General features: G+C 40.3%; 8 protein-coding genes across 11 annotated transcripts; 3 read left to right on the top strand and 5 right to left on the bottom strand.

Annotated features, from left to right (window-relative positions):
* Window positions 1-5,823: 5,823 nt before the first annotated feature.
* Window positions 5,824-7,891, top strand: rps25 (ribosomal protein S25). The gene is made up of 5 exons (XM_053646136.1): window positions 5,824-5,927; window positions 6,636-6,728; window positions 6,991-7,174; window positions 7,603-7,701; window positions 7,835-7,891. Exons 1-4 carry the CDS (start codon window positions 5,925-5,927, stop codon window positions 7,695-7,697), a joined length of 375 nt encoding a protein of 124 aa, XP_053502111.1. The 5' UTR covers window positions 5,824-5,924; the 3' UTR covers window positions 7,698-7,701; window positions 7,835-7,891.
* Window positions 7,892-16,997: 9,106 nt separating this feature from the next.
* On the bottom strand, window positions 16,998-20,172 carry si:ch73-1a9.3 (non-histone chromosomal protein HMG-like). Its single transcript, XM_053646084.1, has 6 exons — window positions 19,899-20,172; window positions 18,576-18,602; window positions 18,437-18,466; window positions 18,272-18,313; window positions 18,052-18,165; window positions 16,998-17,940 (listed from the first exon to the last, which is right to left on the bottom strand). Exons 1-6 carry the CDS (start codon window positions 19,914-19,916, stop codon window positions 17,893-17,895), a joined length of 279 nt encoding a protein of 92 aa, XP_053502059.1. The 5' UTR covers window positions 19,917-20,172; the 3' UTR covers window positions 16,998-17,892.
* Window positions 20,173-27,146: 6,974 nt separating this feature from the next.
* On the top strand, window positions 27,147-41,406 carry igsf5a (immunoglobulin superfamily, member 5a). Of its 4 annotated transcripts, none has more exons than XM_053645992.1 (9): window positions 27,147-27,533; window positions 28,921-29,001; window positions 32,053-32,364; window positions 36,366-36,656; window positions 37,422-37,553; window positions 38,692-38,716; window positions 38,893-38,975; window positions 40,198-40,265; window positions 40,369-41,406. In XM_053645992.1, exons 2-9 carry the CDS (start codon window positions 28,956-28,958, stop codon window positions 40,471-40,473), a joined length of 1,062 nt encoding a protein of 353 aa, XP_053501967.1. In that variant the 5' UTR covers window positions 27,147-27,533; window positions 28,921-28,955; the 3' UTR covers window positions 40,474-41,406. The 4 variants fall into 4 exon arrangements, with proteins under 4 accessions (XP_053501967.1, XP_053501971.1, XP_053501970.1 ...); XM_053645996.1 differs by lacking the exon at window positions 27,147-27,533 and adding an exon at window positions 28,444-28,818; XM_053645995.1 differs by lacking the exon at window positions 27,147-27,533 and adding an exon at window positions 28,444-28,823.
* A 12,259-nt stretch (window positions 41,407-53,665) lies between these two features.
* On the top strand, window positions 53,666-73,904 carry pcp4a (Purkinje cell protein 4a). Its single transcript, XM_053645730.1, has 3 exons — window positions 53,666-54,703; window positions 72,279-72,330; window positions 73,009-73,904. The coding sequence occupies exons 1-3, from the start codon at window positions 54,527-54,529 to the stop codon at window positions 73,140-73,142; spliced, it is 363 nt and encodes a 120-aa protein (XP_053501705.1). The 5' UTR covers window positions 53,666-54,526; the 3' UTR covers window positions 73,143-73,904.
* Window positions 73,905-80,703: 6,799 nt separating this feature from the next.
* LOC128620640 (cell adhesion molecule DSCAM-like) lies at window positions 80,704-89,390 on the bottom strand. The gene is made up of 12 exons (XM_053645853.1): window positions 89,170-89,390; window positions 88,868-89,028; window positions 88,692-88,781; window positions 88,169-88,357; window positions 87,773-88,063; window positions 86,580-86,756; window positions 86,426-86,456; window positions 85,838-85,953; window positions 85,583-85,750; window positions 85,291-85,488; window positions 83,258-83,560; window positions 80,704-82,351 (listed from the first exon to the last, which is right to left on the bottom strand). The coding sequence occupies exons 1-12, from the start codon at window positions 89,388-89,390 to the stop codon at window positions 82,035-82,037; spliced, it is 2,262 nt and encodes a 753-aa protein (XP_053501828.1). The 3' UTR covers window positions 80,704-82,034.
* On the bottom strand, window positions 89,003-98,033 carry LOC128620285 (cell adhesion molecule DSCAM-like). The gene is made up of 11 exons (XM_053645149.1): window positions 97,427-98,033; window positions 97,041-97,137; window positions 95,937-96,065; window positions 95,671-95,838; window positions 94,589-94,659; window positions 94,271-94,511; window positions 93,486-93,632; window positions 91,050-91,205; window positions 90,224-90,357; window positions 89,170-89,743; window positions 89,003-89,028 (listed from the first exon to the last, which is right to left on the bottom strand). The coding sequence occupies exons 1-10, from the start codon at window positions 97,631-97,633 to the stop codon at window positions 89,507-89,509; spliced, it is 1,587 nt and encodes a 528-aa protein (XP_053501124.1). The 5' UTR covers window positions 97,634-98,033; the 3' UTR covers window positions 89,003-89,028; window positions 89,170-89,506.
* Window positions 98,034-105,683: 7,650 nt separating this feature from the next.
* LOC128620286 (cell adhesion molecule DSCAM-like) lies at window positions 105,684-109,052 on the bottom strand. The gene is made up of 4 exons (XM_053645151.1): window positions 108,560-109,052; window positions 107,481-107,759; window positions 107,221-107,340; window positions 105,684-105,945 (listed from the first exon to the last, which is right to left on the bottom strand). Exons 1-4 carry the CDS (start codon window positions 108,960-108,962, stop codon window positions 105,752-105,754), a joined length of 996 nt encoding a protein of 331 aa, XP_053501126.1. The 5' UTR covers window positions 108,963-109,052; the 3' UTR covers window positions 105,684-105,751.
* Window positions 109,053-109,625: 573 nt separating this feature from the next.
* LOC128620639 (cell adhesion molecule DSCAM-like) lies at window positions 109,626-111,183 on the bottom strand. Its single transcript, XM_053645852.1, has 3 exons — window positions 110,859-111,183; window positions 109,739-110,104; window positions 109,626-109,633 (listed from the first exon to the last, which is right to left on the bottom strand). The coding sequence occupies exons 1-3, from the start codon at window positions 110,983-110,985 to the stop codon at window positions 109,626-109,628; spliced, it is 501 nt and encodes a 166-aa protein (XP_053501827.1). The 5' UTR covers window positions 110,986-111,183.
* Between the last annotated feature and the right edge of the window lie 12,025 nt (window positions 111,184-123,208).

Raw genomic sequence — 123,208 nt, 5'->3', positions numbered from 1 at the left:
TGTGTGTGTGTGGGTGGGTGGGTTCTCAGACACATGCAATGCCATCATGAAATGAGATTTCATAAAATTAAAAAAATAAAAAAGTATTTTTCGTATAAACTTAAACGTAAACCTTTTAAATGCAATTGAAAAAAAATTGCGTACTGTATACCAAATGAATTCCCATTTCTTTCTTTGATGGGTGCACTGAAACTAATTCATGTCTTGACTTGATTTTTTGATTTTTTTTTTTTTTATAATAATAATTCTGCCCAAATCAAATAAGAAAATTTCAAATATGGCTGTTCAACGCAAGAGGAGGTTTTTTTTTTTTTTTTTGCCTTATTAACGTCCAAAAAAGAGGGGAAAAAGAGAGACTGGTGAGGGAGTGACAGTTTAAAGCTGCTTTAACAAAAGTGAGAACAAGAACGAACTTGTCTCACTGCATTAGGAGGAAGAATAAGCAGATTTTTAAAAAAGTATTACGTGTCATTCATTAATAGATAGGCTAAAAAAAATGTAATTGTTCACAAACTGCTGTGGTGTGAAATGAATAAAACATGGGCTGTGATGGTATAGGTAAATAAGCCAGTTCAGGGTGTGAACAGTAACCGTCTTCAAACCTGTAAATGTCTAAACTGTCATGGATTAACAGCGCACCCTTGGGTGTTTTATTCCATACTAACTGCATTCTTAAGATTTCCATTGCTGCCTCAACAAACAGCTCGCCAGTTCAGGTATTTCAGGTGTCCAAGCTCAAGCGCAACTTGAGACCTAATGCAACTTGAGACCAAATATGCAAAAACACCTGTTTTTGCATATCTGTGCTGTTGTGAGGGATTCTTTTCAAGAACAACCCAAAAATATTACTGAACTGAAGTCCATTGCTCATGAGGAGTGGGCTAAGAGTCCTCAGGATGCTGGTGTCTGGCTATGCATCTCATATGCAGCAGGTCATAACAGCAAAAACGAGCTCTACTAAGTACTAAAGATGCTTGCCATGAAGGGGTTGAATAATTTTGAGACTGGAGAAGTCATTATAAGTTGCATTTTCCAGTTGAATTTGGGGAAACCACTTGAAGCATTCGTTGTGTTGAACTATTTCAATCGCTTTTGTTTGATTTGTTCATCGCAAACAGCTGAAAGTCTGTACATTTTGACAATAAACCTGATTTGCACGTGTTCCTGTCTTTTTGAAGCGATGTGAATATATTTAAATTTGTCATTCCAATTCTGTGTCTAAAGTGTCCGTAGTGTATGAATGGGTGTTTGATTGTGTATGTGATTGTGCCCTGCGATGGACTGGCACCCTGTCCAGGGTGTACGCTGCCTTGTGCCCGATGCTGCCTGGGATAGGCTCCAGGTTCCCTGTGACCCTGAAAAGGAGTAAGCATGAAAGTAGAAGATGGACAGATGGATGGATTCCAATTCTGCTTGACTCTCTCTTAAATTAAATCTGACTCCAATTATGAAAACCTCAATGTTGTATTTATTTCTTCGTTATTTATATTATGACACTTTTGATCTTCTATACTTGATTAATTCTGATTTATTCTATACTTTAAATTGTGCTCGTTCATTCGGATTCCGTGTCGAGTCTCGCGCCGGCCGTGTGCGTGGATCTAATGGTCACAAACTTGCCAGTCTTGGTCATTAACCAGAGGTAATTGACTAATACTATTTAGACGACCACCCCGTGCTTACCGTTTCCTAAATAGTACTTTATTAATCCCTTTAGATAGTAATACTTAGTTATAGTAACGTTATCTCTAGTCAGAGGTCATGAGCACTAAAATCTACAGAGATAGACCAATAATATCTAAGTAAAATTAGCTTTATATAATCATGCCATAGTTTCCAATGTACACGTTAACTAGAGTAAGATTACAATAACCAGAGGTTTAGACTTCCCCCTATTTAGACTTGGTCCATCAACTTTATGTTGTCCTAAACGGGTATTTCATATCGAGCCTGTACACTCTAAGTACACTTAACTAGAGCCAAGTCATTAACCTGGTCTCTTAGTTCCCTTAGTTAGTAAGACTTAATTACAATAACGTTATTTCTATCCAGAGGTCATGACCACTAAAATCTACAAAGATAGACCAATAATATCTGAGTAAAATTAGCTTTATATAATCATGCCATCGTTTCCAATGTACATGTTAGCTAGAAGAATATTACAGTAATCAGAGGTTTAGACTTCATCCTATTTAGACTTGGTCGATCAACTTTATGTTGTATTAAACAGATATTTCCTAGTGAGCCTGTACACTCTAAGTACGCTTAACTTAATGCCAAACTGTTAGCCTGTACTAACCTGGTCGCAGATTTGCTGTAACAAGGACTTACCGTCATTTACTAGAGACAATAATTTCAGAATAATTCAGAATATAATCAAGTCTAATAATTTATTTAACTAGGTATGAACACATCCAAGTCCAATACTACTATTGATAATAATAAGAAAGAATTACATGCAACATTACATTCCAATCAAATCCAAAACATAATAATACAACATGCGAGACAACACTTACATACCTGGTAGAGAAAAAACTGCACACAGTGATCGTGTGGGAGATCTGTCTATAGATTCCTGACTCTTTGGCCAGCTCTCCCCTAAATACCCAGATGACCTGTGTTCCACCGAAAGGTGCTGTTTGTGATTATAATTTGATGTCTGTGAAAGGATGTATCTTATTTACATACAGGAGGTAATCTGAGTGAGGGACCTTGGGAGGGTATGCCTTTAACAGTATGTACTATTTTATTTAAACTTCTTTTGAGGGAATGAGACCATATTTTCCAGTCGCACTGAGACCCTTTGTATAATACAGCAAACATGTGTAGTTGACATCTTATTCGCATTAAAACATGTTATGCAATGTATATAGATTCGGGTGTGTTTAGGGTGATCTTGACACAGAGAGAGAAGGGTGTGAGGAGATGAAGGAGGAAACAGTGTAGTGACGATTTCCTAGTCTCTACTCAGCATGATGTGTTAATTCAAATGGAGATGCTAATTCTGAGAGAGAGAGAGAGGTCCAGTGTTCGTTCCCGTCCTCAGAGAGTGGTTCTCTCTCGGGTCAGACATTTCCTAGTCTCCACTGAGCCTGATGTGCTAATTCAGATGGAGATGCTAATTTTGTGTGAGAGAGAGAGGTTGAGTATTTGTTCTCGTAGCAGTTCTTTGTTCTCAGAGAGTAGTTCTCTCTGGGTTCAGACATCTTCTCACCAGCCTTACACTGCCTACAGAGTCCTCGCTATGTATGGTGTAGTCTTCAGACTCTGTGGAGGTGAACAGATGAAGTTTACCAAGTGCACAACGCGTAACAGGGCTTCCCTAAACCGTGCAATTACTCATGCACCATTGATAACCAATACTTGCATAAAAATGTTGTGAAATAAACTCCACAAAACAAAGGTTTCAGCAGTTAGATCGAAACACAATCCCTGCTCACCTGCTTTTACAACATTCTATATTTAAAGACTGCAGGTATTTGCTTTGCCCTTAAAGCAATCTTAATATGAATAGATTATATGGATACTCCCTTTAGGAAGGTAACTAAGGAATCATGTAAATATCACTATAGATGTGTCACAACTTGTCAGTGGGGTTTATTTCAATTTCTCTTTGCAAATTAGCAAAAAATTGCTGGTGAACCAATTTAGTGGAAAGGAGCACACTGAAATATTTATTTCCAAAAATACTGTTTCATTTTTTTTGTTGTTGTAATTTCAGGAACAGAGAATCTTATAAGGACACAAAGTTCAGGAGATAAAAATGGGAAGAACTGACGAACATAATGTGTATCATCCAGTTTGTGTATCAATGTTTTTCAGGTCATTACATGAATAATCCTTTTTTTGGGTGTTAAGATGTGAACTTTGCCTTGCCTTCATAACTGTCAAGTCTCACGGTTTAGCCAGATTTGTGCTGTTGCAGTTTTGTTTTTTTTATACTCCGAGCATACTGACAAATATTTGGCTCAGAAACCTATTCCATCCAATCTGCCATCCAGTCTGACTAAAACATGAATGCCCAGAGCCAGGTCGTATAGCTAGTCTCTGAATGTGAATGTGATATATATACTGTATGAAGAGTATATACATCGAAACGACGTATCAGATAATTCAACTGACTTGCTCATAAAAATATTTTAAAAATCATCTGTCACAATGGTCTTATCGTATTAGTAAAATTGGGCAGAAATTTATGGAATTATGTTACAAAAAAACATCTAAAAAACACCTTTTCACAACAGAGAAGCTACATATGTAAAATCAAGTTTAATCCAGTAGAAAATGATGCAACAGGAAATCTTTTGACTGTGTGCCGCCATATTGTTGGTCAAGATGGATGTTCCTGAGTTCCCTACTTGGAATTCCGAGTTCCATGTTCTTTCCCACTTTGTAGTTCGAAGTCACTGAGCAACCTGCGGCTAAAGGGCCTAGATACACGAAATCATTTCTTGCTGAATGGATTGCAATGGAGTTTGGCTGTATAGAGACGTCAAAATTAGAGGAACACTATACATTTTGTAAAGCGTGTATGTGTGATGTAAAGATGGGGGACTAAACTCCTTTTACTAAACTCCTTATTTCCTTTACAATTACGTTCCAGGTATATTGCTGGATTGAAAATTTCCCCCCTTAAAATTAAACCCAGCTTAATTTCTTCCCATAATAGTAATTATATGAGCATGCCTAACATTTAGAATGAAGCTCTTTTTCACGTCTTTAAGAGGGAAAGTGGAGAAGACTGAGAGCGACACCAAGTGTTCAAATAATGAACTGCAGTCGTTAATAAAGCGAGACTATAATTTTGATCAATGGTTTTTCAGATTTTTGGGTGAATCTGTGCCTAGTGTAGCCTCAGATTCCTGTTCTTGGTTGATAGGAATGGAACTCGATATGATCTTCTGCTGTTATAGCCTATCAACCTCATGTTCTGACATGTTGCGCATTCTGGAGATGCTTTTCTGCTCACCACAGTTGTTAAAAGTGATAGTTTCCGTAATCTTCCTGTCAGCTCCAACCTGCCTTGAGATTCTTCACTGAGACTTCTCATCAACGAGGCATTTCTGCCAACAGAACTATACTGTATAAGACCATTTATATGTCATTATGACATACATGTAAATTTCTTTTATAAATCTTATAAACCGCACTACAATTTTCCTTAATTTTTTTAAAATATATATTCAGAATAAGAAATCTCAGTTTCTGTTCAATCCTGCCAATAATTAGAACATTAACAGAGAGGAATTTCACCAAAATGTTGAATATTATTGGATTTACATTAATTTTTTTTTTTAATGTTTTATGGTTTCACAATTTCTGCCAGGGGGAAAACTTGCAAAACATATAGTATTTTTCATACTGTCATTTTATTTTATTTCCGACTTCTTATCTCAGACAAATGACCTCTAAATTTTGCCATGTTATCTCAAAATTCTGACTTATTACCTTAAAATTGTAACTTGACTACAACTTGAAAAAAAATGGCCTCAAATAATTATTTATAACCATATAACAAAAGGATATTCCAACAGACTTTTCTGTAAAAGTCTTTCTCTTCATTACAGTGAAGCAAATATTTAAATCCTAACATTATCAAAAGAATATGGTTTTTTTTGTTTAGTTTATTTTGTTAAGTATACAAATTTATGCAAGTTTAATTAGACAGTGCTTCGTTTGCATAAATACATATATTTGTTTCAATAAAATTTACAATACTTGTAAGACTATCAGCAATCCATTTTTTTAATGACCCTTTTCACCTGTAGTGTCTTGCTTTACGAAATCCAGAAGGTGGCGATAATGAGTTAGAACACCATAACTCCTTAGCATTCACCGAAAGCCGAAGAAGCGCGTGGACAAAGCGGACGTGGATTTTTTTCAGCTTCCTTTCTCTCGCGCAGCTCGCCGAAAGCTTCATCATGGTGTGTACCTGAGCTGAAACGACCCAAAAAATAATGTATTTAAGTAGCAAGTCAAAGCGTGTAGCCAAAGATGAGTGATCGATGAGGATGAAAATAGTCGCGAAGAACAGTAAAAGAAGTGTCGCGTTCAAATTGTAACGCTTTTAATCGAATATTTCGTCCGTGCGAGGTGCGGTTAGCATTTAAGCTAGCGAGTTGGGGCTCGCGAAGCGTGCACGCGGCCCGTGCTGGAAAACCAGTGCGCGCGTGGAAAAACATATTTAATGACTGATATTCTATTCATAATGTGTGTGGTTTATTTTATTTTAGGGTTGTGTTACATAACCCTGGCCCTTTAGTGTCTTTACAATGTACACACGGTAGAGTTTGGTGCTTTAACACACTCGTTAGAAGTGTGTTTCTAATATAGTGTTATTAGGGAACACAATAAGTTTTCTATTTTTTGTTGCTATTTATTTTAGACGATAATTCTTTCATTTACATTTCTTTCATCTTGTATTTAACATTAACTAAGGCTACCAAGCAGTAGATGTCTGGGAAAACATCTGAAAGTTGTTAATTGATGTGTGTTTTTCAGCACCATGTTTTCCATTTTAGGATTTTTAGACATTTGACTTCAGGTGTACTTGCTTTTAGTGAAGCCCAATTTTATTTTGCTTTATTTTGGACTATAAGTCATTAAATGACGTTTCTTTGATCTGTGTCTAGCCACCCAAGGACAGCAAGCAGAAGAAGGATACGTCCAAGGCCAAAAAGGACAAGGATCCCGTCAATAAATCCGGAGGCAAAGCAAAAAAGAAGGTAATATTACCTTTCTTAGTGTTTATTCTAACTCTAATTTTGCTCCGGATGAATTTCTGAAGTTCGATTCCACGGTGTAAAGATGTGCACACGGTCTTCTAGATGTATGATTACTGCTGTTGTAATCATAAAAACTGTCCCGGCCTCTTATTGCTCACACCGAACATCTCTTCGATCCGCTTAATGGTTCTTCCTCACTTCTGGCTTGTTTGTATCTCCGTAAAGCCGCTTTGTGTTTCTCTCTCCCCTTTGTCTGGAGCAGAAGTGGTCCAAAGGAAAGGTGAGGGACAAGCTCAACAACCTGGTCCTCTTCGACAAGGCGACTTACGACAAGCTGTACAAAGAGGTCCCTAACTACAAGCTCATCACCCCGGCCGTGGTGTCCGAGAGACTGAAGATCAGGGGCTCCCTGGCCAGGGCGGCCCTTCTCGAACTTCTCAGCAAAGGTACAGCGGGGTAGAACGCGATACGAGAGAGAGGGAGATGGTGTTAAACCGTTTGTTCGTGCAGAACAGGTTTCGTTTAAAAAAAACAACAAACCAGGCAGTATTCCTTCACATGTACAAACGTTTCTTTTCTGAAAATAAGTCGTTAAACCACGTTAATGCTGAGCAGACATTTAGACACGCCGCTCCGATGAAGCAGGTTTATTTATTTATCCAAAATACGGATTCTCAATATGACGAACACTATGGATGCGCTCAATCGTAAGTGGACATCACCTTTTAGCAAAAACAATCCAGTTGAAAGCTTTGTAGCTAGACAACTAGGTACCTTCTCCTGCTGTTGGTATAACGACCGACGTCAATATCCAACCAAATCTTGGTCCGTAAATTTGAAAACAACTTACCTCCCCCTCTTCCTCTATCTTTAGGTATGATCAAGCTTGTGTCAAAGCACAGGGCTCAGGTGATCTACACACGCAACACCAAGGGCACTGATGAGGGAGCACCAGAGAAAGAAGCGTAAAGAGGTGAACGTTTTAAAGATTCATGTCGTTTGGTGTGTGTTTTATTTATATATAACACACATTTTCGCATTATAATGTGCAGCTTGTTCTCCAGTTGTACTAATCCAGGTTTTTTTTGTTCTCCTTTCTTTTTCAGGTTGCTCTCTGGCTCATCCATGTGTTTTGTATAGTTAAATAAACAACAAAAAATTGATTTTTGGTCTTGTTTGAGTTTGTCAAGTTGTGTGTGAGTGTAAAAACTTTTGGCATGACCTTCGCCTTCATGTGAATGCGTGATAATCCGATTGGTTATCATTTTTAATCCTGTTGGGTTTAATTGTGTTGGTTGTAGAGAAAACCTCACTTACCACCTACCAGTCTGATTACAAGGTCCGAATCTGAGCACAATTTATTTTATATACCTCTGGTTCGGCTTGCTTGTGTGTGTTGGGTTGTTTTTTTTCCTCACTGCGTATAATTAAAATAAACCAAGAGGCAAAACAAATTGTTTGAGGTGCATGTAGAATTGAAGACACACATGTAAAACACTTATTGCTCAGAAATACTGGTAGTTAAAACTTGTCTTAAAAATCAGCTGAGCACATACAACGCAGAGGCAGCACTAAATAGTTATATTAACAGTAGGGGATGTAAACATCCAATCATTACACACCTAATTAAAAAAATAGTTTCAAGCTGCATAAAATGTTTTTAGTGTTTTTTTTTCTCCTTCGTCTGTCGTTTTGACTTAGTTTAGCAGCTCACATCTACAATAAAGTGCTATGGCCCTTGTATCGATTCAGAATTTAAAAAAAAAAAAAACAGCGCTAGAGTCTGATTGAGTGCTCTTAAGTGGTCTCGGACCTGCCTGAAGAACATCATGGAGATTAGACTAACCCTTGCACCATTGGAGGTGTTTCGGACACTTAAATTTGCAAGAAAAAGTTTGTGTACCCTTTGGTGTTACCTGAGTGTTTGCACTGATGACTTGTAAAATGTGCTCTGATCTTCTCCATGTCACAATTACAGACCAAGACAGTGTGACTAAACTAATAAAACATATGTACAGTAGTAGTATTCGGGTTTCTACTGAGCATATTGAATAATCATTCACAGTGCCGGATGGGAAAAGTAAGTGATCTGTGTTAACAGCTTCTTTTCTCAAGAACTTCTCAGAGTTCTTACTTTGAAGCAAGAAGATGAGTTTCCCTTTAAATTAAGACAGTCTGGACAAGTCTGCTCTCAAAAGCAGCTAATTAGTGTGAAAAAGCTTCAAAGGAATTTCTAAAGCTAAGTCGATTAGCTATAAGACAAATTGTGTACAAATGGAGGAAGTTCAGGACGGTTTCTTCTCTCAGTCGGAGCGGGTGTCCTGCAGGGTTCACTTACTTTATCCAGGCTGTGTTGTGAATAATTACTCTGTGCTCAATAAAGATTTGAGAAGTACTACTGTTTGTGTGTTATTTGTGTGTTTGTATGTGGTGATGCAGTCTTTTGAGCTTGTTGATAAAGTGAAGTGCTGATTTAATTGCTGTAATATTTCACCAGTTCTAATAAGACTGGTTTGTAGATAAATCTAATATATTTTTAAATATACCTTTTTTCATCTGGAAACGATAAACAGTAGCAACTTTTGGACAGCCATGAAAGTGTTGCAGTGATGGAGGGCACTTGACCCTACAGCTGTGTCCATTTCGATACGGACTCCATTTCCCAGAGTGCTTTGCACAATCCGGAAGCCACATGGAGTTCAAGCAAGCCCTGCACCTCCAAACAGCTTCTGCAGATAAAGACATGTCATAATCACAACGTTACGTCTTAATATTCCGTAGTAAATAAATGAAATAGTATGTTCTGTTCTGAAAGACGAAATAAACACAGTTAACGCGTTATTTTCTTGCAAACAGCCGTGTCGTTTCTTTGGCGCATGCGCAGTGAACGCTGCCTTGCCACGACAGGACACAATGCAGTGACTTGTTCTAATTTTGTTCTTCATGGATGTTTAAACGCCTTACTGAAACATAATTTTAAAATATATATATATATATATAGTTTGCAATATCCAGCTAGATAGCATAAATGGCGAATGAAAATGTTAAGCTGCCAAGACATATTAGGCATGCTAACGCTAGGTGGCGAAATCGCTTCCGGTAAAGTTTTTATTTTATTTTATTTTATTTTATTTTATCCTACATCATGAGTGCAGTACATAGGAAAATATAAAAAGAACAGAATATACATATATGAATTTTTTTCTTTTCAAGCAAGATTGATTTTTTAGTGTGTTTACAATAAGTACTTCCTGGTTCCAAGTATAACAAAAATAGGGTACGATTCATTACAGCACTTTCTCCAAAATGAGAAGGAAAAAAAGCAGTAGCTGTAAGCCAGAATGTGGACAAATTAAAATGTTATCGATTTAACTATTATACAGTTCTCGTTTACATGTTATTATGATTCGAGAAAACAGTGGAAACATCTCTGAACGGTTGAAGAAAGTTTGCACTGTTTAACAGGTCGTAATGGAGGTTTTCAATAACTACACTAAAATGCTTCAAGACTCGTATTATTTTTTTTGCATTAATATGTAAATCCATGTAACATCTTATTCTCCACATCATTTTCCATGAATCATCATTTTTAGGTTATTAAAATGTCCATTTTAGTGTCACACAACATTCACTCAACCCTGTGGCATGAACACATTCAACCTGATGGAATATTTTACACCGATCAGCCATAACATTAAAACCACTGAAAGGTGCAGAGAATAAAGTTGATTCTCTCGTTACAGTGGCACCTGTCAAGGTGGTGGGATATATTAGGCAGCAAGAGAACAGTCAGGTCTTGAAGTTGATGTGTCGGAAGCAGGAAAAATGGGCAAGCGTAAGGATCTGAGTGACTTTGATAAGGGCCAAATTGTGATGGTTAGATGACCGGGTCAGAGCATTTCCAAAATGGCAGGTCTCGTAGGGTGTTCCCAGTATGCAGTGGTTAGTACCTACCAAAAGTGGTGAACCGGCGACAGGGGGGGCCCTGTCCACCATCGAAAGCACCTACAGTGGACAAGTGAGCATCGGAACGTGAAGAAGGTGGCCGGGTCCATGTGCGTCGCTTACCTGGGGAGAAGATGGCACCAGGATTCAATATGGGAAGAAGGCAAGCTGGCGGAGGAAGTGTGATACACTGGGCAATGTTCTGCTGGGAAACCTTGGGTTCTGCCATTCATGTGGATGTTACTTTGACAAGTACCACCTACCTCAACAATTTGGTGTGCCCATCCCTCCCACTAGTATGTTTTCTCTTTATCACTCTCAGACAACCACACACACACACACAATCAATTCCTAATGTAATGTAATGTAAAGATATAAGATGTAATTATTAATATAAAAAAAAGGGGGGCTAAATTCAGAAGTCTGTATTTTTAATGTGTTTTAAAGACATCTTGCAAAAGGGGGGCCTCAGTCAAATGTTAATGCCATTTGGGGGGACCTTGCCCTGGAAAAGTTTGGGAACCCCTGTTCTAACCTATGCAGGTAGTTGTCGAGCTTTATGTTTTATGTATACATGGGTGTGTTTGTGTCATTACTAGGCCTTTCATTTTGTATGGGACAGTCTTGGGTGGAAAAAGGTAAATACACGTATAGGGTGTTAAAACTTGGTGAACCAGTTATTTTCAGTCCTGATGTTAAAGTAAAGAAAGAAATAAACAACAGTTCATAAGTATATTTATGAAGGGATTACACTGATGGACACTGAACTGATATTCACTCCACAGGTGTCACATCACTACACTACACTAAACCAGCTGTTTCAGTGAACCTCATTTCATTAACCGGTAAACTAAATCATTATTATTAGTAGTATTAATATTGATCTAGAAGTAATTGTATGAGGAAAGCAACTATGACATAGAACATTAGTTTAAATATCTCAGGTAGTGTTTCCAATATTACATATCTGTGAGTTTGCTTTCAGTATGTGGTGTGACCTCCTTGTGCAACAATAACTGCAATAAATTGTTTCCGGTAACTGTTGATCAGTCCTGCACGTCGGCTTGGAGGAATTTTAGCCCGTTCTTCAGTGGGATGTGGGATGTTGGTGGGTTTCCTCACATGAACATGAAGATCGTGAGTCCAAATCACAATACTACCAACCTGCCACTGTTGGGCCCTCGAACAAGGCCCTTAACCCTCAACTTCTCAGTTGTGTAAAAGTAGATAAGTCGCTCTAGGTAAGGGCGTCTGCTGAATGCCATAAATGTAAATGTAACTGCTTGTTTCAGGTCCTTCCACAACATTTCTATTGGATTAAGGTCAGGATTTTGACTTGGTCATTCCAAAACATTTTACACTTTACTCTTCTTTAACCGTTAACCATGATACTACCACCACCATGTTTCACGGATGGGATAAGGTTCTTATGCTGGAATACAGTGTTTTCCTTTCTCCAAACATAACGCTTCATTTAAACTAAAAATTCTATTTGTCTCATCCATTCACAAAACACTTCTCCAATAGCCGTCTGGCTTGTCTATGCAATTTTTAGCAAATGCAGCAGTGTTCTTTTTGGAAAGCAGTGGTTTTCTCCATGCAACCCTGCCATGCACACCATTGTTGTTCAGTGTTCTCCTGATGGTTGACTCATGAACATTAACATTAGCCAATGTGAGAGAGACCTTTAGTTGCTTAGAAGTTACCCCGGGTTCCTTTGTGACCTAACAGATCATTACACGTCTTGCTCTTGGAGTGATCTTTGTTGGTCTCCACTCCTGGGGAGGGGAACAATGATGTTGAATTTCTTACATTTGTACACAATCTGTCTGACTGTGGATTGGTGGCGTCCAAACTCTTTAGAGATGGTTTTGTAAGCTTTTCCTGCCTTATGAGCATCTTTTTCTGAGGTCCTCAGAAATCTCCTTTGTTCATGCGATGATACACTTCCACAAACGTGTGTAATAAAAATCAGACATTGGCTGATCTGACAGGACGCTCACTCAGACCTGATTGAAATCACCTGACCTTCAAATGAACTGCCAATCCTAGAGGTTCACATACTTTTACCACTCACCGATAAGTATAATATTGGGTTCGGGTTCTCGTTGTCATTTTAGGACTTGTGTGAAAATTTGATGATGTTTTAGGTCACATTTATGCAGAAATATAGAAAATTCTAAAGGCTTCACAAACTTTCAAGACCCACCGTATTTACAATGACATTATTACACACATCATTCAAATTCAACTACAAAACATCTGTTTGCATTTTCTGGAACAGCAGCTGCCAAATTTAAAACACAAAGTTAATTTGACATTTCATTTTCAATGCCTAAACTAGTACGAGTCTGCCATATTGCAAAACTAACAGCAAAATTTGCGATTGCACTTTTTCACCCCTACACTACAAAAATAAAATACCTTTGCAATCCTGTTTGCATCTGAATTTTCACTGTCAACAAGGTAGACCTGTCAATCAAACCTTGTCAGAAATGCAATGTCAAATACAGTGAATATATAAAGTGTAGCTACACATCCCTGTTAAAATGGCAGGTTTTTGTGAAAAAAGAAACCAAAATAAATCATATCAGATCTTTTTCCACCTTTATTGTAATACATCATCCAACAAAATTCAAGTGATAGAGTTTTGGCAGGCCTAATACGTAGGTCTGTTTGCCCTGGATATACTTGGTATTGTACTATTCCACTCTTCTGGGAAGGCTTTCCACTAGATTTTGGAGCGTGGTTGTGGGGATTTGTGATCATTCAGCTACAGGAGCATTAGTGAGGTCGGACACTGATGTTGGCGAGGAGGCCTGGGGTGCAGTCAGTGTTCCCGTTCATCCCAAAGGTGTTCAGTGGGGTTGAGGTCAGGGCTCTGTGCAGGACACTCGATTTCTTCCACCCCAACTTTAACATGCCATGTCTTCATGGAGCTCGCTTTGTGCACAGGGGTGTCATCATGCTGGAACAGGTTTGGACCTCTTAGTTCCAATGAAGAGAAACAGTAATGCTAGAGCATACAAAGACATTCTGTACTATTCTGTGCTTCCTACTCTAGGGCAACAGTTTGGCGGTAAGAACCACATATGGGTGTGATGGTCAGGGGTCCACATACTTTTGGCCATAGAATGTAACTGACTCAGATTGGCCAAATGGCTAAATCTGACTCATTTACATCATAAATTCTGATGTTGATTAATGTGTATTTACCTCGTTAAATAAAATTTAAAAAGTTATTTTTTTTATTTCTATTTGTTCTTACAACCTTTTGACTTACCTTCTTTATTTCTACTATAATCCAAAATTAAAGCAACTCAAAACAACCAATGCGGCTGGTTACCGAACACATGTGGGTCTTGTGTTTTTCAGAAAGACCAAAAATGTTAAACTTGTAATTGTTGTGTCGCAACACGAGACAAAGGATTTACACATCCGAGTCTTACATATTTCCAAGGACATGGTAAGCATTTTGTCTGTTTTGGAAGCAGCACTCAAGATGAGGGTTAGACCTGGGGCCAGCATCTGGGCTAGATTAAGACGACCGTCATGGGAAACTGTAGCTAAGAGAAGGTTCGGAAATATTCTGTGCTAATGATCGAATGGGTGAGTGGTATTGGTGAAACATCATTCGTGTCAAGTGTCAGTGTCAAATTAATAATCTTGCCCTGTAAATGCATGCCGACACCTCGTAAACATCCACCTCAAACCACATCCAGTTCTTCAGCGATGTCACATAAACCAGGTGAACGATCACAACCACTTTTTTTTATCTCTGGGCAGTTTGGTGTGACTCCACCCCCTTTAGGCCCCACCTCTCAAAGTTTGATGGTGGAATTGTAGAGGAAATCTCTGCAAAAAAAATTATAGTTCTATACACACACACTGTCTGGACAAAAGTATGTGTATACCTGACCATAACACCCATTATGTGGTTCTTCCCCAAACTGTTGGTAATATACAGTTGTCTAGAATGTCTTTGTATGCTGTAGCATTAAGATTTCCTTTCACTGGAACCAAAAGGCCCAAACCTGTTCCAGCATGACGACGCCCCTGTGCACAAAGCGAGCACCATGAAGACATGGCGTGTTAAGGTTGGAGTGGAAGAACTCGAGTGTCCTGTACAGAGCCCTGACGTCAATCCAACTAAAACACCTTTGGGATGAACTGGAACACCGACTTCGCACCAGGTTTTCTTCCCAGAAATCAGTGCCTGACCTTTTGTGCTCTTGTGGCTGAATGAACTCAAAAGCCCCACAGCCACGCTCCAAAATCTAGTGGAAATCCTTCTCAGAAGGATTTCTCAATATTAATGCCCATGGTTTTGGAATGGGATGTTCAAGACTCAGGTGTCCACATACTTTTGGCCATATAGTAAATGGTGAATAAAATGGTGAATTTTATTTAATTTTTTGATTATTCATCCTGTACTCTTCCAATTTGAATTCAATAACACGATCCCACCAGAGTGCAATTCATTGTAAAACATTGTATTTAAGAAGAATATTTTTTGTGACATAAACATCTCATTACTCGTTAGCTATATGAGCCTTAACTTAAGAAACAAACTTCAGACACTGAACATTTCTTTACCGATTGCTAAATGAATTCAGTTCTCCTTCTTGGTTAAGATAATTGTAACTTTACAATACTTTTTGAACTTATCTGGAGCCAGATACTGCGCTTAAAGAATGAATGGCTTATCACGCATTGATTTTTCTACTGTAGACTATGGGCAAAGTTCAAAGAGACAGCTGTTCACATCCACAACTCACCAAAGTCGCGTAAAATCTCTTAATCGCACATGCAACCCCCATTCTTATAATCCTGCTTACTAACCACACGCCAGGACTTATTCCACTGTAATAACACAGCGAGTGCAAACTATAATCACGTGCCATAAAAATGCACTCTTTCATTACAAACTGGCATTCACGAGATGATTTTAAAATAATTCAAAAACAATTTCGTGCAATTGCGATTTCGCCAATTCGAGTAGTTTTCCGCAAAAAAAATACCCCCACAGGATAGTCAAAAAATTTTCAAAAAAGCCGTAGCAAAATCAAACAATTTTGGCCATTACAGTCACAAAAAAACTCTGCAAAATCCTATACGGACCGAATTATATGGAGCATCTGCCATACAAGTCCCTATAAATTATTATATTACTATAGAAATTATAATATATTACAACCCCAATTCCGAAAAAGTTGGGACAGCATGGAAAATGCAAAAAAAACAAACAAAAAGTCATTGGAAAATTCAATTCACCCTGTACTATATTGAAAACACATTATTTGATGGTTTACTTTGTGAATTGAATTTATTTTTGAAAATATACACTCATTTCTAATCTCTGAAACTCAAAAAAAAAAAAAAACGTTTGGACAGTCGCTTTCAGAAGTGGTTTTTGGCCTTGCCCTTTACGCACCGAGATTTAACCGGATTCCTTGAATCTTTTAATTATATTGTGCACTGCAGTTGGTGAAATGCCCCAAATCCTAACGATTTGTCTTCGGAGAATGTGTTGGATTATTCACCGACGCACCAGTTGTCAGATTGGCGAGCCTCGACCCGTCCTTGCTCTTGAAGGACTAGTCTTTTTTTTTGGAGGCTCCATGTATATACAATGATTAGACGATTGCCTCACCTGTTTCACATCACCTTCTTATTTCAACTCGTCACATCGCTATTAGTCCTAAATTGCCCCTGTCCCAACTTTTTTGGAATGTTTTGCATGCATCAATAAACATTTATCTTCAAAAAACTATGCAGTTGAGTAGGTAAAACATCAAATACCTTGTCTTTATATGTTTTTGGTTAAAATATTACTATTACTATTATTAAATATCCTCATTTCTTTAAAGGGATACATAATAGTTCTCTGTAATCTTACATTTTTCCAGATTTTTTTTTTTTTTTTTGGACAGAAGACAAACGTTTATATAGAAAACAGAATTTATTAAAGAATTTGCTCTGTACTTGAGCGATTTTATGTGTTGAAAAATGAAGTCTACAAGCAAGTAAACAAATGAGGGTTAAGCAGTGGGCTCTCTCAGTCCTGGGATTTGAACTTTTAAGCTGTTATTTTTTTTTAAAGTTAAAGCTTTAGACACAATGCCGTGAACCAACATGATGTTAAACTAGTTACGATCAAGTAACTGTAATATTAACTTTTACTACAGTCTTTTACGTTACATATAGAAGTATTACAGGTGTGTATCATATACCAGCGAGGCGGCGCTGAATCGAATCATTATATACTGAACAACGTAGTTGTGAACCCAAAGTGGATGAACATAAAAGCGGGAGAAACAGGTCTCACAAACAATTTTTATTGGCTCGCTTTAATCAAACAATACACAGAGATACATCTATAAACAATGAGCTGAAAGAAACTGTACATTTGTAGTTGCACATGTATATTGCTACTGCTGGTACTAGTGCTGTACAGTTTTGCCAGATCTTACACTCGATCATTAGACCCGGCCTGAAAAGGTTGGCAAGCTTTAACACGCCGATGCATTTTTAGCTTTGCCAAGGATTCAGTCTTGACCACATCTGGACAAGGTACCATTACACGCTGCGTATAAAGTCGAAGATCGTTTCACAGCTGCTATATAGATCTATTGTGGTGCTATCACAGGAAAGACAACGAAACACGTGATGATACACAGGCCTGACATGGAGAGCTCCAGTACTACAAAGTAGGTTTATTAAGCAGAATCGGTACAAGAATTAACATACAGTACACAGCTTACAAACGTTCTAAGTAATCTGCCTCATTATAAACAAGAAAACGATGAGTGATTCGCACCCCTCCCCGCCGCGCACGCATACATAACAGGTTACACACATTCAAACAACAACAACAACAAAAAAAAAAATCCCTCATTGAGCCAATGGAATGTTAGTCATTTGGGCAAGTTGTCCGACTGTCTTTGTAATCGCCATGCGCAATGTGTTTGTGTGTGCGCGCACCAATGGCGTAACTCCTTCCCACTTTGAAAAGAGGAACTGACAGACAATAACTGTTCTGGATGTAGAAATGTGGGATGGGATGAAATCCCCCTCGAAACGCATTGTAGCTTTCATAAAAAATGTGTCTCTACAATCAAACTACTAAAAAAACTGCCTTTAGAAAATAGTAGATAAAAATATTCCCCTGAATTGTACAAGAAGAGAGGTACAGGGAGCACTGGTTCGAGACAAGACGTTATTCTGCTTCGTCGTCCTTCTTCTCCGTCTCTTCTGTTGCTGGTGCCTGAAAAGATCAAAAATACACACAATTTACATCTGATTCTTTTCGGGTTTTTTTTTTTTTAAATACAAAAGGCAGATATTCTTATCAAATATCACAGGCCCGAAGGCGTACCTCATCGTCATCCTTTGCCTCGCCGTTCTCAGCAGGGACTTCCTCTTTCTTCTCCTCGTCCTTGGGCTTGTCTTCCTTGGGCTCCTTAGTCTTTTTGGGTTTGGCAGGTGCCTTCTACAAAGAACATGTCATTACCGATTAATAAACTATCAATCTGAGTACTTTAACAAGGAAGTAAAACAAACCGACAGGCTTGTTTATTTTTTTTGTGTGTGTTTACCTTTGCCTTTGGCTTCGGCTCAGCCTTAGGAGGTGCCGGTTTCTGAAAATTAAATAAAATCATGCGGTTTTTGGTTAAAAAAACAAACAAACAAACAAACAAAAAAAACAGTTATTTGTACAAACTAAATGTGTTGGGTTCATTGCTCATCGGGCGGTTACTTACGTTTACCAATCTCGCCGATCTCCTTTTGGGCTGAAAAAACACACACAAAAAAAAAAACATTAAAGGAACGTGTGAATTTGTGTCGTCACAAATTTAGTAGTGAAAACAGTGTTCATCTTACGATTCAAAACAAACTTACCTCACTGGCTTCGGTGTCATTGTTCGCCTGAAAAACAAATAAATTTCCATCAGTTTAAATGGAGAAAAACAAGATGTTATACTTCTTGAAAGAAGAATAGAAACAAGAACTTTAATGGCAACTCAATGGTGCTCAAACTGCAAACACCGCCCCACCCCCTTCATATGTATATATATATATATATATAAAAAACTAATGTTGATCTCAAAAGCCCGCCATTTTCTTGCCGCTCTGTGCTGATTGGCTGCCCGTGTGCGCACGAGGGAGAAGGAGGGAACTATGAACCCCGCCTCCCTTCCACACTAATCTATTCAGCAACGTTGACGATTTAATTAAAGATATACGATTAAAATGGCGTTTTGATACCGATTCTGATCCCCCCCTTGCTTTTCATTGTTGCCAGGACATACTCTGATAGTTTGGGGTCGTTATAAAGGAAAGGAAAAGGCCAGAAAACGACAAGAGTCGCTGCGGTGTGCGAGATTCGCCATTTTTACAACCACAGATTTGCACGAATTCACAGCTATGGCGACGAACGTGTATCGTCTATAAGCACACGAATACATTTATACAAGTAGAATTGACTTCCAGAGAGACACACGCGTTTGTTTTATTTTTAATGTGTTTTTCGAGAAAAAGAAAAAAACCCAAACAAAAAGCGGTCGAAGGGATCATACCAGAGAGCATTGAGCTTTTCTTGGAGGAGCATTTCCATACAAGACCGTTTTCCAAAACAAGGATCGAGGTTTTTTTTTTTTTTTGCATTTAAAACCCCAAAACACATACAAAAAGATCCGTATACGTTCGAAAAAGCAGAACGACCTACAATACATGTAATTATATTTATTTATTTTAAACGTGCATTTAGCTTATGAGGTTATGGAGAGGGAAGAATAAGTGAAAAGTAGAGATCGCCTCAGTTACACCCCTTTGTCTAGCTCCATGTATCCAGGGCTACTTCGTCCATTTGTAAACAGTGAGCATGAAAATAACCTGCTTCAGAAAAAACAAAACCACCTTCATGCACTTAACTGAAACAGAAATGCACGCGCTCGTGCAACGCGTTAAAGAAGGAAAACCCAAGTCCGTGCACACCGAAATGAAGCGCGTGGCAAAATCAAAACATATATATATATATTTTTTCTTTTTAAACGTGCAACAAAAACGAATGCACACTGCAAACTTAACGCGAGCAAAGCAAAAACAGAGATATAACTCTCGAATGCATGTTTTAAAAGCAATGCATTACGGCACGTTTTGCACATTTACACCGATTAAAAGACAGATCAAAGAGAATTCCAAGTATCACACACAAGTACTTACTTTGCTCCTTTTGGGCATGGCTGCTTTTGAGGTGTTAAAAAACACACACACAAAAAAAATAAAAAATAAAACCAGGAATAAGATATAAGGAGAGGGGGAAAGTAAGCAAGGCAAAGAGACTAAAAATAGCTAACAACAGTGCTTAGTTAGCTCGATAAAAAGACACACAGGTTTCAGCGCAGGAAGACGTTAACGTCCCATCGAAACACAAACTAGCTAAAACCGGATTGGATTCTCCCCCCTTTCCCCCCTCCCTCCCCTCCTGTTCACTTCATCATCACAGCACCGAGCTACTGACCACGCCTCCTGCCCGCCTCGCGCACTCACCCGATTGGTGCTCGAAGCCGAACGCGACGCCCCTCTCCGCCTCGCGTGCGTGCTGATTGGCTCCCCAGGGCGACAATGCGATTTCAAATCATAGCAACGTACCTGTGTGGGTGCTCGCGTGTGCCAATCACTGGAGTGGTATTTGTTTCAGCAGTGAGTCGTGTGTTTAAAAAAAAAATACAAATACAAATCTGTTTGTGTCGAATTGATATATTTATATATGTTTTTTTTAAATTGTATAAATTTTAACATTTTAATAATATGTAGTTTAAGTATGTATTAAGTGTCTAACGTGTATGAAGTCGGGGTTAAAAATGACCACAAAGGTGACAGAGGAGTGCAGGCGAGTTGTGTTGAGCTGCTGGGACCAAAATGGCGACCGTTTTGTGTGAAACAATTTACAGTCTCTCTCTCTCTCTCTTTTTTTTTTTTTTTTTTTTTAACCTCGTGTTATGTAATTGCCCATGTTATATATGAGGAAATGGCTCTACATGCCTTTGGCGTTGCTCTCGCTGTTCTTTTTTTTTTTTTTTTAATAGATGAAGTATGCTGGTTTCAGAAGACTTTTTTCCTCTTGAATAGAGAGAGAATTGTTGTACAAGATCCAAAATGGAGTCCCAACTAGTCCCAAAAAATATTCATAATAATTTCAGGCTCCGTTATGTAAACTATTTCACTGAATAATCATGGGTTTAAATCAAATAAATAAATAAATAAATAGTAATAGAATAAAAGTGTCTTTCCCCGTTTGTGGTGGATAAAATTTAATAAAAATGTTTCAGGTCAGTCTGAAGTGATGAAAGGGAATGAGGGACTAAATGTGTGTTTGCCTGATGTGTTAACTTTATAATTTCTGTCAAGCCTTCGTAAAGTAAAATAATATAAAACATCATAAAAACGATTGTAATTAATCAGTAACGACACATTAACTAGCAAACTGCATAATATATGTATAATGGCCGTTTGTTACAGTGCACACATTGATTTAAATGTGAATTCGGCCAAGAATTTACTGAGATCATCTCATACAGTGAGACAAGTAATAATCTTAAGACACCACTGTAATCGCAAAGTCTGACACTGGCTTTGGGTAGGAGGTCTTACATGCCAGTTGCTACGCATAACTTTGTTGGGTTGATCTAAAAAAATAAAAAAAAAACCCTCAAGAGACTTTCTTTAACCATAGACTTAAATCTGTAGAATTTCATGAGTTTTTGCTTAATGTAAGCCTTCAGCCTTAACTTAAATTTGAAGTCACACATGCTGATGGGCCCATAAACACAACCCAAACTTGTAGAAGGGAATTTTAGGAACAGTTTGACTACCGGGACATTGTGCTCCTCCCCTCCCCCACAACCCTCATATGGCTTTCTTTAGGCCCAACTTTCAGGCGGGAAAACATTGGCTCCTGTTGCTGTTTCCCTCAGCGGTGTGTATGCACACACACACACACACACACACACACACACACACACACACAGGATTGAGGATTGGGGGGGAGTGGGAGTGGCAGGTGGGTTTCAGATAACACAGTGAGCACAGGGGCCTCTCTGGCACAACAGCTGCCCACCACCATCCCCTCCATCTCCATGCCATGGAGGAAGAAATGAGGCTCAATTACAAACTGCAACACTTGCATGCATGTGCGGCTTGAATGCACGCACACTGCAATGTTCATATGCCGTCCACAATAAAGAAAGTGTGCTAAGAATTCTGTACTTCTATCTGTACAGGGTTGTAATTCCATGTTTCTTCCATTGTCTGAGACGCTGAACACACAAGCAGCCATCTTTAAAGAAAAGCGGGCTTTTTATGGCTTTTAAATTTACACTGAGTTGCATTCAGGTTGTATGGAGCAAGTTCCCATTTCTCTGGTATTTCCGAACGTGGGGTATATTTACTTTTTATATTTATGAACGCTTCTCACTTGACAGCATTTTAGTGCAATTTATGTTAGCCCTGGCAATCAGTATATCAATCTACAGGGTGTCCCAAATGTCTCTATACATATTGGAAATGAACACTTTTGAAGCAAAGTGTCTTCCAAAATTTTTCACATTTAGTTTATATTATATTCTGTTTTCGGATCGCTTTTAAGAATGGCTTTGACAAAAGAAGAACGTATTGAAATCGTTCACAACAAATTCAAAAAGACTGCACCGAGAAGTGGACGTCCATGAACATCCACTGATGAAGGCACAACCGACATGGTGCTAGCATACACAGTCCCCCATCTTAGCGTTGTCAGTTGATCAGTTAATACATGGTCTCCCATAAGTACTGACGCACTTTACTACACAAATGAGACGATGTTGAAGAAGCATGTTGAAGAAGATGTTGATTGAAATATTAATCCCCTGAGGTGACCTTCAGGTGTTTGCATAGCTTGACAAAGCCTGTTTGAGATGCTACATTTCCTCGACTCCAATGTTCACACTACATTGTTTTTAAGAAAGATAAACATCCTTTTAAAGATTTCATAAGGGAAGTCATTGCACAACCAAACACCACAAGTAAGCAACAACCAAATATGGTCAAGCTTTCATTACATCATCCCAATGATGTTTTGTTCCCCTATGTTGAAGCTTGAAAACAGGTCAAAAATGACATAATTCTATACAATAACTTCCCAACTCTGAGTTATGTAATGACTTCCCGTAGCATTCCTGATGAACCCTGATTGGATCAGCCGCCTGCTAAAGGTATTCGATTTAACAAGTGGAGGGGGTGAACTTCCATTTGAACACAATTCTCCTCCCACCACTATTTGCACATCTCACCTCTTCTATATGTTTATTCAGCCTGTTAGCATTCTGTTTTATTGCACCCCAGCACACCACAGTATAGGAAATAACACTTGCTACAAGAGAACACATGGGACGACTTCCCACATACGCTGATGGATCTGAGCCTCCTCAGAAAAGTATTGTTCTTTAGATCACAGATTTTCAACTTTTTGTATCCGAAGACATCTTTCACTGTTTGGCACGGGCCTCTTTATGCTCACATATGAAATGTATTTTTTATGAACATAATTCAAGTCAAATAATTCAAACTAGGCACATTAGACAAATATGTAGTATTTATTTCCTGGGGGGAAAAAAACTTTTGTATTTTTCATAAAGAAGGGAAAAGGAGAGAGGCCCAGGACGGAAAAAATGTTTAAAAAGGCTGCTATAACGTAAATGATAACAGGAACTAACTTGTTTCATGGATGTTCCACAACATTAAATGTAACTAAACTGACAAAAAAAAAAAATGACTGTCATTCTTTAATTCATTAAAAAAAATTTATCATTAGCAAATTGCCATGGTATAAGCTGAATAAAACAGTAATCAGCTTCGCAGTGTCTCATCATGTTTTAATCCTTACATGATCTATAGCTCCTATAAGAACTAGTTTACAGTGAGTTTAACCACCGTTATACATCATGTATAATAAAGTCATAGACTATACTATGTATAAAACACGTATTCAGTGAGATCGCTACATATAGCCTATGTAAATCTTTTATTTCCCATGAGTCGTTAAATTAATGATTGATCAGAAATGTGACCTTTTTTTTTGTCCGTGGTCACAATAAGGTTCATTCTTTACTTTTGACCTCGGTGTTGCTGGTGACAGATTAGATCAAAGAAGAGATTTGCCAGGGGGAGAAGAAGAGGTCATGTTTTGAGGGACTTGTAAAATAATTAATGGAAATTGTATTGTAAAATTTCATTTAGAGAATCCATTTAGAATGAAATATATTGCCAAAAATTATTCCAGCAATTTAACTGCAGTACTGTGCAATAGTCTTAGGCACATGTAAAGGAAATGCTGAAAGCAAACACTCCTTTATTTAATGAAATTAAATGTTTTATATATAAAACATTTACTGTATATAATATTATAACAATGTAATACTACAATACTATAAAGAGCAGTAAACAGCAAAATAAACAAAGTCAGTCTTTGGCATGACAACATTTTGCCTTTGAAAAAAAAAATAGTGTCTCAGGTACACTACATAGTTTTATGAGAACATTGGCTGGAAAGTTTTTCTAAGCATCATGGAGAACCTGCCACAGTTTTTCTAAAGACATTGCCACACTTGCTCCTGTTTTTGCAGCTATCATTATGTTTTCTGTCTGAAATGTAGTCCAATATGTAATATGTTACTTTCTTTACTGACAAAGGTTTTCCTGTAAAATAGTTTTTTTTTAAAAAAAAAAAAGAAAAAATAAAGCTTGTATAGCTAAAATGTTACCTTTTTTCAGCAAAAAAAAAACATCTATTATACACACTTTGTATTTAAAAGAACAAAAAAATAGGGTGCCTAAGACATGAGCACAGTACTTTACATTTAGAGAAACCATTTATACGCTTCTTAAGTCTATTTCTAGAAATTTGTATTAATTTTAAGCTTGAAATTATTCTCTTAGCCTAGAAGTTTACTTAGTATTTCAAGCATTTATTTCAAGAAATATGTTTTGAATGCACTCCTAAAGAATGTTCAGTTGCGATCGAATGGTTCAGTGCTTTTACAACATGGTGGCTTATTCAAAGAGCTTACTAACGAGTCAATAGAACCTAAAGGCCTGATTAAATATGATCTATGGTTAATTAGTCAACAGTTGGCTGACTTTTGTAGTCGAGTGTATTGATTCAGTACACACACAATAGGTGTGATTAAATCTAAACACAGAAGTCTAAACACAAAAAATAATTATAACGAGTCTTTGGGACAGAATTGATTGTATGTAGTGTAAAGGCCAGATGTAAGCATGTCATTAGGGGGATTCCCCTCCCCAACAATACAGTTGTCTATACGGCTTTTCTATAGGACTTCCTCAGCAACTCAATGCTGCTGTTGTGTTTGAGACAGCCATTTTAACTCTGTCCACTCCCACACCCTCAGGTTAAATGTCACAGCAGCCATCCATTAGGATATATGGTGCAGTGACATAGATTTTATAGTTTATCTATACACAACAAACACAGTGCAATATGGTAATAGGATATTTTACTGCTTCATTATACAGGCGTTTTTCAATAATGGCTTGAAGAAAATAAGAACATAAAGCCCATAGATCAGCACTTTACTTGGAGAGATCTTTTGTCTGGTTGTAAGTGTGGGTACCTCAGCCACTAGAGGGCAACAAATGCTAAGCCTTATTAGTATGGAAGTCCCACATATCATTTGTTTGGGCCTCATGCATAATATAAACGTTCTGCCTCTTACGTAACTGCTGCAAAGTCATAAAGGAACAGTTTGTCCAAAAATCCAATGTAGAAAATGTTCCCCTTTATTCTCAATGGCAATTATTCAACCAAGACAAGTTTGGCATCTGAATTTTCCTAGTTTAGTTTTGCGCTGGAGAAAGTATACTGCATCATAAATCTTTAAATAAATATTTTCCTCAAACCACATCCAATTCTTCTACGACTAATCCATAAATATGAAATAAAACTAAATGGAACCGCCATCTTGGACTTACTTCAGCCTGGTTTGGTATCACTCCGCTGACCATACACCCCCATCCCCACCCATACCCCCCCAGCCCCACCCCTCCACCCACCCCCATTACCACTCCACAGACCCTGACCCCAACGTTTGAAGGTAAAATTGCAGCAAAATGCAACGCAAATAATTATGTAGTTCTATTTTAAACATTAAAAATGGACTTATTTTAACAATGAATAATGGTTTTTTTTTTTTTTTTTGGGTGAGAGACTTCCATTATTGCTTAGCTACATTAGCCGTGTAGCTCTAAATGTGTGTAAATTTGAATTTTGAGATTTTAGACTGTACAACTGATGACTTACGGTCTTAGAATGCATAATGTGACGATTTAGGACGATTGCTATCAAAGACAGTTTGTCTAAAAGCTGCGGGAAGACATGAAACTCACAGGACAGCTACAGATACTCCGGTGGTGATGGCGAAATGTAAACGAACTACGGCATTGGACACTTTGAATAATTTATGCAAGGCCATCTGTCAATGACTGATGTAAGCAGAATGTAGTCATTTTCTTTAATCGCAGGTCTATCGTTAGAGGATCTTTCTTGTATAATTTGACACACTACTGCACAGTTTGTTATGGAATTCAAGCAACATTTTATTGGTGTGACAAGTAATCTTAAAAGGCAGATAGGTATCACACAGTCTATTTAAGTCTGCATTTCATATAGCAAAAGCAACATCGATAGATTTCTGATATGAAAACTGAAGCACGTCCTCTTGTATGATGTACACTGATGTCGTGTTTTGACCTTGTGTTTCAGTCCCCCGCTGACTCTAATCAAAGACGTGAGCCGTGGTCTCACGGCTGTCCACAGTGGGGAGGAGATCACACTTTATCCTCCTCATGTCCTCACACCTGCTCTCTTCCTGTAGATGGAGCCCAAACCACTATAGTAACACTTATAACGCACACTACCGCCTCTTGATCTGCATCCAAACACTGCGCAGCACATCTCCTGTTGTTGAGAAGCTGAGAAGGCTGAAAACTGCCACCCCACACACCCCAGCTGCCCTAAATGTTGAGTTTGTGTTTCATTGCACACGTATAGTAGCCTCTTCATTCTTCAGGTTCCTCTGTAGGATTTCTGTCCGACTGGTTTGAAAATGGTTTGGCTTGAAAATTTGCCGAGTTGCACAGAGCGTTGGTTTCGCCTTAAATCACTACATGGCATGCAAATGTTTGTGTGGTTCTCTGCATTGTGAACGAGAGGGTGGTGCATGAGGAATTACAGGGTTTAATGCATTCATCTAGCACACAATAGCATCATGTTGACTCATACCAAAGACATATTGTCCCCAGTACACACCTGCTGATGATCTTTTCTGTACACGTGACTGTGCTATATATACACACACATATATATATATATATATAAGGTTGGGTTTAATTGCCAGGGAGACGAGTGTTTACTGTGTTTACATGCCAAAGGAGGGTGTATTATACAAACTTTATAGGAAACACGACACTTCATGAGTGCAAAGTAATCTTACTGCTTGACAAGCTACTCAGGCACTTTGGCATTTCAGTGATCACCGTGCCACAAGTTCCTCCCACGAGTTTTGGTATGACCCGGCCTGCATGCAAAACAGAGATGTTAAAACAGGTATCACACCTCTCTCCTGTTGCATGTGCGTGATGAGAAGAATGCTGGACTTTGGTCTCCTTTCGGCACAATGAGAGCAGACGAGTGGAGAACTTTTATTTCATGTCTGCTCGGATATGAGTCAGAAGGAGAAAACTTTACTCTTCGTGGCTTTCCTTTGTTCCTAAATAATCCTCTGGATTGATTTTTTTTGGGTAAGTCTATTCTGTTTAAAGAGATTTCTAAGATTTCAAGTTGGATAAATATTGGGAAAAATAATATTTTAAAAAACCTATTTTGAACCAAATCTTAATGAAGCTTAAGTTTAGTTAAAGACTTACGACATGACGTAATCCTATTGTAGGTATTACATATTAAGAGACAATGGTGCGTTTCCACAAAACACCTCGTCGACTAACCAACTTGCATACTTCTGATTATATTAACCTCTTAATCTCCTGACTTATTGATTATTCTTAATAAGTAACATAAATAACCCAATGTTTAATATTAAACTAATTAGAAGCATATCCGTCTTACAAGAACAAAGACTGGACCCACTAGGATTTAACCGGTTAATTTTAAGGTCATTTCAAAATCTGACTTTGTTATTAATCTCAATATTTACTTAAGTGAAAGTATAGATACTGTATCAAAATCTTAGTTAAAAGTGGAAGTATGTAATCAAGTATGTACTGTAGTACATGTCCTCAAGGACAAGTCAAAACGTTCCTACTTTTAAATGTGTTCAAAAGTAAAAAGTTAATGTTTGTAGCTGAATAAATTAAGTACGTGTCATGTGAAAAGTAAATTTTATTACTTACCTAAACCTGTTCTGAGCGATTATGCAATTTATTTCTGAAAACACCATTCAATCTCTGTAACTTTGATGGCCATAAGCATGACTAAAGTAGGCTACGTAATTTGCTGATGAACTCATCAGAAGTAAAATATGCTGTAAAAAAAAAAAAAAAGAACCCATATTTAACATTAGCAAGAATCTGACTTGCTGCTAAGCAGTTATGTTAGCTACTGGAATCGATGCTAGTCTTACCTGGCATTAGCAAAGAAAACAGGCTAACGTTGTTAAATATACCCAGTAGCAAAACTTTCCTCAACAAGCCTTTTCTAATGAAATGGAATTAATAGCTTCTAGGGAGTTCAAGCAGACACCTCTATGAGTCAATGTATTGTATACGAGTCTTTGCGTACTTCAGCATATTGAAATGTTGGACTGAGGTAGAGCAGGGGTCATCATCTTCAAGTTCCACACAGCAGTCCGGTGGCTAATCCAACGCTAACTACATTGTATAGGTCATGGCAGATGCTGAATTGGCATGCTTCTGAAATTGATATTTTGTTTTCTCCATTGATGACCTTACTTAGATGTTAAACTGAAATGTTAACGGAGCTCGATCTATTGATATACGGCATACAGTGATTGGCTGGATGAGGGCCTTAGCGAAATGAGTACAAGTACTCAATTTCTCGACCACTTAAGTGAAGTATATGTAAATCTTCCAATATAATACTTACTTATGGTAATGAAGTACAATTATTCAAGTATTTCCCCCCATTGAATTTGTTTCTATAAACTCTCAGGATTTGAATATTGGCATGAGCTCTTCTGAAGAAGCATGGACACATTCACCGTTGCGGCTGTCTTGCTTTTCGTCACAGCGGGTGAGTATTCATAATTCATTGTTTTGTTTTTTTTTATTTCCTCACGGCTCCTTAAATAATTAACGAGACATGTACACAATGTGTAACCCGTGCGTGTACGTTCAATAGCCCACAGGAAGACTTCTCAAAAACAAAATTAAATCTTAGATGGTATTCTGAGATTTCTTTATAATAAAAGTTGCTTTACTGAACTACCAGTTAAGGAATGATGTTCTGCAACATTAATGCTACCATTACAGACCCTTATGTAGTGGCAGCAGTGTGCCAGTAGGAATTTTGGACCTCTTGGCCAGTTAAAGGAAAATATTTTGCATGTTTCATGCTTTTGGGTAGATCTCCAGTCCATGAATTATGAATACACTCCTGAAACTCCTTTTGTCGAGTCTAAAAATCTTTCTGATTTCTTTCTACTCTAGACTGTAGTTTCATGTCGAAGTATAGACCCAAAAATGTACGTGAGTGAAAGTATTTAAGAGTAAAACTAAATATTTTAACTCATCAAGATTGAGCCATCCAGACTTGACTTTTTTCATTCATTAACATTCCAACCCTGTAGAAACGGATGCTAAGTTAACAACGAAACAAAACAACAGTAGCTAGCAAATTTACCAACCTTAATGCTAACTTGGCGCAACATGCTTCTTTAGATTTGATGGCAAATTTGCTCAAAGAAAACAAATTTAATTTACTTCAAGTATCCAACTTTAATAATACTTGAGGAGAGATAAAAACCAGTCCCTCCAGGATTTAGCGATTTTGCAATCGGAGAAATGAACGCAAAATCAAGCAAATTCGGAGGAGCTTGCAATTTTTCGAAATTTCCGCAGATTTGGTCCAAGACACGTCATCACGACACGCATTCAGCCAAAGCCCTCTTTGATTCACGTGAGTCGAACATGAGTACAGCTAAAAGGTCTCGTTTACCAACACACATCACAGCGGAAGACCGTGCAAAACAATTTCATGCAATTGCAGTTTTGCAATTTTGAATGAAAGAGCTACAACTTTTCGGTTTATCATATTTGGTATTTGGAGGAAACGTGGCACGAACCCAGTCGAGCATTACAGACTTAAAAAATAAGAAATCAGGACTGCAGCTGGTGATCTGTCTTTAAGTGTGTGCGTGTGTATGTGAAAGTTTTCCCTCACATAGTTCTCATCATGCCAGTGATGATACCTTGTGATATAAGCATATTCAGGTAGAGGAGTGTGCTGGGCTGTGATCGCTCAGAACTCTAAAAGGTCTCACCTGGTTGAAAATGTCTGGCATTTCTGAAGTGGGCAGCTAACACACATCACCTGCCTGATCGCTGTCTGACGAGGTCGCTGATGCCGAGAGAGCAGAAGATTCAAATCTCATGATTGTCAAACAGGCTTGACGGGCTCAAATCTGCTTGGTGGTTCTGGATAAAAATCGCCACCGAATGAACGAATGCGCTTAATTTCAACGCAAAATTGGTCATGTGTCACATAAATGGTCTTGTTTGGATGTGGGTAAACCTCTGCACATGCAGGAAGACATCATCCTGTTCAATATATAGCATGGTTTCCCCAATCAAGATCCTCTTTTCTTTTATTCATTCATTTTGCAACATAATATTACAATAATACGTTGTTTTTTAGTCATTTTCGCTTTCCTGACACGCTGAACTAGCTATCGATCGGTAGTTTTTCAGTCAACAACATCGAGTCAACAGCTCTGACTCAGTGGAACAACAGAAGTCAAGAAAACACACATGAAAATATGGATTTACAAGCATGATGGTAAACAAATATGCCAAAGATTGGTGTCTCAGAAAATTTCTATGTTTGGCAATTCCTGTCACGTAGCATATTTCCCATGAAGCATGTCTCCACAACATAACAGACCCAGAATATGCCATTCTTTATATATTTCTATGCAGATATTTGTAGGTTTCACTCTAGCCTTTAAACCTCGATACTCAGAGTGCATACCAAACATGCCTGTTAGTTTGTTGTTTAACAATCAAAAGATCTGCTGACGAGTGAAAACAGAACCCGGCTACACCCAGTGTGTCACTTTGTTTGACTAAATTACACGCATGTACTTGTAAACGGTGAGCTTTATGGCTCGGACTATTGCTCTCTACCAAAGTTCAGCCTCATTAGCTCTGCTTTAGTGTAACAGACACCATTACATCTACTCTAAAGCTCGAATCCGAACACACTGAACTGGCAGTTTTAACAGGAAAATAAAAAGTGTGAGAAAATGGACACTCCGAGTCGTTCCAACAACTACATTCTACTTATTATTTGTCTCACCTTGGTACACCTTGTTTTGTCTCCACCCACAGAGTACGTGAGACAAAACATTTTCTTAGATTTCCTTTTTCACATCCAAATAGCTAGGACGAGCTTCAGAACCTGGAAAAGTTGCAATCTGATTGGCTAATCTCAGTTCTGATTAGTTCTGCATCCTGTGATTTATCCCATGCCTTGTCCCCCTTGTGTTCCCCGAGTGGGAAAGGCTCCAAGCTCTCCCCCGTGACCCTGTGTAGGATAAGCGGTATGGAAAATGGATGGATGGAGTGAAATATAGTTGCTGGATTGATGTTTCATGGCATCATCACCATTAACAGTCTGAAACAGAGGTTCCAGGAATAGCCAGATCAGCTAAGAATGAATGTGTTCCCGGTAGTGGACTTTACAGCCAATGAACTCTTCACGTATTTAGTGAATTGAGTTCAATTTGAATTAACAATTAAAAAAACAACTATTTTTTGCTTATCTTATTGTATACAGTTGTATTATTGTTATACAATGTATTACGATTGATTAACAAGGTAATAAACAAGAATTCATTACTTTATAATCAGTTGAATTCCCGTTTCTGATTGGTTGACAGACGATCTGAGGTGTGCATTATTGTCTAATAATTCAATGGCCCGTCGTCAATTCTTCCTTACTTAATCACCAACAATTATTTGATGGTGTTAATGATTTTTTTAATGCCATTATAAATGGTCTTTAATAATTAAGGACTTGGGGGACTTAATTGGTAACAGCTAAGGACTCTTTCTGTTTTTCCAGGCGTGAGCGCTCAAGTGGTGGTACCCCTGAAGGAGACGGTGCTCCAAAACACTGACGCCAGGTTCAACTGCAGCGTGACGGCACCTGGCTGGTCTGTCATGGCCTGGACAGTGAATGAACGCTTAGTCCTTAATATTGTAGAGAACACGGGTCCGATCGGTATTCCTACTCGCTACTTTGCCACAAACTACACCACAGCAGGAGACTACAAATGGGAGTTTATGATCAAGGGCGCCACAATAAACGATGCTGGAAACGTGGGATGTCAGGTGCAGAAAAGTCTGGTGGTGTTCGCTGCACTGACTGTCCAGCGTGAGTACAATTTATATTGAATGATAACATCTGTATGAATGTTTACGTGATAAGCGAATCCAACAAAACAACAAGACTACAATTACAAACTTTATCAGGCGACATCACCACCAGAATTTCTTATCCGTTCACTTATCCGTACACAACAGAATAATAATTTAACAACATTAACCAAGCTAGTCAGCAAGCAATAATAGCGATAGCAAGATAGCTAACATAGTTTATCCTGTTATTCAAACCAGTACCGAGATCACTAGCAAGATAACGGTCTAGCAAGGAAGCCATTTTGTTGTGTTGTTAAAACCCAGAGTTTTAGCTCAACCTGCTGGCAAGCTAGCTAACGTAGCATTAGGCTAAGTGCATCTTAGTGTGAACACAAGTTTATACACAAAAATGAGTCCTCACAGATTATTCGTGTGAAGACACTCGTGTGTCTGTGTGTGTGTGTGTGTGAGAGAGAGAGAGAGAGAGAGATTCTACTGAAATGAGAAAGCTCACACAGACACTGCGTCTAAGGCTTTATTACTGTCTATAACCTGTAAGAAAATAAAATGTATCGATCTTCAGTGAGCTGCTTCTTAATTTAGCTGCCAGTGAAGTCTATTTTCCAACTCATTACTTCTTTTCAGAGGTGCAGCGAAGAGTCGATTTCATTTAGCGGGTCATAGTTAAATAAGGACAGATCTGGGGTTTTCTGTGGGAAAGGATCCATGACCAAACTCAATACTTATTTTTATTCATCCGTGTGTGTGTGTACGCTGGTGCTCTGTAATTACATGGATACATGGTTTTCTTAAAGGTTTGTGTTTTATGAAGAATCTGAGTATTTCAGCACGAGGCTAACAAGCTAACTATTAACAAGCTAAAAGCCCAAACAATTAACAAGCCAAGAATGAAATATGTTAACAATTGTTATAGTTCCTATATGTAACAATTATTTTATTGACAGTTAAACAAGCTAACCAGCTAAAGACAAAAGATAGCATTGGGTATATTTCCCTAATGTTTCAAAATAGCATTTCTGTGTCTTTTTTTTTTTTTTTACTTGTTTTTACAAAGAAAGTTTGAGGCTCTCCTGGTAAATTTCAGAATTGGAGCTGGATGGGAAATACAAGAACAAATGAGTAACATATCTGTAAATCAAATGTTTTAGTTACAGTACAAGCTATCTATTACCAAACAACAACAAACTAGCTTTGAACAAGCTAATAACAGGCTAGCAATTAACAAGCTAACAATTAACAACCTAAGCTAACAATTGACACGCTAATAAGCAAGGAACTCGCAGCTGCTGATAATTATATTATATATATATATATATATATATATATATATATATATATATATATATATATATATATATATATATATATATATATATAATGACCCTGCTGAAAAACAAACAATGAATAGAAACCCTTATAGAATTTGTAATTGTTATAATGGAAATTGTATTGGTTTTAACAGAGACTGTAATGGTCCCTGTGGGTCTCTACTGGTAATTTGTCGTCTTCTACTGGTGGCACGTTATGTCTAGTGGATACCATTAAGGACAAGAAATGGTAATGGTTTTAATGGTTAGCAGATGGGTTGTAATGGTATTTGTAGTGGAAACCGTTCGAATTTCTGTGATGGTTTCTATTGTTTTGGGGTTTAAAAAAAAATCTCAGCATCGTGGTCATTTGAAAAAATGTTTCTCTTTTGCAAAGTTAAACTTTTAAATCTGGAGTTTATATTAACGTATAATGATGGACTCTTCTTTGAAATACGATTTGCGAAAGCTGGATTTTTTCTGACTGATGAAATAAATAAAAATAAAAAAAATCAATTCTTCACAGTGGGCCTACTGTATCTCTTCATGCTTATGGATCTTTCATTGCTAATCAAATGCTCAGTGCGGCGTGCGATATTAACTGTGTGTGGTGCGTGTGTAGCTTAAGCTCGTCTCAGTCGTGTGTGGAGCTGAAATGAAAAATCTCTGAGCGCCGATGTAGCTCTTGAGCAATGCTGTACACGTATTGGAATGCTTTGATTGTTTATTGATGTATAGTGTGTGTTGTGGCTTTTTTTCTTCTCCTCACCCATTTCGCCTTTTCGCGCTCCTGAAATCATTCTCGTTAAAAACGTATTACTCTGGTGCTCCTAAATGACTCGGCGCTTTCCGGCATCTTCTGGGAAATCACGGTTACTCTGGAGAAAATTGCTGTTTGTGGTCACACATTATAGTTCTTCGTACACTGTCCTGTTTAACAGTATTGTGATATATCTTTGACACATCTATACTAAATGGTAAAATGGTAAATGGTGCACTTATATAGCGCTTTAATCCAAAGCGCTTTATACTGGTTCTCATTCACCCATTCACACACACACACCAATGGTAGCAGAGCTGCCATGCAAGGCACTAACTTGCCATCAGGAGCAATTTGGGGTTTAGTGTCTTGCCCAAGGACACTTCGGTATGTGGAGTCACGTGGGCCGGGAATCGAACCACCAACGCTATGATTAGTGCACAACCCGCTCTACCACCTGAGCCACAGTCGCCCTTATTGATAATGCTGTCGCGTGACAGTCCGCTATTGTGCTCATTCACTCATATTTGCTCTGATACCAACATCTGATACCACATCATACTATATGAGCAGTATCAGTGATTGTAGTCATTAAATATGTGCGCAACGTGCCGTGATTTGTGTACACAAGAGCAGGAAAGAAACTGTCGCATGCGAGAGCACTGAGACGTGAGCTCGCCAGGGTTTTTGTTTACAATTCAAGGTGCAACCAACATAAACAAAGCAAAATAAAAAATTCCATGACATTCCTGATTGCTTAATACTAAGTAGGTTACTTGTACGTAAGTAAGTAAGATTTATTAATAGAGCACATTTCCAAAAAACTTGCGTTGACGAAAGTGCTGTGCAATACATTTCGGTTTAGAACACCAGTGTTTTATTATAGGTTATATATCACAGTGCTGTTTCTCAAATCTGATTGGCCAGAAGGTGTTGTTTATTATTTTTTTAACAGCAGCTTTTACAGTAGTGCTGGCTGTAAGGTAAATCACAGGTTTATATAAATGCTTATTGTATCGTGTTATCGTTTTTATAACAGCTCATTCACAACGACTTGCATGGTGGACGTGCCATGTAATCTAAATCTAATAATTATTGGAAAAGACCAGCGCTTTGAGAGAGAGAAACAACAGAGGCAATAACAGGACCTAGTTTGTCTTGTGCTTCATTCTATGGACAAGCCACAACATTAAATGCAACTATAAACAGACAAAAAGTATGAAGTGTTCTTTTTTGAAATAAACTGCTCACAAATTGTTGTGGTATAAAAAGAAATGTTTTTTTTTTGGGGACATCCAATTATCATCTTTGGGTGTCAAAAATCTCCTCTCTCACTGTGTTGCTTTCGTGTTGTTTTGTTTTGGGTTCACATCATGTGTGCTTGTTTACAATTTCACGAGCCATTGTTTCTGTTCCAGTTCTGTCTTCACCCCTGTTCTGGCATTGGTTTGTTACCTGACTGTATCCACCTGTTCTGTGTTAGCTCATTTATTAGTTTGTATATGTATACTCTGCTGTGCTCCACCAAAGACTTAGATCTTGCAGTGTGGTCCATCCTGAAGTGATTACGCCTACACGGGGGCACACATGCCACTGTAATTTGTAGGGCTGTTTTAGGCTGAAATAAAAATGACGTCAAAGAACCCTTTTAAATGGCCGTTACTGACTAACTGACATCAAGGACACGTGGTGCTCCTGTGAATATCTGCAGTTATTATTGTGAAGGTATAAATATGTGTAAGCTGATTTTCTAACAGAGGCTTGCGTCTGTGTTTCAAACGAGCAAAACAGTTTGTGTTCTTGGCTTCCTTATCAGCTTTGTGCTTTGATTAATTCCTGCCTGATCTCGATCTCCAATCCTGCAAATGACTCAATGTAAATGAAGAACGAATACACTGTAACGCCTATTTAATGTTTGTCTGTCCTCAGAGAATGGCACAGTGGCGATTACCTGGTCAAACCGGATAGCTACAGAAGGAGATCAGGTCACGTTCCAGTGTCTGGCAGCAGGCTGGTTACCTGCAGCGCAGCTTTCCTGGGCAGTGAACGGTACACTGGTGGATATAGGGCTCTATAACACGAGCTCAGTGGCAAATGGGACTCTCATGAACTCCAGCAGCACTCTCAAAATCACCGCCAAGAGCAATGTTTCCGTGGCCTGTCTGGCGACCATTTCTACTCTCCCATCGCCTGAAATCAGCACCGTCTTCCTGACCGTCCGTAAGAGACGTTACAGCGTACAGGCTTATGCGATGTAAAACAGGATCCGACAAAGGAATCTTTTTACATCGAACTGTTCTAACTTGCAATAATGAATATTAAAAACACGACGGGCCTCGTTTATCGATCTTTCGTAGTAATGTATGTATGTTGATAAATGCCAATCAGTTGTAAACTACCAAACGTGTTAAATGGCACAGCTGATTTACATTTAATCACACCTACAAAACTCCATAAAAGGCAAAGCTTACAGAGAGCAGAAAACAATATAATAAGATAAATATTCTATTAACGCAGCTCAGCCATTGGGATGCTTCAGCTACCAGATCTTCCTCATTTGCAGGGTGCCATTACTTTTTTCCCTAGTGAAATGTCGAGCCTTATTCGTCTTAATTTACGGACTTGTTTTGGAACCACTTTCTCTTCGATTTGGAGCCAGTCAAATGAGGTTGAGATTAGTCTCATTATATGTACAGTTTATAAATTCACACAGCTCATGTAGAACACAAATGGTTTTTTCCAAACTAAGTGGATTTTCATGAACATCGTATTTCTTGCGAACAATTTATGAATAAATTCCTTCACAGTCCTTCCAGTTTGATAAATGAGGCCTAATGATAACAATATTGCATGTGTCAACAAAGATAATATTCAGTCATGCATCTCAAAAGGCAATTACTGGTAATTTAAATGAACACGTAGCATAACTAATTAGCTACATTGCTTGAATTTATTCACGTGAATATTTCAATTTCCGTGTTGCAGAGAAGGCCGTGCCGCCGCTACCCATAGACCGGACCGTGTTAATAGCGATCACCGTGGCCTTCAGCCTGGCCGCACTTTTAGTCCTCCTCATCATCGGCATCATCTTCTGCTGTAGGAGGCGGAGGAAAAAGAGTGAGTTCGCTGCCTGTCATTCATAATGTACAATGGATAATAAAAGTTTAATGAAGCCTTCAGTTAGGCCTTCAGTATAAGAGGGCTATAGTTAGATTAGCACTCTATATCTGTCTTTTACCAGCCAGAGATATAAAGCTATAAATAAATATAATATAATATAATATTTGGCGTCCACATCACATTATTTGCTTAAATGTCTTGGACTTCTGTAGAACTGAGTGCAACACCATCACCAATAGTCACAAATGGTAAGAACAATTGAGAAGTGATCCTGGGGCTGATTTCTTTCTAGTCCAGACTGTAGATCCACGAGGTGATTACACAGAGGGACACACCCAATGCGTGATTTATTTTTAGCCTATTTATGATACGTCTTTGCTCAAACCTGATAGTTTTGTTCTCGAACCATTGATAGATATTTGATGTTAGCCCTCCCATATAACATCATCACCAGGGCTGGGCAATATGACGATAATACTGATATTGTGATAATATTGAATTGTGTCACAGTACAGTTTTCTGAGAGATTGTGGGTGCCATTATGTCTTTTTATAACTTTTTTTGTGTTTAAAAAACAAACAAACAAAAAAACCCTAAAACAATTGTATAATTGTAACATGTAAAAAAAAATAATAAAAAAAAAATTCTGCCTTTTCAGTGTTAATTTATTTTTGTAAATAAAAGTATCATCAAACTAATTTTTAAAGGTCTCCAAGTATCATATATATGATATGATATCATATCAGCTATCCCTAATAATGGTACAACCCAATAACCCAACCGGAACGTTATCAGGGCGGCCATCTTGGACGAGCAGCATCGCATTTTTCCTTAACATAGTTCATTGTCACTCTGTCCTCAAGGCTCCACCTCCTGAAGTCTGAACCCCGAAACATTTGCACCAAAAAACAAAAACGTGCTTTGCAGATGATAATACTTACTGAAAATTAAACCGAAATATTTAATACAGACACTCCTTACTATTTTACAAAATGGTTTATTGAAGAAAAGAAACCTTAGAGTTTAATGATATCATTTGAAGCAAAAACATGATGATTTGTTCGTTACGTTACATCCTACAGGCCACTAGATACAAATGATACAAAAAGCTAACTCTTACGTTCCTGCTTTTCAGGATCAAGGTATCAGGATGAAGTGAGGTATGTACACTGAACGCACAATGATAATCTGAAGCACAAAACGTATGAATGAAAGTTTGGTATCAATCTGCAGAGACTTATTTATATATTGTCATGTCTTGACTTGGTGCTTGGGTGGGTGTGTTTTCTCACTTGCGTGTCAGTGACCTGCTAAAAGCTTTTGATTTTCCCTGTAGAGCACGCGCTGTAGCGCAAGCCGCATACACTGAGAGAGGACGGGTACGGGAGAACTTTGGATATGTTGAAGACAGTCCCAGTGGTGAGACACACACACATACACACACGTACACAGGCGCACTGGAATGCACAGGAGCCACAGGGAGATGGGCGTGTCGCTCATTTCTGGTCATACAGCAGAGATTCAAATCACGAGCATAAAAATCCTCTTTTATTGAATTAGTTAGCAAGTATGGTATTGTCATTTGGCGAAAATGGTGGAAAGCAGGTTCACACTATCAAAATGTATTTCACGAATAAGTAGATTTTACTTGAAATCAAACGTTTAGAACCTGGTTGAAGAGATGCTGCAAAACTTTCTCAGGAACATTTCCTAGTGTTAAGGTCTTTAAAATCAGTCTCTAAAATCAGGTTCTTCCCATAATCCACTGGTCAAATGTGCTTACCTTCTGTCGTTTTATGCTCTTTCTGTGCTTTCTAGTTTCCGATAAATCAGTTTTACATCTAACAGATCAGTAGCCTATACACACCGATCAGCCATAACATTAAAACCACCTGCCTAATATTGTGTAGGTCCCACTTGTGCCAGCAAAACAGCTCTGACCCATCGAGGCATGGACTCCACAAGACCTCTGAAGGTGTACTGTGGTATCTGGCACCAAGACGTTAGGAGCAGATCCTTTAAGTCCTGTAAGTCGTGAGGTGGGGCCTCCATGGGTCGGACTTGTTTGTCCAGAACAACCCACAGATGCTCAATCGGATTGAGATCTGGGGAATTTGGAGGCCGCGTCAGCACCTTGAACTCTTTGTTATGTTCCTCAAACCGTTCCTGAACCATTTTTGCAGTGAAGCAGGGAGCATTATCCTGCTGAAAGAGCGCCACTGCCATTAGGCAATATCGTTGCCATGAAGGGGTGTCTGCAACAATGTTTAGGTTGGTGGTACGTGTAACATCAAGTAACATCTACATGAATGCCAGGACCCAAGGTTTCCCAGCAGAACATTGCCCAGAGCATCACACTTCCTCCACAAGCTTGCCTTCTGTCTCCGGTTCACCACTTTTGCTAGGTACTAACCACTGCATACTGGTTACACCCCACAAGACCTGCCATTTTGGAGATGCCCTGAGTCATCTATCCTTACGCTTGCCCACTTTATCTGCTTCCAACACATCAACTTTGAAGGTTTTATTTTTAATGGCTGATCGATGTAGAGGGGTATAATACGATATATGACATATTTTGTATTGTATTTTGTGTTAACTGTGGATTTTTAGAAATGACTCGATCTGAATATTTTTACAGTAGCTGACCTTGACGGGGTGTACACCATCGGCGGCTTCCAGCGACACAATCATTTCAACAATATTCAGGTAACAGTTCAAAATAAATGTACATGTGCACAATTGATACCACGACTCTTAATTGAATGCATCAAAATCAGTCCTGTGCTAATGTCGAGTCCTTATCTTCTAGATTCCCGAGGTGAATTCTAGCCGATACTCCAGCGGTCCTTCTTACGACGGTTATTCCCTCGATGATCCCGGGCTCCAAAAACACAGACATCAGACTATCGTGTAACTGGACCAAGAGCTTGATTTTTTTTTTTCAAAACAACGTACAGAAGTCTTAACTTATTGCGAAAGTTATATTATATGTTCGTCGTGCACTGATAACAATGCAAGCATATGTATTTTAAACTTCTATGTAAAGTATATATTTTTATTTAATGTCAGAAAATGTTTCATAACTGCATGGTGTACAAAAAGGGCTATATGAGATGCATACGAGGTTTGATGACCTGTTTACGTGCACAGATCGCATACGCTGCTTCAAGTTACAGTTCAAAGGAGGCTTTCTAATAGAATTGTGATAATAATTCATGTTTTCGTGAATATGAACACAGAACAGTGGTAAGATTGCTTATCAGAAGCGACAATTGTGGTCAGTGTTCTTATCAGGTGTTGGAAGAAACATTTGAAGCCCTTAGAAGACTTATTGAAAGTCATTATGGTTTTTGAGAACGGATACAGTGTCACAGAAAAAGGAGCAGTGAGTTTGTTTATAAACGAACATTTATATGATTGGGTAACAAAACAAAGCATTAAGTTAGCTATACTGGGACGTATTCAGATTCGGAGTTAATAAATGAAAAACAAATGACCACCTTCTCCAATTGCTACAGACCTTTGTTATACAGTAAAAGGCTCGAACCGTATCCTAGGTCCTTCTCTCAGGCTTTTATGTGAGTATGTTTATTCATACAGTGTCCTAGCTGCTAATAATCTACCTGAATAAGCTACAGGAGTGATGTTTCTGTGATGCACTTTTTTAAACATTCTCTCTACACTAGGTACTTCTTAAAACTCAGCTTTTTCACTGGTGTTTGAGATGGATCCAAATATAATGGTGGAAAAATCGAAAAAATTGTTCGTTCACTATAAAGTCAATAGATAAATCGATACATCTGTGTATATGTATTTCTACATCCAATAAAATGAACGAGTCTGTGTCGACACTGTGCCTGTGTATTTATCTTCCTTTGATGATGCAATCATGGGCGGTCACCGCTTATGAAACTTTCAGCTTAATTCCTGGTGCGAATTAGTCAACGGAGTAATTTTACTGATGACCATTTGATGTGGTGCATTAAGCTTCATTAGGCAAACTCAAGTAACTGAACTTGTGGATTTTTTTTATTCCCTGTGGGCCAAACACATTACTTAAAGGCAATGATGCCCATCTCTAATATGACTGTTTAAGTAAAAATGACAAACGAGGATGGAATTCAGTGCGGCCAAGAAACTTCCACCTCATTAAGTAAGCATTAGAATACAGTATACTCTCTCTCTCTCTCTCTCTCTCTCTCTCTCTCTCTCGCTGCTAAACATTAAGTACATTACTAAGGTGTCAGGCCACCATGAGACACCAAAACACCTTCAAAACATCTTGGCATCAATTATATGAGAATTCTGGACAAATGGAAAAGCGTTTTGATGATGGTTATGGTAAGACCACTCCAGAATCTCACAAAAGTGTTCGATTGGTTGAGATGTGGTGAGTAAGAAAGTCCATAGCATATATGATTTCCATCATTTTCATTTTAAACCATTCGGTGAGCCACTGTGTCCTGTAGATCAAGGCGGGGTCAACCTGGAAGAGACCACGCCCATTGGAATAAAAATGTTTCACCATGGAATTAAAGGTGATCAGTCAGAAGAACTCTGGATTTATTCGCAGTGACCCTTCCCTCTACTAGAAGAAGAATTGAAATTTGGGTTCTGTACTTTTTTTTTTGAAGGTTTTAATTAAATAAAAAGAGCAACTAATTGGACGCTCTCTACTTTCTAAAAAAAAAAAAAAGACATGAAAGATGAGGCTTGGTTGGGGTTAATGCGAATACCTTTTTAAATTTTTAAAAATATTTTATTCATATCAAATGAAGGAAATCCAAGCAGATTACTCTCATTTCTTAAACATGAACTGTGCAGCGCTAATCGCTTTTAGTTGTAGTGACAAACCATTGATAAATTGTTCAGTATTATCGTAAGGGGAGCTCAGGACCCTTCTCCTCCCCGCCAGCAGAGTTTGCAGTCTTCAGAGTTTTAGTGTGACCTCTAATAACCTTTTCACTTCCCTGTTTTTAAGTACTTAAACATCCCAAGTCATCAATTTCATTGTTAAGCCTTGCCACGCGAAACGTTCTCATCCTTTTGTTATTTCTGACTGGCTCACGCATATTTTTAAAAATCTGTTTATTCTTTGATTTCTCCTTCGGCCGTGTTTATTAATTGTTGAACGTCTTTGGAACTCTTCCTTTACATTTTTAAATTTGGATAATGGATCATTTCAATTTGTATGCTAAATAAACCTCCTACTGTACCTCTGCCCTGTTAGTCTACCATGGTACAATATGTTCCAGTTAAATACTCTGATTTAATGAAATATTTCCAAAAAATGCATCACAAACATTAGGACCTTATGGGGTGATTTCAAACAGAGTGACTGATGTGGTTTCGAACACCGAGTGATGCACTGACCGTTATGTATAAAAATACACCGAGCTAAAACCGGTCGGAGCTCCATATTGAAGCTGAATTTGTTCCTCAGCACACAATTTGGGTGTCAATCTACACCGGCATCAGACTCCAGCAGGAGGCGACGTTAGACGTGATTCAGATGATAAAATAGTTCCAATTATATTTTTCCATTCTCGATTGTTTTTCTTATATCTTCACCAATTTAAATGCTTAGCTTGTGGCTATACACTTGCCAGAAACGATCATTTCTACCATGAGTTAAAGATTTGTTAGAAGCTAATAACTTAAGCTATTTGATTAGAACCATCATCGAAGATTTATGTTTAATCGTTCGGCAGATGATTTCATCCAAATTGAGGTGAAATCCAATTATCTTACTTTTTTGAGAGACTCCTTCTACTGCTGATTTTTATTGAGATACTCTCACTGCGGAGGCCGATCAGGCTACAAATCACGGCAGTCTAATGCCGTTTCTGCTGACTGATCTGACATGAGAGGCTTAATGAGCTTACGCTAACGCTAACAGCCACAGCTGCCCCGCTGTTCGTTTTCTGTTTCTCGTGTGAGACTTTCTGCATTAATTGTCTCCAGCCTGATTCTGTAAGCAATGAACTGGAAGCTTTTATCAGAAACAAAATAAAACTAAAGTGACACAGAATCTAATCCTAGCATAGATATGAGTAGAGGTTTTCCTCAAGCGCCTAGCATTCGTCTGGGGTTTGGATTTTAGACGTACATGTTAGAAACCAAAACAAACAAAGAATTTTGACATCATTCTGCACCTAAAACATGAGATCCCATTACCACCATATTGTTTTATTTGATTGCTTTAAGAGTTCCCTTTCTCGAGAAACATTAGCTAGCTTCGTTAGCTTGGTAGATAGCTAGTTAGTGGCTCAGTTTAGCTTACGAGGTTATAGTTTGTTATAGACTTGAGGTTAAGTTATAAAAATGTGTATTTTTCTATATTTTGAATGATTTTAAGAACTAAGAGTAAACAGTGTTGCAAAACTTCCCAGATACAACGGTTTGCTAACAAGAGAACGAGAGCAAGGATGGTATTTATATCAAACTTTTCATTTTTAGTTCATAATATTTTTTATAAAATAAAAGTACTTTATTTAGAAAAAGATATTTATAATTGTTCCTATTGTTCTCTGGAGCACTAAGAGTAACTTTATAAGCGTTAGCTCGTGCATGTGCTAACTCTGGGAACATTAGCTAGCTTTGTTACCTTGCCCGATATTTTAGCTGCATTCATGCCATGTTGTAATTACGAGGTTCTGACTTGTAAAAAGTGTTCACGTCCTCTTAGAACTCGTAATCGCAACTTGGAAACTAGGAATTTTCTGAGAACTCCGACTTGTACCAGATGACCGCCGCAACATCATGCGGAAACGCTCAAACTGGCGGCGGCTTCAGCGGTAAAATGAAGTTAAGTAGTTATCTCGTATCTGTGTAGTAATTCGCATTCTTGACTATTATTAAATGTCTTAATAATGCAAGATTGAAAGACAAACAGTACGGTTTAATGTAATTTTAAAGTGAACACAGCCTAAAGCTAGTCGCTAGCTAGGCTATTTACTGGACGAAGTTCAGTTATAGATGTATTGAATGTAGCGTATGAGGTTATAGTTTGCTGTAGACTTAAAATTTGGGATTGAAATTTTTTCGCAGACAAAAAACCCGGAAAAATATCTTTGATTCAGTAACATTTAAACAAAAACACGTTTAAATACATACTTTTGAAAGGCCCGTGTTGGCGGTTTTAATAGTGCACACACACTGTGGCTTATCTAGGAATCTAATGTGTATATCTCAGATTTAAACCCTCAACCGTCCAGTTACTAAGCGAGTACCTTAACGGCGGAGATACGATCGCCTCTAATTGAGTTTCATTATTCGCTCAGCCAGAATATAAAGAGCTTTTCAAAGCCGTATATTAAACTGAAGCTTCTCGACTCAGGGGCTTTTGCAATTTTTTTTCTTTTTTTTTCTGTTTTACAAGTGGTATCGTGCATTAATATTACTCAAGCTCCAGCGCTAAGCATCGTACGCAGAAGAGGCCCTCCATGTGCTAGTTACATGAGTATGAACATACTTTCATCTCACAAAATAATGAAGGCTCATAAATAAATAAATAAATAGATAAATAAATAAAGCAGAGTTAATGGCCGTGTGGAGTCTGGCAGCGATTCCCCCGTGGCTTGTTATGAGCCGCGGTTTCCTCTCGTCCGCGTCTCGCGCAGCCGAGCAGCTGATGTGCTCCCGCTTTTTACGTCTCTTACACATCGAAGAAAGAACAGCTTATGTAACATACAGTGGGTTTCTTCAGCATTGGCCATATGTGGACGGTTTCCTGCCACTACGCTGTTAGTGAGATGCCTAACATGTTAGCAGGAAAGAATAAATCTCCTGAAGTTGGAAAAATAATACATACATGATCGTTTTTTTTTTTTTTTTAAAGTTGTACAGCTATGTTAGGGGGATTTATTAGAGCTCTTGGTTTGAAGAAGCTTTTCCATTTTCTGATCCATACTTTTTCCCCTCATCAGAGTACGGCCCTATAGTCCACAAGGTCTAATCAACTAAATTAAAGCTGCTTTGTTAATTATCTTTTTTTTTTTTTTTTAATTCAATTTGGAAGGTCAGAGAGATGGTTGTGTTTATTTGCAAAAAATAATCCTCAGCGGTAATGAAGTACATCCTTATCTGCAAGGCCAGGCAAAGTCGAAAGATACAGAACGCCACTACAGTAAACAGGAAAAGCTCGTATTCAATTATTCAATAAATAAACAGGTGTACAACACCATAGCACGGAGTCTTTGGGAACACAGTGTTGATTTCTGTGGAGTTCAGTTTGATCTTGCTGAAATTTAATTATTCGATTAGCTATGTAGTAAAAAGGTCTTCATTTTCCTTACGCGCTTTTTGATCAGCATCACAGTGGACCTGGAGCCTATCCCGGACCTGGAGCCCAATTCTAGAAGTTACATGACAATCATATATACACACCAAAGCCTTTGAAAAGACCCAGGGTATGTCTCAATCAGATCCCTAGTTCAGTAGCCATTTTAAGGGCTGTCTCAATCGCAAAATCCTTCCTTTGCACTGAAACGTTCCCTCCCTGAAAAAAAATCCCACAATACCATTTTGAACTTTATTTGACGTTCTAGTTATGGATAGTTTGAGCCTAACGACTTTTAAGCATTTAATGATTCAAAAAAATAATAAATCCACTAGCTAGCCTACGATTCTGCTTGAAGTACTATGACAGAAACACGTCTGATTAAGCGAACAGATTTACATGACGCGTAAATATTTTGATGTTTTTAATGTTTCGAGATGTTTTACAACACGGTTAGGTAATCACGTCGCCGAGAAATCGAGTCATCGGTGTATCAACGTGTAATGAGCCAGGGTCCTTACCAGCGCCCCAGCTCGTGTACACGATATACTGATTCCCGAACTAGGGAGCTAGGAACTAATTGGGACACCCCACCCCCGCCAGGGTTTCAATAAGCCTTATTGACTTCCACTTTCGGTTCGGAAGTGCGTAACGTGCATGAGACTTTAACGTCACACACGTGGCCACTTGCCGAACTTTCCAACAAGGAACAGATTTGAGACAATTTCCTCTCCTCGTTAAATTCATTTCGAACAACATTTCGAGAGTAATAGAGCTGTCGAGACGGCATCAGGGATCCACCCAAGACGAAACAGGAGCGATGGCAAGTCCACGAGTGCGTGTCCGAACCTATGTTTTCTCTCGTCCATACGGCTCGTGCGTGATTTCTGTGTACGTATACTTGCCGTATTTTATGAGGACCTTTTCATCCATAAACAGCCAACATTTCTTTGCTTTCTGGTTGGTTTAATTATGCGTATCGTGAAACCAAATGGTAAAGAATCCATTTCGCTCCGATTCAGACTCCTCAAATGGACTAAAAGATGTGCCTTGAAGCACATTTGAGTGTTTCCCATGCACTAACACACCCACGATGCACTAACACACCCACGTTGACTTAAGGCATACCTGTTTGGCAGGTGTTTAGTTGGATCAGGCATGTTCGAGCAAAGAAAAAAAAATGACAAAATCTGCAAAACACCGTATGAACACAGGGCTACTTCAGGACAAGTGATTTATCCTGAGCTAATCTAAACTCAGATGCACAGCAGCGCTCCGTTCTGGGCCGTTCCGTTCTCGTTAATGCCGTTCATAAATGTTTGATCAGCGTTTCAGATTTATTTACCGAGCTTATAACAGAACATGCCCGGCGGTAACTACATTCAGCGATCTGTATTCTAAACGTGGAGCGTAAACCCAGACTAATTTGGCATATGAATTAAATATAGGACACGTTGCAGAGGAAGTCCAGAACTCACCTTGCTTTAAAAACAATCTGGTGCAAGGCGATTGATGACGCACACTCCAGCAGAAATGATCGAATGTACAGTAGGTCTACGGTGTGTACGGGAAAATAGTGCGGATGTTATTCAAGGACCTATCAGGCTGCATCAAGATGGTGAGGCATATAAAGGGTGTGAAATGTAAGAGCTGTCGAGTTTAACGGAAAATACATCACCCCGTGCTGTTGGCTATTACGTAAAACTCTCCACTGCTTTTTCTTTGCACACGATAGGGCATTTGAGAGTTTTTATTAGCCAGATAGATATTAGATACTTGATTTATTATTATTATTTTTTTTACATAATCTTCCCTGCTGCTCTGAAAGCTATTAATAAAGACAGAGAAGTCTCGTCCATAAACGCGGTGGTAGTGAGTGGAGTGAGCGAATTCATAAAACCGCCGTTCGCTTCACAGAGCCAAAACTCCTCTGCAATACACCATCACCCGCCGAGCTTTGTCACCAGGCAGAATTAGCGCCGGCTATGCTAAATATAACACAAAGCTCATTGATTCCAGGATAAACAGAGCCTGTTCTCTCTTCTTCCTGCTTCAGTGTTTGCAGTTTCTTCACCAGTGCTGAACGAGAAATAAATCAGTATAGGATCTTTTGTAACGGATCTCGCTATTGACAGCCTGAGTACGTGTCGACGTGACGGACGTCTGGAAAGTAATCCAGAAAAGTAGGCCTTATTCACGTAATTAGTTATTTGAGAGGAGCTGGAATCATTTGCTGGCTTGTAATTCAATTAGAGCGCTATGACGACCGGCAGGTTTGCCGATATGAGGACCGCAGTGAACGGATTTCAAGCCTGTTCCGTCACATATCCTGGTCATCAGCGTTAAAGAAAGAAATTTACTCAAATCAGCATTCCAGATGTATTCCCCCCCCCAGACTTTATGTTTATCTTCCAGACTTTATGTTCTATTTTATTGCTAATTATTCGTTAACTTCAGAACGTGCTGTTATTGGAAAATAATCAAGCAACGACGGGGGTGGTGTGACGATGAAGCCCGAAGCAAAGTGAAGTTACTGTCATCACCCTGAAAATAGTCAAAGAGTGAAAAGTAGTGCTTTATTCTTCTAGTACAGAAATTTGCCAATGATTACAATATTTGATTATTACTTTAGCGACACATCAAGCTTTTTATCAGTTTATAGTTACATTAAAGGTTGTGTTACGTCCACTAGATCTTGTTCTGTCTTACGTTATAACACTTATAAAGAGTCGTTTCCTCACCAGTCTCTCTTTCTCTGACATTATTAAGACAAAAAAAAAAACACCAGTTTTTCCACGTTACCAAGAAACCGCAGAACGTAAATCCTTCTATCCTGAAGATGACAGAAAACGTCCTGCCTTTAAATTCGTACTTTCCCAGGCCTTCGCAAGTGTTCAGCCGAGACATGACAGATGTCTGACGTTCGCCTCGAGATTCGCCCTGGAGCTACAAGGCTAACGTAGCTAGCAAGAAATGAAAGCCGGTCTCGCTTAAAATCTTTACGGCAGCCTAAAGATTTACCTTGAAACGCATTCCACTTCCTCTGTGATGTCCCACAGAGGTGATTTAGGATGTAGTATGACTTCCCGTCATCTGTAAACACGACCAAAATAATACCGTTAGCATAGCTAAACTCTGGAACGTTATGAGGGCGGCCATTTTGAACAACCAGAAGGACTTTTGGTGGGTTTGTACACGAAAGTTCTGCAGATCGTATAGTTCATAATGTTTATGACGAAATGTGTAAAAAAAAAAATACCACGTGGTTCAAAGACCGTATAAGAAAACGAGCATGTGCTTCAACAAGGAAACAACAGACTCCTTGGTTTATCGAGTACATGGAAAAGGGTGTACTTTTTTTTCTTCTTTTGATCAAGCAACGAAGGCCACTGTTTTTCTACTGTAAAAAAAGTAAAAATCTGTCACCGTTAGAAGTACGATTGATATTCAGTGCTGAAGGATGCAGACGATGAAAGGGCAGTGAAGATGGAAAGGTGAGCGAGTCGAGCCGAAAGGTCCCTGAGTAAGCATTCATTATGCAGCTGTGTGTGTGTGAGTGTGTGTGAGTGTGTGTGCGCGCACACTACAGCGCAAGTGAAACGTCCAGAATTAAATTAGGTCTCCAGCCTGCCACATTAAACACGGCCGTCTTCGGGTCTTCACGTCTTCACGTCAGCGCTGCTTACTCCTACAGAACGAGGACCAAGAGCTTTACAATTGTTGCTTAAAAATATTCTCAGTGATGTGTGTAACAGATGGAGGTCGTCATTTCAGATCCAGCCGACGTGGTGGGGGACTGTCAGGACTCATGCTGTAATTGGTCTTCTTCATAAAATTCCGTCAAAGCACTGAATTTGTCAAGCAGCAATGCAGCAAACACTGAATAAACCCAATGTTTTGGGGACTCCACACACACTTTCAGTCCCCACACCCGTCTCAGACAAGCCACTCCTCCATTCCTACACCACTCCTACCTAATTCTACTCGAAAACTACAGTATACAATCAATTCCTGAAATGGAGCGAACAGACACGCATACATTCACATGGGAACACAGTTTATTTTAACGCCATTTTGTTTCAACCATGAAAGGTTTTCTTAAGTATCTTGTTTCCTGCAATATGATGATATAAAAATGTTGGCACCCCAACAATTCCAGTTGTAGTATGTAAATTAGGTAAGGATCTGACGACGTCAAGACGCTGCATTCTGTGACAATCTCTGGCTTTTTTTTTTATGTTAAAGGCTCTTTCCTAGTGAGGATGGATAATAATTTTACCGAGACCAATTCTGAATAGTGATCTTTCTTCAACGAAAGACAGCTTTGCTGAAATCTGGACGTCATTTTAGATCCCTAATGAACAAAGCGGAGGCGACAGTGGTAGCAGTGAGGAAATTTCAACCCTGAACTCTCAATCAAGTGTTTATATTTAAGGATCTGGAATTAGAGGAGGAGTAAATGGTCTTTCATTGGTGCATGTTTGGAAAGGAAAAAAACATTCATTCACACACTGATGGACGTTTTAATAGACCCCACTCACAAACGTATTAGCATAAACAAGCCAACACACACAGAGAAAGACGCCTGAAACATGAGTATGTTTGTACATGATCATGTACATGTAACATGCATCTGGAGTATACTGTATACACTAGATCTGGAACTTAATTGGTCCATCTTTTTTCACGGAAAGCTAGTTTATAGAACCTCTTTATGGGACTTTATGATTCAATAAAATTGCACACAGTTGTATTACTGAAGGATGAGCCAAGAAACAGTGCAACACTGCACACTCAGGCAGTACTTGCTGCTAATACAACAGCATGTTGTCTCCATTGAAGGGATTTTATTGACCACAAAGCAGCATCCACGTGATGAGGCATATAATACTATATTATATATATTACACACACACACACACACACACACGCACACGCACATACTATATATAAAAAAGCAATGCATGATGCACATTGTTTTATTCTACATCAACCAGCTGTCACCTACCATGATGCTAATGAGCCTATTAGAGAATGATGCTTCAATTAATACTTTAAAAATGATGATTTAGCTCTTGAAATGAAGCGTGCATTCAAGTCCCATAATGCATGTACTGATTGTCTTTTAATTGTGTACTGAAATGAGATGCTGCGTCTCCAGAGCTAATCAAAATGACTGCTGATTATTCTGTTAAACCGCACGTGCGTGTGTGTGTGTGTTTGTGTGCAAGAGTTTATTCAGGAATACGGCGAGGTTCGCTTTTCTTTTCCACGAGTGATGCAATGTGAACGATGCGAGGAGTGTTTTCAAAATGTCAAGTAAGATGCAACATTACTATTGTCATTACTGACTGAATACTAAGCAGCTGGTCTTTCTTCTGAACTCTGATAATACTGAGAACTGGTACTGCAGAGAAGCTTCTGTTTGTTATCCAGCATCGTTCCAACTTTTGGGTTCAGATCCAGAATCTGCTTTTTCCCCATTTTTACTGCCTTTGTCTTGAGATCCATGATGCAGATTTTGTTTTTTTTGTTCTTTTGGTCCATGATCCAGGATCCAAGATCTTGCTGTTTTTGATCTAAGGTCCAAGATCCAGCTGTTGGTTTTTGATCTAAGATCCAGGATGGTAAATGGTCCGTACTTATATAGTGCTTTTTTAACCTTAGCGGTCCTACAAAGCGCTTTACACTTTTTCTCATTCACACACACATACACACACCCATGACAGCAGAGCTGCCATGCAAGGTGCTAGCCTGCCAGCCTGCCATTCGGAGTCATGTGGGCCGGGAAACTTCGAACCGCCAACCCTGCGTTTAGTCGACAACCCACTCACCACCTCAGCCCCAGTCGCCCTAAAGGATCCAGCTTTTGTTTTTTTTTATCTGTGATCCAGGACCTAGCTGTTGGGTTTTTGTCTAAGATCCAGTATCTGGCTTCTGTTTTTTCATTGTGTTTTTTTTTTTAAACCTGTGATCCAGGAATTTGCTGTTTTGTTTAGTTTTGTTTTTTTTAAATCCAAGATCTAGTTGTCGGATTTAATCCAAGATCCAGGATCCAGTTTCCAAGTTGGAGCTGAACTTTAGGAGTTACAGTAGCTCCTGGTTTAAATTCAAGACAGAGGATCTAGCCTTTTTATATTCAAGGTCCAGAACCTAGCTACTGGTTTATAATTAAGAGAAAGGATCTAGCTGCTGGTTTACATCTGAGATCCAGGATCCAACTGCTTGTATATATCCAAGATCCCGGGATCTAGTTGCTGGTTTATATTTTTACAATCGAGCTAGGTATATTTTTTACCTAGCTGCTGGTTTAAATCTGAGATCGTGGTGTATTTACACAAGATCTAAGATCTAGTTACTAGATTAGATCCAAAACCCAGGTGCTTGTTTAGGATTCGGCTTCCAGTTATGTAATCCAAGATTAAAGATTAATTGACTTTTTCGTTTTACCCAATATCTAGGATTGGCATCTCATTTTATTTTTAATTAAAATCCAGGATCCCATCTGTTTACCCTAGTCCAATATACAGGATAGAATTGCTTGACATTTTTGTTTAAATTAAACATGAGATTGATCCCAAACACCATTTATACTGATACACGGAGACTTTTAATTAATTAATGTGAAGCTGCTGGTTTTTAACTGAGCTCCAGGATCCAGCATTTTATCGGAAATAACGAATCCTGCTTTTTTAACTCTGAAATCCAGGATCTCATAGCTGCTAACGTAGCTTCTGCAAATTTTGTGTAGGATCTCAGCTGTTTTTAAGAGTCCAGCCTCTAAAAGGAGATAACTCCATCCATGCCCCAGCAGAATTTTGAGCCCATTTCAGATGTTGTTTTGTATTGCAAACTAACTGAGTAACAGGAGAGAACTGAATCTCTGTGCTGTTAGTAGGATCTTCTGGGCAACGTGTCAGCAAATGTCAGGAGCAGTTCCTGCAGCAGAAACAGCCATGATATAAATACAGCATTCCCAGTCCAAAATCTATCAGAGGCGTGGGCGAACGGGATGAACGTGAACTCGAGAGACATTGTGGATTGCATAGTCCTTGAAAAGCATGAAAAATAGCATGATCATGTGCATAAGTTAAGGTTGGAATAGTTTTGTGTTATTAATATACTTATTTCCATATCCCTCGGTTTTTAGTTTCAATTTAATGGAGGACCGTTTTGTTTGCTGATTTGTTTTTTAATTGCTATTTCTTGCCTTAGTAAACAAAATACCCCCAAAATTCAAGGGATAAATAAGCATCAGGCCGAATGCTGAGTCACTGCAGAGTTTGGAGCAGCGAGTGTTGCTTTTAATTAAATGAGATAGTTTGGTGAAGAAAACGCCAAATGTAATGGATCAGGCGTGACATCGCTGATGTATTTAGTTTTTCCCTAGAGCTTTGATGGCTAACATTAAATATTGTTGTTTTCAGCTACCAGTTTAGCATCGTTCTACCTGCATATCCAAATCCAGGTTTAGACAGTGATTATTGTACGAGATAAATAAAATCATGACTGAATTCTATAACAGACTGCGTTCTAATGAGCGTTCTCCACGACTGATTATTTTATGAAGACCCTCTGACGGTAGACCCGTGATTAAAGAAGATTAATATTCCCTGCTTAGGTCAGCATACGGCATGATCCAGAAATCAACAGAATCATAATCAGAAAATAATAATAATAATAATAATAATAATAATAATAATAATAATAAATAAATAACACACACTTTAAAAAATGATCCTGAGGTAATACGGATATTTTTTTTTCTATTCGTTAGCATGTTTTGTTTACATTTTGCCCTCACAACTCACATATCTGACACCGTACCGCGAGTTTGGCATCATCCTATGCCATCCTCCTATTGGTAGGTTTTAGATGAGCATCGCAGCAGTGCTCACATATCTATGAAAATTTTCTGACACTGTCAGAACTTGGCACTAAACCGCCACATTGTAAGAGCTCCGATCTCAACTCGCGACCAAAGAATTCTTTTACGATGTGTGATTGTTGTCTACGAGAGTGAAATTGGGCCGAAAATCTTACAGTGTAAAACTGTTGCATACCAACCACTAGTACTGAGTTGCTCAGTACCTGAGTCGTACATCCATTCTGATGCCAGTTTCTTTGCACCAGGTAGGAGGCGTGGCCTAAAGTATGAACCTGTTTTGTCTGAACTACCACTCCAACCAAGCATATTTTGCTTAATGGATTATATCTGGGAGAAGCAGGGCACACAGGCGTACATTTCAGATTTAGTCGAATCATTCCTTTAATGGGTGCCATGATGGCACACAGCGTTAAGCCTTGCCAAGTGATAGCTCCAGGGTGTTGGGTTTGATCCTGAGCTTGGGATTTTCTGTGTGAATCTTCACATGTTCTCTCTGGGTATAAAACATGCCAGTTGGTGGACAATGTCTGTGTGCCAGCACGATGGACTGGTTTATCATCCAGGGTGTACTCCCAACCGGTCACTGCAACAGTCAAAACGAATAGCCTATTCCTTGAATGTAATTTTTATTTTATTTTATTTTTAAAGCAATGTCTAGTTATTACACTTATCCTATATAACTGCTTCTGTAAGACTCTAGATCTTATTCTTATTGCTTTTAAAATCACATTAGGGGGAGTGAAAAAAACCCACCTCACACCACACACGCTGAATGTGATTGGTTGAGCGCAAACCGTGATGCCCCTCCACGCGCGAGGGGCTTCCTCTATAAATACAGCGTTGGCGCGCGGCGTCGCGCGGACTCCACGACTGCGTCACTGGTGCCGAGGTATAGCGCGCGCGCGGAATCGGAATCGGAATCGTCGTATCCCTCCCCCCCCTCTGTCCGTTCATCATCTTTACACCATGAGTGAGGTGAGATTTCCCACATCTCCGTCTGCTTTTCCTGAAGTCTAATGCATGCCGTAATGTGGCGCGTGACAATGCAATGCTTGAGTTGCTACAGTACAAAAGAAAAAAAAAAGTCTTAGTGAAGTATGAAGTGAAAAACGGACTGCAAAGAAAACCGTGCATGTATTCTTGTGCGGGGATTTACAGGCTTAAAAGGTGTGAATAGTGTAAATATTTGGAATGCATACTATGTTTCTTTTTAAATCCGATCTCATCCGTGCGCGTGCTCTGCCCGAGGCGTTTGGAAGGCAGCGCGCGCGCATTTGACCGAATTAAAATCACTCACTTTTTAATTCTCATGTCGTTGTTTATGCATTGTTTTTTTTTTGTTTTGGCAATTTCCAAAATGTGGAGGTATTGTATAATAATAATAATAATAATAATAATAATAATAATAATAATAATAAAGATGTTGGAAATGCATCGTGCGGTTTCAAGGGGACTCAACCTCGCAAACTGGGAATTGTTACCGCAAAAAAAGCATCCAGATGTGAGAGATGTCACTGGGTCTTTGTGGCAAACTTGTGGGTGGGTGTGGAACCAAATCAGTGCTACAGGAGTTAGTGTGACATTTATGCATTTGTTCATTTATTTGTGATCTTTAAAAAACATTTCAAAAAACCAAAAAACCAAAAAACATTTTGCAGTAATGAAATATGAGAATGGGGTTTTATTGTGTTTATATCATGATCTCTAATGTTTCGTGTGTGTGTGTGTGTGTGTGTGTGCACATTGAGGACCCCCAAAAGTCCCCCAAAAGGCTAGGAATATCTAACAGTTTTATCCCTGTGGGGACATTTGCCTTCACTTAAAGAGCAGAAGGATTTCCTTTCAGCTACTCAGGTGAAGTTCAGAGTTAGATTTAGGCGTAGCACAGCGTTAATTAGCCGCATTAATATTCATGACCGTGGAAGTTTCCTTACAATGACAGCAAGATTGTGTTTGTGTGAAATCACGCCGTTGATATGATCCAGCAGAGACGAATCGTATTAGTCTAAATGATTGAGACCGTTCTTTAATTATGAAGGAAGAATTTACCAGAGGGGTTTAATACATCACAAAGCACATCACAGTTGAAATATTCACCATAACACAGTGTTTTGGTTATATTTGTTTAAAAAAAACAAAAACAACAACAAAAAAAAAAACACAACAGATGTGAGATTTAGAAATGAGATTTAATCAGGGATTAAGCCTGTTGTAGTGCATCTGAAATGAAGCAGCAACATCATGTGAAGGCTATAGAGGCGGTCGTCCAGGGGTGAATGACAAGCAGCAGAGTCATTAGTCAAATGATATGTGAGAGAGAGAGAGAGAGGAGGGGGGGTGGGGGAGGGGGGCTGTTAAGCTGCTCAGTGGTGCAAACTGTACGACGAGGAGAACAAGCGCTAATGACTCCTCTATGCAGAAAAAGAGCACATGTAGCAATCCTGGCATGATGGAGATGTACAAACTCATTACAACTGCACCATTTCTCAAGGGCCAAAAGCACAAATGCACTGAATTATAAATCTCATAACTCACACAAGCAAAGACGCAATATAAAATGAGTCGATTCCTTGGACCTGTTTGTGTCTAGAGGAGGAAAAAAAAAAAAGAAAACACTTGTCGGATTGTGCGCTCAGATGTTCTTGCGCTGAATGTTTGTGATTCGTGCTGTTCTGTAGACACCATGCTCACACACGCCTTTATCAATTCTTAAAATACACTATTTTCTATAGAAGCACCATTCCATTAGCACGTTCAGAGTATAAAAGAGCCAAAAGAGAATGTGTAATGGTGCTTCATCGATGTGTTTTACTTGATTTTCCACCAATCCATATCGTGAGGTTTGTGCACTGCATCGCTGGCAGGTTCGGTGGAATTCCCAGTTGGTTGAATGTTAAGCCCTTGCTGGATGGTGGAGGGGAGGGCCAGACGGATGCAGGAAGAAAAAAGCAAACACTTTGCGTCGTAATATCTCTTTTCTGGATGGGTCTGATAGAGCTAATGGTGGTTCAGTGGCTTCGGTAAAAACCCAGGACTGCCACACTTGAAGAGCTCACACTGGTGAGCTCTTTAACCTTTTAACCTTCAAGTTGCTCCTTTATTAATTGGATCTCTTGTAGAATACATACATGTAATTATAGCATAGGGCAGAACGACATTAATAATGAGAAATATAATGAAGTTGAGAGGCTATCACAGTTGACTCATGCTATAGGCTACGATCAGTTTCCTGAAGAGCTTATATCATTAACCAGGGTTGCCAGGTATCAGCAAAAAAAAAAAACCCTTCCAACTACATCTGAAAAACCACACAGATGACCTGAAACGTTCTTCTTTTTCTCATCCCTGGACCCTGGTGTGACCATGGTGCGCACGCATTTCTAATGAACAGACGTTATCCACTCCATAATCCCCCTTTTCCTTTTCCAATCCCTGTGCAATGTATATCTTACAATTCGTTCATCGTAGACACAATGCGCTTACCTTCGTTTTTTGTTTGCAGAAATGTATTAGATTTAATTCCAGTTGTTTGCTATGAAACACAATCTTTGTGGTCGCGGAGTATTTTTAAGCTAGGCCAATATGACGTAAAAATCACGACCCTGGCAACCCTGTCATTAAACTTCCTGTCCGCTGCTCCACAGCGACTAGAAACGTTCACGGAGTGAACATGGTACAGTGTAAACACTGGTTACAGAAGCACTAGCGCAGTGGTTAAAGAGCTTTGCTAGCAAACTCTAGATTGCCAGAGTGCCACTGTTGGGCCCTTGAGCAGGGCGTTTAGCTGCTCAGCTCTATGTTTGCCTCGCTCGTATGTCTCTTTTCGGACGCCTCTCGGCATCCTTCAGCGTGCTTTCTCATTTCGAAGTTGACAGCCACACTTAAACTGTGAAACTATTCCCGAAGGCTTGATGATGGTATGTAAAATTACTGGAGTATTTCTACTGGATTGGCTTCGGATGAAAAGCGTATACATGATATAGTCTGTTGGATCGATTTTTGGACATTTCGAGATTCTTTCAGCGCTAAGTGTCCTACTGAACTGGACGGAGACATGCAAGACCTCCCTGTGAAAACACTGGACATAATCCAACCTGACATGTAGCTTTGGTGCATTATGGTCCAGTAGTCTTGTTGCTTCTGCATGAATGAAGAGAAAATATGCGAGTATGGGAGTCGTATAGGAACGTGACAGTAGCATGACTCAAGGCGCTGCTGTCTGTTTCAATATAGCCGTGAACGCCGGAACACTTCCATGAACACTAACGGAGATTTTCTGTCTGTTCGACTCGGTTCCTTAGCGATAATGCAGTTCCTCATCTATCCCATAGAGTATATCGAGCTGCTCGTCAATTCTTATATCAGTAATCAGCAGGAAACGGTTTCATCCTACCCATCCTTCGCTATCAGATCGGACTGCGCCAATTAGCAGAGAGCCCGCTCCGTCAGGATGAAAGACCGTCAGGGCCGACTTGGATTCTCTCGACGTTGCAAATCCTAATCAGCAGATTAAAACCGAGAGGAATTCAATTGTGGCTCAGAGAGGCGGCGTCTGACAACTTTCATGAGCCTGAAAGGAGAGAAATGAGGCCCGCTTGCAGAGAGTAAAGTCAATTAGTGCTAAACAGCGTGGGTTGAAGCAGCTTTGAGTTCACTTCTCAGTCGAGAAGTAGGACAAAGTATCGATACGATGGGAAATCTAAAAAAAAGAGTGATGCTAATCAATAGGCCTTGCTTATCGATCTTGTAGTAAAGTTCTGTGTTAAGAAACTAAAAAAAAATCCTGCCGGATTTAAAAAAAAATGTTTCATATGTTGATAAATTACCAAGCAAGTTATTTAGTGACGCCCAATATATGACAAAATGACAAATGCTAAAATATTCCAATAAAGCAGCTCAGCCATTGCAGCACTACCGCAGACACACTAACTCTTCCGCCGTTTATATGGCGCCATTACTTTCGTCATAATCCGATGGCTAGTTTTATGCATCGTAATTAATGACCGTGTGTCGCAAAATGTTTATAAAATCAGTGTGTGTGTAAAAAAAAATAAATACATGAATAAGTTAGCAGTAACTCATCGCCAATTAGACGATTTGATGCCGATCAGTCGAGGTTCCCATCAGTGATTCTCCTTGATAAAATTCTCCATCTTGATAAACGAGTCGCATTATTAAGTTTCCATTTCTTTAACGTCACACCGAAAACAGTGATATTTTGGTTCGTTCTGTTATCATACCCGCCCAAGGGAAGAAAATTAAACAAGGCTTTGGCTAGTGGTCTAATATAGAAATCCGGTTTGATGACTCAAAACCTGTGTTTATGTAATATCCGTCCACATTTACAGAAAAAGCACATTTCAGAGTAAACTCTTTGGACCAATCTCGTCTGGTGCGCATCAGCTTTATTCCTAGAACGAATGAGCTCGGTGACTCATACTTCTCTCTCGTCTCCAAAATCTGAAATCCTCCAGCAGTGAGCCGAGATTTCTCAGAAATCGTCTTTAATATTAAAAGCTGCGCTCACTGTACGACAAGAAACCGTGACGGATGCGAGTAAAGAGGAGAGGCGTGTGATGATGAGGGATGAGTGGAAGAAGAAAGAGAAGGTCTTTCCACCCGAGAACGTGAAGGTTTCCACAGGAAAAACACGAGCGTGTCGTCCTGCACTGACGAGCGATCCGGAGTAGCTGAGAGCTGCGAAATATCCGCGGCAACACGTTTTTGTATCGTTAGCTTCGCTTGGATTAGTATTACAACTGCTGTAATGCAATTCGCTCATTCGCTCCAATTTCCTGTGGGAATCGATTGAGTTCCTGCCCGTCCTTATCCAGCTTCTTCACCGCATTAAAGATATACAGTACGCCACCATTTCTAAAAAACACATCTCTATTCAGCTACATCTGCACCATGTATTATTACCACAGACGAATGAGAAATTAAGAAAAAGACAAGAAACCATTTAAACCGAGTTATAATAGAAGGGAAGGTGTTGAACTCCGCTAATAAATGTTCAAAACATGTCAAAATAAATAGAATCCCAAACTTCAACCGTTGCAGTCGGACAACAGGGACTACAAGCAGCGCGGTCTAAAAGCGAGGACGAGGAAAATAACAAAATCAAGCAACTACTCTAACAGTATGGTGCAACTTTCTGTGATTAATGAAGTGCTTACAAAAATATCAGAAACGCATTATGATGTGAAGGGATAATGCCATTATCTAGGTTAAATATTATTCCAATTTTAATACACATCACATACAAAAATGTGAAAGTGACTCACCTAAACCGACCGTGAGTCGGTTTACCACAATAGAGACCATACTCAGTTTGGACAGGATTTTGCAGGAGTGTTTTTGTGATTGTTGCGGCCCAAAATTTAGTTGGATTGGCGAAATCGCAACTGCACGAAATTGTTTTCGCGCGGTCTTTCGCAGTGAGGTTTGTCGGGTTTTGACTGAATGCGTTGTGATGACGTTGTGATGACGTGCCTTGGCCCAAATCTGCGGAGAAATCATTTGAAAAAAAGAAATTATTAATAAATAAAGAAATAAAGAAATCGCAAGCTCGTCCAAATATTGCGGAATTTGATTGATTTTGCGTGAATTTCTGTAATCACAAAATCCCCAAATCCTGGAGGGACTGTATAGTAGAACAGGCAGGAAGCAGTGAATCTATAGTCTTGTGTTTAGTTTTTTTTTCCTCCTGGACTTGGTCTTTTTTTTTTTTTTCGAGCCCAGGATCAGTCCAGAAATCCTCTGGCTCCTCGACTGAACCACAGCGTCAGGTGCGAAAGCTATCCGTGCTCGGCCCCGCCATCTGTTCTTTGGCGCTTCAATGTTGGTTCAAAAGGAAAAGAAAATGAAAAAAAAAACAAACAAAAAAAAAAACATATGAACCTAGTGCCTTCAATTTCGCAAACCTTAGTGCACTAAAGTGACGTATGGAAGCGACACTGTGCAATTGAACCATGTGACTTCATACAGAAAGAAATTCTTCGATATGAACGCAATTATGCGATTATAAGCCCCACCCACAAATTAACCCTAGACTCTATCCGTGGCGTGATTTGGAGCAACTCGTCCGTTTTTCGCAAAGCATAACTTTGATACACATTTAGTGCAAACGAATAAGTTTGACTTAATGACCGAGCTACAAAAATATGCATTTGCATGAACACTTATTGATGGAATTCCACAACTGCCCTTAGATATCTATTATAAATATCGGAGTATTCCTTTAAATCTCGGAGTATTCCTTTAAGGCCATACCACTATTAATTATTACGACTTATCCAGATGACATTCCCGTTCACTTCAGTTCTGTAATTTAAGCAGCCAACTATGTCGTAACGTCCTTATCACCGATGTTTATCCTTAGTGACGTGAAGACACATGGAAATATTTACACGTGGCTTAACACACTCGTGATGCAACTTTCCAGAAAGTGTGAGTTCGTGTTAGCTACGTCTGTCACTAGAGATAAGAAATTTCCAATGCTACTTAAAGCTTGGTTTATTCATTCTCCATCTTTTTATGTAGAACGAGTCTCATGGGAGGAAAAAAAAGAGAAGAGCTGGTGTTTCTCTCAAACAGAGATTAGCTTTCAGCTCTCAGCTAAAAAAAAAAAAAAAAAAAAGCCGCAGAATAATGGCTGAACACGCAAGCTAGCCAAAAATACAAAGACAGCTTCGATCCGTTCTGCTTCACCAAGGTCGTGTAAGTGTTTGTTTTGTGTCGTTTCTCTCGGTCTAAGCGTTGCACTTTTTCTATTGACTTTGGGAGAATTCACACATGAATGGGTTGGAGGTGAACAGGACAAACAGGACACTGCAGTGCCGCCCTCATCGTTCTACACGGAGCTCTTTAAAAAAAAAACACACAAAAAAAAAGCTGACAATCCAGCATTTAGCCGGCTTTGCTTTGCTGACTCGTTTGATAACCGATAAACCTTTAGAGGCGTAGCATTTAGCTTAGCATTTTTTTAAGGTTGGGAAGATGAGGTAGCACAAACCCCCCCCCCCCAAAAAAAAACCACTCACCTGCACTGGCTGCATTTTACAGCAGCTAATATTTTAGTTTACTCAAACTTCAGCAGATTTGTTGGAATTTGCCCAAGCCAAGTTTTATTTATTTATTTATTTATTTATTTATTTATTTATTTATTGTTATTTGCACTTACTTAAGGAAATATCTTGTTATTATGAGAAAACTATGCTTTATGCAGAAACAAGGTTCTGTTATCATAGTTACAAGATGTTTTCTTATAGTAAGGAGATGCTTTTCTTGTAATAACCAGATTCCAGTTTTCTCACAGTAATTAGAGTTTTTCTTGTAGTAACAAGATGGTTTTCTCGTGATAATGAGATGTTTTCTTTTAGTAACGACAGGCAGATGTAAGAAAGCATGAGATGCTTTTTGTCGTAGTAATGTTTTTTTGTTTTGTTTTTTTTTTTGCGTAGTAGCGAGACCGTTTCCTGTAGTAACGAGGTACTTTCACATAATTACCAAAAAAAAAAAAAAAAAAAGGGTTTTCTCGTACTGGAGTGATAAGACTAACAAGATGCTTGTACGTAATAACGAGGCATTTTCCTGCGCTTCCGTGGTGACTAACTGGACCGAGTCCAAATGTAGCATTTAGGAGTTGTGAAATTTGGACGCCAAGCCTGATATACTGTACATTCTGTGCACATTAAATCACCGGAGGCGGTGAAAGAGGATCGTTTGATTATCGGCTTTCGGTGATGCATGGGAGAGGAAGAGTTACTGCTGAGCTGCCGTGACATGATGATTCAAGTCTTTCGGGAAAATGCTGAACCAAGGAATCCACCTGGAAGAGTAACTATGTGCGTGTACAGTACGTCTGACCAAGCAGTACGGTCAGTCACGTTGAAATGTATTGATGGTGAAACGAACTTTCTGAAGCAGTATTGAGAGAGGGGGGTGTCCGGTTCTCAGAGCGTTAGTCGAGTGACGTGGTCGATTAATTAGTGTCCTAGCAGATGCTGACGGTGCAGTTTTACCCTACATCTAATAAATCACGTCGTTCCAGCGCGTGTAAAATCGTTACTATTAACACTAGAACATGCCATTTGGATGTATCACCCAACCCCTTGAACTTCCTCACGCTCATAACTATGCACTATGCTTTCGAACAAATTCTAAAAATGAGTTGGGCGAATAACGCACGTATTGATTAAGGAACTTAAAAAAAAAAAAAAACAAAACAAAAAAAAAAAAACACCTGCTGTCATGGGGAAATAATCAATGACGTAGTGGTGCGACCAAGAGGCATTCATCATTCAACCCCAAAGTTGATTATTTCCCAATAACCGCACCATTTTAGTTCTCCCTGCTGGGAGTTTTGGTGCCTGGGACACGGTCTCCCAACCAAATACGGATGGATGATGTCTCTCCGCATCAGTGTGTGGTCCAGATAAAAGTGTGTGGCAGTGTTTCAGCTCTGAGCCATCACTCACTCGCTGTAAGGGATGATCGTTTCCATTTTCGAACTGGTTCCTTCCATTAATTCACGCCATCTGTTCAGCTTCGAAAACACGCCGCTTTGCCTTTATGCGAACAGGAGGTCCGTTTTTTTTTTCTTTTCTTTTTTCTTGCTGCAGTCATCCGTGGCCTAGTCGAGCGTCTCCGTTTTAAATTGTTAATAGACATCGCGTGCAGCAGGGAACCCCTCTGGAGCACACAAGCTGCCTGAACGACCCAAAATAGTGTCGGAAATGTGTGTTCAGAAGCTATAAAGTTATTCATCCAATTTCTTCACTTTGGATGAAAATCACAAGGAAGTGCTGGAATGCGTTTTGGGGCATCCATTTTGAAGATTTGAATAGTTATTTATTTATTTATTTATTTTTAAACAGCTAAAAATAATATGCTAGCAAGGGAAAACATCTTGAATAGTGAATTAATCTAACATATCTCATTATGAGATTATAATAACTATATAATACTAAATGTTAATAGATGTTAACTCCTCCTCCTCCTCCTCCTCCTACTACTACTAATATATAGTATTAAATGGTCCTGTTCCATTGGCAAACCATTTTGTTTCTTTCAAGCATTGGTTTCTACAAAGAAGAAAAATTAATAAGCCAATTTCAAGCTTTAAATGAGTTAAAATATCTATAAATAGGCGTAATAAACTTACATTTGCTTTATAAAAATCTGTTAATAAAAAAAACCCCTCATATTCCGATAAGTGAATAAAGCTGCTTGGAATGAGCCCAAAAATCTTCACTTCGAGAAAGCAGTATTTTAAAAGGTGTTAAAGACTTGGGACTGTGTTTTGCTTCATTTTTCAGGTCATGCTAATCATTTATTGATGGAAAACAGTACAAGGTGTACACACTCAGAGGTGTTGTTAATAGTTTTATAATGCTTACGGTTAATATTTAGCTAGCGTTAGATAGCAGAGTCGGCGTGACAGCAGGAAAGGACGGCAGGGCTACAAGCTTGGGCGCTCCGAGCTCACACTGCTAACGCTGCGTGTGTGAGAGAATGTGAAACAGGATACACACAGTGTGATTGAGTAGCTGGAGGGCTGGAATGATGGCACAGGCTCGGTTTTATCATCAATCAGCTGAAGTTACCAGTTATCTGTGAACACTGTGTAGAACATAATTACAGAAACTTGAATTTGCTGTCTTTTTTTTCCCCCCCACTGTTGTTAGTTCTGGCTGCTTATCTGTGCTGAGCGCCGTCCTACCGCTCGTACCTCGTACCGATGGAGTTTCAGTATTTCCGTGTGGAAAAATAGCATCTGAGGTTTTTTAACGTATTAAAATCGGTCCATGTCGCGCTTTAAGCCTTTGTATTGCAGCTTTACGATGGTCATAAAACCGTACAGTCGGGATCCTGAACGGTGCGGTTTGTAAAATAAGGTTCTGGTGTTAGAGGAACATATGGAGGAGACAGAGTGTGAACATACTGGCGTTCCTTCGGGAGAAAGTGGAGGTCCCTTTTTGCAATCCCATCTTGCACTCCAACTCCAGGAAGAGCTCATTATTTTCAGCAATTACTGACTCACATCAACACGATTCGCCACTTCTCTCTCTCTAGCTCTCTTTTTTAAAAAAAAACAAAAAACAATTCTTTTCTCTGCTTTGATTTTCCTGCCATTTGTTTTTTTAGGCGAGGGAACGTGGGAAATGTGAAGTTCGCTGCGTTAGGAAATCCAGGCCATGTCCTGACCATAGATATGCATATTACGGACCCAGATGCATTTAGATTAAAGATACTGATATGTGCTAATTTATTGTCAAATTTCATTGTCTATGATAGTTACAGTTACTGTTAACAATGCTGAGTGACTATTATGAGATCAAATAAAATAAAAAAAAAGTATATTTTTATTAATATATTCTAATAAACTATGTGGAAAAGTGTGATAGGTGTCAGAGCTGCCCACTGTGTTGATATTTGTTTTGAGCATGCAGTTGGAACCGTTTTGGAAAAAATGGGGGGGGTTTGGTGGGGTGGGTTTTTTAAAAATGAGAAACGAAAAAAAAAAAATGCATTTGGAAGCAACAAATAAGCTTGATTGCTGTAGCGTAAAGATAAGTTACATATTGCTGGAGACGGATAAATGAAAATCCATGCTAGTCTACAGGGGGCACTTACTATTGAGTACGTGCCGCTGGAGCAGTGGCTCTGTATCTATTCTGTGGTTCACACCCATTTTGCCGACATGCACACCACGTATGCAACGCACTCTTGCTCAGAGGAAACCTCAGGGAATTATTGCTAATGTGGACCATTTGTGGAATACCAGTTTTGCTCGTAGCTTTTATTTAATATTATCAACATTACCCGATTCGCGCCATTAGCAACGGGACGAACATTCCGTTCATTCGGCTTTGGAGATAAAACCGAGGCTGCTTGCGAAGCACTGAAAGTGTCGGGTCATATAAAAGATGTATAACGGGTTGTTTTGGCAGCTTGTCCTGCTTTTGCGCCAGCTCCATTTCTGAATTAGCAATAAAGTGCTCGGTGATTGCTGGAGCTTGATGCGAATCTGATGATGGGGCTTTTCTCCTCCACCCACTGCTGCTTTGTGCTGATGAATGCTTTAACTCTGTACTCCTTGTTAACATGACCTGCTGGTCTTTCCCCGCTCACAGATCTAGCAAATTTATGACTCGTTTTTACAGGAACCTTTTTTCTACAGAGCTGTTGAGGTGGCTCATGTCACTGCTGCTGGTTACAAGTTGAGAGAACGGACAGAGTGTAAAGCTTGCCTGAATTGCATTTGCTTGAGCTGATGTTCCCCAGGACCAATCGCTGACCACCGTTGTTCCCCAGGACCAATCGCTGACCACCGTTGTATCTCACGACCAATTGCTGACCACCATTGCTCCCCACGACCAATCGCTGACCACCGTTGTATCTCATGACCAATCGCTGATCACCATTGTTCCCCACAACCAATCGCTGACCAACGTTGTTCTGATAACCAGTAACTGATTACCATTGTTCCCAATGGCCAATGATTGATCACCATTCATTGTCCCGCCCACACAGTTTTCAGTTGTTTTCAAATTTCTTCTTTGAGATATTTACAGTAATAAAGGAGTTATTTCACCCCGTCTATGTTTGTCTTGATAGAAATGATGTTATCCTGCAGATACTTGTAAATATGAATGTAAATAGTTTGTAATGCCCTGACCGAAGCTACAATCTAGAAATTTTGTATACTGATAGGATGACCAAATGACTTCCTCCTGTACAATGTTTTGAAACGCAAATGACCCGATAACCCGTGATGCCTCCCGCAACGTCTAGCGATTTTTTCAGCACTTTCCCCTGAAAGGATTTACCACTGACTCCAAAGATAGAGCTTGAGAAACTTAATTCCTGGCCTTCGTAGCTTAGATTGGCTCGGTATTTTTCCATTCAAAAGATGGATGTTAATGAACTGAGAACCTGATGTGTGCCATGATCTATTCACTTATTTGTCTAACGTGATCATCCTTGAAGGATTGTCTGTCTTTCTGTTCCGGCTGCCCGCCCACATCTCATTTCTTGCTTTCTCTTGCGCGCGATACTCATATTTTCTCAACAGCGCACATGATATCTCACGGTGCACAGCTCTGATCCATCTCCTGTGTTTCCACTGGGTGTTTCCTGCACACGTTCTTGGCTCAGATCGTGCCACGGCGTGGGCAATCGGCTCATTCCGATTCGTGCCTTATCCATCCGGTGGGATGCACGCCATACACTCTCTCTCTCTCTCTCTCACACACACACACACACACGGTTCTTCTTAATGTGCTGCTGCAGTCAGCTTTTTAGCCGTTCCTATTACATTAATGGTGCAGCTGCTTCGGTTGCATCAAGTGCTGTATAATCACATTTGTGTTGATCATTATGGTGACAGTGCTGTTGATTACCTAGTGTCAGAAAGCCAGTGCGTGTGTGTGTGTGTGTGTGTGTGTGTGTGTGTGTGCAGTAGTCACCGTCATTCCTCAGTGGTTGCCTAGATAAGCAAGATTACATGGAGGTGAGTGTCTTCTGCAGTGAAGAGATCCCCCTCCTCTGCAGAGAGCTGGGAGCTTTCCCTCATCGTAACAAAGCGTGTGTGTGTGTGTGTGTGTAGGGGGATTGCTGTAGAACTGCAGCGAAACACACCATAGGCACGTAGGTGTGGGTGTGTGTGCTGCTCCAACAAATAGGGACTGATAGTGAGATTTGGTAGCATATGTTAATTGGATAAACCTGCGAAAAAATATGTAAGGAATAAATCATGATGAGGTATGCGGTTCTTTTTATTAAAAGAACAACAACGTGTCAATTTTTATCCATTTATAGTTTCATTTAATGTCATGGAAACTGGTTGTCCAGGCAGCAAGTTACATTCTCAGCAGCCGTGTCCTCACCAGCCTCTCTTTTCTTTCTCTTGAAGCTAACAAGACAAATAAATAAAGAAAGAAAGAAAGAAAGAAAGAAAGAAAGACGCCGCTCGTCATGTTATCAAGAAACCGGAAAACGTAAACTCTTCTGTCCTTAAGAATTTGAAAAACTTATTAGTAGTTGTATATCGCTGACACCGGAGACTCCTTCCATAACCGTTAAATAAATGTCTACTTAAGTAAATCTTCACTATAGACACGTTTTAATCGGTTTACATCGAGCATCAGTTAAGCAACATTATACAACACCTTCCGACCAATCAGATTTGAGAATCAAGATATGATCGACTTGGCTCCCCATTCGGGTTTTAACCGTGTATTTACCCAAAGCTTTAACCGATAAAGGCGTTATAATGTGCGAAAGATGTCTTTTGAGAAATAAAGTAGTAGTGCAAAACCTCAGCAACATTTTGCGCCCCCTAGTGTTACGGTGTCCTAGAAAAGCGGTACGGCAACATTTTTGGAGGTCGACACTGGCTGTGTTCACTGGATCATTTTTAAAAATATATTCGGTGTGTGGGAAGGTCATGAATTTTTTGTGGAGTTTAGTTTACTTTAAAAAAAAAAATAAAAAATTTAAAGAGAGGTCCCTGGGTGCAAAAAAAGAGAAAAAGTTTGCATTAAAATACAGCATCATATCCTGAATGCAACTCTTTCCCATATTACAGTTGTGCTCATTAATATTCATGATTATGCTCAGGTTTTCTTTTCCCTTGTATTCCCTCCAGAGCACAGATGGTGCGTTTGTCCGTCTCCGCATCCCTCCTGCACTTGTGTTTGGAATGCTTTCTGCTTCAAGAATAAGGATTTCTCCTGCCGTGAAGAGAAAAATCCCAAACGGCCTTGATGCACGCGGGGAAAGTCCTCCCTGATCCCCAGCGCATATTACAAAATTCATAACAGTGCAGTGACTCGCTTTCCCTCAGATGATAATGGTTTCCTAATGCGGCGCAATAACTCACTGATTCGCATCGAGCTCTGAAACGGTAGCTCTGGGGAGCGTGAGCACCAAAGTGGCCGTGACCGTTCGCAGCTTTATTCTCTCCCACATTCTCATGCAAATTATTTTTTTTAAATCTGGAAGACAAAGATAGGATTGAAGGCAGGGCTGTTCGAGGCTCAAGAGAAGTCATAAATGCCTCCGAGATTTCCCCAGGAGCGCATTTCCCTCTAATCCTCTCGTGCACTTTACGACAAGGTTCATTATGCATCCAGATCCGTACAGTGCGCAATCACAGGGAGGAGAGCGGCGAGGATTGGAGAGGCGCTGATGCAGCCTTGCTTCTGTAGCGGGGTGTGTTTCTCTTCTACCCCCTGTAGTAATAGAGATGATGTGATTAGATCAGGATCTGTGATCTCAGGTATCATCATGCACAAACAAAATCGTTTTGAATTAAACAGAGCTGAATTTATGATTAACAATCTCTTAGACCAGGACAGGGTTTAATTTGTGCACTAAACACACACCAGGGACTTGGTTCTAAGTGTGTGTAAGTGTATTGGTGTCCAAAACAAGAGGTTTATGTCTACATTACTGCTATTTATACTACGTCTAACATCCAACAGCCCAGTTGATTCTGGAAGTGAGAGTGCGCAGCATGGAAGCTCATGTCCACCAACCGAAGATAAGGAGAATCCTGTTCATTCCTTGATAACTAGCCAACTAGATCTCCGTAGGTTATTATATTACATTAGCTACCAGTTTTTAATCCTAGTCCATTAAGTTTCTGGGCCAAAACATGAGACAGGCAGCCTGTTGGAGATTTTACTCGCCCAGTGGGCTAGCGAATGAGTTTTTCCATTTGTGCACTGCTGTTAAGGGTCTTGTTTAAGTGTACGGGGACTTTCTATCCACTAGCTTCAGGTTCATCCCCAAGTTTACGCTGCTCTTCTTGGCAACTACATCACTGAAAAGGGTTTGGTTTTGAAGAAGGTGTGAAAGTTAGCCTACTAGGCTACGTGCTTAAGGACACAGCTAGCATATGTTAATCAGCAGTGCTCATGTTAAATACTGTGTGAAAACACTGAGTAAATTAAGCTGATTAAAGGCTTAATTAAACACACCAACACAAAATGGATGCCAAGTCTGATCTCTCTGCATTACACTGGAACTCGTTTCGTGTTTCCACTGACTGCATTCGGGCTTGAGGCAGGACAGTGTGTGTGTGTGTGTGTGTGTGTGTGTGTGTGTACAAAGTTCATTTCATGGCTGTAATGCAGTCTGAAAAACGGAGGTAAGGCAGTTCCCTTTGAACTTGGATTACCCAGCTTCAGTGCATCAGCTGAAGGCAGAGAGGCGGCGACATGTGCCGTTTAAACAAATAGCGCAGATGTTGAAAAGTTATAAATATAGTCATATAATCAATTATAGTGTATACAGAATATTCTATTACAAATATGTACAAATTTCGAATAAGAAAAGTGCTGCATGTTTGTGGCGAGATCGACAATCAAAGCAGCCTACACAACGTTCATACCGTTCCAGCTAGTTCCAGCTAGCTAACGATTATAGCTTGCTGTCTGGATGAGTCATTTTTCTCAGTAAAATAAAGATGACTATTTTTAGTCACATTGCAACACTGAAATACAGGCAAGGAAATACTTTTCAGTTCATGTCGACTAGTATTATTATCTTCGCTCACAAAAAAGCACCAGCACTTTGTCCTCCATGTTTGATCATGAACTAGCGGCAGCCATTTTATTTTTTGTAGCTAAACCATAGAGCTTGCTATCCTGTAAGATCGGGGTTCGAGCTCAGGTAAGCTGACAATCTAGCAAGCTAGCTGCATAAAATAAGCTATGAGAGTGCATCGTGTTAGCTAGTTAACTGTAATTCACAGAAAAACTGAAGGAAAAAAAAAAAAAACACAACCACAGCAGTGTTGCGTTATCCTTCGTGTGTCAATTCAATCTGCAATCTCAATTTATTTCTTCAATCACCTTCAGAAACATCTGTGCTGACTTATTTTCAGTGAGTTTTAGGCTAGCTAAACCATTTTGATCGCTCGTAGCATGCTGGAGCCCTACAGTGTAAGTGATATTTTTTGTTTTGTTTTTAAAGTGGTATATTAATTGGCAGGGTGTTTCCTGTATTTTATCAGAGCGAGAATAGAAAGAGAGGGAGCAAGAGAGAGAGAGAGCACGCTCCTTCTTTACCTTCTTCTCGCTTCTCCAGCTGCAGAGCATCAAAGCTGCACCGAAGTGTTTAAAATTCATTGAAAGTGTCAGATTAATTATTCAGGGCACGGGCGAGCTGAACCTCTGTGACAGCGCTGCCCGTGATGTTTTCATAGCTTAGTGGGTGAAACACGCTGTTGCATAAATAAAGTAGGATTCAAGAGGCTACCAAAAAAAAAAAAAAAAGCGCCTACCATTTTGGGGTCTAAACTAGCTGCTAACAGAAGCTCTGTTATCTGTTATGAGCAATACAGTTTGATCATGTTTGATTTTTTCTTCATCAAAACCACATCAGTTTTTAAATAATAAAGGCACTGAGGCAATATCAGGTGTTATGTGAATCTGTAACCTGTTCCCATTTGTAGTGTAGGAGGCTTTAATGATTAAATGATCTATCCAAGACTTTAAAATATTGTGCCAAACGAATTTGGAGTAGTTTTCCATGAAAATACAAACTCTTGTTTTGAAATCCTGTATGGACTGATGAGTGCTTTAAGAAAGGAGAGTTCAAGTTCATTCGCAAAGCAAACTAATTGTACTAGCTGCGTCCACGATCTCTAGTACTTCTTTCCAAGCTTTATTTTTCTTCATAAGCTCTATACACATTTAATGAGAGGTCATAGTACAGGATGAGATGAAACCATGGTTAGAAGTTTTTCTTTCATATTTGTGCATCAAACAGTAAATGGGAACTAATTGCAGGTAGGAACTGAAAGTTCTGAGGGGGGAGCTGATGAAATGTCAGACCCCATGCGCCATAGGATCGGTCAGAAGAATCGTTCAAGCCGGTTGTTTGGATTTGTAGCGATGTTGCATCATACCTTATTTGCACTGAATTGAAAGAAAAAAAACCCCACAAAAAAAACAACAAACAACAACCTTCAATTCAAAATGTTGTGTATTGGTCTGCTGCTTTGTTGTTCATCACTAAAATTGCTAGTGTGAATGTAGGTTGTTGAGGTGTCCATGGTTTTTTTTTTCTCCTCACTTCACAAGTTGAACGTGCCAAGGTGGGACGTGACGTTATTACAACTCGCGAATTACTCGCGAAAGACACCATGAAGGCAGCACAAGCTAATGTGAGCCAAAAGAGACAGGGTTAGTATCACCACGTGTGTGTTGTGCTACATGCATTAGAGGGATCCAGATCAGATGTAATTTCCCAATAAAAATTTCTCGGTTCACATGTACACATTTAATCTTCTATTTTCTCATGCTACAGGATTTAACTTTAAAAAAGTTGTTGAAATTTAACCAAAAGCGTCAATACAGACTGCTCAAAAACCTTCACCAGGTTCAAGACCTAGCCAGTTCATTCGTGTCAGTGACGATGCAGTTCAAGTCCTGTCGAAACCTTTCCAAGTCACTCAGCTGGAGTTGGTCCACAGCTTTCCTGTATGTAAAATGTACACAGTCGAGAGTTCATTCGTATCTCTTTTCGATTACAGAGACCAGGATCCGGAGCACCGACTGGACTCAGCAAACCCTCAGGGGCTGACGGTATGAACCTTAATACTTCACCTCAGCAGCTCATTCATTTAGGAGCCTCGGTGATAGATTCTCAAGCCGAACGGCCAGGACACCCGGTCCTCATGAATCTCTTTTACTGGCCTCCTCGCTAAAATGTGGTACGATCGATGGGGAGATCCACGAGCATCCTATTTTGGCGCTGTACACGGTGGAAGGCGCCAGGTCGATCAGATCGGATGAATCCCGTGAGGCGTGTTGTGGAGCTCGAGCGGCTCTTGCGTTCGTGCGGTGTTTGCTGATAAGAGCCTGGCAGCAGGGCTCAGACGTAATTCTACCTGAAGCGCTCGGATGACTCGGGTTATTGGATGGGAGTTTAAAACCTTAAAAAAAACCGTTCCGCTCAGAATCTAGTGTCCTTGAGCGATTATCGCTAACTCCCAAATGCATTAAACACCAAATATTTACAATCCAAGCATTTCAACTGCCCCTATACTTACCACGGTGTGTAAAACGGTGTTAAACATTATGTAAGGAATACAACACAATATGGTGTGCTGTAACAGGATATAAATGGTATAAATGATCAAAGACAGGGTGAAGTTATTTTTACCATCATAAAGTTGATTGTTGGCAAATTGTTTGTTGTTTGTTTGATAGACAAAATGACAATACAACCATGTATGACGATAAAAACACAACTGTCCACAGATGCATCCAAGAAGGACGTCCCTCCTGACGACTTCGACATCGACCTGGACGCCCCCGAGACGGAGAAGGCCGCTGTCGCCATCCAGTCGCACTTCAGAAAGTACCAAAAGAAGAAGCAGGACACGAAGCCATAAGCTGAGCCGGCTGAACGCGGCCCGAAGCTGTTTGCATGTTTAATAAATCGCACCGTCATGGACTCGAGGGTGGGGATTATGGTTGTGGTGAAGGGAAAAGGGACTTGAAGTGAATAATCGTATCGTTTCGTCTGTCACTGGCATCCATCTGGAACAATAAGCCTGACTGTTTCAGATTCGAGTCCCCTGTCTGTTCATGCTCGTGGTATCTCTCTGCACTTTATTGCTTTTTTTTTTTTTTTCCTTCCACTGATTTTCTTCTCGTTTTCATTTACCGCTCAGTGCTAACATTTTTAAAAGAATATTTCACCCTGTACGTGTTCATTTGTGATCACAATGTGAAATGACAAAGAAAACGAAAAAAAAAAAAAAAAGAAGATACTGTAGATGTTTGGAATCACTGTAAATCTGGCTTTCTTACGACTACAGAGTTATTTGGGGACAACAAAGCAACTCCAGATTATGAGCAATCCAATCAATCGCATACTTTACGATTGCATCACTTTCATGCGCACTGGTTACTGTGTTCATATTATTTAGTGTCGTCTGGCTTCTTCACTGTGTTTTGTGCTTTAACCTTTGTTAACCTTTAACCATCGTTTCCCCACAAAAAAGTGTTTGTGCCATGTGCTACACTATACCGTCCATCCAATACTTTGAAATGATATAAGCGAGTGAATAATACTGTGTGAATAAATATTTAAGAACAGAACGGACGGCTGCCATGTTGTGCATTTCTGCTGTCTTTTCTCCCCCCTCCCTCCCTCCACCACCTTTAGTGGAATAATCCAGATCCTTTAGTGGATTTGTTTCTTCCAAGCTTGCAGCGAACTTCAGACCCCGTATCGATCCGGCAGGTTTTACCTAATCGTTTTTAAAGCCAATAAAGTCACAGAGCTATCAAGGCAGAGATGGTTTCCCGGCGTAGTGCGAAATTTGATGATAAGCATCCATCGTAAAGCGATCACCATAATGGAACTTCTGTCACATCACTTGTAACGTACTGTGGAATCCCAAACGAAGTCCTGGCCCGATGCTATCTTACACAAAAGGTTATCAATAACAATATACCATGTAACGCTGACATTTTATAATGCTAGATTGTATCTGATCTGGTAGAGGCTCTGAAAAGATCTGAGGTGGAACTTTTTATTCAAGGGTCAGCGAGTCATGTTTACAATGGCAAAGTAATTTATTTTAGGTGATTGGGAGATTGGAAAAATATTACGCATGAACCACTTGTGGTGCAAAAGGTGCAGGGTTTTATTTTTAGGTTCAGAGGTGATGAAAATTACACAAGGAACCGTCCTGAAGTCTTTTCTTCAACAAATCTGTAACAAACACACAGAACAGTTTGGGAGTGTAATGACACCACTGGTCCACTTGGGGCGCACTCATTTTCCACTTGAAAAATATTTCATATTCACGAATCAACTTTCAGACATTCGGTTTATTCTTCATGTTCCACTTTCAACATTTTGCTTGCAAAGTTTCAGTAGTTTGTCGTCACAACTCATAGCAGAGTGCTTAGTTTCGTAGAAACTATTAATAGAAACATTTTATCGAAAGTATTTGTAGACATTTTTTTTTCTATCAAAACAGTTTGTACTTTCATAATAGTAGAAACTATTAAAATATTAATTTCCATAAATAGTAGAAACTAAATTTCTATATAGTAGAAATGAGTAATGGAAAGTGTGTAGAAAATGTTCCTAAAGTTTTTGTGTAAAAAATAAATAAATAAATAATAAGAAAAGAAAAAAAAGAACACCTATAAGAAAAAGGTTTTTGTGCAAACTTTACATTTTATAGAAGCTATTCAGAGAACGTTTTCAGAAACTGCATACTCTGTAGAAAATATTCATACAATTTTACTATAAACTATTTGTAGAAAGCTTTTGTGGGGGGAAAAAATGTTCATAGGAAGTTTAACAAGTAGGCATGCCTTTTGTAGAAATTGCCAAAGAAACTGATCATAGAAATACAATCATATGCGGTACAGTTAATGGAAAGCCACTTCAAAATACCTAAAAAAAAAAAAAAAAAAAAAAAATCTTGCTCTTTTGGACTATGACCACTTGCAACCCTTTAATAAATCATGGCTTAATAAAAGAAGAAAGCTGTTAATATTTTAGTTGACAGGTTGAAATAATACTTGTTTCGGTACTGAGCTTAGTTATTATGTGGGGAAACAACAAAACTGTACTTCATGTGAATAACACATGATAAATATATTAGATTACAGGTTGCTAAAGATTGTCATCATGTAGGCTGACAAGGTTAAGCCAACATGGCACAGAGGAAAGACTAGCATATCGCACTAACATTTACCATTACTCTCTTAATCTCTCCCTCACAAAATGAACTCAAGACTAAGCAACAAATGAGTGGCAAGCTTCGTTTAAATAGAGCCAGGAACAGGTGAGCCTGATTGAGAGTCATTAGCTGGCAGACTGCTCATATAACCCTCTGGTGGCCAAAGTTGGCCTAGCAGGCAAGCCAGCTCCAGGCCTGGCCATTACACCAAGCTAAATAAATAAATACATGAATAAATAGACAGACAGACAGACAGATAGATAGACAGATAGATAGACAGATAGATAGACAGATAGATAGATAGATAGATAGATAGATAGATAGATAGATAGATAGATAGATAGATAAGGAAAATAGAAAAAAAATAACACCCACACACAAGGAAAAAAAAAGAAAAAAAGCCCAGAGCAGGTTAGGATCGATATTAATGATTCATGAGAGTAAAGCAGAGGAGTCCTGCTCTCTTCATACTCTGGAGAAGCTCACATTAAATGCTTGTTTTTTCATTTCTGTTGGCTCAGAAGACCACATTCAGTTCATGGGGCAGTGGTGGTTTGGCGGTTAAGTCTTTGGGTTACTGATCAGAAGGTTGGGGGTTCAAGCCCCAGCACTGAAAGCTGCCGCTGTTGGGCCCTTGAGCAAGGCTGTTAACCCTCTCTGCTCCAGGGATGCTGTATCATGGCTGACCCTGCACTCTGACCCCAGCTTCCTAACCTGCTGGGGTATGCGAAGAAAAGAATTTCATTGTACATATGTGATCAATAAAGACTCATTATTATTCACAGACACGTACATGATCTACATAATTTAAGTTAGGCCGAAATAGTTAAAAACATGTTCTTGTTTAACAAAGAGAAATCTATATTCATTGATAGGAAGTTTTCTGTAAGGAGAGATTTAGTTAACATTCGCGGAAGGAGTCTCCAGTGTCAGCACTTCATAACAGTCAGTAAAGTTTTCTTCTTATGCTTTCTGGTTTTTTGGTAACATGACAAATTGCACGTTATATCTTATTTACTTCAAGAGATAGAAAAGAAACAGAGGCTAGTGAGGGAATGTAACTGCTGTTATTTAAGTCAGAACAGAAACTGGTTTGTGCTGGCAGTGCTGGGATTTGTACTCACGACCTTCCGAGCAGTAGTCCAACGTCCCAACCACTGAGCTAGCACTGACCCCATATAATATAAAAATCTTCTATTCAGAAACATTGCTATACAGAAACACTCAAGCGACTCACTCAAGTGCAACGTTTTTTTTTTTTGTTGTTGTTGTTGTTTGTTTAAACACGGCATGATTAAAAGAAATGTAAGCAGGCATAAAATTCCCCTGGTGCAATCACTGTCTCAGTCCTGACAGCTTGGCACTTCCCGGAACATCCGAAGTCCCCGATGTGGCACATCAGCCATTATTTACAGCGGTGGTTAATAGCAGAGAGGAATGACAGTGTGTAAATCTCCGCCGACCTGCTTAATTTGCCGCGCTCTTCCGAGGAGGACGATGGAGATGCAGTTGTCACACAGAGTTATACATTTCCTCATTATGCTGACGTGCGTGATTTAGGAGCACAAAAGCAGGTTTGATGGCGAAAGGCGGCTGCTGGAGGACTCGCCTGCTGAAAGCTGCTAAATCAATAGGCCGATTTAGGCGAGGGCTGCTCTTTGCTCTCAGTGGACTCGCTGTGTGGTGTCTGAGATTCAGCACACGTGTGGGAGAAGGAAAGAAAGAAAGAAAGCTACAGCCTCTAAGGATACGAGCTGCACTTTTCACTAACGCTGATGACCTTTACATTCTCCCGCTCGTGGTTTGTTCGCATCTGCCTCAGCTGACCCCATCACACACACTCCAGTCTGACAGATCTGCAGATTCAGCACTTTTGTAATGGGAAGACTCAATTTAGGAGAGAATAAATGAAAAAAAGAATTCACAGCGTGATCCTGGTATGATTTCTGCTGGCAGATCCAGACTTCCAGAGAGACGTTTGGAAAAATAATAGTTTCCTTTTATGTAAATGAGGTGAAGCAATGTCGCAAACACGAATAAGAGTGAGGGACGGTGATGTGCTTTGTTTTTAACCCCACTGAGAAACATAGCATACAGTGCTGTGAAAAAGTATTTGCCCCTATCCTGATTTCTTCTTTTTTTTTTGTGTGTGTATCTCTCATACTAAATAGTAACTTCGAACAAAATGCAACATAAAACAAAGGCAACCCGAATAAACAGACAATACGGTTTGTATTAGAGATCGACCGATATTGGTTTTTTATAACCGATACCGATACCAATACCAATCATTTGCTTGTTTGTGTGCCCGATAACCGATACGCAGAACCGATATTTATTTATGGATTTACTTCTGTTTTTGACACAATGATAACAACACCACTGAACTGAACAAACCATTTTATTTATAACAATTTTGTCAATTTCACTTCCTCCTTGCATACAAAACAGAAGCCTCTTATTTATACACCATTAAATAGAGGCGGTCTGAGAGTGTGCAAAAGTGTCTTTTTAAATAAAATAAAATAAAATTAAAAAAAGCTTTGATGAGGTAAACAGATTACATGATTCCGTGAGTCTCTATTTCTTAGAGCTAAGCTGCTTAAACTACATATCGAGCATTTATGTAACACATCACATTTGTGCGTTAACGGCTGTTATGTTACATAAAGTTTATTAATTAAAGTGAAGCAAGTATACTTTAACTGTGCACACCGTTGTTAACTCGTCTCTCCTCGGATACAGTGCTGCAACAGCGGTCCTACGTGAAATTCTCAAAACCGCCCATTTATCGGCGGATCCGATATTACAAAACCGATATCCGATTATGGAAAAATGCTTAAATATCGGGGAAAATATCAGTAAAACCGATTATCGGTCGATCTATAGTTTTTATTTATTTATTTATTTTATTGAAGCAAAAACACTTCCGACACTTATCACCAATGTGGAAAAACTAACTGCCCGCTTAAACTTAAACTCTGGTTGTGCCACCTTTAGAAGCAATAACCGCAAGCAAACGCTTCTGTTAACTGGAGATCAGTCTTTCACAGAGCTGTGGTGGAATTTTGGCCCACTCTCCTTTGCAGAACTGCTTTAGTTCAGCCACACTGGCGGGTTTTCAAGCATGAACTGCTTGTTTAAGGTCTTCCCACAGCATCTCAATTGGGTCAGGACTTTGACTAGGCCACTACAAAACTTTAATTTTGCTTTTTTTGAGCCATTCAGGGGTAAACTTACTCCTATGCTTTGGATCACTGTCTTGCTGCATAATCCAGTTGTGCTTGAGTTTCAACTTACGGACTGAAGACCGAACATTCTCCTTTAGGATTTTCTGGTAGAGAGCAGAATTCATGTTTCCCTCAATTACTGCAAGTTGCCCAGGCTCTGAAGCAGCAAAGCATCCCCACACCATCACACTACCACCACCACGCTTGACCGTAGGTATGATGATCTTTTTGTGGAATTCAGTGTTTGGTTTATGCCAGATCTAACGGGACCCCTGTCTTCCAAACTGTTCCACTTTCAACTCATCAATCCACAGAACATTCTCCCAAAAGGTTTGAGGATCATCAAGGTGTGTTTTGGCAAAATTCAGACGAGCCTTAATGTTCTTCTGGGTTAGCAGTGATTTTCACCTTGCCACTCTTCCCTGGATGCCATTTGGCCCATTGTCTTTCTGATAGCGGAGTCATGAACAGTGACCTTTATTGATGCAAGAGAGGCCTGTAGGTCCGTTGATGTTGTGATGTTGTCCTTGGCTCTTTTGTGACTTCCTGGATGAATCATTGTTGTGCTCTTGGAGGAATTTTGGAAGGTCGGCCACTTCTGGGAAGTTTCACTACTGTGCCGAGTTCTTCCATTTGGAGATGACGGCACTCGCTGTGGTTCTTTGGAGTCCCAGAGCCTTTGAAATAGCTTTGTAACCCTTCCCAGACTGATGTCTTTCAGTCAGCTTCTTCCTCAACGTTTCTGGAATTTCTTTCAACTTCGGCATAATGTCTTACTGGGTAAGACCTTTTAACAAACTTCATGCTGTTGTACAAGTTCTAGTTAAGTGTAGATGTGATTGAACAGGGTTTGCAGTAATCAGTCCTGGTTGCGTCTAGTCCAGCTGAACCCCATTATGAATGCATTTTGAAGGAAGTCAAATTTGCATAATTTTTTTAGCTAACTGTGTAGTTTGTGTGGTTATATCACACTAGTCAAGTGCTACTAGCAAAATCCATGTCAACCGAAGGTCATTTATGATGGGACGTGATCAGTTTAGACTAAGTGAGCCATAAAATCTTACTGGCTCACTTTGTTTTGTAAAGATCTTCCTAAGAACACATCCAGTTCTTCAGCACTGTTTCATGAGTTTCATGTAGGTCAGAGCAGCCATCTATGACATATATACAGTACTTCTTCTTTATTTGTAAAGTACTTATTTACAGTTAGTCAATGGGCCTCATTACTCAAGCTGGTTACAAATTAATTTATTCGGAAATCATTCACAAGAGTGTTTACACAAGAAACGTGGTGTTCATGAAAATCCTGTTAGTTCGGAAAGATTGAATTGAGTCGAGTTTTTGCGATTGCCGCTGCCACCAAGCAGTTCCCGACTGCAAAGCTGGAAATATTGTTACGCCACTACTCCCCTGGAAATGCTTGTTTTCCTGTCTTCTGTACGATAAAAAAAATTTATCGTGATTTTTAAAAAATGCTAAATTGCACATTTTAGCATATTAGAATATCAAAATTGTACAAACCTATTTAAACATTAAAAGGTAACTGGTGTCGCTGTTCAGTCACTTTACGTAGTTGCTTATGCAGACTTTGGCCACTAGGGAGGAAATCCGACTCTCGTATCCGGACGTCCAGCAGTCAAAAAGCAGCATGAGGGTAAACGGGAAAGTAGTTTATCAGAACAAACTACAAATGTGCTCTCTTTTTTCCCCACATTGAACAAATTTTTAAAATGTGGGGTTTTTTTTTTCTTTCTTTCTTTCAGCATTTGCAAAACTCATTATCCATAACAGACGGAGAGATCTCATTGGGGAACAGCCTTTTATTAATCGATTGGAAGTGCATGGGAAATCTTTATTGGAGTGACACAGCTGTGAACACCCTGTCCAAAACAAAACAATCAAACAAAACCATCTGTATAATGAGCAAAACCAAGAAGTGTTTGTGTGTGGGGGTGGGGTGGGGCTGGGGTGGGGGGGGGGGGGGGGATTGACTAATCTAAGCAAATATACCGGCATCTCAGTCATCCCTGGTGCTCTGCGAGACAGAGATGCGAGTCTGATGCAGAGCCACACCACGTCGCACAGAGCCACACCTCTTCATAGATTTCCATAGACTCACATTCTCGTTCTTTAAGGGGAATCTCTTCAGATTGTCTCAGTATTTCTTTTCCCTGTAGAGGAGCATCACTGCAATGCAGCAAAAATAAATCTAGCGAATACAAGATAGTGCGTGCCCTGCAGACACAACCTTGTGCACTATACAGGGGTGGTGAAAGAGAGGGGGTCTTAATAAGCAGACATAGCCTAGTGCATCGGGAGGCGGGACGTCCCCCCGGACATGTGGTGAATATTTACCTTGTAAACACCCGGTGGTAATTTACACCTGAATAAACAGTATCAGCTCGTCCGCCCCTTAAACTCATACTCAACGTAGGTTTCATTACAGTACAGTAGAAAGCATTTCTGTTATTCTTTATAACCCATATTGCACCATCAGAAAGTGGGACACAAATATTCAGCAACCGAGACTCAAAACTTTCCTAAAACCATATATGTGCAAAAAACATGACTAAAGGACTTTTATTAATCGATCAAAATCCAAACTTTTCCCTGTAATACCCACAAATAAAGGTGATTTTTTTTTTCTCATTTAATATATATCATTTATATATTAATTTATAGTAATAAGAATACTAAATCTTTACATTTGATCATTTTATAGTGAAAAAAAAAAAAAAGATCGTAAATGCCGGATCAACTTCCGGCTGTTCTCTATTTCAGATTTATCTTTATCTTCATCGTCGTCGTCGTCGTCATCATTTTTACCGGTCGCTCCCCATGCACCCATAAGAAAATGTGAACTTTTAAACGTTAAAAATCTGAAAACAGTGACAACTTTGGAACAGTGGTGATCACACACTCGCGCGCTCGCACTCTCTCGAGAATTCATTCCATGTTTTGATATTAATTTAATTACACAAATAATGTTCGGTAGAAAAAAAATGGGCTCCCAGTCATCATAGTGCACACTAAATGCTAACTAATAATAATAATAATAATAATAATAATAATTATAATAATAATAATAATAATAATAATTATCCAAATAAATCAAGTTGGCAATCTCCCATCTGGAGTGTGTTTCTTTTTTCTTTTTTTTTTGAAAAAGTGAATCCATGTGTTTAAAAAAGCATAAAAGAAAGTAAGGAATCGGCAGTGGCCCTCCCGTGAGGAAAGGCCTCTATGTACAACTGTGTGATGAGTTTTTTTGCTGTGTGTTTTTGTATGTGTGTGTGTGTGTGTGTGTGTGTGTATGTGTGTGAGTGTCCAGTCCATGTCCTCTGGGTTATACCAGTGTGTAGGACTTGGCGTAGGGATTGCTGCTCTGTTTTAAGTGTCCCCGAGAGTCTAAGAGGGACTCCTGCGACGTGCTGAGCTTGGCAGCCTGAGCCAAGTCCGAGCCGGCTTCTCTCTGCGGCAGTGTGGAGGCGCCGGAGCCTGGCTGCCACTGCTGTGCCTCCCGGGCCGCCGGAACTTCCACTGGCACCGGCACCAGGCTCGGCCGCTTCAGTGACCGGCTCTTCTGTGGCTCCAGGCCCGACGCGGCCCGGTTCAGCAGGAAGTCCATACGCAAGTATGGCGGCAGGTGCACCAGCTCACCCCCTGCAGGACGACAAAAAGCAGATGCTAGTCTGTGTAACTGTTGAGCTGCCATCGTGGTAAAAGAATAAAAATTATTTCATAAGAATGTAAAATCACCACCACTTTAACAGAAAAACATCTGTAACCCCTGCTGATTTGTACGTTATCTTATCAGACAATCTTATGGCAGCAATGTGTAAAATCATGAAGATACAGATCAAGAGGTTCAGTTAATGTTCACATCAGTCATCAGAATGGGGACAGTCTCTAGACTTTACAGAGAATGGGGTGAAAAACAAGAAACATCCAGTGGACCGCAGATCACCAGACAGAAACACCTTGTAGATGACAGAGGTCAGAGGATAATGGCCAAACTGGTTCTAGCTGACAGGAAGTCTACTATAAATCAAATAAACCACTCTTTACAATCAAAGTGATGTTTTCCCAATCTTCAGCTGTCCAATTTGGGTGAATTTGTGCCCAAGAGCCGCAGATTCCTGCTCTTGGCTGACAGGAGTGGAACCCGATGTGGTCTTCTGCTGTTGTAGCCCATCCACCTCAAGGTTTGGCATGTTGTGTGTTCTCTGAAATGCTTTTCTGCTCATTACGGTTGTAAAGCGTCGTTATTTGCATTGCCGTTTCCTTCTTGTCAGCTCAAACCGGTCTGGCCATTCACCTCTGACCTCTCTCCCATCAGTAAGGTGTTTCCGCCCACAGAACTGTCGCTCACTGGATGTGTTTCTTTTGGGGTTTTTTTTTGGACCATGCTGTGTAAACTCTAGAGCCTGTTATGTGTGAAAATCCCACGACATTAGCAGATTCTGAGATACTCAAACCAGCCCATCTGACACCAACAACCACGCCCGGTCAAAGTCACAGAGATCACATTGTTTTCATTATTTAGGTGCTGATGTTTGATTAACTCACCTGGCCTGTGGGCTTTGGGCACAGCCATATTCATGACCCTGCATGCGTCCTGAGGTTTGGGAGGCGAGGCCGTGAACCTGCATATGCCCGACTCAGATGGCGTGCTGGACGTCAGGCTGTCCGTATAGTCGTTGGTTCCTGCCGTCATCTGCTCGGAGGACGTGTCTGAAATGAAGCACTCTGTGATGGTGAACTTGGCATGTCGGAGCTGCTCCTCCATCTTGGCATGCTCGTAGGCCCGTGCCAGCTCCTCGTAGGTGGACGAGGCGCTCTCTGTGGACACCATGCTGCTCCGGGCTCGATCTGCACACACCACAGAACATGTGAATGACTCCAGCTTCCTTTCAGGGTGGGATATTTTATTAGCTAGGTGGCTAGTGTTACCAGCAAAGATTGTGAACATTTATTTATTCACTTAATATTGGTGCTCATGTTAGCTATTTATGATTAGGACTAGAACATCCTCTCAGATTTCCTGTCAATTTAAATCCTTTTAGATAGATAGCTAGTGTTAGCGTGACCATTTATGAATAAGGCTTGTCTGTGTGAGACAGCTGGCTAACACAGTATTAGCAAACAACCATTGCAACCATTAATGGATATCACTTAAAATCCTCTAAGATGTCAACTCTTAATCCTCTTAAAAGGTCAGCTCATGTTAGCATTGATGATTATAACCGTTTATCAATTAGACTTGAAATTCCTCTCAGATATCCTGTTAGCTTAGCTCATATTAGCTAGCTGGATAGGATTAGAAGTGAAGTTCTCTCAGATATCCTCAGTTTAAATCATTTTAGCCATTGTTAGCATCGAACATTTATAAATATGTATTTAAAAAAAAAAAAAAACTACCTGTAAAGTGAGCTAACATGCCAATATTAGTTAATATTAGCTGACTAGTATTAGCACTGAACATTTATAGATATTTAATCATCCTGGACCTCATAATAGATGTCCATGTCAGTGAGGGATACCTTTCTAGTATTATCACAGAGCACTGAAAACATTTATTACTTCAAAATCCTCTCAGTTATAATGTTAGCTAGTGATAATATTGATGATTATTGACCTATTAAATATAACTTCAAATTCTTTCAGAAATCCTGTCAGGTTAGCTCATCATAGCTAACTAGCTAGTGTTAGCTTTGAATATGGCTTAAGTTAGCTCATGTTCAACAAAGGATTTTGTGTCAGTGTTATAGAGTTATTGAGCTAGTGTAAGTATTGATAGTTATGAACATTTATAACTATGACTTAAAAATCCTGTCAGGTTAGCTCATCTTAGAGAGCAAGCTAGTGTTAGCATTTAAAATTATGAATGTGACTTAAAAAAAAAAAAAAACTCTAATGTGCTAACTCATCAGTGTTAGATAGCTGGATAGTATTAGCACTGAACGTCGGAAACATTTATGGATAACATGTTATATAGCAAGCTAGTGTTAGCATGAGAAACACCATTGTTAGCACATATTATCTAGTGAGTTAGCATTCAAGGTAAAAGGTTAGCTGTTGGCTAACAAAAAAAAACAATTCTTTCACAGAACTAGGGTACATTTAGTTGAGCAATTTGTAACTTAATAACATAAATTAGTCACACTTTTTTTTAAACGTATCAGAGTTTCAAATTGGCTTCATATCGGCTGTTTTGATCAACACCGGCTATCTTTTAGCTCTCCCTGCGATGGAGTGTGATGCCATCAAGGATGTATTCCTTACTCCTGTCTAGAGTTCCCGGTGCTCCGAATTCACCGCAACCCTGCCCAATATGAAGCTCTCACTGAAGATGAATGAATAAATGAATGAGCTTTTAGCGAGTATTGTATCTTTAGATAGCATTAGAGAGGATGTTAGCAAGCTGAGTATGGATGCTATGGCCTTCTGAGAGAAAAAAGGAATTTCATAATCACTTCAGTACGGACTTGTTGAAGAAAATCTGGTTTCAGTGTTGTTTCACTGCTATCAAAAATGTAAAACGGGTCATTCATTTTTAAACCAGCGTTAATCAGAACTGCAGAAAGATGAAGATGAAGAACCTGTGTCTTGAGATGGACTGACGCTGTAGCTGTCGCTCTCTTTGTCCACAGAACCAGGCACTCTCGGTGTTCCCAGCCTCCAGTCCGTGCTGAGCGTGTGTGTGGAGACCTGCGGGTGAGGACGGTTCAACGTCCACTGGCTAGCGTAGCGGCTTCGTGCGGCAGGGCCTGGTTTAGCCGCTCGCCGCGATGTGGGATCTGATGACGTACAAATAGTTCCGTTCAGTCATAGTGTAGCCCACACACACACACACCCCAGTGTATAAAGATAAATGGAAAAAAAAATTCTTACTCGACAAGCTGCTTTTGCTCGTCCCGGGCCGAACGTCTGAGACGTCCACCAGCGGCCCCGTGGCCTGAGTCAGTGACTGGTAATGGACTGTGTGTGTCGCTGTGGTCGTTTTCTGCTTGGCAGTTTCTCCGAAATCGTTCTCAGTGAGGAGCACGGTCGATCTGTCATCTGAAAAAACCGGAACCGTTAGAGATTTCGGTGTTTGTAAGATTACAGTAGTGGAGGCGCTAATGAGCTGAGGAGCAGCAAACTCACCCACGGTCTCCATTGTGTCTCTCTCCTCGATGAGGAGCTGAGCTCTAGGGATGTCGATGTGCATGCGTAACGTCTGCTGCTGCTTGTTCAGGGTGTCTGAAGGCCGTGTATTTTTGCTGGGAGCAAACAGAGCAGATTTTGAAACAGAAGTCATTTTGAAAAATCGCAAGCTCTTCCGACTATTGCAGAGTTTGCTCGATTTTGCAAATCCTGCCAAATCCTGGACGGGCCGCTATATTTAGCTGTTATTCCAGACCTTTTCTATGAACTAGGAACTTCTTGTACTGAGCATGCACGCGTCATAAAATGAACAACGGTTCTCCTCACAACATTCAAAGCATGGTTTAGCTAGTGGGATTACGAACACTTGTACATTCGAGGCGACAGTATTATTTTTGGAGTCGTGTACATGCTTCTAGGAAAGTGCGACAGGTAGTCGGTTCAAACGGCTACGTCCGTTACTCAGAACACGGAGAAAACGGACGGCGTAACGAGCCCGAGAAACCGAGCGCTTACTGTACGACAGCTGTTCCTAACCAAACAGAATCGAAAATTCAACAGTGCTGTGGAATGAATTTGTGTTCTTACCTCATGAGCATCTCTGCCAAGCTTTTTGCGTCTACAAAGCAAACGAAAAGCAACTACTTATTTAAACGATTTACATTTTTAAAATGCCGCACACAAGGTCAGCGCTACAAAACATACTGTAATCATGGAAAAGCAGTTTATTACTACTTCTTACCTCTGAGCCTCTTCAGCCTCTGCTCCCTCCTCCTCCTCCTGAGCACCATGAGCAGGACGAAGAGCAGGACCATGCCCACCAGGATGCACGAGATGGTCACCATCATCTTCACACCTTCATTGTTACTCTTCTTCACTGGGTTTTTTACTGCGGTCTTCACTAGCGGTGGAATGGTGCCTGGAAGGTTAGGCAAGAAAACATCTGTGAGATTAAAAGAAGGTCCTCTAAGTTTATTAATAGTTTATTCAAATTACAGCTAAATCAGCCGTTCATCTGGCGAGCGTTGCCTAGCTTTAGCTAACAGCCGCAGAGCCACTGCAGTCATCATTTGACCTTTGGTAGAAATCTGCAATAATGCCCAGTTGACCGATGCTGCACTTAAAAGAGATGAGCTCATCTTTCTCGTGTGAGCACAGGAACACTCAAACTTTTTTTTCCCCCCAAGGGTTAAATATGAAGCAAGACCGAGGGCTGGACCTCTGAGAGGAAACCCGGCTTCGTAATTACACAGCGCTCCCTGGTGAGAGGATCGGTCAGACGTTCAGCCCTCACACACACCGCTGAGAAATTCATTCTCGCTACTACAGAGCTCAGGGGACCGTCCAAAGGGGAGTCATAAAAACGTCCGAACACATGACGTGCAGTGCAGGAGGACCCAGTAAAGACCGGCCAAGCCATTTTCATTTCAGCCGCTAATATACAGGTGCATCTAAAAAATTTGAATTCATTTATTCCGTAATTTAATTCAAAAAGTGGAACTTTCATATATTCTAGATTGATTACACATAAAGTGAAATATTTCAAGCCTTTTTTTTTTTTGGTTTAATCTTGATGATTATGGCTCATGGAAATCCAAAATCCAGTATCTCAAAACATATCATAACGTCACGTTACATAACGATATCATTCACAATTCTATTCCAGACCATTTGTATGCATATAATGCATAATAACATGTGCGTAGTTTTCTAAACGTCTAAAAGTGGTGATTTTTTTTTTTTTTTTTTTTTACGTCTTTTGAATGGAATTTTACTGCAATGCACAACACAGGTCTGTGCAGTTGATTTTGAATCCAATTCATGTTTTTATTTCTATTTCTAACAAATAATTTTTCAATCGAAAATTTTAGTTTACTCATATTCAAGTCCTCCAGCTGTACCGTTGATACCCTGCTCGTTATAAACACTACTTACTACCGTCGTAGTTGAGCGTGGAGAACTTGACCCGTTTCTCGGCCAGCCCGGCACTGTTGTACACCTTCATCTGCAGCTCGTACCACGTGGCCTCCTGTAGGTCCATCAGCGTGTAGCTCTTTGTCAGTGACGTACGCTGGGCTTTGGTCCACACCGGACTATCCAGAGGTCTATACTCCAGAGTGAAGGACGTAATTGGACAGCCGCCGTCATTCCAGCCAATCAGGTTGAGTCGCACACAGGTAGCATTAATGCTTGTAAACAGCTCTTGTTCTTTGGAGAACTGAGGTTCTGGAGAAAAAGATTTAAACTAAATGTATTAAACGTTTCTGTATATTAGCTTGATCCAAAGCGTGTATATGATAGTGTATATATATCTATGTGTATATGACATACCTTTCCCATGAGTCTTTGCTTCTATGATCTCACTGATGCGGCCCGGGCCCACGGCGTTCTGGGCTGTAAGAGTGAACTTGTACCAGGTGCCACACTTCAGAGTCTCCAGACGGTACGAGCGCTCACTCGGGCTGATGGGAAAGTTGCCCCACTGTTCGCTGTTGTCCTCTGAGTACTGCAGAATGTAACCTGAAGACATGGAGACAGGAGGAACAACAGCTACGTAAAGCCAGCGCTAGTCCAAATGAACGGACATGAAAGAAAACAAATATAGTAGGGTTGTATCGTCTCACATGATGTTGATTAATCACTTCATCAGCATGAAAAGGTTATAACGTCTTATCCTCTCTTGAGTCTTATTATTATTACGAATACATTATTTAAAGTGGAGACAAATCAGTATTGACCTGGTTGAGAAATTCAAGTAAACATGAATCCATGTGAATAAGATGTTATACCAGGTTTGGCCACAAGGGGGAGATGTTGATTTCTTAATTCGCAACAGTTTTATTCATGCACACACCTCTGATGGAACTCCCACCGTTGTCCCCTGGTATCCAGGACAGCGTGATGGACGTGGTCGTCGTTTTGGTCACCGTGAGACGAGGCTGATCTGGAGGGACTGAACGCGTGCATTCATGAGAAACCGATAATACTGGACGGGTTATTTTTCTCTACTCGGAATTTTATCCAGCTTACCTTGCACCTGCAGGTTCAGCGTTATTTCATCAGTACCCCAGTTATTGCTGGTGACACACGTGTAGTACCCAGAATCCTCAGCTTTCACGGTCTTTATGACAAAGCTGCCATTTCCGTGGATGCTGCGCCTTCCATCGATGATGGCCGGGCCTGGGCTCCCACTGACAAGACACATAGGTATGACATATCCTAGTATATATACTTGGACATTTGGCTGAGCAGAAGAGGACATGTTTTAACAAACAGAACCTTTTGGTCATGCGTATAAGCTGTCGAGGGTTTTGTTACGATTATCTGTTTACCTTTCCTTCATCCATTTGACTGTAGGTGGCGGATCTCCCACAGCCCTGCAGGGCAGGACGATATCTCTCATCCAGGGCGTTGTCACTGTGCCACTAAAGGTGAGGATCCTGGCAGGAGCTGCATTACACAAACACACCGGCTCACTCACTACATGGAAGCGGGCTCGAGGAAGCAGGATTTTCTGAATGCAGCTATAAAACAGCATTAGTGACAGCTGCATTTTGCATTGGGATTATATATCCTGAATCTGCACAAAAAAGTCCACAATATTGAAACTATTTACAATTAATAGGCCAAGGGTTAACGTCAACGTGATTCTACTACCACCACCATGCTTCACTGTCGGGATGATGTTCTCAGGTTGAGCAGTATTTGCATAACATTTAGGGATTGTAAATCAAAATTCCTCACTGTACCACCTTTAGCGAGCGGTTCGACCGTGATGACCTCGCTGCTGTTCCCGCGCCCGGCCGCCGTCACTGCCATCACCCAGATGCTGTACTTCCTGTTCCGACTCAGATTCTGGACCTTGTGGAGGAATTCGTCCGGAGCAGCATCGAACTCGCTCACCACCTTCCGAAGTGAGGAACGTAAGTGAGGTTTAATACCTTAACATACCTGCAGCTGCCAGTCAGAAAGCTTTGAGTCTGGAAAGATTTAGTTAATGAAATACATCCTATATAATCCATTCCCTCTTAAATGAAGGTAGGACTCGACAATGTGTGTGCTTATATCGCTACAGGTGGCGATTCTTGCAACATACTAAAACAAACACTGGTTAGTCACGTCACCGAAACGTAAGGAAGAATGCATGATGGGGCATGCTCTTATAGGAAAGTAATCAACGGTGTGATGTGGCCCGATACGAGCTTACGCTAAAGCAGTTATAAGACAGTCATTTAAAATGTAGTGTACTAAATTGTTGAAACTGGACGCTCAATATTTTGCCCCACTGTATGCAAAAATAATGGGACGACTAGCTGGAGATGATGTTGGATAAGGACACATGAATGTATGTGCATGTAAGGGGAGTGGCAACTTCTTAGGTCATACCGTGGGGTACGAGCTGGAGCAGAACACTGTGTATTTCCTGATCACGCCATTTAGTTTGAGTGGCGGGAGCCAGGAAACATACACCACCGAGTTGGATGCTGCTGCCGCCTTCACGCCGCCTGGTGGACCTGGAACTAGAGGGGAAAAGAGAATCGACGATGAGTTACTATAAAGAAAAAAAAAGAAAAGTAAATCTTACCAACATTGGTACAATTGTGAATGGAAAAAAAAGCTCAAACGAAGACATTTATTTTGTCAGTTTTTTATTCAAATAATTATTGCTTTATTCATAAGTGATGCAATAGTGGCTTTAAAGGACAATATGCTTAACCACTTTGCTAGTAAATGTGTTTTTCAAAAATATACAGACATTTGTATCTAAAATGAGCAGATACTGCAAAGGTTTCTCGGTGCTTGGACCCCAAAGATCGCTGCTTGCAGCTAGACTTAGAAGTCCAAGCACTGTTTGTTGCTACCTTCTGTTGTTTTCTTAGCAGGTTTCTTATACTTATTCTGTCTGTTTATAATGGGATACAAGAGATGGAGAGAATTTCAGGAATGTTATAGCATCTAAAGCCCTCAGTGGGTTTCTGGTTTACAAACACCAGATTTTTTTTTTTTGATTTTTTTTTTTTACATTTGTAAAAATGTTTGTTTAATAATTTAACATGGGCCATTTTGATTTGAACAGGATTATCAGTTATAATATTATTGTTGTATTGGATACAATTAAGTATTAAGTATAAGTATTGAGTACTATTAAGTATAAGTGCAGTCCAATATCAGAACCGGTGTTGGTTTGAATCACAAAGAAATTCCGGCTCACCATCCTCTTTGGTGCGGATGTAGATCTGCTCGGATCGTACGCCATCTCCAGCCCGGGTGAACGCCAGCACCTGAATGCTGTAATTGGTAAATTTCTCCAAACCGTCCAGCTCAAGAGGAGGCAGCAGGGTGGTGATGTTTCTGATCTCACCCAGTTCTGAAGGATTGAAATGATACCAGATAAAGCACAATACATACAAGTCACCAACACATGCTGATAATTAGCTATACAATATATTGTGATAAAGAATACACACAGTCAGCACGTACAATATTGTTTATCATGGGCACTTAAATAACATTTTACTTCCTAATCATGGAGGACTGCCTAGATAGGCATACATTTTAAGGGGTAGCACTTGCAGAGGTGCCAACATTTACCATTTAGACCGAACATGGATGAAATTTGCTCAGCGGAAAAGGCTGGAGATGAAAAGACGTGGAAGATGCGAAGACCTGGTAGTAGGTATTACTTCAAAGAACTTCACGCTGGCTTCATCTTGGAATTTCGACACAACCCTCATTATTGTGAGCCAGTAGAAACCAAGTGGGCGTGGCTATAACGTGACTGGACGGTAAAAATAATGGTGCTTTGCGGTTTTATTACCATTGCTCGGAAAAAAAAAACTAATCAAAAACCAACAAAAATAATCATCTCGTCCACTGACATCCACTGCGCTTCTGTGGTAAAATTCAGTTCATCTGCCTGATAAGATTTTCTTGTTAGCATTGTTTAAAAACACATGAAGGACTGTATGATAGAATCCAGTTCACATCCAGCACTTTCTTTCCTTCTGTCTTATTCTGGACATGAGGCATGAAGCCTTTAAATAATTGACATCCATCCATCACACTCCCTTTCCAAGCTCTAATTTGGTCTCTTCCTGCAGCAAGCCACAGTCTTTCCTTTCCTATCATTCACTCTCTGTGTGTGTAAAAGCCTCCAGTCTTATAATGAAGCAATCTAAAAACAAATTGGTTGGGGGAAGGCGGTGGATTAAGGGATATTTCTGTAATGCTGGAATTGTTTTCTGCTCTGCATTTGAAGACCTATCTGAGGCTATGATGTAGTATTTTAAGAGGTGGATAGAAATATGCGAACAGTTGTAGAAAGCAAAGAAGTTGCAGTGGGGTGAAGAAAAAATGAATAATGTGTCAATTATCAATCCATTGATCCATACAGACTTTATCAGGACTTGTAAAGAGACTGAATATTAATGAATGCGTTGTAATGTAGCGTGGATTAATAATTAACAGACCCTGCCTCTGTTGCTGCTTGTAAAGGAGGAGTGAAGGGAAGCTTCTGCCCCCTCGTGGTGAAACTGGTGAAATGTCTGAATTTCAGAAAATGCTGAAATATTAAATGTCTATTTCAGGAACGGCACGAAATAAAGCACTATAGAACATTAACAAAGATTCATTTGTATTAATATTATACGTATGCTGTGTCATTTTGAATATAAATTCTGGTATAACGTTTAATCTACACTGAAGGCTAGTTCCTCAGTTTCTCTGATCCTCAGGGTTTCTTTGGCTGGCCGAATGTTTTTTTAAAAAATGATTATTTATTTGTTTATTACCAATAACCCGTTTATAAAAGGGAAACCGTATGTTGGAGAGAGAGAGAGAGAGAGAGAGAGAGAGAGAGAGACTGTTTGGCTAGTTCTGCTAGTTAGCAAGCTATTCTCGCTAGTAAGCAGCATTACAAGACATATTTTTCTGCTGTCGCTGTCTTCCATGTTGGTTTTTTCTCACTTCGCACTGCAATTTTGAGACTGGAGAAGTCATTATAAGTTGCATTTTCATGTGCATTTGGGGAAACCACTTGTGTTGAACTATTTCAATTGCTTTTGTTTGATTTGTTCATTGCAAACAGCTTTTTTGTCTGTACATTTTGACAATAAACCTGATTTTCAATGGGGGTCGAATAACTTTGATTGCAGTTGTAGGTCCCTGCTTTCAGGAGCAGGTAACGCTTTACATTAAGGTTCTCTTAACTGCTAACATGAAAGCGCTTTCTGCCCTCTTTCACATTCATGAGCTCACAGATGCCCACGATTGGCTAGTGTACACTGTGATTGACAGGGGAGAGAGTGTATGCTCCTCCTACCCAAATGAACACTTTAATAGCCTGAGAATTGAGGCTGAAAACAAGTTTTAATACTTGCACCTGAATAGCAGAGTTCAGTAACATGCTGTAATAAAGTTTTTGTTCATATTTTGTGGAATTCACGCACGTGCATTTCCTTAACATTTAAACAAGCGTCTATAAATACACACGGTAACTTACTTTGTTATATATATTATGAATTATTAATGTTGACGTTTATGCTTTTGTTAACATTGACTAATGTGTTAATATTACCCAGGAACATTTCCAAACCACAACCCTGTGAACGAACAGTGACCTGCAGGCACATCAGCGCCTGTTCTGTACCTCCATCAGGTAGATTGGCCCAGTAGATGATGCGAAAGCCCTGCAGCACGCCGTTCAGAGCTTCCCGAGCGGGTGTTGTCCACGACAGAGAGATGGTCTCAGGAGACGTAGCCGTGGCAGTGACCTTCTCTGGAGCTCTGCTGGGAACTGAACGGAATGGGGAGGACAGAATCAGGAAATTGCACATAAGGCAGAACTAATAATATAGACATTGTGATTAATTATGTCACAGTATTCTATTTTGAGATCTTTACAATTTCTTAAAACAATTACAATCTGATTGGAAGCAGTTATGATGGTAAAAAATTTTGTACTCAATTTAATGATACACGAGTAGAAAGTAGAAAGATCTGGTAAAGTACCATGATATGATATTTGTTGTTATATCATCCAGCACCAAATTGATTTACACAGTACTCTCAGCAGGAGTGGAAATGTAGCGTTTGTTTAATAAAACCTCTGAGACCGGTAACCATCCCATGAAGAATAAAAGTATAGAACAAGTACATTTTTACTGGATAAGAGGAAACCTGCTAAAATGTTGCACATACTGAAATTTCAAAGTCCAAATTTGAGGCAAAGTAATTACTAATCATGTCCACAAGATGGCAGCACATCCACACTGCCTCAATACTGCCAACACCAACAGCATATAAGGAGATTCAGTGAGACATGGTGGAAACTGGTGGCAATCTTTCAGCCCGTGTATCCCTGCTTTACAATTTTACTACAGTGTGTGTAAGCCACTATGCGTAAATGTAAACAGAAATCTCAGCGTGTCCTACCGTCCTCCATGGTGGTAGCTCGCACTTCGCTGGATGCAGGTCCCGGTCCAGCGCTGTTGCTCGCCTGTACCACCACCTCATACTGCGTGAACTTCTTCAGGTTGTTCAGTGTGAGCGTCTCCGTTTCGCTCGTGCTCTCCACGCTCAGGCAGATGAACTGGTGGCTTCCGTTCACCGAGTGCTCCCTGTGGCACACCTGGTAGCCTCTGATCATGCCGTTTTGGAGGTGTTTCTGAGGAGCCTGATGGGAAAGAATGATGCATAATTAATCTGCGTCCGTGAACCTGAGGAAGATATCGGGTGGAAACAGTTATGTACCTTCCATGTGACCTTGATGCTCTGAGAAGACATCGCTTCGAGAGTCACATCTTGGGGTGGACCTTCAGGATCTACAAGCATATAAACACAATTTGTGAGTATCAAAGTATTGAAGAGTAACAAACATATTTTAATCCAAATAATGTGCGCCAATCGTTCTGAAATAGTCAAATTTGGTGCCACTATTTTTCTCCAGTTTAGCAATAAATGAATGAGGAGTTCCCAGAGAATTCCCAGAGATTCTAATTCTCAGAGAACAAGAAGTAAAATCAGATACCAGGCTAAAAAGAGCCTGCAAAGTCTGTTTTGTGAAAGAAAAAAAATAACTGGAACTGGGTAACTGGTCAGGTGGGATTGGTCAGAATTCGGTTTGGTCAGAATTCTTTCTGGAGTGGGTGAAATTGGTTAGAACTCCGTCTAGAATGGATGCAATTGGTCAGAATTCCTTCTGAAGTGAGCTTGATTGATCATAATTCCTTCTGGAGCAGGCAAGACTGGTCAGAATTCTTTCTTGAGCAGGTGAGATTGGTCAGAATTCCTTGTATGAACAGGATTTGTCAGAATTCCTTCTGGAGTGAGAAGGATTGGTTCTGGAGTGGGCAAGATTGGCCAGAACTATGTAATGATTGGGCAGGATTGGTTAGAATTCCATTTGGAGTGCGCAGGATTGGTTAGAAGTCCTTTAATGGTGCGACCTGTCAGTATTCCTACTAAAGTGAGCGGGATTGGTCAGAATTCCTTCTGGAGTGGGCAGGATTGGTTCAAAGTCCATCTTAAAGGGGGGACTTGTCAGAATTCCTTCTAGAGTGAGCAGGATTGGTAAGAATTCTGTCTGGGATGGCCGGAATTGGTTAGAATTCCTTCAGGAGCCAGTGAGTTTGATCACAATTCCTTTAGGAACATGTGAGATTGGTCAGAATTCCTTCAGGGGCAAGTGAGATTGGTCAGAATTCATTAAGGAGCAGGTGGGAGTGGGATTTAAAATTCAGTCCCACACATACCTGTAGTTCATGTAGACTTTAGGAAGTCACTAATCATTGCTTGCTGCACTTCAAGAACAGATTTCCTGATTTTGGTTTTACCTGCTTCATCTGTGGTGACTGTGAGCTCGTTGCTGGGCTCACTGTCCCCGATGTGATTCTTGGCAAACATGCGGATATTGTAGGTAGATGAAGGGTGGAGCTCGATGATGGTGGCCAGATTCAGCGTTGGGGAGACGTCTCTGGTTCTGCGAGCTCTTTCCCAAGTAACTGTAAATAAAATATTTCAGTGATTTTGTATAGAATATTTTGGTGAGACCCAACATGGCTGCTTATAATTGATTGGCTTATCTATATATCTATTGTACCTGTTTTATTCTTGCACTCAATATCATAGCCAGTGATGGGGCTGTTCCCGTCAAATCCCATAGTCCAGCGGAGAGCGATGGTCCTCTCCTTCACCTCCCGAATCTCCACTTTAGGAGGCTCTGGTGGCTCTGAGGACACATGGATAATAAAGAGCCTCTGAGAATGAAACTGAGGTAGATCTAGCTCAACATCCTGTTCACCCACATATTTCAAATTCTCATAACACCATATTTTAAACTCAAATGTTAACTTTTTAATCATCTCTCAAAATAATGCTTCAGTTATTTTCCTCTAACCACAAATGTAATCAATCAGCTAACACATGGCTGGCGTCTTTGTCTGCTTATTTTGTTTCCCCACTACGTTATCCTGAGAATAATGTAGCTTTGAATCCATGCTCAAATTTTCAGATAGTATACATTATCAGGGTACACAAGTAGAACATACTTATCATATCGTCTATATTTCTGCTTTAAAACTTTGGGAAGTGGAGACTTTTTTTTTTTTTTTTTTTGCTATGCTAATGAAATGCTAATGCAAAAAAAAAAAGTGATTCTGATTTTACAAGTTGGCCACCAATAATTGTACAGCTGCATGGTAAAGTTAGTACTCCCACTGCAACCTAAACCACATCCACAAGGCACTGAAGACCTCAATGTGGTTTGAGGCAGATATGTTAAATGCACTTATATAGTGCTTTTTATTTTTTTTTAACCTTAGCAGTTCTACAAAGCACCTTACACTGGTTCTCATTCACACACACACACCACTGGCTGCAGGGCTGCCATGCAAATTGCTAGCTTGCCATCTGGAGCAACTTGGGGTTCAGTGCCTTGCCCAAGGACACTCCGGCATGTGGAGATATGTGGGCTGGGAATCGAACCACCAACCCTATGACTACTGGACAACCCGCTCTACCACCTGAGCTACAGCCGTCCCTACCGACAGTGAAGATTAGATAGAATTCCATCACTTATTAACCACATTAGCCATATAGCACCAGTGGGAGAAGAAAAAAAAAAACAAAGAAGCAAATACATTTTAGTTGAATGCCTTCATTTGAACACATTCATATGTGATCAAGGAAATTCTCAGGTCTGTACCTTGGACTGTAAGCTGAATGATGCCTCTGTCTTCACCATAAGAGTTGATCGCATGGCAGGAAAAGAACCCAGAGTCCTCCCTCAAGGTTGGGTAGATCTGATGGACAGATATCGAGTATATACAGTAGATTTTTCTATATAGTTCCACTGTGTTCACTACTTAGTAAAAAAAATGCCACATAGATTGACCCAGGCTCTCTCTTTATTCCTTACAAATACAACAAAACCTCATTGATCTCCATTTCTCCATCATTAGCGATGTATTACTTTATATTCCTGTAATACCAGTTACAGCCACTAGTCAGCAGCATTGCATTACATATCCCACTGACATTTAGCAGGTTACAGGAAGATGTAGGACGCACATGAAGGACTAACTGCGATACCTCCAGAGTAGAGATGACCTCCTCGCCGACCTTCTTGACTGTCACCGTGTGCCTCCACATGACCGGGCTGATGATGTGCGACTGCTTCTCCTTCTCCACCTCTTTCTCCCAGCGCACCATGATGGGCTTCTCACCGTGGGCCTTGCAGCTCATCTCGATCTTCTCACCCTTGGTGGCCAGCGTGTTGTTGGGATATGACGTGATCATGGCTGGTACTGAGACACACAGGAAGTGGGAGGGGATCAGATGGAGCCTCCAGTGGAGTCAGAATAGTTAGTATTTCCTCGTTGTATTTCAGAGAGCCAAATCAGAATACGCCACTTTGAAATACCAGACTATAACTGTGGCCCTGATGCTAGAATTCATATCAAGTTTGCTACCATTACCAAAATAGCAGAGAGTATATTTGGCAGTAGACACACTCTCTCGCACACACAAATACACATGGGAACCTTTCTTAACATACATGCACACACACAGTCCTGTCTCTTGCCCCTAAAACAACCATTTTATGATGGGAACTTGGCTAACGCACCACTGCGTGTGTGATGTTATTCAGTGTGTCAGGCCTAGGGTTGCAGCCGATTACGGCTCATCTTTTATTCAACCCGGGCTTTTTGAGATACACGAAGGAAAAAAAGGCATTGAGTTATCATCTGAAGTTGCCGTTTTTATTTTTACGACACAGTGTAAAACTGAAACCAGTTGCCAAATGTTGTGTATATACTCCTAACTGAAAAAGACAGACTTAAACATGACTGAGTCCTGAGTGTCCCTCAGGTTGTGTGACACTGGTGCTACTTTGTTGTACTTCTTTAATTGTACAGACAAAATGTGAAGGTATGAAGGAAAGGGAGAATTCCTGTCCTGATACGCAGTACACACAGTGCGCACCACAATCAAAGATTTTCACAAATTGGTTGACAGCCCATGGGTTGTCATGTTACCGAGAAACCACAAAGCGTTAGGCTTAGATTATGTAGAGGGTCTATTATACAAGTTCCTGCGTAAGTTGTTACTATAGAAACGATAACGTATTAGAACAAGCACGTTAATATAAACCTGTCAGAGCTGCTGTTATGGAAAACGAATCAACACTTTCTGACGTTTTTTCCCTCTAGAAACGCCATTCAGAGGTTAAATACTGACCGAATTAAATAAATTCACTAGCAACTGGATGGATTTGTGTGTCTCTGTATCTGTAAAACCTGATACGATCCTCACAAGTTTACATATGAACACACTGACTGTGTGCAGCCCCCCCCCGCCTCACCCCACCCCACCCCACCCCACCCCACAGGACTGCGGACAGACTTTCGACAGCCTAGTTTAAAATGCTTTGCCCTCGAGGCACTGGGATGGGAGTCTAATGGAAGTATCGACGATTTGTAATGAAACAGAAGGGCACAGGATCTATAGATCAGAGAAAGACGCCATTACACACAAATGGATATGCATAGTTAATCACTTTCCTATATTTATCATTCGGTATATTTAGCACTTACTTAGCTTTGTTAAAGGTTGCCAGGCAAAATCAGCAGCAACTGATGTGAGTCTTTTCAGATTATAAACATTACTCCAAGAAATCTGTTAACATAACGTTGTGTTTTATGCAGTGATCGATCTGTACTTGCCTCTGGCAAAAGACGATCAAAGCAACAAAAATCGCTATATAGCTGTAGAAGAAGGATCAATTATATATGTGATGAGCGTGATGTATTCGTAACGAGTGAATGTGCAATCTGGAAAAGTTATTGCCATTCACGAAGTCGGACAAATCAAACCAGTGTGTAATGAAAATACTAAAAATAATACCATAAACATCTCTAAAATAACCACAATCAGTGCTCTGGTTGTCATACGTGGTATGTTTCTACTTTCCAGCTGCTTTGATACACAACTCCACTAACGATTGACAGTGTTTGAAAAAGAACATTTAAAGTAGCCAGTGATTGAGTATGAAAGGATTTTGAGTCGTCTGAGCACCATACAGAGGAATACGATTCTAATTTAAAGATAAAATGCTTTGACAAGTAAAAGGCCACACCTCCTGTTCAGGAACTGAGAAATTCCATGCCTCTTTTAAAGGAACTGACGTGCACATAGACCACACCTCCTTCATTGGGACTGACAGGGACATAGGCCACACCTCATCCACTGGGACTGAAAAATACAGAGGCCATGCTTTGTCCACTGGGACTAACAGCCTCAGTGGCCACGCCTTGTCCACTAGGACTGACAGCCTCAGAGGCCACGCCTTGTCCACTAGGACTGACAGCCTCAGAGGCCACGCCTTGTCCACTAGGACTGACAGCCTCAGAGGTCACATCTTGTCCACTGGGACTAACAAGCACAGAGGCCACGCCCCTTTCACTGGGTCTGAAAGGCACAGAGGCCACGCCTCCTTTACTGAGACTACAGGCACATAGGCCATGCCTCTTTTTCACTTCTGATTGGAATCATTTAACCGCATGTATGCAAAAATAGCCCCTCATTCGGAATCACACAAAAGGCAAGAGAACAGGAATTGGCTCAGCAATGCATGCTGGGAAAGTAATGATTTTTTTTTTTTTTCGTTCTCTGGACCATCAGCTGAATAAATATACTTTTTAAGCGAGCCCATGTGTTCACAGTGTTCTGAATACTAACAGAGTCGTGAGATGGATTGCTACTTAACTGCGAAATCTCTGGAAAACAATAAACCAAGGAAATGTTGCTCAAGAGTCCTCGTGGATGTGGGAAGAATTAATCCCAAGTGATAAAGCGGAGATTGGAAGAAGTGCTCAGGTTAACATCAGTCTTTTGTCTGACTGGTCATTTGGTTAATGCTGGGTACAGCAAATGTATTGATAAAAAATATTAATAAAGGGTTTTAAAATTGGCAACAATAATGAGAAAATGAAAAGCTGATCCACTGAGAAGCTAAAATGATGTTGATTCTGATGGTGGTGCAGTGGGATTTCGACCTCTCTTCCTCTCTACCTAAAGAGTGCGATGCAGCGGCACTTTATTGCTTTAGTCTGGCCAAACAGATCAGCTTGTAAAGCTTCAAATTCCATACTAATACCACCATCAACATCATCGTGCTCGTCATGTCATAGGCTCTCTGCCATAACTTAGCACCACAGCTAGCTGTATTATAGCTGCATTGCATTCTGGAACTTTGCACCGACATCTCCGCCACTTCTACACTGGAATTCTCATTAACGTGATATCGAACGCCATTGAAAATTGGCGACGCGAGAAAAGATGCTCTTGCTTTTTCGTTTTTTAGAGACTAACAGCAAAAACCTGACTCCCTTATGTTTGAAATATTTTCTCCTATTGAATGCCATTGTAACTGTGCTTGCAATAACAGTGATGTCAGCACGGTACACAACCTCTCACAGGAACAAGGAGAATACAACACCAACCAACAAAATGCTAAGCACATCATAAATATTTCCTTATTTGTTACTTCCTGTACTAAAAACTATCAAACTGGAAGCTTTGGTACCTTTTTCTCTGATGGTTAGACCCTACGCTAGCAGGGGTGTGATGGGGAGTATGTGGTCTCTGTTTAGCATTTTTGCTCCTCAGGGAATCCTGCCTGTTTTCCTTCACTCGTCTCCCTCATGAGCTGGGCTCCCCTCCTCCACCCCCATCCCCCTTTCACCTGGACATGTTACCATGCCAACCAGCTCCGCGCTCACTCTCTCTCTCTCTCTCTCTCTCTCTCTCTCGCTCTCTCTCCCTCTCTCTCTCTTGTCAATGAAGGACGAGAATAGAACAAACACGCAGGATTGATTTTCAGAGGCTCGAAGCAGCGTTGCTTGTGTTCGTATAGTGGATCAAATACGCCTGAGATGAACTTTTCATTCATTCACCTAGACCCAAAAAGCAGCAGGTCATAGGTTACTTAGGAATCGAATGATCTCATTTCCATAATAGAGTGCGGCTTTTCGTTTTAATTACATTAACGAGGCCATTAGTGCTGTAATTGACCGGTCGCTTCATGGGTTCTTGAGCCTTGATCTTAACAGGGCCTAGAAGTTCATCATGTGTCCACGTTGTCACCTCAAGTGGTATAAGAGGCGGTTGGGGAAAACACGTCGGTTGCCAATGTGACCGAATTCAGGAAAACAGGTTTGGGTTTAGGTTACATCTAAAACCTTGTAAGATAAGTGTAATCTCCTCACACAGAGTTGTTCAATAGCTACATGCTGTAGCGAAATCAACCTAAGTCTAATCGGTTCGGATTGTAATCAGATACCGGCTGGCTGTCAAAATGTCCGCAGTGCTCCGGCGCCATCGCGTCACGATCGAAACATGGAAGAGCAACATTTATGTAAACGAATAAAAGTCAACTTAGCCAAAAGAAATGAGTGAATGAGTCAGTGATGATTTCCCCACTGATGTTCGCGTGAACACTGGCGTGAAGAGAAGACTCGTGTTTAAACACATTACCTCAGGTGATGAGACAGAGGCTGATCTGGATGATGCTGATAATTAAATTGAGAACTCATTTCCCTTGTTGTTTTTCCATCAGTAGATTAGGTTATGAACGTAAAGGTAGGCGGGGGATGTCAGTGGAATTAGAATGAAATCTTTAAACCAGTCTGTCTGTTTTATTGTGCGATTTATTAACACAGTTTAGATGACCTATCTTTATAATGAAGCAGCCTGAAGACAACATTACGCACAGGGCTATGTGGTGCAATAGTAAAAGCCCCCAACAGCTTTATTACTGTATTGCAGTCTAACCTGGAGCACAGAACTTTGCTCTTTTACACTGTAACACGTTTCGGTTCTTGTTTAAGTGACACGTCGAATATAAAAGTCCACATAGAGCCATTATGTTGACCAACCGTTGCAGTACTAGTATCGCATCCCCACAACACTGTCCAATATATATATATATATATATATATATATATATATTTGAGGTAGGCAGGCTCTCTGCATGCTGGGAATCTAGGCCATGCTGCTGCGCCTCATTGGGCCATTTTAGGAGACGAGATCCGTGTGTACATGAGCTTTGGCTCTGCTTGCTGGAGGTAAACATGGTACGACCGGTTAAGTGGAGGAGCTCGCTGTCCTCTATTCATGCGCTTTACTGCACATTTGGGCTTTTTCATGGAGAACCAGGTGGAGCGTGATGGCCAACAATCGATTATACAATCTTTATACACTTCTGAACATCCAGAACGTCATATTATTATTTTTTATTTAAAAGCATATAAGACTAGTAAAAGTGATGTCTCCGGACCGCCGGGTTATGCGGGCACACTCATTACACTATTCCGCTCTTTAGCTGCTTTGAATAAAAGCATCTGCCAAATGAATAAAATGTGATCTGTAATACAAGAGCAGTGTGCAAAGAAACAAGCAAGTCCACTGGTCTGCTGCTCCATTATGTAAATGTCTTAGCGTCATCAGACTTCCATAAAAGCCCCAATCGTGCTAAATGGTCCTAACTGACACCAATAAACAATGATTGCATGCCAATGTGTCTTAGATGAGTGTGTTTAAAGCAGGATAGAAGAACATTCACCAGATTTAAAAGGTACTTCATTGAAGAATCACCATTAGCAGGGTAATTTAGTCCAGCGTTTTTGCATAATGTGATGGGGAAGTAAGTGATTTAGAGGGCTAGACTAATGCTGTAAGCTAATCGAGTCCAATCTGTGCGTGAGCATAAAAGTGTTACGGCTAAAATATTTTGAAGACGATAATCAAGATTTGTGAAGTGACTGGAATTAAACCAGAGGTTATAAACAACTGAGACTCCAGCCCAGCCAGAATAATACAGTATACAGTGTAATTATGAATATGGTTTTATTAACCCATTTCCTGTTCAGGAACACGCCGATCCTTTAGTAGGAATTGGAGAGAAAAAAAAGTGTTAAAATAATTATAAACACGAAGGTAAATTTTACCATCCAAAGTCATGTGTTTTAGCGGCTATACATGCACAAAGACATTATTGTAAAAAGTGAACAATTATGTGCAAGATATACACATTTTTATTGCGTTTAGCTAAACACGCAAGCAGCCATGTTTTGAATGCCTGGTGAACATGTACAGCGGTGTAATTTCACCAAATGACCACTAGATGGCTACAGGTATTTTTTTTTATTTATTTATTCTTTCATCTTCAGTAACCACTTTATCCTTTATCCTGGATCTTAAGAACACATTGAACTGAGGTCGGAATATACCCCGTATAAGACTTGAGACCATCACAGGGCACCACGCACACATTCACACACACGTTCACACACTTGTTCACACCTCAGGGCAATTCGACATCTCCATTTCACCTTGTGACGCGTACCTACATAAACACAGGGAGAACATGCGAATCTCCACACAGACAGTACGGAGCTCAGGATCCAGCCGGGAACTCTGGAGCTTTGAGGATCTTATTGGATCATAGTTGAAAAGACAAGGAAACTGTCTAATTTGGTCTAATTTAGGGTCAAAAAAATATAGAAACACGAAAGAAAAGTGTGTGTGTGGCATTTGTTCGCTTAACTGCTTGCTAGCTTCTTCGCTCAAACACAGAAGAGTGTAGTTAACAGGTGGGCTAATCATTACTAGTTCATGCTAAGTAATGCTGCTTAGTGCTTTATTCTGATACAAGTAAGGATTATGACAAAGATTACTGGATAGTTCCAAATAATCAGACACGAATACGATCCAAATGGTTCTGGTTTTAATAAACCATGTGCTTACTAGGGTTTCAGCCCAGATATAAACAAACCCAGGCTTCAAAAACTGTCTGAGCTGACTGAGTAGCTGGCTAACACACTCTAGTTCATTCTAGATAAAGGAATAGAGGGTTAGAATATATTTTGAAGGCTGCAGAATAACATGTCGTTATCATAGAACAATTTCTTACTTTTAACAAAATTTGTTTGCTTAACTGCTTGCTAGCCTCTTAGCTCAAACAGAAAATGGTGCGCTAGTTCGACAGCTGGCTAATCACTGCTAGTTAAGTATGGATTATGATAAAGATGAGTGGATAATCTGACTCAAATACAATCTAACTGACTCTGTATCAGGTTTTACACATTTCTAATAAGGAATTTAAAAAAAAGCCATAGCTATAGAGCGCTCATAACGCTGCTTAAGCCAACATCACTGAGTTTTGCCCTAAGTACAGATGTAACTTGTACTGTATATTTAATATACATGTGTTTATTGCCTGTAAGAGGAATTCCTGTCCCTCCCTCTGGGAAGAAGTGAGCCCTGATATAAATATAGCGCTTAATGAGGGCCTCATATGGAGCAAAAACACAGCGATCAGAGGTGAGCAGAGCAGGTGAGGACGCTCGGGGAGGCTCAGGTTACAGTGACGCGGCATTGAGAATCAAAACAACAGCCGTGAGCCTCAGGGACCTGCAGCGAGTGCAGCAACACGGTATTAGGACATGCACACGGTGGATTATTCCACCGTGTCATCGATCCCATCGAGCATGCACTGATAGGATGAAGAGGTGTGTCTAATAATACGATTGCATTAAGATGGTGCTACAAATGCTTTTACAGCCACGTTTATATTAGAAGATGTAAAATGTGGACAATTTCCAACCAAAAAAATCTAATCATGCAATACTCTGCGAAAATCCTTTAATATCGACCTGTACAGACAGAGAAAGAGGGAGATGGAGAATAGAGACACGATGGGGCGGGGGGGGGGGAGGAGCGAAAAAGATGATTAAAGTAGACAGATACAGAGGAGAAAGAAAGGTGTACTAAGGAAGAGAAAGAGAGTAGGTGAAAATGAACATGAAGGAGACGGCGAGAGAGAAAGAACGAAAGGAAGAAAGAAAGGAAAAAAAACAGGGAGACCATGATAAAGAGAAGGACAGAAGAAAAGATGGAGAGGAAGACAGATGGCTAAAGTGTGAGGAGAGCGACAGAGAGACATGAGTGGTGAAACAGAAAGAGAGAGAGAGAGAGAGGGGGAGAGATACACGCTCAGAACTCGCTTTTCTACATGACTGCCTCTGCTTCAGTTCAAGGCTTAATGGAGGGAAGATAAGTCTTTGGCTTCTGAGCGCAGAGATATAACACACACACACACATACACACACACACACACACACACACACACACACGCAGTGCTGGAAGACTACAGTAAGGCAGAAGCTCTACAGCACCAGGCTACAACTGCTGCCTCTCTCCTCTATACCCCAGTGACCTTGTTTAACCTCTAATAGAAAAAGTACCTCTGCAGAATCAAACACACACACACACACACACACACACACAAATGCTTCACAAGCTTCCAGTCTAAATGACACCAAAACAAGCACGATCCTTGTGACTTCTATCAGATCAGCATGACTTACTCTTGACGTTGAGGTACATGGACTTGCTGACGTCGGCTCCCACGTCATTGCTGACCTTACACAGGTAGTAACCGGCATCTTCTTCCAGCACGTGCTTTATGAGCAGAGAACCGTTGCTCAGCAGTTGGACCCTGTAGCCCGAGTTTAGTGCAATTGGGTGAAACTGAGGAACACCAGCACCTGCAAGAACATGCAGAACTTAAATCAGAGAACTTCTGCTTCAGTTAGTAAAGAACCTCACTGCTGCTTTAACCAGAGAAGAACCTCACTGCTGCTTTAACCAGAGAAGAACCTCACTGCTTCTTTAATCGGAGAAGAACCTTACTGCTGCTTCAATTAGTAAAGAACCTCACTGCTGCTTTAATCAGAGAAGAACCTCACTGCTGCTTTAACCAGAGAAGAACCTCACTGCTGCTTTAACCAAAGAAGAACCTCACTGCTGCTTTAATCAGAGAAGAACCTCACTGCTTCTTTAATCGGAGAAGAACCTCACTGCTGCTTCAATTAGTAAAGAACCTCACTGCTGCTTTAATCAGAGAAGAACCTCACTGCTGCTTTAACCAGAGAAGAACCTCACTGCTTCTTTAATCGGAGTAGAACCTCACTGCTGCTTCAATTAGTAAAGAACCTCACTGCTCCTTTAATCAGAGAAGAACCTCACTGCTTCTTTAATCAGAGAAGAACCTCACTGCTGCTTTAACCAGAGAAGAACCTCACTGCTGCTTTAACCAGAGAAGAACCTCACTGCTGCTTTAACCAGAGAAGAACCTCACTGCTTCTTTAATCAGAGTAGAACCTCATTTCTGCTTCAATTAGTAAAGAACCTCACTGCTGCTTTAATCAGAGAAGAACCTCACTGCTGCTTTAACCAGAGAAGAACCTCACTGCTGCTTTAGCCAGAGAAAAACCTCACTGCTGCTTTAATCAGAGAAGAACCTCACTGCTGCTTTAACCAGAGAAGAACCTCATTGCTGCTTTAACCAGAGAAGAACCTCACTGCTGCTTTAACCAGAGAAGAACCTCACTGCTTCTTTAATTAGAGTAGAACCTCAGTTCTGCTTCAATTAGTAAAGAACCTCACTGCTGCTTTAATCAGAGAAGAACCTCACTGCTGCTTTACCCAGAGAAGAACCTCACTGCTTCTTTAATCAGAGTAGAACCTCACTACTGCTTCAATTAGTAAAGAACCTCACTGCTGCTTTAATCAGAGAAGAACCTCACTGCTGCTTTACCCAGAGAAGAACCTCACTGCTTCTTTAATCAGAGTAGAACCTCACTACTGCTTCAATTAGTAAAGAACCTCACTGCTGCTTTAATCAGAGAAGAACCTCACTGCTGCTTTACCCAGAGAAGAACCTCACTGCTTCTTTAATCAGAGTAGAACCTCACTACTGCTTCAATTAGTAAAGAACCTCACTGCTGCTTTAATCAGAGAAGAACTAAGTAAACGTATACCTTTAGAGTATTTCCACTCTATAGTTGGACGAGGTTCTCCGTCAGCAGAACAGTTGAGGATCACAGCTTTCCCATAGATCCCATCCTGGTCTTTGGGTTGGACGGTGAATCTCGGTGGAACTACACAGGAGATCAACAAGAACATTCCTCAAACCCATGCTACATCATCAGAACACAGTTTCCCAAAATACATGGAACAAGCATTGATAGAGCCTGAGGAGTAAATCAGTGTCGAGGTGACTAGATCATGTCCTCCTCACCCCTGACGATGAGCTGGCTCTGGTATTTGACGACGGCGGCGTCGTTCCAGGCGATACACGTGTACGTGCCGTTGTGAACCCGCTGCAGGTTGGATATACGCAGTGAGCTGGTGAAGTCGATGTTGTCGATGGTGACGCCCAGGCTGGCGTTAATGGGCTTTCCGTCCTTCTCCCAGTTGATAGAGATGGGCAGATCACCTGAACGCACCACGCAGGGAACGAAGACCCTGTGACTGATGGAGTAACGTGGGAACTCGAAGGGCTGGATGAAGGGAGGGACTGAGGAGGAGGAGGAAGAGCAGAAAAACAAAGGGTATACAACTTTATGGGCTGGACATGCGCTCAATTATTCACTACACCAGCGTGAAGAAGACTCATACTAAAAAATAATAGCATTCTACAGCTGCTGATAATAAATACAATACTAGCCTGATGCATAACAGTGTAGGCTAATCATGATCTATTTAATAGAATTATTATTCTAAATAACTACTGTAATTATGAAAATGACAGCAATTATAGCAAATAATAATACGAATAAATATAAACATGCAGCAACAACAACAACAATAACGTTATTATTAATCTATAGTATTTCTGTTTTGAAATGATGTTGATATTTAAATGATTTTTTTTTTTTTTTTAAAGCATTCATTTATATATATTTATTGTATAAAGTTTTAGGAATGACACTACATACAAAAAATAAAGAAATCGCTTTTTTAAATCTAAATAAATAAATAAATAAATAAATAAATAAATAGAAAGAGAAATAACGATGAAATGAATAAAAAAATCTTGTTAAATTAGTTATTAAAAACAACAATAACTACAAAGTTCAAAAAGCACCTTATATGAAGCAAAACAAAGGTAAAAAGAGAATAATTTCGAGAATGAATCAGTTTGTTTATTTATTTACGTGCTAAGTGTGAGAGCTGTTTTAGGGAAGAGATCAGTGCACTGAGATAATAATGCCTAATGCCTGAGCCTCACTAATCACTTAAATATTAGACTAGATAATATTTTCATTGTTTAGTTGGTATTTCCCCCTGTATTGATCTCTATTACAAACCCTTTACCTTTCACAGTGACGTGGACGCTCTGGTTCTTAAAGACCTGCGGCTGGACGAGGACATGGCAGGCGTACTCGCCCTCGTCCAGCTCCTTTTGCACGTTCAGCAGCTTCAGAGTGCCGTTGTTCTCGAACGCTCGCTGTCTGTCGTTGAACGGCAGCAGGTTGGAGTTCTTGTACCACTTGATGGAGTAGTATGGGTAGCCGATGACGTGGCAGTGGATGTACGTGTCCCGGCCGGCGATGGCAGTGAGGTTCTTCATGGGGCGTATGTCAGCGGGACCTGGAAAAGAAAGAAGCTTGTTTAAAATGATTTGTGGACTTTGGCTGAATTGCAAAATAAAAGTAGAACTAGTATTCAAAGAGGGGGAAAAAAATGTATGTTGGCTAAAGTTATAATGATGTGTCATTTCATTTCGATCCTAACTGCAATGTATCTTCTGCTATAACGCCGTAATTCCTGTTATTACTTAGTTATAGCACCTATAAACATTCAATCCCTTTACAAGCCTGTCTTCTTCTCTCTCTCAATGTAAATAATTCAAAAATGAAGCTACTGAGAAACCATCCTGTAGCGGAGAAGCACTGAGACTAGAGACTCCTTTCATAAATGCTCATAAATAAACTTTTTAAAAATAATCCACTGTACAAGTCTCTCGGTTCTGTGAGTTTTTACTGTAGAAATGATAACATATTAAACTTTGGGCATTAATGTAAACCTGTGAGCTGCTGTCCCAGAAAATGCATAAACACCTTCTGACAAAACAGAATTGAGACTTGAACATCGCTGTGGAATAAATGCATCTAAACATTACAGTTCGTTACTATTGTATGGTCCAGATTTGCACAATTCAGCTTTAAATTCAGGATGAGAGCAAGAGAGGACAAAATCACAGCTGGATGGAAATCTGCATAATCAACATGGATGCCATTATTTTTTTCCCAAATTAAGCCTTTAAGGCATTAAATTAAGGCCAACAGAGAAATGCTATGGTTAAAAATAATAAGCAAATGGAAAAAAAAAAGAGTAAATGAATAGTAAGTGCGATATGACTCGTTATAGACGTGATGCTTCACAGACCTGCAGGAAAGACGGTGGGGAAAACATTAAGCATATCTGTTGTTGGATGATGGAAATGGATTGACGAACAGGAACATTTAAAAAGAAAGAAATTAGGTAAGAAACATGGAACTGAAAGATAAAGTCTTGTGTGACTTGTGTGTGTGTTTTCGGAGGAGCTGATCTGACAAGCACCTCTTACGTTTATTCGAGCCTGGTAGGAGACCGTGCCCGCCGAGTTGTTGCACGTGCACCGGTAGACGCCGCTGTCGCGGACCTGCGTGTGCGAGATGTTCAGGTAGCTGACGACGTTCCCCTCGGCCGTGATGCTGTGGCCCATGCGGTGGCGGCTGTCCTTCACTACGACGTCGTCGTCCAGCGTCCATGTCACCGCCGGCTGCGGCGTCCCTTTGACGTGACACGTCAAGGAGACGAACTCGTTGGGGCTCACCACTTTCTCACTGAAGGCAGACAGGATCTTGGGAGTGCCGTCTGTCAAGAAACAGATAAATATGCTGGTTAGTTCTATGAAAAATTGTAAATACAACTTTACAGTATTTAGACAGCATGTGCTTGTTGTCCAACGTTTGCTTCAATGGTTTTGATCTGAGCACTGGCTTTGAAAACGAGCCCAAGAACAGAAGTCTATCACCCAAAATCTTAAATAATGGCTCAATCAAACCACATCCAGTCCTTCAGTGATGTCACATAGACTTGCCGATGCGGTTAAGGCCACTTCTTGTCATCTAAAATGAGTAAAACTTCACCTCGGTGGGACATTATGGAGGCGGCCATCTTGAACAACCAGAATCGCTTTTTTCCTTACCGCAATTTGGGATCACTCCGCCCTCTAGACCACGCCTCCAAACGACAGAAAGTGGAATTGTATTTGGAAAACGAGTTGACATATTATTACATAACATTGTTTGATATTTGCATATGACGATCTGTTAACATACTTACAGAGAAGATTTTGGGCGAGTTAGACGTCCATTGCTTGTTAGCTACATCAGACTCTTAGCTAAACTAAAGAAACAAACGTCGGACACTAAAAGTGTTTTGACTGATTGAGAACATTTAAGGTAAAGGGAAAGGTGTAGATATGATTTTCACCAAACCACGCCTTTAATAATTGAAACTAACCAGGTATCCAGATAGATCAAATTTCTATGACAATGGAAATAATGGATTCTTGAAAAATATTTCACAAACAAACAAAAAAAAAAGGTCCCCAATGTTTACTGACCTTCTAAAATGACCTGCACAAAGTCCTGAGCAGAGATCTTCCCCTTCCTGGCGAAGCACTGGTAAGCTCCTCCATCGCTCTTGGCCATGCCGTCCATCACCAGGTTCTCCTTGTTGATCCCGTTCATGTGGACGCTGCCACCGGCGTTGATCTTGTCGCCGTTGCGGTACCAAGAGAGCTCGTACTCGTCTGAGCCGGTGACGCTGCAGGTCAGGGAAACCTGGCTACCCACGCTGCCTTTCACCTTCCTGGGGCTGACCACCACCCGCAGCGGCTCTGAACAAATCCATCACACTGAGCATCAACAGATAGCATTTGAGCATGGAGTTGAGTTAATAAGGCAAGTTAAACTCGTGAAAAAATATCCCACATAAACATCATGATTTCATGAATTCTTGATCTTGAAATGCTGAACTACTGGAGCATGAAATGCAAAATAATATGACGTGCTGGATCAAGTGCTATTTTATAAGCCACCAAATGGTAATATTGTTAAATAAAGACACATTTGCCACTGATTAATGTGGTGATTATAACCAGGACTATTTATGTAGCAAAATGATCTGTAATATATCAGATATTTATTTCAATTCTCATCATCTTCGCAGTCACACAGTATACCGTCATATTTGGATTAAGGAAAGGAAAGTGCTTGGTTTTCAAGGCAGTGGTAGAGATCCTACTGAAAAACACCGTCTTGGACGCTTCTAAATAAAGAACAATCTGGCAACCTCAGAGTGCGAGATAATTTGCATAATGAAGAGCCCAGAAAACCTTGAGCAGGTGCGTAACGTGACTCTGAATACTCGTAACTTTCCCTGTGTAAATCCTGAAGTAACTTTTTGTGATTTCCACTAAACATCTCGTGTTCTGTGATTAGCAGTAGATCTCCCACGGGCATAGTTTGCAATTTGTTTACATTTCACCCCAGAAAAAATTGAGTTCATCTTGAATTAGCATTACAGGCATCGCGCATAGACAATGGAGTCCTAAAAAGCTTTTTCGTATACCTGCGGATTCATCGATGCATTACAAAGAGAACGTACCTTTGACCAGAAGGCGCCCTATGACCTCGGCGTTTCCGTAGCTGTTCCACACTTCGCACACGTAGCTGCCCGAGTCGCTGGGCTGCGCTCTTTCGATCAGCAGACCAGTCACGCTCTGCCTGAAGCGCGTGTCCGGCTCCAGAGGTCTGTTGTCCTTCAGCCAGCGGTATTTTGGCGCCGGATGCCCTGAAGCTTTGCACGGGAGCTCCACCCTGTGCGAGGCCATGACTTCTCGCTTCTCGAAGCCATCGAGGATCGCAGGAGCCGAGTTCGTGGGGTCTTCAGAGACAAAGAAGAAGGCATAAATATTCAGAATAAAAATGGAAGCAATGGGAGATTAAAGGAACAATTTGACAAGGACTTAAACTTAGTACGTTTGGGATAATGGGTCTATATATATATATATATAAGATACATAAGTCAACCGAGACGTATTTGGGTTCTGCGTTTCTTTCTTTGCTAACAGAAATCTGTCTCACGGAATGGAGATCTCACTCATTTTCTCAACTGTTTTCCAAGCACAAAGCTAGATATATGTAATTGCTTGGAATTAAATAAACAATTTACAAAAGGGCAGGGATAGACTATATTGATATGATCAAGTTTCTGCTAAAATGACGCTTTAAACTTTAGAAGGGAGAGCAATACCAAAAAGAAAGTGATGCTGGTTGGGTTGTCCAAGATGGCCGCTCCTGTACTGGTGATAATTGGTTCATCTTTGAAAGTTTGAAGCAGATATTTACAGAAAGAAACGTTTTGATAACATCAACTTTCATTACTTGTTAGCTATAAATGCCTCATAGATACAGTGCAAACTTTAGTTTGATTTCTCTGAGTCGGAACCTTGAGCAAGACCCCTGACCTCCGTTCACACTAGCAAGTAACAAAGAAACAGGTGACGATTCACCGTGCTCCTCTCACCTGGCACGAAGAGCCGCGCGCTGTTGCTCTGCCTCGTCTCGGAGGTGTAGCGATGCCTTGTCATGCAGCGATAGTTGAACAACTCGTCCTCCTTCTGCACATCCAGGATGTACAAGGCTCCCGTGGACGTTATGAGAAATCGAGGTCCTGAAACACACACATGCACATATGTGTATCGTTTTCCAGCGCTAGCTACTCCAGATTTAATTTCTCCTCTGAATAACTCTGTCTGTGCATCTGGATGATTTTAGCCCTTATTAACAGAAGCTGATTTTACTCTCCAGCCTCCCCAGAGAGCCGTTCTGACTGAAACGAACTGCTGTGATCATTCAAGGCTTTGATGTGGCCCACGGCTCAGACCATATGTGGTAATATCATGCTAATTCCTGCGATCGGCAGGACGGTGAGGTCGTCAACTTTTATGAAGAATAACGACATGGCCTAAAGCGGTCACGCTCTTCAGCTGGCCTCCACGGGGGATGTCCCTGTCAGGAATGATTGAGAAGGCAATTTGGACAAGATTGTCTTATGATTAATTCTCAAGGGTGGAGGCGCAATAAGAGCTAGCTTTAATATCCGGGGTAAAGTGTGATTAGGAAACTATGATGTTATTTGTATAATACTGCATAATGCAACTCCTATGGTTTTGATCTAACATGAATCATCAGGTTTTACACAAACTTGTGGGGTCCATGTCAGCTCGAGTGCGAGCTCTCATTAAAGCAAAAAGGAGACCTAATTAATGCTAAGAAATGTTCAAATTCATGTAAATGTCCATGCCTTCATGTTCATGTAAAATTTTAGTGTGTCAGTCGAGCAGTTTACCAACGTGGTTGAAGTACGCAAAACTAAACGCGCAATTTAAGGGTGAATTTGAAGGCCGCGCAAGAATAAGATATTTAGCACTAAAAAGTTTGAAATTTAATGATGAAAACATATTGTTTTTGACGTACTAAAACAGTTGATCCATGAATGATCCACAAAAAAAAAAAAGTTGCCAAGTGTGTGGATTTCCCTCAAAGTTATCCTACTAAATGGAAGTTTTTAGCAATGAGATCATTATAAGTCCTTGGTGAAAAAAAAACAACTGTTTTTCAAACTGTTTTAATACTGTTTGTCCAAAGGAAGCCTTAAAAACGCATTAATCTGGCAACCCTGTTCACATCAAGAACAGCAAAGACTATCAATAAAATAAAATGCACATTAAACAGGATTGCTGTAAGATTGCCAGTTTTCTAAATGTTGTAGAAGCCAGACTCATAAAGCAAAATGCAAAATATAGTTAAACAGCTTATAAACTTTTTTTATACCCAATCTTGTTACTGACTTGTTGCCAATTAACCTAATTAGTTGCAAAATGTTCCTCCAGCTGTTTCTTTTTAGTAACCCTTACTTTGCCAGCCTTTTATTTCACCCGTCCCAACTTTTTTGAGACGTGTCGCAGCCATCAAATTCAAAATGACCTTATTTTCTTAGTTTAAACGTTCGATATGTTTTCTATGCTCTATTCGGAATAACATACGGGTTTATGAGATTTGCAAATCGTTGCATTCTGTTTTTATTGACGTTTTACCCAGCGTCCCAGCTTTTTTGGAATTGGGGTTGTAAAAAGCACAATCGAAAAATAAACGAAGGACTTATGAAAAAAGCATGCACTGCAAGGAAACAATTTCGTGAAACATAACATTTAAAAGGTCTAAAAAACCATGTGTGCAAATTTGAACATGAAGTTTGTGTTACTTTTCTGTAAGGGCTGCGACTGCATGCTGTGCTGCGCCTCTTGACGTACATCTCACCCTGAGTGTGTTTGTGTATGTGCTTAAACAGCATAAGTAAACAGTTTAGTGCTGAATGAGAAATAAATCGGCATGAGACGAGCCAGAAGTGAAGACGCTGCTATTGTAAGCTCTGACCCAGTTGGTGAAAGACAGAGAGAGAGAGAGAGAGAGAGAGAGAGAGAGAGAGAGAGAGAGCGAGCATGGATTAGATGTCTTTAAGGCATTTTCAGATTGTGAGCTGAATGCGGTGGTTGTGTGAGCGTGTCAGTAAATATGAATGAATATTTATGAGGAAATTAGAAAATGTCTGAATGTTTGCTTGAAGACAATGAGATTAATATGACTGCTCCAACATGGAAAAATTCTCTCTCTCTCTCTCTCTCTCTCTCTCTATATATATATATATATATAAACATATAACCATCTTTATGGCCAATTAATCAATTTTACATTATAGTATGTATATAACCAAATGCTGGAGATCAGACTTCATGGTACATCTGTTGATGAAACCTCGGAGTTAAAAAGTTCTGACGATTCAGTGATTCTTAGATCATTTTTGGAGGCAAAGTTTGGGGTGCCAATGCATCGCAGGGCACTCAGGGCCCAATCAGCCTACAGCACATGTCTTTAGACAGGAGGAGGAACCAGAGTACCCGTAGGAAACCCATAAATGGGGAGAACATGCATATTACGTGCACACAGGGCGGAGGCAGGATTCGAACCCCCAACCCAGGAGGTGCGAGGCAAATGTGCTACGCTTGAATCAGATCGTATTTGCGCCAAATAAAAGAAAAACAAAACAGAACTTAAAGGATACTCTGAATATATTTAATGGCACAGGAAGATTTCATTCATCTTCAGTAAGTTCCTGGTGAATCTAGAGCCTATCCCGGGAACGCTGTACAGTACGTGAGAATGGAATACACCCTGGATGGGATGATAGTCCATCGCAAGGCACTCTCACATTAACGCTAATTTACATCTAGGGGTAATTTAAAGTACCTAGTCCACCTCCTGGCATTCTTTTGGGAGATAGAAGGAAATCCAGAGAATCTGGAAGAAACCCAGGTGGACACGTGAAACTCCGCACCCGAGCTCCGGATCAAACCAGGGACCCTGGATCTGTTTATATACGGCTGAAGTAGCGTCTTTGGTTTTACTCGTGGCCAAATGTTTCCTATCTTTAATAAGCCATTGGACTAGTAGCTGTGCTTTACTGTCTCTATGGTTATCATGACAGATAGCTTAGCGTTGTTGTTGTTTCTATGGTTACCACATGACACCCCCCCCCCTTCCCCCACCACCACCACCTGTCATATCATAACCTGTGCTGATCAGGAATTCTGCTTTTTTATACAAGAAGCAGAGACAGAATTGTTGCCTGTTGTGTCTAAATCCCTTAACTCTACAAGCACGTTTTCTGGCATTTAGATTGTCCAGTTTAGCAGCCATCACCATGGTGATGTCTGATATCACTACCAGGTCAAGCCTAATACTGGTATATAATCAGATGCTTATTTCAAAATATATAGATTTTTTTCTCTCGCTGTTATACCAGACATCAAAGTGACAGAAAGAAATGTTCCTGATCCTCCCTATAATATTTCAGGGTAGGTTTTATTTATTTCTTTTTTCTTCACCGCATCCCACTAGGCACCCCGCTAAGCACCTTAACTTTAAAGCACATTTTTTTCGTTCCTGGTGCTTCTGAATGAATGAGGAGTGGCTTCATTAAAGCAGACAGCTTGTCATGTGTGACTAAAAGAGGGAGGAAAAGTGTGCGATAGAGGGGATGAGTGCGCATCAGAGACTCCAGAGACGCGGCATCCTCCACATATACCAGAGGGTTATGTAACGAGGTGAAATAAAGGTGAGAAAATGACTGATGGAGCATGAAAAGGGCTTTTGGAGCTACGAGTATAAATACGTACAATGTTGGTAATTCGTGAGGTTTCTATTAATGCACTGGTTCTAATACGTTGCCATTTCTATAGTAACAGCTCCTTTAAAACAACAAAAAACAAACTTAGAATGGTTGATACGGTGAAATTTTCTACAACGATATCTTTATTTGGTATGTAGTAGGAGGAAGGAGTCTCCAGTGTCAGTGCTTTGTAATAGACGGAAGTGAAGCTGTATTGTTATGTTATCTGACATCTTCAGGACAGAGGAGTTTACGCTTTGTGGTTTTTCTGTAACATTAAAAGCAGTGTTTCTTCTTTTACTAGAGAGAGAGAGAGAGAGAGAGAGAGAGAGGGGGGGGGGGGATCGACTGTCTAGAGCAGTCCAACTTGTTTCACGGATATTCCAGAACATGTAAAAAAAAAAAAATGTAAACGTAAATGGATAAAAATATGACATGATGATACTTGGTGGCAATTTGCTGTGGTGCAAGACGAATAAACCGCTTCGGGGTGCAAAAGACAAGAAAATAAACAATTACATGCTAGCAGTAACTCCTGTTCACCACCTTGTCACTGATTATTTTCCTATAAAAGCACACTCCAAGTGTTTTGTACCTTACATATTGGGTATATTACTATATAAACCTTCCAACAGTACTGCTAAGGTGAATCGATTAATCCAATGTTACCCTATCAGGACTAGCCTGAATTTTTTTAGCTAACAGCAAAACAAAGTACATAACCTTGTGTCAAAGCGAAAGGACATGTCTGAATTTATTTAGCACGCTATTAACCGCTAGCTTTTATCGCATCTCATCTGTGAGAGAGCGTGAAATGAAAAGCGTGCTGCGGGATATGACTGCATTTACAGAGGAGGCCGTCGAGGATCCACCTGCCCCAGTTTTCCTAATCTGATACCAGGAAGATCTGAAGTGCTCCGAGCGTGTCGAAACGGCGGGTTATTTCTCGGTTGTGTGCAGTTCTCCTGGAGAAAAAAAAAAAATTCTACCGAGCATCTCCCCACCTCTCTTCTCCTGTCCTGTCCTCTCGTAAATAATTCAGCACTCCCACCCCAAGCTGTTCCTCCTTGACCTCCTGGGAGTTTGGCTTCAAAACCCAGTCACCCCTTTTCTTCTGCCACCCTGCAAACACACCCACTCTCTCTATGGAAAGAGTCCAAATATAACCCAGCGTGTTTTATATCACTTTCTTGAAAGTACAAATCATTGTTTTCACAAATAAAGTTCTTCCAGCTAAATGTAACCAACTCTTGCTACTTTCAAGCTAATTTAACGCTGCTTCGTGAACTTTAGCTTCATATTCATATCACATTTCAAATGTTAGATATTCGAAAAGATCTCAACGGGTTTCATTACAGTTGCGCTAGTGCTAATTTAGCACCAATGCGCTAATTTAACCCTAACCCTAGCTTTGCTGCTGTAGCATCTTCCTAAATGTACACTACGCGACATTTTCCTCAAATTTTATTAGATTTTTGTTGACAAATCTGTCAGCTTGAGAATGTATAAGCTAAATCTAATGCATCTTGTGCATTTGGCGAACATAGCTTGCTAGTTAGCTTGCTAGCTGGGTGATTTTTGATGCGGTTACTGTTGAGACTTTACAAGATGAACGTTTTTAAACCTAGTGTCCCTGATTATTTTTAATTTTTTTAGGTTCTCTCTCTCTCTCTCTCTCCCTCTCTGTGTGTGTGTGTATGTATACACTGAAGTGTGGTCAGTTTCAACAATTCAGTGTGCTTCACTACACAATTGCCAGACCTGACAAGCCGCCTATAGCATGCAAACTCATGAAGAAAGTCGTCAATAAAAAAAAAAAAAAACGGTGAGAAGTGGGCGGGGCTTAATAATACACTATTGTGTCTTTCTTGTGTTTTTTCCACACACAAGTATTCAACAGCGCTGTATTACAAGGCAAATATATCATATCATATGCACGTTGTTTTTCAGGATACCTAGGTTTGCTAAGAATTTCTATCCAGTTAGCTGCTTCCTAGTTTGGTTTCGACTTCTTCAAAATAAAGTCATAAAAAGATCATGACACCTGCGATATCTCAGGAAAGTGTATTGTCACGTAGTTGATCATGATGTCGATATTATATGGGCATATTGCACAGCCCTAATGCCATTAATGCAAATTCACAAAGAAGAAAGGAATAAGAATGCGTACTGAAACAGCACATCCATTCTCAGTCTGCTTTATTTATAGGAATAGAAGATCAGGACGCTGGCGCAACCTTGGCCGTAACGCTGACCCGGGGCCATCTGTGGCTATGGTGTGTGAATATTTAAAGACTACTCTGACCCTCGAGCTTCGTTCCGTCCCTGTGCGCCCATTCATACCTGATGCTCGCTCTCCGGATGCGTAATTAACATTACAGCCTCAAAATGCTGTCCTCTTACAATAACATCTCAAGGTCTTAATATATGAGAGTTAAAAATGCGAGAGGTTTTTTTTTCCGGGCCAGAAAAAAAGGTCAAACAAAAGCCTGAAATGAAGAAACGATCGTGATACAATGTATGGAAATACCGCCCGTCATAGTCGGGGTTTTTTTTTCAAGGTATCTTTGGAATGACGTATATGGTTAATACGGATATAGAAACATTTTGATTGCCACCTGCAGCTTTAAAAGATCTGTCAGCACGCACAACTGTTTGTCACAGAGCCATGGCATTTGAAAGAAAACCATATTTGTTTTTTGTAGAGCTCTCCATGGAAGCGGCAGCATCAGCAGCAGCGTAAATACCAGCTGCAGTACTACAGCGGTGTGTAACGTCAGCTCCTCCATCTCAGGCTCATTAGAGCGGGTCTCGTCCGCCCACACACACACTCTCCACACACTCTCCACACACACTCTCCACACACTAAATCACATTTTCTCTCCACGCACTGGAACAGAGGATGAAATTAGCACCCTATTTTTCTCTCTCTCTCTCTCTCTCTCTCTCTCTCACACACACACACACACATACTTTATGCCTCTCCTTTATATTCTCTCTCCACTCATCTGTAATCACACAGCGCCCACACCTCGAGCTCACTTACCTTAAGCAGCAGGAGCATTTGGTGCCTCTCCTGAGAGATTACAGTGGCATTAAATATAGATTCCTCGGTCGTGAATCTGCTTTCTGTCCCCTTGTCCCTAAGCTTTGCTTCAGTGGGAAAGAATAGGTATATATTTTATATTTTACACCAATCAGCCATATTATTAAAACCACTGACAGGTGAAGTGAATAACATTGATTATCTCGTTACAATGGCACCTGTCAAGGTGGTGGGATATATTTATTAGGCAGCAAGAGGACAGTCAGTTCTTGAAGTTGATGTGTTGGAAGCAGGAAAAATGGGCGTAAGGATCTGAGCGACTTTGATAAGGGAAAAATTGTGATGGCTGGACGACTGGGTCAGAGCATGTCCAAAACGGCAGGTCTTGTGGGGTGTTCCCGGTATGCACTGGTTAGTACCCACCCACAGTGACCCAATGAAGGACAACCAGTGAACCGGCGACAGGGTCATGGGCACCCAAGGCTCATTGATGTGTGTGGGGAACGATGGCAAGCCCGTCTGGTAGGATCCCACAGAAGAGCTACTGTAGCACAAATGGCTGAAATAGTTCATGGTGGCTCTGATAGAAAGGAGTCAGAACACACTGTGCATCACAGCTTGCTGCGTATGGGGCTTCGTAGCTGCAGACCGGTCAGAGTGCCCATGCTGATCCCTGTTCACTGCCAAAAGCGCCTACAATGGGCACGTGAGCATCAGAACTGCAATGGAAGAAGGTGACTTGGTCTGATAAATCATGTTTTCTTTTACATCATGTGTCGCTTACCTGCGGAAGAGATGGCACCAGGATGCACTATGGGAAGCAGGAAAGTTGGGGAGGAAGTGTGATGCTCTGGGCGATGATGCAGGGAAACTTTGGGTCCTGGCATTCATGTGGATGTACCACCTTCCTAAACATTGTTGCAGACCGAATACACCCCTTCATGGCAACGGTATTCCCTAATAGCAGTACCCTCTTTCAGCAGGATAATGCTCCCTGCCATACTGCAAAAATTGTTCAGGAACGGTTTGAGGAACATGACAAAATGTTCAAGGTGTTGACTCGGCCTCCAAATTCTCCAGATATCAATCCCATCAAGCTGGACAAACAAGTCCAATCCATGGAGGCCCCACCTCACAACTTACAGGATCTGCTGTAAATGTCTCGATGCCAGATACCACAGCACACCTTCAGAGGTCTTGTGCGGAGCTGTTTTGGAGGAACAAGGGGGACCTACACAATATTACGCAGGTGATTTTAATGCTGATATCTGACACCAAAAAATTCCTTTAAACGTGGCACTACAGGTTTTTTTTTTTAAGAATTTCAATATCGTGATACATTTTTGTGTATCGCGATATGATATTTTCGACATATCGCCCTCCCCTGTGCACACGTCCCTGCAAGGAAGTGACCGAGTGTGCAGGATAAGTGGTTTAAATGAGCTCTGCATGCTGTAATTACTCTGCGCGAGCTCGATCAGGGTGGGATCAGCGTCTCCATCTCTGCGCGAATGCCACCGAATTAACACTCATGTAATAAGTACCATTTGTCACCATTAGAGAGTGAGATGTTGACAGCTGCCGCAGTTGGCACGGCAACGAGCTACTGTATGTACGCACACGCATACACTCACACACACACACACATACAAATACACACTCCTTATGAATGTGAATGTCTGTCATAGTGTACAGAATATTGTACAGAATCTTTTCAGGGGACAGACCGACCGGCTAGAGGAGAATGGCCTTCGGTTGGAGCTGATCCACTAAAGTCTACAGTAACCCAAACAACCACTCTGTACAACCGTGGTAAGCAGAAAAGCATCTCAGAATGCACAACATGCTTTTTTCCCTACCAAATCTTATTTTTTTAGTCATTTAGTCATGTAGTCAAAATCACGCACAGGTCAAACTTGAACGTTTTAGATCATTCAGGTATCTTATTCTCAAACATCTGTAGGAATACTGTTAAAAAGGTGGGGGGGGTTGGTGGAAAGCAACATTATTTCTAAGATAAAATCTTGTCAGCAAGTTCATGCCAAACTCCAGGAATGCTAACTGATAATACGTCTGACGTGACACTTGATTATTTCATTTCATGCAGAGTTGGGAAGCAGCTGGTGTCTGGGGCTGAGGAGCGACGGGAGGATTAGATAATCAAACAAATGCACCACTTCAAATCGTTTTAGCCCTCGGCTAAGAGCTGGAGGATTTAAAGCACAGGCGCTCGACTTTAATTGTCTGATTTGCCTTCATTATGGTCGAGGGCTCCATAATTCAACATTATTAAATATTCAGAGAGAGAGAGAGAGAGAGAGAGAAGGAAAGGAAGGGAGTGCTGAAGATCAAGCGTTCTGGTTGCTCGTCCTCTCGGGTCGAGCTGAAAGCAGAGGTGCTGCAAGCGCCAGCGTGTAACGCGAGCTCATCTGCTAAATTAGATCTGTTGAATCTTTTATGAAGCTAATCGACAAATATTAAGGATGACATTAGGAAACAACAGAACTGACGTTGTAACAACTGCAAGTCTGTACGATGTCAACAAACAGGAAAAACTACCGTAGGAGGGGGTGGGGCTGAAGGTTAGGCGGAGGTTATAAATGACACGTGACTATACAGCTTTGTACGCGGTATTGTTGACATTCTTGTCTGAGTACCTTTTGAAGGATTAGAAGCATATCCACTAGAGGACAAATCAAAGATAAAATGCATGAGCTCTGTTAAAGCCTCAGGGTAGCATGTGGAAACAAAGTCAGAACTAAGGGTCGCGCTAGAACTAAATCACCTTCGTAAGTTTACAAGATCGCATACTATCTGTTTCGTTTTGGCTATCGCATACCAGTGCTCCAGTTCTTCAGGTGGCGCTATTACAATTTCATGCCAATTGCCAACAGCTACAGGAAGATCTCTGATCCAGAAAGTCATCCATCTCGAAAGGAATCAGCTCACCTCATTTGTAACATCCAATCACAGGCTCGGTCATGTAGCGTGTTCGTTCGCGGAGTTCGCCTAGCCACCGTGTACACGACCCGACGAGCGAAGTCTCCGCACGACGTCTGTTCGCTCCACGTAAATGTCACGTCGACGGTGCACATGAGACGTATGTTTTTTTTTTTAATGAGTAATTGAGTGAGTTTAGTTTCTCATTAAATGTTCCTGCCTGTTTTGTGAAAGTCATCATGACCTGCAGGTCAAATCACAAAACGATACGCTTACATTTCAAAGTATTTCCTAATCAAGCGGATCCAGGAAATTGGTCATTAAAACAGACTTTTCAGTAGGTTTGTGGACTACATGAGAGTTTTGTTTTTAAATAAACAACAAAAATCAAGAAAATGGTTAGCACGATCGCCACACACCTCCAGGGTCGGGGGTTCGATTCCCGCGGCTCTGTGTGAGCGGAGTTTGCATGTTCTCCCCGTGCTGCGGGGGTTTCCTCCGGGTACTCCGGTTTCCTCCCCCAGTCCAATGACATGCATGGTAGGCTGATTGGTATGTTCAAAGTGTCCGTAGTGTATGAATGGGTGTGTGAATGTGTATGTGATTGTGCCCTGTGATGGATTGGCACCCTGTCCAGGGTGTACCCCGCCTTGTGCCCCAAGTCCCATGAGATAAGGCTCCAGGCTGCTTGC

This window comes from Ictalurus furcatus, chromosome 16, assembly GCF_023375685.1.
Source record: "Ictalurus furcatus strain D&B chromosome 16, Billie_1.0, whole genome shotgun sequence".
Lineage (NCBI taxonomy): Eukaryota > Metazoa > Chordata > Actinopteri > Siluriformes > Ictaluridae > Ictalurus > Ictalurus furcatus.
Note: the sequence above shows the minus strand (reverse complement) of the source record. Positions and strands in the feature narration are given on the sequence as shown.

Coding starts and splice junctions, on each gene's coding strand:
- igsf5a (XM_053645992.1), top strand. CDS start 28,956: ATGGACACATTCACCGTTGCGGCTGTCTTGCTTTTCGTCACAGCGG. Junction 37,554..38,691: donor TAGGAGGCGGAGGAAAAAGA/GTGAGTTCGCTG, acceptor CCTGCTTTTCAG/GATCAAGGTATCAGGATGAA. Junction 40,266..40,368: donor ATCATTTCAACAATATTCAG/GTAACAGTTCAA, acceptor CTTATCTTCTAG/ATTCCCGAGGTGAATTCTAG.
- LOC128620639 (XM_053645852.1), bottom strand. CDS start 110,985: ATGAACGGGATCAACAAGGAGAACCTGGTGATGGACGGCATGGCCAAG. Junction 110,105..110,858: donor TGTGCAGGTCATTTTAGAAG/GTCAGTAAACAT, acceptor GTTTCTTGACAG/ACGGCACTCCCAAGATCCTG.
- LOC128620285 (XM_053645149.1), bottom strand. CDS start 97,633: ATGATCACGTCATATCCCAACAACACGCTGGCCACCAAGGGTGAGAAG. Junction 96,066..97,040: donor CATTCAGCTTACAGTCCAAG/GTACAGACCTGA, acceptor ATGTGTCCTCAG/AGCCACCAGAGCCTCCTAAA. Junction 89,744..90,223: donor GCTCCAGCTCGTACCCCACG/GTATGACCTAAG, acceptor TCACTTCGGAAG/GTGGTGAGCGAGTTCGATGC.
- rps25 (XM_053646136.1), top strand. Junction 6,729..6,990: donor GAGGCAAAGCAAAAAAGAAG/GTAATATTACCT, acceptor TGTCTGGAGCAG/AAGTGGTCCAAAGGAAAGGT. Junction 7,175..7,602: donor TCTCGAACTTCTCAGCAAAG/GTACAGCGGGGT, acceptor CTCTATCTTTAG/GTATGATCAAGCTTGTGTCA.
- si:ch73-1a9.3 (XM_053646084.1), bottom strand. Junction 18,467..18,575: donor ATGACACCGAAGCCAGTGAG/GTAAGTTTGTTT, acceptor GTGTTTTTTCAG/CCCAAAAGGAGATCGGCGAG. Junction 18,166..18,271: donor AGCCGAAGCCAAAGGCAAAG/GTAAACACACAC, acceptor TGTTCTTTGTAG/AAGGCACCTGCCAAACCCAA.
- LOC128620286 (XM_053645151.1), bottom strand. CDS start 108,962: ATGACACATCATTATAACTTTAGCCAACATACATTTTTTTCCCCCTCT. Junction 107,760..108,559: donor CGTCCACGTCACTGTGAAAG/GTAAAGGGTTTG, acceptor CCTCCTCCTCAG/TCCCTCCCTTCATCCAGCCC. Junction 107,341..107,480: donor GAGCCAGCTCATCGTCAGGG/GTGAGGAGGACA, acceptor TCTCCTGTGTAG/TTCCACCGAGATTCACCGTC.
- LOC128620640 (XM_053645853.1), bottom strand. CDS start 89,390: ATGCAGCTGTCACTAATGCTGTTTTATAGCTGCATTCAGAAAATCCTG. Junction 88,358..88,691: donor CGGTGGGAGTTCCATCAGAG/GTGTGTGCATGA, acceptor CCATGTCTTCAG/GTTACATTCTGCAGTACTCA. Junction 85,954..86,425: donor TTGGCAGAGATGCTCATGAG/GTAAGAACACAA, acceptor GTTTGCTCCCAG/CAAAAATACACGGCCTTCAG.
- pcp4a (XM_053645730.1), top strand. CDS start 54,527: ATGCCCCTCCACGCGCGAGGGGCTTCCTCTATAAATACAGCGTTGGCG. Junction 54,704..72,278: donor ATCTTTACACCATGAGTGAG/GTGAGATTTCCC, acceptor TTTCGATTACAG/AGACCAGGATCCGGAGCACC. Junction 72,331..73,008: donor CAAACCCTCAGGGGCTGACG/GTATGAACCTTA, acceptor AACTGTCCACAG/ATGCATCCAAGAAGGACGTC.